General features: G+C 39.6%; 1 protein-coding gene and 2 pseudogenes across 4 annotated transcripts; 1 reads left to right on the forward strand and 2 right to left on the reverse strand.

Annotated features, from left to right (window-relative positions):
* Window positions 1-37,233: 37,233 nt before the first annotated feature.
* TMEM38B (transmembrane protein 38B) lies at window positions 37,234-118,731 on the reverse strand. Of its 4 annotated transcripts, none has more exons than XM_063787607.1 (8): window positions 118,046-118,296; window positions 107,119-107,275; window positions 105,952-106,024; window positions 89,303-89,373; window positions 88,387-88,571; window positions 87,487-87,574; window positions 61,532-61,649; window positions 37,234-39,187 (listed from the first exon to the last, which is right to left on the reverse strand). In XM_063787607.1, the coding sequence occupies exons 1-8, from the start codon at window positions 118,155-118,157 to the stop codon at window positions 38,972-38,974; spliced, it is 1,020 nt and encodes a 339-aa protein (XP_063643677.1). In that variant the 5' UTR covers window positions 118,158-118,296; the 3' UTR covers window positions 37,234-38,971. The 4 variants fall into 4 exon arrangements, with proteins under 4 accessions (XP_063643677.1, XP_063643678.1, XP_001139453.1 ...); XM_063787608.1 differs by lacking the exon at window positions 118,046-118,296 and adding an exon at window positions 111,215-111,927; XM_001139453.8 differs by lacking the exons at window positions 89,303-89,373; window positions 105,952-106,024 and having other exon boundaries at window positions 118,046-118,731.
* LOC134807641 (DEP domain-containing protein 1A-like) lies at window positions 49,294-54,792 on the reverse strand (annotated as a pseudogene).
* On the forward strand, window positions 102,035-102,737 carry LOC100609381 (serine/arginine-rich splicing factor 10-like; annotated as a pseudogene).
* Window positions 118,732-121,896: the final 3,165 nt, after the last annotated feature.

Here is a 121,896-nt window from a genome sequence, read left to right on the forward strand (position 1 = left end):
CTGTGAGTCCACTGTGGATCATAAAAGCCAGGGTGGGAGAGGGGGGTGCTATTACTCCCCATATCGCAGGGGGTGCCTCACCCCCTGCAAAGTGGATCGTAAAAGCCAGGGCAGGAGAGGGGGTGCTATTACTCCCCATATCGCGGGGGGTGCCTCACCCCCCTGCGATGTGGATCATAATAGCCAGGGGGGAGAGGGGAGTGCTATTACTCCCAGTATCGTGGGAGGTGCCTCACTCCCCTGCGAAAATAGCCAGGGGATATATTAGGAACAATATCTCATGGGGGGTGTACAGCCCATTCCATTTTGGGAGGAATATCGATTTCTTCATTGCTTGAACTAAGAAGCAATATAACAGTGGTGATGAACACACCCTGTGATATGGCCAGTAATATCATAGACTCTCCCCCGGGATATTAGGAACAATATCAAAAAGGGCGGTATACACTAGCGATACTGGGATTAATACCATGCTCTCCTCCCTGGATATTAGGAACAATATCGAAGAAGGGGTGTCCACCCCTGGCTATATTGACAGCAATATCATCCTCTCCCTCCCTGGATATTAAGGAAAATACCACAGAGTTGGTGTACACCCACTGCGATATTGGGAGTAATGTAATCCTCTCCCTCCTGGATATTAAATACAACATCACAGAGGGGGTGCACACCCCCTGCCAGTAATATCATCGTCTCACCCACTGGATATTAGGAACAATTTCACAGAGGTGTGTACACCTCCTCCACTATTGGGAGTAATATCATTCTCTCTTTCCCTGGATACTAGGAGTAATACCACAGGTGGAGTGTACAACTCCTGTGATATTGGCAGTAATATAATTCTCTCCCAACCTTGATATTAGGAAGAAAACAACAGGGGGTGTATACCCCCTGCAATATTGGGAGCAATATCATCCTCTCCCCCACTTGATATTAGAAACAATATCCCAGGAAGGGTGTACACCCTCTGAGATATTGAGAGTAATATCATCCTCTCCCCAACCTAAATATTTGGAACAATATCACAGGGGGGTGTACGCCCTCTATGATATTGGGAGTAATATCATTCTAATCCCCCCTGGATATTAGGAACAATATTATGGAGAGGCTGTACACCCCTTGCCTTATTGTGAGTCATATTTCTCTTCCCGTGGATATTAGGAACTATATCACAGGGGTGTGTCTTCTGTGATATTGGAATTAATATCATCCTCTCCCCCACTAAATATTAAAAACAATATCAAAGGGGTATTTTCCACCCCTGCAATAGGGACAGTACTATCATTGTCTCCCCCCTAAATATTAAGAACAGTATCACAAGATGGGTGTACACCCCCTGTTGGTAGTAATATCATCCTCTTTACCTTTGGATATTAGGAACAATATCACACTGGGGGTGTACATCCCTTGTGATATTGGGCAAAATGTTATCCTCTCTTCCCCTGGATATTAGTAACAATATACCACGGAGTCAGTACCACCTCTTCGATATCAGAAGTAATAACATCCTTTCCCTTCCTGCACATTAACAACAATATCACTGGGTGGGTGTACACCCCCTGCGATATTGGGTGTAATATCATGCTCTCTTCCCTAGGATATTAGGAACAATATCATAGAAGGGGTGTACAGCTCTTGTGACATTGGGAGTAATATCATCCTCTCCCCCCTCTATATTAGGAACAATATCCCAGAGTGGGTGTAGATCTCCTGTGATATTGGGCATAATATCATCATCTCCCAACGTGGATACTGGGAACAACGTCATAGAGGGTGTGTACACCTTCTTCAGTATTGGGAGTAATATCATTTTCTCCCCCATGGATTGTAGGGAAAATATCTAAGGGGTTTTACAACTCCTGCAATATTGGGAGTAATATTACCCTCTCCCCACCTAGATATTAGGAACTATATCACAGGAGGCTGTACCACTTCTTGCAATATTGGGAATAATATCATCTTCTCCCATTGTTGGGAACAGGCCCCCAAATCTGGCCATAAACTGGCCCCAAAACTGGCCATAAACAAAATCTCTGCAGTACTGTGACATGCTCGTGACGGCCTTGATGCCCACACTGGAAGGTTGTCAGTTTACCAGAATGAGGGCAAGGAACACCTGGCCCACCCAGGGTGGAAAACTGCTTAAGGTGTTCTTAAACCACAAACAATAGCATGAGCGATCTGTGCCTTAAGGACATATTCATGCTGCAGATAACTAGCCAGAGCCCATCCCTTTATTTCGACCCATCCCTTTATTTCCCGTGAGGAATATTTTGAGTAAATTTTATGAGTGGCTTGCTGTCGATAAATACGTGGGTAAATCTCTGTTCGGGGCTCTCAGCTCTGAAGGCTGTGAGACCCCTGACTTCCCACTCCACACTCTATATTTCTGTGTGTGTGTCTTTAATTACTCTAGTGCTGCTGGGTTAGGGTCTCTCTGACTGGGCTGGTCTCAGCATCCCATCGTGGATATTAAGAACAATATCACAGGGGAGGTGTACACCCCTTGCGATATTGAGAGTAATATTATGCTCTCCCCTTCGGAATATTAGGAACAATATCCCAGGAGGTGTGTACAGCCCCCACAATATTGGCAGCAATATCATCCTTTTCCCCCAAATATAAGAAACGATATAGCAGGAGGATGTACACCCCCTGTGATATTGGGAGCAATATCATATTCTCCCCCTTTGGATATTCAGAATAATATCATGGGGGGTGTACACCCCCTGCGATATTGCCACTAGTATCATCATCTCCCTCCCAGGATATAAGGAACAATATCACAAGGGGGTGTATACCCCCTGTGATACTGGGAGCAATATCTTCCTCTTTCCCACTGGCTATTAGGAACAATGTCACAGAAGGTGTACACCCCCTGCGATATTGGGAGTAATATCATTCTCTACCCTCCTGGATATTACAAACAATATCACAGAAGGGGAACACCCTTTGAGATATTGGGAGTAATATCATCCTTCCTACACTGTATATTATCAAAAATATCACAAATGGTGGTACACCATCTGCAATATTAAAAGTAATACCATCCTCTTCCCCCCAGATATAACAAACAATATCACAGTGAGGTGTTCACTTCCTGTGATATTCACAGGAATATCATCCTCTCCCCATCTGGGTATTATGAAGAATATCTCATGGGAGTAATATACCATCTGTGATATTGGAAGTAATATTATTCTTTCTCCACTGGACATTACAAACAATGTCATGGTTGGGTGTACACCCCCTATGATATTGCGAGTAATATCATTCTCTCCCTTCCTGGATATTATGAACAATATCACAGGAAAGTGTACACCCCCTGTGATATTGGGAGTAATGTTATTCTCTCCCCCCTAGATATTATGAACAATATCACAGGGGGGTGTACACCAGCTGTGATATGGGGAGTAATATCATCCCTTCCCTTCTGGATATTATGAGCAATATCACAGGGAAGTAATATCACCCTCTCTCCTTCTGTCTATTTTGAATAATGTCACAGGGGGATGTACACCACCTGCGATAAGGGAGTAATATTATCCTCTCCCCTTCTGGACATTATGAACAATATCACAGCGGGGTGAACACCCCCTTCAATATGGGGAGTTATATCCACCTCACCACACCTGGATATTATGAACAATATCACGGGGGGGGTACACCCCCTGCAATATGGGGAGTAATATTATCCTCTTTCTCCCTGGATATTACAAACAATATCAAAGGGTGCTGTGCACCCCCTGCAATATGGGGAGTAATGTTATTCTTTTCCCCCCTGGATATTATAAACAATGTCACTGGAGGGTGTACACACCCTGCGATATGGGAAGTAATATTTTACTCTCCCCCCTGGATATTACAAACAGTATCACTGGAGTGTGTAAGCCTCCTGTGATATGGAGAGTAATATAATCTTCTCCCCCCTGGATATTACGAACAGTATCACCAGGGGCTGTACACCTCCTGCAATTATGGGGAGTAATATTATCTTCTCCTTCCCCAGTTATTACGAACAATATCACAGAAGGGTGTATACCCCCTGTGATATGAGGAGTAATATTATCCTCTCCCCTCCTGGATATTAAGAACAATATCACAGGGAAGTCTACACCCTCTGCAATACTGAGGAGTAATATCATTTCCTGCCCCGTTGGATATTATGAACAATATCACAGGGGGGTGTACACCCCCTGTGATATGAAGTGTAATATCATCCTTCCCCGCCTGAATATTAGGAACAATATCACAAAGGGGTCTACACCAACATGGGAAGTAATATTATCTTCTCTACCCCTGGATATTACAAACAATATCACCGATGTTGTACACAAAGGGTATTTACATTATCAAAAATAATATCTTTTCCCCTGAATATTACGAACAATATCACAGGGCGATTCACACCCCCTGTGATATTGTTCCTAATATCCAGGGGGAGAGAGGAGGATGTTACTTCCAATATTGCAGGGGGTGTATATCCTCCTTGTAATATTGTTCCTAATATCACAGGGGAGACATACACCTCCAATATTAGGTGTAATAGAGATATTACCCCCAATAGCACAGGAGATGTACACTCCCCCTGTGATATTGTTCCTAATATCAAGGTGGGGAGAGAATATTACTCTTAATATTGCAGAGTGTGTACACCACTCCTTTTTATAGTTCTAATATCAATGGAGGAAAAGATGATATAACTCCTAAAATCCCAGGGAGTGTACCCCCCTTCTGTGATATTGTTTCCAATATCCAAGGGGGAGAGATGATGATATTACTACCAATATCGCAGGGGGTGTACACCATTTCTGTGATATTGTTTTTAATATTTAGGGGGGAGAGGATGATATTACTCTCAATATCGCAGGGAATGTACACACCCCCTATGATATTGTTGCCAATATCCAGGTGGGAAGAGGATATTACACCCAATATCTTAGGAGGTGTACACCCCCCTGTGATATTGTTAGTAATATCCAGGTGGGGAGAGCATGAGAGTACTCCCAATATCAAAGGGGGTGTATGCCTCCTGTGTGATATTTCTTCTAATATCCAAGGAGGGAGAAGATGATATTACTGTCAATTTCGCGGGGGGTATACACCCCCCTGATATTTTTCCTAATATGCGTGGGTGGAGGAAGGGGATATTACTCTTACTATTGTAGGAGGTGTAAACCCTTCATGTAATATTGTTTCTAATAATCAGAAGGGAGAGAATGCTATTACTCCCAATATCAGAGGAGGTGTAAACCCCTCATGTAATATTGTTTCTAATAATCAGAAGGGAGAGAATGCTATTACTCCCAATATCAGAGGAGGTGTAAACCCCTCATGTAATATTGTTTCTAATAATCAGAAGGGAGAGAATGCTATTACTCCCAATATCACAGGAGGTGTAAACCCCCACTGCAATATTGTTCCAACTGCCCCGGGATGGGGGGAGAAGTTGATATTACTCCCAGTATTACAGGGAATGCACATCGCCCCTGTGATATTGTTTGTAATAACCAGGTTGGAAGAGGGTTATATTATGTTCAATATCGCTGGGGGTGTACACTGCCCTGTAATATTGTTCCTAATATTTAGCGGGGGAGAGGATATTATTCCCAATATCACAGGGATTGTACACACTCCCTAAGATATTGTTCCTAATATAGAGAGGGTGAGAGGATGATATTACTCCCAATAGCACAGGAAGTGTACACCTTCCTGTGATATTGTTCCTAATATCCATGGGGGGGAAACAATGATATTATTCCCAGTATGACAGAGGGGGTACACCCCACCTGCGTTATTGTTTCTAATATCGAGTGGAGGAGAGGAGAATATTATTCTCAATATCAGAGAAGCTGCACAGATCTTCTGTGATACATTTCAAGATATACAGGAGGCAAGAGGATGACATTACTTCCAATATCGCAGGGGGTGTACACCTCCCCCCTCGTGATTTTGTTTATAATATCCAGGGGGAGAATAAATGATATTAATTCCACTATCGCAGGGTTGTATACCCATTTTGTAATATTGTTCCTAATATCCATGGCTGGAGACGACAATATTATCCCCAATAGCGCAGGAGGTGTACACCCCCTCTGTGATATTGTTCCTAATATCCAGGGGTGGAAAGGATGACATTACTCCCAGTATCACAAGGGGTTTACAGATCCCTATAATAATGTTCCTAGTATCCTATGGGTGAGAGGATAATATTCCCAATATTACGGGGCATGTACACCCTCCCTGTGATATTGTTCCTAATATCGAGGGGGGCAGAGGATAATATTACTCCCAATATCGCAGGATGTGTATAACCTCTTTGTGATATTGTTCCTAATATCCAGGGCAGAAGATGACAATATTACTGCCAAAATCGCGGGGGGTGGGGGTGTATAAGATGATATTACTCCCAATACCTCAGGAGGCGTACACGCCCCTGTGATATTTTTCCTAGTAACAAGTGAGGAAGAAGATGATATTATTCCCAATATCACAGACAGTGTACATCCCCCCTGTGTATTGTTCCTAATATTAAAAATGGAGAGGATAATATTACTCACTATATCACAGGGAGTGTAAACCTCACTTGTGATATTGGTATTTTTCAATGTGGGAAATGACGATATTACCGTAACTATCACAGGGGGTTTACATCTACCGTGATATTGCTCCCAATATTCAGTGGAAGAGAGGATAATATTAATACAAATATCGAAGGGAGTGTAAACCTCACCCCCCATGATATTGTTTTTAATATCCAGGCATGGAGAGGGTGTTGCTATTCCCAATATAGCAGGGAGTGTTCACCCCCTTTTTCAATATGGTTCCTAATGCCCAGGAGGGGAGAGTATGATATTACTCCCAATATCGCAGGGGTGTACACTCCCTTTGTGATATTCTTTTTAATATCCAGGAAGTAGAGGATGATATTATTCCCATCTCGTAGGGGGTAATATTTGTTCTAATATCCAGGTTGGAAGGGGATGATATGTGATATTGTTCCTAATATCCAGATGGGGAGAAAATAATATTTCTCTCAATAGAGCAGGGAGTGTACTCCCTTTGTGATATTGCTCCTAATATCCTGGGGAAGAGCGAATGATATTACCTCCAATATCACAAGTGGTGTACAACCCCCAGTGATATTGTTCCTAATATTCAGGGGGTAGAGAATGATATCATTCCCAATATCACAGTTGGTGTACAGCTCTCCTATAATATTGTTTCTAATATTCAGTGGGGGAGAAAAAGATATTACTCTTAACATAGCTGGAATTGTACACCCTCTCTGTGATATTGTTCCTAATATCCAGAGGGGGAAAAGATGATATTACTCCCAATGCCGAGGAAGTGTACACACCCCCCCGTTATATTGTTCCTAATATTTAGGGGGGAGAGGATGATATTACTCCCAATATCACAGGGAGCGTACACCCCCCCGTGATATTGTTTTTAATATCCAGGGGAGAGAGGATGATATTATTCCCAATATCTCAGAAGGTGTACACACCACCTGTGATATTCTACCTAATATCCAGGGGAGGAGACGATGATATTACTTTCAATATCGCAGAGGTTATACACATCCCTGTGATTTTTTTTAATACTCAAAGGGGAGAGGATGATATTACTCTCAATATCACAGGGGCTGTAGATCCTCTTTGTGATATTGTGATATTGTTCTTAATATTTAGGGGCTAGAGGATGATATTACTTCCAATATCAATGGGGGTGTACTGACCTCCTGTGATATTGTTCCTAATATCCAGATGGGGAGAGGTTGATATTACTTCCAATATTGAAGGTGGGGTACACACCCCCTGTGATATTGCTCCTAATATCCAAGGGGTAGAGGATGACATTACTCCCAATATCGCAGGGATTGTGCATTCCCTTTGGGATATTACTCCTAATATTTAGGGGTGAGAGGATGATACTACTACTACTATCACATTGGGTGTACACACTTTTGTGATATTGTTCCAAATATCCCAGGAGGTAGAGGATGATATTCCTCCTTGTATCACAGGGGGCATACACCCCCTTGTAATATTGTTCCTAATATTTAAAGGGGGAGACTATGATATTACTGTCAATATCGCAGGGGGTATATAACGCCCTGTGATACTCTTCCTAATATCCCGGGGTAGAGAAAATAATATTACTCCCTATTTTGAAGAGGGTGTACACTCCCCCGTGATATTGTTCCTAATATCCAGTTGGGGACAGGATGATATTACTCCCAATATCGCAGGAGGTGTACACACCGCCTGAGATAGGGTTCCTAATAACTACGGGAAAAGAGGATGATGTTACTTCCAATATGGCAGGTGGTGTACACCTTAAATATGATACTGTTCCTAATATCCAGGGGAGAGGATGATCCTACTCCCAAATATCACAAAACCCCCTGTGATATAGTCCCTACTGTCCGGGAGGGAGAGAATGCTATTACTCCCAATATTGCAGAGGGTGTACACCTCCCTTGTGACATTGTTCCTACTATCCAGGTTTGGAGAGGGTGATACTACGCCCAATATTGCAGAGGGTGGACACCACTTCTGCGACATTTTTTCTAATATCCAGGTAGGAGAGGATAATGTTACTCCCAATATCGCAAGGGGTGAGCATCCCTGAAGATATTATTTCTAATATCCAGGGGGGAAAGAGATGACATTACTCCCAGTATCGCAGGGAGTGGACACTTTTTTGTGCTATTGTTCCTAATATCGAGTCCGAAAGAATATGATATTACACTCAATATCTCAGGGGTGTACGCCCCTCTTGTGATATTGTTTTTAATATCCAGTAAGAGAGAGGATGATATTAATTCCAATAACACAGAAGGTGTACACACCCCCTGTGATATTGTTCCTAATATACAGGGGAAGAAAGGATATTACTCCCAATATCTCAGGGGATGTACACACCACCTTGTAATACTGTTCGTAATATCGATGGGGGAAGAGGATGATATTACTTTTAATATCTCAGGGGGTGCACACATCCCTGTGATATTGTTCCTAATATCCATGTGGGGAGAAGATGATATTACTCCCAATATCACAGGGTGTACACACACTCTTTGGGATATTGTTACTAATATTTAGGGGAGAGAATGATACTACTCCCAGTATTGCAAGGGGTGTACACCACCCCTATGATATAGTTTCTAATATTTAGGAGAAGATAATATTACTCCCAATATCGCAGGGGGTGTACACCCCTTTTGTGATATTGTTCCTAATATCGAAGTGGGGAGATGATGATATTACTATCAATATCGCAGAGGGTGTACACTCCCGCTTTGATATTGTTCCTGCTATTTAGAGGGGCAGAGGATGATATAACTCCCAATATTGCAGGGGCTATACACCCCCCTGTGATATTGTTTCTAATATTCTGAGGAAGGGAGGACGATATTACTCTCAATATCGCAAAGGGTGTACACCCCTTCTGTGATTCTGTTTCTAATATTCACGTGGGGAGAGCATGTTATCATTCCAATATTGCAGGAGGTGTACATTCCCCCTGTGATATTGTTCCTAATATCCAGAGGGGAGAAGGATGATATTACTCCCAATTTCGCAGGAGGTGTACACACCCTGTGATATTGTCCCTAATATGCCTGAGGGGAGAGGATGATATTACTCCCAATATTGCAGAGGGGTACACATTTCCTGTGCTATTGTTTTTAAAATCCAGGGAGGAGAGGATGATATTACTCCCAATATCACAGACGGTGTACACACCCCTGTGCTATTATTACTAATATCCATGGGGGGAAAGAATGATATTACTTTCAATATTGCAGGGGGTGTATTCATTAATGCGATATATTGTTCTTAATATCCAGGAGGGGAGAGGATGATATTACTCCAAATATCACAGGGGGTGTACACCCACCCTGTGATATTCTTCCTCGTATCCAGGGGGAGAGAGAGAAGACGATATTACTCCCAGTATTGCAGGGGTGTACACCCACCTGTAATATTGTTTCTAATATCCGGGGGGGGGAGAGTATTATACTATTCTCAATACTGCATGGGGTGTACACCTCCCCTGTGATATTGTTCCTAATATCCAGGGTGAAAGAGGATGATATTACTCCCAAAATTGCATAAGGGGTACCCAAACCCTGTGATACTGTTCCTAATATGCAGGGAGGGAGAAGATAATATTACTCCCAATATCTCAGAGTGTGTACACCCCCCCCGAGATATTGTTCCTAATATTCAAGGGGGGAGAGGATGATATTACTTCCAATATCGCAGGGAGTGTACAAACCCCTGGTATATTGTTCCTAATAGTCAAATGGGGAGAAGATATTACTTCCAATATCGCAGAGGATGTACACCCCCCAGGTGATATTGTTTTTAATATTTTGGAGGGTAAAAATGATATTACCGGCCGGGCGCAGTGGCTCACGCCTGTAATCCCAGCACTTTGGGAGGCCGAGGCGGGTGGATCACGAGGTCAGGAGATCGAGACCGTCCTGGCTAACACGGTGAAACCCCGTCTCTACTAAAAATACAAAAAATTAGCCGGGTGTGGTTGCAGGTGCCTGTAGTCCCAGCTACTAGGGAGGCTGAGGCAGGAGAATGGCTTGAACCCAGGAGGCGGAGCTCGCAGTGAGCCGAGATCGTGCCACTGCACTCCAGCCTGGGCGACAGAGCGAGTCTCCATATGAAAAAAAAAAAAAAAAAGATATTACCCCCATTTTCACAGGGGATGTACACGCCTTCTGTGATATTGTTCCTAATATTCAGGGGAGAAGATGATATTACTCCCAATATCACAGGGGTTGTAAACCCCCCTGTGTTATTGTTTCTTATGTTCAGGGGAAGACAGGATGACATTACTTTTAATATTGCAGGGGGTGTACAACTTTTCTCGTGATATTGTTCCTAATATGCAGGCGGAGGAGAAGATGATATTACTTCCAATATTGCAGGGGGTGTAAAACTCGGTATGATATTGTTCCCAATATCCAAGGTGGGAGAGGATAATATTACACCCAATATTGAAGGAAGTGTACACTTCCCTTGTGATATAGTATTTAATATCCAGGTGGAAATAGGATGATATTACTCCCAATATCGCAGTGTGTGTACACACTCTCTCTGATACTGGTCCTAATATCCAGAAGGGAAGAGGTTGATATTACTCCCAATATTGCAGGGGATGTTCACACCCCTTGTGGCATTTTTCATAATATCCAGAGGGGAGAGTATGAGATGACTCCCAGTATCGCAGGGGGTGTACAAACTCTTTGGGATATTGTTCCTAATATTTATAAGGAATGAATGACATTACTCCCAATATTGCAGGGGGTGTACCTTAACCCTGTTATATTGTCTTAATATCCAGGGAAGGAGAGGATGATATTCCTCCCAATATCGAAGAGGGTGTACACCCCCCTTATGATGTTGTTCCTAATCCAAGGGGGAAGAGGATGATATTATTGTCAATATTGCAGGGAATGTACACTCTTCCTGTGATATTGTTCCCGCTATTCAGGGGGGACAGAATGATATTACTCCAATATCGCAGGAGGTGTACAACCCTCCTGTGATATTATTCCTAATATCCAGAGGGGAAGAAGATGATATTACGTCCCTGTGATTTCATCCCTACTATCCAGCGGGTGAGAGGAGGATATTACTCTTAATATCGCAGGAAGGTTTCACACATCCCGTGATATTGTTTTTAATATCCACGGAGGAGAGGATATTACTCCCAATATCGCAGAAGGTGTACAGCCCCCTGTGATCTTCTTCGTAATATCCAGGGGGCGGAAAGGATGATATTACTTTCAATATCACAAAGAATGTGCACATCAATGTAATATTGTTCCTACTATTTAGAGGGTGAGAGCATTATATTACTCCTAATATCGCAGTAGGTGTACACCCACCCTGTGATATTCTTCCACATACCCAGGCGGAGAGAAAATGTTATTACTCTTAATATTGCAAGGGGTGTACACGCCCCTGTGATATTGTTCCTAATATCAGGGTGGAAGGGGATGTTATTACTACCAATATGGCAGGGGATGTACACCTCCCTTGTGATAACGTTTTTAATATCCAAGTTGGGAGAGGATGATATTACTCCAAATATCGCAGAAGGTGTACACCACCCTTGTGGTATTATTTTTAATATCCAGGGAGGAAGAAGAAAATATTACTCCCAATATCACAGTGGGTGTACACCCCCCGTGTAATATTGTTCCTAATATCCAGAATGAAAAAGAATGATCTTACTCCCAATATCACAGAGGGTGTACGCTCCCCTTGTGATATAGTTTGTAATATCCGGGGGTGAAGAAGATAATATTACCACCAATATCACAGGGTGGGTACACCCTTTTGTGATATTGGTCCAAACATCCGGGGGGGAGAAGATAATATTACTCCCAATATCGCAGGGGGTGTACACCCTCGTGAGGTATTTTTCCCAATATACAGGGAGGAGAGGATGACATTACTCCCAATATCGCAGGGGGTGTACACACCCTTTGTGATACTGTTGCTAATATTTAGGGGGGAGAGGATGATATTACTCTCAATATCAAAGTGGGTGTACACCACCCCTGTGATATTGTTTCTAATATCCAGGTGGAACGAGGTAGACATTACTTCCAATATTGCAGGTGGTGTACACACCCCCTGTGGTATTGTTCCTAATATTTAGGGGGTAGAGCATGACATTGCTTCCAATATCGCAGGGAGTGTACACCCACTTTGTAATTTTGTAACTAATATTTAAGGGTGAGAGGATGATACTACTACCAATATCACAGGGGGTATATACCACTCTGTGATATTCTATCTAGCATTCCAGGGGGAGAGGATGATACTACTCCCAATATCACAGGGGATGTACACCACCCCTGTGACATTGTGTCTAATATCCAGAGGGGCAGAGGATAACATTAGCCCCAATATTGCAGGGGGGGTACACACTTCCTGTCATATTTAATATCCAGGGAAGAGAGGATGATATTACTTCCAATATTGCAGAGGTTGTACACACCCCTGTGACATTCCTCTTAATATCCAGTGGGGGAAAGGATGATATTACTTTCAATATGGCAAGGGGTGTACACACCAATGTGATATTGTTCCTAATATCCGGGGGTGTTGATATTACTCCAAATGTGGCAGGGGGTGTTTATCAACCCTGTGATAATCTTCTTCATATCCGGGGGGAAAGAAGAGGATATTATTCCCAACATTGCAAAATGTTGGGAATAATACATCCCAACTGTAATATTGTGATATTGTGATATTGTTCCTAATATCCAGGTGGGGAGAGGATGTTATTACTCCCAATATCGCAGGGGGTGTACACCTCCCCTGTGATATTGTTTTTAATATCCAGGTTAAAAGAGGATGATATTACTCCAAATTTAGCAGAAAATGTACACCACCTCTGTGATATTGTTCCTAATATCCAGGGAAAGGGAAGATGATATTACTCCCAACATCGCAGAGGGTGTACACCACCCCAATGATATTGTTTATAATATCCCAGGGGAAGAAGGTAATATTACTCCCAATATCGCAGGGTGTGTACACCACCTTCAATATTGTTCCTAATATCAAGTAGTAGACAAGATGATGTTATTCCCAATATCGCAGGGGGTGTAAACCCCCTGATATTTTTCCTAATATCCTGGTAAGGAAAGGTTGATATTACTTCCAATATTCCAGGTGGTGTGCACACTTCCTGTGAAATTGTTCCTAATATCTAGGTGGTAGAAGTTGACATTACTCCCAATATCCCAGGGGGTGTACACCCCCTTTGTGATATTGTTTCTAATATTTAGGGTGAGAGGATACTACTGCCAATAACTCAGGGGGTGTACACCCCTCTGTGATATTTTTCCTAATATCCCAGGGGGGAGAGGATGATATTGCTTCCAATATCGTAGGGGGCATACACCCCTCCTGTGATATTGTTCCTAATATTCAAGGGGGGAGACGATAATATGACTGTCAATATCGCAAAGGATGTACACCTCCTTGTGATATTGTTTATAATATCCCCGGGGGAAAAGGATGAAATTCCTCCCAATATTGAAGAGGGTGTACACCCCCCCGTGATATTGTTTCTAATATATCCAGGTGGGGACAGGATGATATTATTCCCAATATCGCAGGAGGTGTACACACCGCCTGAGATATTGTTCCTAATAACCATGGGAAGAGAGAATGATGTTACTTCCAGTATGGCAGGGGATGTACACGCCAAATGTGATATTGTTCCTAATATTCAGGGGGGATAGGATGTTATTACCCCCAATATCAGAGGGAGTGTACGCCCCTCTGTCATATAGATTGTCCTGTCCAGGGAGAAAAAGGATGATATTACTACCAATACCGCAGGGGGTGTACACCCACCTTGTGATACTGTTCCTAATATCCAGGTTCAGAGAAAGTGATATTACCCCCAATGTCGCAGAATGTGTACACCCCATCTGTGATATTTTTTCTATTATACAGGGGGGCAGAGGATGACATTACTTCCAATATTGAAGAGGGTGTGCACCCCAAGATATTGTTTTTAATATCCAAGGGGGGAGAGGATAATATTACTCCCAATATCGCAGAGAGTCTACACCTCCTCTGTGATATAGATCCTAATATTGAGGTTGAAAGTATATAATATTATTCACAATATCACAGGGGGTGTACACCCCCTCTGCGAGATTGCTTTTAATATCCAGTAAGGGAGATGATATTAATTCCAATATCGCAGGGGGGGGGTACAGGCTTCCTGTGATATTGTTCCTAATATACAGGGAAGGAAAGAATGATATTACACCCAATATCGCAGGGGGGTTACACCCCGTCTTTGGGATATTGTTCCTAATATTGACAATGAAAGAGGATAATATTACTTCGAATATCGCAGGGGGTGTACACTCCCCCCCATTATATTGTTTCTTATATCCATGGGGGGAGAAAATGATATTACTCCCAATCGCGAAGAAGGTGTACACCTTTCCCGTGATACTGTTCTTAATATCCAGAGGCATAAAGGATAATATTACACCCAATATCACAGGATATGTCCACCCCCGATATTGTTCCTAATATCCAGGGGTTAGAGGATGATATTACTTCTAATATAGTGATATTGTTCCTAATATCCAGGGGTTAGAGGATGATATTACTTCTAATATTGTGATATTGTTCCTAATATCCAGGTGGAGAGAGAATGATATTACTCTTTATATCGCAGGGTGTGTACATTACTCCTTTGATACAGTTTCTAGTATTTAGAAGAGGAGAAGATGATATTACTCCCAGTATCACAAAAGGTGTACACCCCTTCTGTGATATTGTTTCTAATATCAAGTAGGGGAGAGGATGATATTACCACCAATATCGAAGGAGGTGTACACACCCCCTGTGATATTCTTTTTAATATCCAAAAGGGAGAGGGTGATATTATTCTCAATATCGCAAGAAAGGTGTACATCCCCCGTCTGATGTTCTTCTTAATATCCATGGGGGGGAGAGAATGATATTACTTTCAATGTCGCAATGGGTGTACACATACCTGTGATATTGTTTCTAATATCCAGGGGGAGGGGGATAATATTACACCCAATATTGAAGGGGTTGTACACCCGCACTGTGATATTTTTCCTAATATCCAAATGGGGAGAGGATGATATAACTCCCAATATCACAGGGAGTGTACAGCCCCCCTGTGATACTGTTTTTAATATCCAGGTTGGGATGCTATTCCTCCCAATATCGCAGAGTTTGTACACCCCTCTAGTGGTATTGTTCCAAATATCCAAGGATGGAGAAATCATATTACTGTCAATATCACAAGAGGGAATACACCACCCCATGATATTGTTTCTAATATCCGGGGTGTGAAAAAGAATGATATCACTCCCAGTATTGCAGGATGTGTACACCCCCATGTGATATTGCTCTTAATATCCAGAAGGTGGAGTAATATATTACTCCCAATTTTGCAGGGGGTGTACACACCCACCCTGCGGTATTGTTCCTACAGTCCGGTGCGGGGAGAAGATGATATTACTCCCAATATCACACAGGGTGTACCTCCTTCCTGATATTTTTCTAATATTCAAATTGGGAAAGAGTTACATTACGCTCAATATCGCAGGGAGTGTACACTCCCCCTGTGATACTGTTCCAAATTCCAGGGTGAAAGAGGATGACATTACTCTTAATATCGCAGGGGTTGTACACCCCCTCGGGACATTGTCCCTAACATCCAGGGAGGGAGAGGATGATATTACTCCCAACCCAATAGCGAAAAGGATGTACACCTTCCTGTGATATTGTTCCTAATATCCAGGGGGGGAGAAGATGATGTTACTCCCAATATCGCAGGGGGGCTGTACACCCCCCTGTGATATTGTTTCTAATATTGAGCGGTGGAGAGGATGATATTACTCCCAATTTCCGAGAAGATATACACTTCTTCTGTGATATAGCTTCTAATATTTAGGAAAGGAGAGGATGATATTACTTCCAATATCACAGTGGGTGTACACTTTTTCTGCGATATTGTTCCTAATATCCACGGGGGGAAAGGATGATATTACTTCCAATATCACAGGAGGTGTACACCCACCTTGTGATATTGTTCCTAATAGCCAATGGGGGAAACGATGATATTACTGTGAATACCACAGAGGGTGTACACCACCCCCCATGATATTGTTCCTAATATCCAGGTTGGGAGAGGTTAATATTACACACAATATCACAAAGTTTGTACACCTCCTTTGTGATATTGTTCTCAATATCCAATGGGTAAGAAGGTGTTATTACTCCCAATATCGCAGGGGTTGTACACACCTCCTGAAATATTGTTTTTAATATCCAGTGGGAAAGAGGATGATATTACTCCCAATAGTGCTGCGGCTGCACACTCCTCCTGTGATATTGTTTTTGATATTCACGGGGGGCAGAGGTTGATATTACTCCCAAGAGCGGAGGCTGTGCACACCACCATTGTGATATTGTTCCTAATATCCAGGGGCAAAAGAAGATTATATTACTCCCAATATCGCAGTGGTTGTACACCCCCGGCATGATATTGTTCCTGATATCCAGGGAAAGAGAGGGTGATATTACATCCAATATCGCAGGGGGTGTACACCTCCCCGTAATATTGTTCTTAACACCCAGGGAAGAAGAATATGATATTACTTTAAATATCGCAGGGAGTGTACAATCCCCTGTGAAATTGTTTTTAATATTCAGGGCGGAGAAGATGATATTACTCCCAATGTCGCAGAGGATGTACACACACCCCTGTAATATTCTTCCTAACATACAGGGGAGGAGAGGATGATATTACTTACAATATCCAAGGGGTTGTACACATCCCTGTGACTTGTAATTAATAATCACGGGAAGGCGGAGTCGATGTTATTACTTTCAATATTGCAAGGGGTGTACACCACCCCAAAGATATTGTTCCTAATATTTAGGTAAGGACAGGATGATATTAATTTCAATATTGCAGCAGTTGTAAACCACCTCTGTGATATTGTTGCTAATATCCAAGGGGGGAGAAAATGATATTACCCCCAATAACGCTGGGGGTGTACATCCCACCTGTAATATTACACTTAATATTCAAAAACAGAGAGGAGGATAATATTAGTCCCAAAGCTGCGGGGTGTGTACACCCCACCTGCCATATAGTTTGTAATATCCAGCGGTGGAGAGGGGGGTGATATTATTCCCAATATCGCAGGGGAACGTCCACCCCCCGCCATATGGGGAGTAATATCACCCCCCTCTCCCCACCCTGAGTATTACGAGCCATATGCCAGGGGGCTGTCCACTCCCTGCCATATGGGGAGTAATATCACCCCTGTCTCTCTCCATGGGTATTAAGAGCCATATGCCAGGGGGTAGTCCACCCCTCGCCATATGGGGAGTAATATCAGCCCCCTCTCACCCCCTGGGTATTAAAAGCCATATGCCAGTGGGGTGTCTACCTATCGCCATATTGGGAGTAATATCACCCCACTCTCTCCTTCTGGGTATTAAAAGCCATATGCCAGGGGGTGTCCACCCCATCCGTATGGAAAGTAATATCACCCCTCTCTCCCAGCCCTGGTTATTAAAAGCCACATGTGATATTGAGGGTAATATTATCCTTTCCATCCCTAGATATTAGGAACAATATCACAGGGGAATTGTACTCTCCCTGCGATTTTGGAAGTAATATTATCCTCTCCCCCGCCTGGATATTAGGAACAATATCACAGAAGGGGTGTACACTTTCTGCGATATTAGGAGTCATATTACTTTCTCCCCCCATAGATATTAGGAACAATATCACAGGAAGGGTGTACACTCCCTGCAATATTGGGAGTAATATCAGTCTCTTCCCCCCTCCCCCCACTGAATATTAGGAAAAATATCACAGGGGCGTGTACAACCCTTTCCATATTGGGTTTAATATACCCCTGGATATTACGAACAATATCACAGGGAAATGTACACCTCTTGTGACACTGGGAGCAATATCCTCTCCCCCCCTGGATATTAGGAACAATATCAAAGGGGGGCTGTACAACCCCTGCGATATTTGGGGCTATTACTTTCAAAATCGCAGGGGGTGTACACCTCCCCTCCGTGATATTGTTTTTAGTATCCAGGGGAGAGAGGATGATATTACTCCCAATATTGATGGGGGTGTACAGACCCCCTGTGATATTGTTTCTAATATCCACGTGGGGAGAGGTAGATATTACTTCCAATATTGAAGATGGGGTACAAACCGCCTGTGGTATTGTTCCTAAAACACAGAGGGAAGAGCATGACATTACTCCCAATATCGCAGGGGATGTACACTCCCTTTGTGATATTGCTCCTAATATTTGAGGGAGGGGATGATACTACTACCAATATTGCATTGGGTGTACACACTTTTGTGATATTGTTCCTAATATCCCTGGAGGGAGAGGATGATATTCCTCCTTATATCACAGGAGGCGTACACCCCCTTGTGATATTGTTTCTAATATTTATAAAGAGAGACTATGATATTACTGTCAATATCGCAGGAGGTGTACAACCCCCTGTGATACTGCTCCTAATATCCCACAGGGGAGAGGATGATATTAATCCCTATATTGAAGAGGGTGTACACCCCCCCGTGATATTGTTCCTAATATCCAGGTGGGGACAGAATGATATTACTCCCAATATCGCAAGAGGTGTAACCACCACCTGAGATATTGTTCTTACTGTCCAGGGGTGCAGAGGATGATATTACCCCCAACATAGCAGGGGGTGTACACCTCCCTTGTGACATTGTTCCTACTATCCAGGTTTGGAGAGCGTGATACTATACCCAATATTGCAGGGGGTGGACATCCCTTCTGTGATATTATTTCTAATATCCAGGGGGGAGAGGATGATATTACTCCCAATATCACTGGGGGAGTGCACCCCCGAAGATATTATTTCTAATATCCAGGGGGGAAGAAATGATATTACTCCCAATATCTCAGGGGGTGTACGCCCCTCCTGTGATATTGTTTTTAGTATCCAGTAAGAGGATTACATTAATTCCAATAACGCAGGGGGTGTACACAACCCCTGTGATATTGTTCCTAAAATAAAGAGGGAGAAAGAATGATATTATTTCCGATATCGCAGGGGATGTACACACCATCTTGTAATACTGTTCCTAATATCCAAGGAGAAAGAGGATGATATTACTCCCAATAGCGAAGGGGGTGTACACCTTCCTGTGATATTGTTCCTAATATCCGGGGTCGGGGCGGAGAAGATAATATTACTCCCAAAATCGCAGGGGGTGTACACCCCCACTCTGCAATATTGTTCCTAACATCGAGCAGTGGAGAGGATGATGTTACTCCCAATTTCCAAGAAGGTGTACACTTATTCTGTGATATAGTTTCTAATATTTAGGAAAGGAGAGGATTATATTACTTCCAGTATCACATGGGGTGTACACCTTTTCTGTGATATTTTTCCTAATATCAATGGGGAAAAAGGATGATATTACTCCCAATATCACAAGAGGTGTACACCCCCCTTGTGAAATTGTTCCTAATATCCAATGGGGGAGACAATGATATTACTGTGAATACCACAAGGAGTATTCCTTCTGAAACTATTCCAAAAAACTGAGAATGAGGGACTCCTCCCTTACTCATTCTATGAGGCAAGCATCATTCTGATACCAAAACCCACCAAAAACACACAAAAACAGAAAACTTTACATCAATATCCATGATGAACACAGATACAAAAATCCTCAACAAAATACTAGCAAAAGGAATCCAGCACCACATCAAAAAGCTAATCCACCATGATCTAGTCTTTATTCCACAGATGCAAGGTTGGTTCAATATAAACAAATCAATAAATGTGACTCGTCACATAAACAGAACTTAAAAAACACATGATCTTCTAAACAGACACAGAAAACACTTTCAATAAAATTCAATATACCTTCATGCCAAAAATCCTCAACAAACTAGGCATCAAAAAAACATATCTCAAAATAACAAAAGCCATCTATGACAAACCCACAGCCAACATCACACTAAACAGACAAAAGCTGGAAGCATTCCCCTTAAGAACCAAACAAGACAAGGATGCTTGCTCTCACCATTCCAATTCAACATAGTACTGGAAGTCCTAGACAGAGCAATCAGGCAAAAGAAAGAAATAAAAGACATTTGAATAGGGAAAGAAGAAGTCAAACTGTCTCTCTTTGCAGATGATATGATTTTATACCTAGAAAACCTCAGAGTCTCTGCTGAAAGCCTCCTAGATCTGATAAACAACTTCAGAAAAGTTTCAGGCACCAAAATCACACACAAAAATTAGTGGCATTTCTAGATGCCAATAATGTCCAAGTGAGAGCCAAATCAAGAATTCAGTCCCATTTGCAATAGCCACAAAATAACAATAACAAATAATAAAATACCTAGGAATACAGCTAATCAGGAAGGTGAAATATGTCTACAGTGAGAATTACAAAACACTGCTGAAAGAAATCAGAGACAACACAAATGGAAAAACATTCCATGATCATGGATAGGAAGAATCAATATTGGTAAAATAGCCATGCTGCCCAGAGCAATTTGCAGATTCAATGCTATTCCTATCAAACTACCAACAACATTTTTCACAGCATTAGAAAACAGTATTCTAAAATTCATATGGAACCAAAATAGAGCCCAAATAGCCAAAGCAATCCTAAGCAAAAACAACAAAGCTGGAGGCATCACGCTATCTAATTTCAAACTATACTACAAAGCTATAGTAACCCAAACAGCATGATACTAGTACAAAAACAGACACATAGACCAATGGAACACATTGGAGAACCCAGAAATAAAGCTGCACACCTACATCCACCTAATCTTAGACAAAGTTGACAAAAACAAACAACGGGGAAAGGACTCCCTATTTAATACATGGTGTCAGGAAAACTGGTTAGCCATATCCTAAAGATTAAAACTGGACCCCTTCCTTTTACCATATACAAAAATCAACTCAAGATGGACTAAAGAAGTAAACGTAAAACTGAAAACTAAAAACTCTGGAAGATAACCTAGGAAACACCATTCTGGACATCTGCCTTGGGAAACAAAAGAAACTATCAAGAGAGTAAACAGACAACCTACAGAATGGGAGAAAATATCTGCAAACTAGGCATCTGACAAAGGTCTAACATTCAGAATCTACAAGGAACTTAAACAAATTGACAAGCAAAAAACAATAAAAGGTTCCAAGATGGCCGAATAGGAACAGCTCCAGTCTACAGCTCCCAGCATGAGCGATGCAGCAAACGGGTGATTTCTGCATTTCCAACTGAGGTACCGGGTTAATCTCACTGGGGCTCGTTGGACAGTGGGGGCAGGACAGTAGGTGCAGCCCACCAAGTGTGAGCCGAAGCAGGGCGAGGCATCACCTCACCCAGGAAGTGCAAGGGGTCAGGGAATTCCCTTTCCTAGCCAAGGGAAGGGTGACAGACGGCACCTGGAAAATCAGGTCACTCCCACCTTCATACTGTACTTTTCCAACAGTCTTAGCAAACAGCACACCAGGAGATTATATCCCGCACATGGCTCAGAGGGTCCCACGCCCACAGAGCCTCGCTCATTGCTAGCACAGCAGTCTGAGATCAAACTGCAGGGCGACAGCAAGGCTGGGGGGAAGGTCGGCCACCATGGCTGAAGCTTCAGTAGGTAAACAAAGCAGCCTGGAAGCTCGAACTGGGTGGAGCCCACCGCAGCTCAAGGAGGCCTGCCTGCCTCTGTAGACTCCACCTCTGGGGAAAGGGCATAGCCGAACAAAAGGCAGCAGAAACCTCCACAGACTTAAATGCCCGTCTCACAGCTTGGAAGAGAGTAGTGGTACTCCTAGCACGGAGTTTGAGATCTGAGAAAGGACAGACTGCCTCTTCAAGTGGGTCCCTGACCCCAGAGTAGCCTAACTGGGAGGAACATCCCAGTAGGGGCAGAATGACACCTCACACTGCCGAGTACCCCTCTGAGATGAAGCTTCCAGAGGAATGATCAGGCAGCAACATTTGCTGCTCACCAATATTCGCTGTTCTGCAGCCTCCGCTGCTGATACCCAGGCAAACAGCGTCTGGAGTGGACCTCCAGCAAACTCCAACAGACCTGCAGCTGAGGGTTCTGATTGTCAGAAGGAAAACTAACAAAAAGAAAGGACATCTACACCAAAACCCATCTGTATGTCACCATCATCAAAGACCAAAGGTAGATTAAACCACAAAGATGGGGAAAAACTAGAGCAGAAAAGCTGAAAATTCTTAAAATCAGACCACCTCTCCCCCTCCAAAGGAACGCAGCTCCTTGCCAGCAATGGAACAAAGCTGGATGGAGAACGACTTTGACAAGTTGAGAGAAGAAGGCATCAGACAATCAAACTTCTCCAAGCTAAAGGAGGAAGTTTGAACTCATTGCAAAGAAGCTAAAAACCTTGAAAAAAGATTAGACGAATGATTAACTAGAATAACCAGTGTAGAGAAGTCCTTAAATGACCTGATGGAGCTGAAAACCATGGCACAAGAACTACGTGACGAATGTACAAGCTTTAGTAGCCGATTTGATCAACTGGAAGAAAGGGTATCAGTGATTGAATATTAAATGAATGAAATGAAGCAAGAAGAGAAGTTTAGAGAAAAAAGAGTAAAAAGAAACGAAGAAAGCCTCCAAGAAATATGGGACTATGTGAAAAGACCAAATCTACATCTGATTGGTGTACCTGAAAGTGACAGGGAGAATGGAACCAAGCTGGAAAACACTCTGCAGGATATTATCCAGGAGAACTTCCCCAATCTAGCAAGGCAGGCCAACATTCAGATTCAGGAAATAAAGAGAATGCCACAAAGATACTCCTCGAGAAGAGCAACTCCAAGACACATAATTGTCAGATTCACCAAAGTTGAAATGAAGGAAAAAATGTTAAGGGCAGCCAGAGAGAAAGGTTGGGTTACCCACAAAGGGAATCCCATCAGAGTAACAGCAGATCTCTCGGCAGAAACTCTACAAGCCAGAAGAGAGTGGGGGCCAATATTCAACATTCTTAAAGAAAAGAATTTTCAACCCAGAATTTCATATCCAGCCAAACTAAGCTTCATAAGTGAAGGAGAAATAAAATCCTTTACAGACAAGCAAATGCTGAGAGATTTTGTCACCACCAGGCCTGCCCTAAAAGAGCTCCTGAAGGAAGCACTAAACGTGGAAAGGAACAACCAGTACCAGCCACTGCAAAAACATGCCAAATTGTAAAGACCATTGATGCTAGGAAGAAACTGCATCAACTAACGAGCAAAATAACCAGCTAACATCATAATGACAGTATCATATCCACACATAACAATATTAACCTTAAATGTAAATGGACTAAATGCTCCAATTAAAAGACACAGACTGGCAAATTGGACAAAGAGTTAAGACCCATCAGTGTGCTGTATTCAGGAGACCCATCTCATGTGCAGAGATACACATAGGCTCAAAATAAAGGGATGGAGGAAGATCTACCAAGCAAATGGAAAAGAAAAAAAGGCAGGGATTGCAATCCTAGTCTCTGATAAAACAGATTTTAAACCAACAAAGATCAAAAGAGACAAAGAAGGCCATTACATAATGGTAAAGGGCAATTCAACAAGAAGAGCTAACTATCTTAAATATATATGCACCCAATACAGAAGCACCCAGATTCATAAAGCAAGTACTTAGAGATCTACAAAGAAACTTAGACTCCCACACAATAATAATGGGAGACTTTAACATCATTAGATGTTATCATTAGACAGATCAACGAGACAGAAAGTTAACAAGGATATCCAGGAATTGAACTCAGCTCTACACCAAGCGGACCTAATAAACATCTACAGAACTCTCCACCCCAAATCAACAGAATATACATTCTTCTCAGCACCACATCACACTTATTCCAAAATTGACCACACAGTTAGAAGTAAAGCACTCCTCAGCAAATGTAAAAGAACAGAAATTATAAGAAACTGTCTCTCAGACCACAGTGCAATCAAACTAGAACTCAGGATTAAGAATCTCACTCAAAACCGCTCAACTACATGGAAACTGAACAACCTGCTCCTGAATGACTACTGGATACATAACGAAATGAAGGCAGAAATAAAAATGTTCTTTGAAACCAATGAGAACAAAGACACAACATACCAGAATCTCTGGGACTCACTCAAAGCAGTGTGTAGAGGGAAATTTATAGCACTAAATGCCCACAAGAGAAAGCAGGAAAGATCCAAAATTGACACCATAACATCACAATTAAAAGAACTAGAGAAGCAAGAGCAAACACATTCAAAAGCTAGCAGAAGGCAAGAAATAACTTAAGATCAGAGCAGAACTGAAGGAGATAGAGACATAAAAAACCCTTCAAAAAATCAATGAATCCAGGAGCTGGTTTTTTGAAAAGATCAGCAAAATTGATAGACCACTAGCAAGACTAATAAAGAAGAAAAAGAGAGAAGAATCAAATAGATGCAATAAAAAATGATAAAGAGGATATCACCACCAATCCCATAGAAATACAAGCTACCATCAGAGAATACTATAAACACCTCTATGCAAATGAACTAGAAAATCTAGAAGAATTGGATAAATTCCTGGACACATACACTCTCCCAAGACTAAACCAGGAAGAAGTTGAATCCCTGAATAGACCAATAACAGGCTCTGAAATTGAGGCAATAATTAATAGCTTACCAACCAGGTAAAAGTCCAGGACGAGATGGATTCACAGCCAAATTCTACCAGAGGTACAAGGAGGAGCTGGTACCATTCCTTCTGAAACTATAGCAATCAATAGAAAAAGAGGGAATCCTCCCTAACTCATTTTTTGAGGCCAGCATCATCCTGATACACCAAAGCCTGGCAGAGACACAACAAAAAAAAGAGAATTTTAGACCAACATCTCTGATGAAAGCTGATGCAAAAATTCTCAATAAAATACTGTCAAACCGAATCCAGAAGCATATCAAAAAGCTTATCCACCATGATCAAGTGGGCTTCATCCCTGGGATGCAAGGCTGGTTCCACATATGCAAATCAATAAACGTAATCCAGCATATAAACAGAACCAAAGACAAAAAACCACATGATTATCTCAATAGATGCAGAAAAGGCCTTTGACAAAATTCAACAACCCTTCATGCTAAAAACTCTCAATAAATTAGGTATTGATGGGACGTATCTCAAAATAATAAGAGCTATTTATGACAACAAACCCACAGCCAATATCATACTGAATGGGCAAAAACTGGAAGCATTCCCTTTGAAAACTGGCACAAGACAGGGATGCCCTCTCTCACCACTCCTATTCAACATAGTGTTGGAAGTTCTGGCCAGGGCAATTAGGCAGGAGAAAGAAATAAAGGGTATTCAGTTAGGAAAAGAGGAAGTCAAATTGTTCCTGTTTACAGATGACATGACTGTATATTTAGAAAACGCCATTGTCTCAGCCCAAAATCTCCTTAAGCTGATAAGCAACTTCAGCAAAGTCTCAGGATACAAAATCAATGTGCAAAAATCACAAGCATTCTTATACACCAATAACAGACAAATAGAGAGTCAAATCATGAGTGAACTCCCATTCACAATTGCTTCAAAGAGAATAAAATACCTAGGAATCTAACTTACAAGGGATGTGAAGGACCTCTTCAAGGAGAACTACAAACCACTGCTCAAGGAAATAAAAGAGGACACAAACAAATGGAAGAACATTCCATGCTCATGGATAGGAAGAATCAATACAGTGAAAATGGCCATACTGCCCAAGGTAATGTATAGATTCAATGCCATCCCCATAAAGCTACCAATGACTTTCTTCACAGAATGGGAAAAAACTACTTTAAAGTTAATATGGAAACAAAAAAGAGCCCGCATTACCAAGATAATCCTAAGCCAAAAGAACAAAGCTGGAGGCATCATGCTACCTGACTTCAAACTATATTACAAGGCTACAGTAACCAAAACAGCATGGTACTGGTACCAAAACAGAGATATACACCAATGGAACAGAACAGAGCCCTCAGAAATAATACCACACATCTACAACTATCTGATCTTTGACAAACCTGACAAAAAAAAGAAATGGGGAAAGGATTCCCTACTTAATGGTGCTGGGAAAACTGGCTAGCCATATGTAGAAAGCTGAAATTGGATCCCTTCCTTACACCTTATACAAAAATTAATTCAAGATGGATTAAAGACTGAAATGTTAGACCTAAAACCATAAAAACCCTAGAAGAAAATCTAGGCAATACCATTCAGGACATAGGCATGGGCAAGGACTTCATGTCTAGAACACCAAAAGCAATGGCAACAAAAGACAAAATTGACAAATGGGATCTAATTAAACTAAAGAGCTTCTGCACAGCAAAAGAAACTACCATCAGAGTGAACAGGCAACCTACAGAATGGGAGAAAAATTTTGCAATCTACTCATCTGACAAAGGGCTAATATCCAGAATCTACAAAGAACTTAAACAAATTTACAAGAAAAAAACAACCCCATCAAAAAGTATGCAAAGGATATGAACAGACACTTCTCAAAAGAGACATTTATGCAGCCAACAGACACATGAAAAAATGTTCATCATCACCGGCCATCAGAGAAATGCAAATCAAAACCACAATGAGATACCATCTCACACCAGTTAGAATGGCAATCATTAAAAAGTCAGGAAACAACAGGTGCTGGAGAGGATGTGGAGAAATAGGAACACTTTTACACTGTTGGTGGGACTGTAAACTAGTTCAACCATTGTGAAGACAGTGTGGCGATTCCTCAGGGATCTAGAACTAGAAATACCATTTGACCCAGCCATCCCATTACTGGGTATATACCCAAAGGATTATAAATCATGCTGCTATAAAGACACATGCACATGTATGTTTATTGCGGCACTACTCACAATAACAAAGACTTGGAACCAACCCAAATGTCCAACAATGATAGACTGGATTAAGAAAATGTGGCACATATACAGCATGGAATACTATGCAGCCATAAAAAAGGATGAGCTCATGTCCTCTGTAGGGGCATGGATGAAGCTAGAAACCATCATTCTCAGCAAACTTTTGCAAGGACAAAAAACCAAACACCACATGTTCTCACTCATAGGTGGGAATTGAACAATGAGAACACTTGGACACAGGAAGGGGAACATCACACACTGGGGCCTGTTGTGGGGTGGGGGGACAGGAGAGGGAAAGCATTAGGAGATATACCTAATGTAAATGACGAGTTAATGGGTGTGGCACACCAACATGGCACACGTATACAAATGTAACAAACCTGCACGTTGTGCACATGTACCCTAGAACTTAAAGTGTAATTTAAAAAAAAGAAAATGTACATATACACCATGGAATACTAAAAAGCAGTAAAAAAGAATGAAATCATGTCCTTTGCAGTAACATGGATGCAGCTTGAGGTCATTATGCTAAGTGAATTAACACAGGAACAGAAAACCAAATATATATACTCACTGATAAGTGGGAGCTAAGCATTTGGTACACATGGACACAAAGATGGGAACAATAGACACTGGGGACTATTAGGGGAGAATTGGAAGTGGGCAAATGCTGAAAAACTACCTATTGGATACCGTGCTCAGTACCTGGGTGATGGGATCAATCATACCCCAAACCCCAGCATCATGCAATATACAAATGTATCAAACCTGTACATGTACCTCCTGAACCTAAAACGAAAATATCTATATATCTATATATAGTTAGATGACAGATACAGATAGAAGTTGAAACATATATATGCATGCATGTAAGTATGTTATGTATGTATATATTGATGGCATTAATGAGGAGATTCACCATTGCTTACAGAAAAACTTAAGATTTCCGTTTGGAACACAGTGGCATTAAATGAGCATTTCTCTTAAAAAAAAAAAAAAAAAGGCCAAAGGACTGGGTTGGCGGTGGCTCACACCTGTAATCCCAGCACTTTGGGAGGCCGAGGTGGGTGGATTGCTTGAGCCCAGGAGTTCAAGACCAGCCTGGGCAACATGGTGAAACGCCATCTCTACTAAAAATACAAAAATTAGCCAGGCACAGTGGTGCATGCCTGAAATCACAACTACTCAGGAGGCTGAGGCACGAGAATCACTTGAACTCGAGAGGCAGAGGTTGCAGTGAGCAAAAATTGTGTCACTGCACCACTGCACTCCAGCCTGGGCAACAGAGTGTGACTCAGTCTCAAAAAAAAAAAAAAAAGGGGGGGGTGCAGGGTGGTGGCAAAGAACAACAACACTTTTCAAAAGACGACATACACGTGGCAACAAGCATAAGAAAAAATGCCCAATATCACTAACCATTAGAGAAATAGAAATCAAACTCATAGCGAGATACCATCTCACATCAGTCAGAAAAGCAATTATTGGATGGGTGTGGTGGCTCATGCCTGTAATCACAGCACTTTGGGAGGCCAAGGTGGGTGAATCACCTGAGGTCAGAAGTTCAAGACCAGCCTGGCCAACATGGTGGAACCCCATTTCTATTAAAAATACAAAATTAGCCAGGTGTGGTGGCACACCCTGTAATCCCAGCTACTTGGGAGGCTGAGGCAGGAGAATCGCTTGAACCCGGGAGGCGGAGGTTGCAGTGAGCAGAGATTGTGCCATTGCACTCCAGCCTGGGTGACAGAGTGCGACTCAAAAAAAAAAAAAAAGGCAATTATTAAAAAGTAAAAAAAATAACAGATGCTGGTGAGGCTGCCAAGAAAAGAGAACACTTACATACTGCTGGTAGGAATGTATATTACTACAGCCATTGTGGAAAGCAGTTTGGAGATTTCTCAAAGAACTTATAACTACCATTCAATCCAGCAATCCCATTACTGGGTACGTGCCCAAAGGAATATAAATCATTCACCAAAATGTTCACCAAAGACTTACACAAAAATGTTCAGAGTAACTTATTCAGATAACTCCAAACAAGAAACAGAACTGATGTGCATCAATGGATAAAAATTGTGGTATATCCATAGAGTAAAACTACTAAGCAATTATAAAGGAATGAACTACTGATAAATGCAACAAGACGGATGATTTCAAAGGCATTATGCTGAGTTGTAAAGAAGTCTACACAAAAGAGAACATATTGCATGACTCAGTTATATTAAGTTCAGTTGTAGGGGAGTTAACTGGAAAGGATCTTCCAGAAGTGCTAGTAACATATCTAAGTAGAAGTTTAGGTTATAAAGTTGTATGCATTTTTCAAAACTCATGGTATGCACACTTACTATTTGTGCATTTTATTGTATGCAAACCTTTCCTCAACAGAAAAAAACTGTAAAAAAATAAATTGTTTAAGAAGTATGTCTGTTACAAACTACAGAGTAAAATTGGAGGAGCCAAGATGGCCGAATAGGAACAGCTCCGGTCTACAGCTCCCAGAGTGAGCTACGCAGAAGACGGGTGATTTCTGCACTTCCATCTGAGGTACCCGGTTCATCTCACTAGGGAGTGCCAGACAGTGGGTGCTGGTCAGTGGGTGCGCGCACCGTGCGCGAGCCGAAGCAGGACGAGACACTGCCTCACTTGGGAAGCGCAAGGGTCAGGGAGTTCCCTTTCCGAGTCAAAGAAAGGGGTGAGGGACGCACCTGGAAAATCGGGTCACTCCCACCAGAATATTGTGCTTTTCGGACTGGCTTAAAAAACGGCGCACCACGAGATTATATCCCGCACCTGGCTCGGAGGGTCCTACACCCACGGAATCTCGCTGATTGCTAGCACAGCAGTCTGAGATCAAACTGCAAGGCGGCAGCGAGGATGGGGGAGGGGCGCCCACCATTGCCCAGGCTTGCATAGGTAAACAAAGCAGCCCGGAAGCTCGAACTGGGTGGAGCCCACCACAGCTCAAGGAGGCCTGCCTGCCTCTGTAGGCTCCAGCTCTGGGGGCAGGGCACAGACAAACAAAAACACAGCAGTAACCTCTGCAGACTTAAATGTCCCTGTCTGACAGCTTTGAAGAGAGCAGTGGTTCTCCCAGCACGCAGCTGGAGATCTGAGAACGGGCAGACTGCCTCCTCAAGTGGGTCCCTGACCCCTGACCCCCGAGCAGCCTAACTGGGAGGCAACCCCCAGCAGGGGCACACTGACACCTCACAAGGCAGGGTATTCCAACAGACCTGCAGCTGAGGGTCCTGTCTGTTAGAAGGAAAACTAACAAACAGAAAGGACATCCACACCAAAAACCCATCTGTACATCACCATCATCAAAGACCAAAAGTAGATAAAACCACAAAGATGGGGAAAAAACAGAACAGAAAAACTGGAAACTCTAAAATGCAGAGTGCCTCTCCTCCTCCAAAGGAACGCAGTTCCTCACCAGCAACGGAACAAAGCTGGACGGAGAATGACTTTGACGAGCTGAGAGAAGAAGGCTTCAGATGATCAAATTACTCTGAGCTACGGGAGGACATTCAAACCAAAGGCAAAGAAGTTGAAAACTTTGAAAAAAATTTAGAAGAATGTATAACTAGAATAACCAATACAGAGAAGTGCTTAAAGGAGCTGATGGAGCTGAAAACCAAGGCTCGAGAACTACGTGAAGAATGCAGAAGCCTCAGGAGTCGATGCGATCAACTGGAAGAAAGGGTATCACCAATGGAAGATGAAATGAATGAAATGAAGCGAGAAGGAAAGTTTAGAGAAAAAAGAATAAAAAGAAATGAGCAAAGCCTCCAAGAAATATGGGACTATGTGAAAAGACCAAATCTACGTCTGATTGGTGTACCTGAAAGTGATGGGGAGAATGGAACCAAGTTGGAAAACACTCTGCAGGATATTATCCAGGAGAACTTCCCCAATCTAGCAAGGCAGGCCAACATTCAGATTCAGGAAATACAGAGAACGCCACAAAGATACTCCTCGAGAATAGCAACTCCAAGCCACATAATTGTCAGATTCACCAAAGTTGAAATGAAGGAAAAAATGTTAAGGGCAGCCAGAGAGAAAGGTCGGGTTACCCTCAAAGGGAAGCCCATCAGACTAACAGCGGATCTCTAGGCAGAAACCCTACAAGCCAGAAGAGAGTGGGGGCCAATATTCAACATTCTTAAAGAAAAGAATTTTCAACCCAGAATTTCATATCCAGCCAAATTAAGCTTCATAAGTGAAGGAGAAATAAAATCCTTTACAGACAAGAAAATGCTGAGAGATTTTGTCACCACCAGGCCTGCCCTAGAAGAGCTCCTGAAGGAAGCACGAAACATGGAAAGGAACAACCAGTACCAGCCGCTGCAAAATCATGCCAAAATGTAAAGACCATCGAGACTAGGAAGAAACTGCATCAACTAACAAGCAAAATCACCAGCTAACATCATAATGACAGGATCAAATTCACACATAACAATATTAACTTTAAATGTAAATGGACTAAATGCTCCAATTAAAAGACACAGACTGGCAAATTGGATAAAGAGTCAAGACCCATCAGTGTGCTGTATTCAGGAAACCCATCTCACGTGCAGAGACACACATAGGCTCAAAATAAAAGGATGGAGGAAGATCTACCAAGCAAATGGAAAACAAAAAGGCAGGGGTTGCAATCCTAGTCTCTGATAAAACAGACTTTAAACCAACAAAGATCAAAAGAGACAAAGAAGGTCATTACATAATGGTAAAGGGATCAATTCAACAAGAAGAGCTAACTAGCCTAAATATATATGCACCCAATACAGGAGCACCCACATTCGTAAAGCAAGTCCTGAGTGACCTACAAAGAGACTTAGACTCCCACACATTAATAATGGGAGACTTTAACACCCCACTGTCAACATTAGACAGATCAACGAGACAGAAAGTCAACAAGGATACCCAGGAATTCAACTCAGCTCTGCACCAAGCGGACCTAATAGACATCTACAGAACTCTCCACCCCAAATCAACAGAATATACATTTTTTTCAGCACCACACCACACCTATTCCAAAATTGACCACATACTTGGAAGTAAAGCTCTCCTCAGCCAATGTAAAAGAACAGAGATTATAACAAACTATCTCTCAGACCACAGTGCAATCAAACTAGAACTCAGGATTAAGAATCTCACTCAAAACCGCTCAACTACATGGAAACTGAACAACCTGCTCCTGAATGACTACTGGATACATAACGAAATGAAGGCAGAAATAAAAATGTTCTTTGAAACCAACGAGAACAAAGACACAACATACCAGAATCTCTGGGACGCATTCAAAGCAGTGTGTACAGGGAAATTTATAGCATTAAATGCACACAAGAGAAAGCAGGAAAGATCCAAAATTGACACCCTAATATCACAATTAAAAGAACTAGAAAAGCAAGAGCAAACACATTCAAAAGCTAGCAGAAGGCAAGAAATAACTAAAATCAGAGCAGAACTGAAAGAAATAGAGACACAAAAAACCGTTCAAAAAATTAATGAATCCAGGAGCTGGTTTTTTGAAAGGATCAACAAAATTGATAGACCGCTAGCAAGACTAATAAAGAAAAAAAGAGAGAAGAATCAAATAGACACAATAAAAAATGATGAAGGGGATATAACCACCGATCCCACAGAAATACAAACTACCATCAGAGAATACAAACACCTCTACGCAAATAAACTAGAAAATCTAGAAGAAATGGATAAATTCCTCGACACATACACTCTCCCAAGACTAAACCAGGAAGAAGTTGAATCTCTGAATAGACCAATAACGGGAGCTGAAATTGTGGTAATAATCAATAGTTTACCAACCAAAAAGAGTCCAGGACCAGATGGATTCACAGCCGAATTCTACCAGAGGTACAAGGAGGAACTGGTACCATTCCTTCTGAAACTATTCCAATCAATAGAAAAAGAGGGAATCCTCCCTTACTCATTTTATGAGGCCAGCATCATCCTGATACCAAAGCCGGGCAGAGACACAACAAAAAAAGAGAATTTTAGACCAATATCCTTGATGAACATTGATGCAAAAATCCTCAATAAAATACTGGCAAACCGAATCCAGCAGCACATCAAAAAGCTTATCCACCATGATCAAGTGGGCTTCATCCCTGGGATGCAAGGCTGGTTCAATATACGCAAATCAATAAATGTAATCCAGCATATAAACAGAACCAATGACAAAAACCACATGATTATCTCAATAGATGCAGAAAAGGCCTTTGACAAAATTCAACAACCCTTCATGCTGAAAACTCTCAATAAATTAGGTATTGATGGGACTTATCTCAAAATAATAAGAGCTATCTATGACAAACCCACACCCAATATCATACTGAATGGGCAAAAACTGGAAGCATTCCCTTTGAAAACTGGCACAAGACAGGGATGCCCTCTCTCACCACTCCTATTCAACATAGTGTTGGAAGTTCTGGCCAGGGCAATTAAGCAGGAGAAGGAAATAAAGGGTATTCAGTTAGGAAAAGAGAAAGTCAAATTGTCCCTGTTTGCAGACGACATGATTGTATATCTAGAAAACCCCATTGTCTCAGCCCAAAATCTCCTTAAGCTGATAAGCAACTTCAGCAAAGTCTCAGGATACAAAATCAACGTACAAAAATCACAAGCATTCTTATACACCAACAACAGACAAACAGAGAGCAAAATCATGAGTGAACTCCCATTCACAATTGCTTCAAAGAGAATAAAATACCTAGGAATCCAACTTACAAGGGATGTGAAGGACCTCTTCAAGGAGAACTACAAACCACTGCTCAAGGAAATAAAAGAGGATACAAACAAACAAATGGAAGAACATTCCATGCTCATGGGTAAGAAGAATCAATATCGTGAAAATGGCCATACTGCCCAAGGTAATTTACAGATTCAATGCCATCCCCATAAAGCTACCAATGACTTTCTTCACAGAATTGGAAAAAACTACTTTAAAGTTCATATGGAACCAAAAAAGAGCCCACATCGCCAAGGCAATCCTAAGCCAAAAGAACAAAGCTGGAGGCATCACGCTACCTGACTTCAAACTATACTACAAGGCTACAGTAACCAAAACAGCATGGTACTGGTACCAAAACAGAGATATAGATCAATGGAACAGAACAGACCCCTCAGAAATAACGCCGCATATCTACAACTATCTGATCTTTGACAAACCTGAGAAAAACAAGAAATGGGGAAAGGATTCCCTATTTAATAAATGGTGCTGGGAAAACTGGCTAGCCATATGTAGAAAGCTGAAACTGGATCCCTTCCTTACACCTTATACAAAAATCAATTCAAGATGGATTAAAGACTTAAACGTTAGACCTAAAACCATAAAAACCCTAGAAGAAAACCTAGGCATTACCATTCAGGACATAGGCATGGGCAAGGACTTCATGTCTAAAACACCAAAAGCAATGCCAACAAAAGACAAAATTGACAAATGGGATCTAATTAAACTAAAGAGCTTCTGCACAGCAAAAGAAACTACCATCAGAGTGAACAGGCAACCTATAAAATGGGAGAAAATTTTCGCAACCTACTCATCTGACAAAGGGCTAATATCCAGAATCTACAATGAACTCAAACAAATTTACAAGAAAAAAACAAACAACCCCATCACAAAGTGGGCGAAGGACATGAACAGACACTTCTCAAAAGAAGACATTTATGCAGCCAAAAAACACATGAAAAAATGCTCATCATCACTGGCCATCAGAGAAATGCAAATCAAAACCACAATGAGATACCATCTCACACCAGTTAGAATGGCAATCATTAAAAAGTCAGGAAACAACAGGTGCTGGAGAGGATGTGGAGAAATAGGAACACTTTTACACTGTTGGTGGGACTGTAAACTAGTTCCACCATTGTGGAAGTCAGTGTGGCAATTCCTCAGGGATCTAGAATTAGAAATACCATTTGACCCAGCCATCCCATTACTGGGTATATACCCAAAGGACTATACCCAAAGGACTATAAATCATGCTGATATAAAGACACATGCACACGTATGTTTATTGCAGCATTATTCACAATAGCAAAGACTTGGAACCAACCCAAATGTCCAACAATGATAGACTGGATTAAGAAAATGTGGCACATATACACCATGGAATACTATGCAGCCCTAAAAAATGATGATTTCATGTCCTTTGTAGGGACATGGATGAAATTGGAAATCATCATTCTCAGTAAACTATTGCAAGAACAAAAAACCAAACACCGCATATTCTCACTCATAGGTGGAAATTGAACAATGAGATCACATGGACACAGGAAGGGGAATATCACACTCTGGGGACTGTGGTGGGGTGGGGGGAGGGGGGAGGGATAGCATTGGGAGATACACCTAATGCTAGATGACGAGTTGGTGCAGCGCACCAGCATGGCACATGTATACATATGTAACTAACCTGCACAATGTGCACATGTACCCTAAAACTTAAAGTATAATTTAAAAAAAAGAACAAAAAAAAATAAAAATAAAAATAAATTCAATTATTTGGGGGGAATATATGCTTTAAATCAAGTATATGAAGGATCAGTATGAACCTTACACTTACCCACAAGTCTACATGGTTTGCTCCCTCATGTCCTTCGGGTCTCTGCTAAAATGCAATTTTAACAGAAACGCCTGGCAGTCCTATTGTAACAAACAATCCCACTCCCCTCACTTTCTATCCTTATGTCCTACTTAATATTTACTCGTAACTTTTATTGCCACCACAAGAGTATATTTGTTTATTATCTGTCTCTCCGCCACTGGAATATAAACTCCAAGGGAGAAAGCATTTTTCTTGTTTTCTGTTATCTTCAGAGCCTAGGACAATGATTGACCCATAACTGGTACTCAATATTTGTTGAATAAACAACTGAATGAATATTACCAAGGATGTGAATTACACCTGGGGCAAACACTATAAAGGGCTTTACTGGGGGAAAGAAAGAGCATTCTGAACACATTATTCCATTTACAACATGGGATGTTCCACTCAATTGTAATCAACTTGTGATTTGAAGTAGATTTTAATGGAAAGGTGTCTGGGCTTTAAGGAATAGACAAAAGAAAAATACACTAATCAGAGTCTCCCTTCTGTCATCTGTCTACCTTTTGGTCTCTACCCACAGGGAGGCTACCATTTCCACTGAAAGCCAACAACTCCACATATCTGGTCTCTCTCCAGCCCTTACTTGATACTCCCTCAGTAAGGAAGAGTGACTAATCTGATAAACCAGTTTGATATTCATTTGGCCATGTTTTACTTGAGAGTGACAGCACTGAGGGAAGCTGGCTCATGTTCTTGCCAGCTTTTTGTCTCCTTTTTTTTTTTTAAGGAGACCTATTAGGACTTGACTTTCTCAGTGCCACCTCTGATTAGCTGTGTGAGGCAGGCCTATAGGCCTTATTCACACTTCACATTGGGTAAGGAGTCTAACAATCTGCTTTGCAAATCCAAGTCAAGACTCTACAGGTGACCTGAGTAGATTCAGGATGGGTTTCAGGCCTAAGCCATGTTCTCCAGTACATTTTTTACAAAAGAGCCTTGAATTGAGGGTTATAGGATACTTGCATAGATTAATAAAGTTTCTACCAATGTCCCATTTGAACAGTAATCACTGAATATATACTATATTAGTCAAAATACTAGATGAGTTCTGAAACTCTACCTCAAGAAAAATATAAAACAAACATAAAAATAATGTAATACTCCATTGGTGCTAAATAACTTATTTTAATAAATTTATCTTTAATACAAGTGTAAAACAAGAGTCCTTCCATTTCAACTACAGTTAAACCCAAACTTCAAAACTGGTCAATAATTAACAATGTATTAATTTTGAAAAGTTTTTAACTGTAAGAGTATCAAATATAATACAGAGCTCTTAAATACTTAAAGCTTTCTGTCACAATATTAAAAATAAACTTCTTAGCATTCCAAGACTATGAAAAGTGCCCCCTCCCAATTTTTTAAGGAAGTAATAGTATCTGCCGGTGTTTATATTTGTTAAAAATTTAAAATATCAACAACAACAAAAAACTTCTAACTTGAATGTGATGTGACTTGAGTACTTCTAAACCATCGAAAATACCTGATACGGGGAGTAGGTTCATGGTTTTGGTAAAAGAAACTATGTCACAGAGTTTTAATATTATAACTGGACTTCTAAATCATAAAGTAAGAAAATTAACATCATTTAGTATCTTTTCTTGTTTGTTTTTTATTTTGCTAAGAAGGAACCAGATTTTATATCATCATTCTTCATCTAAATGGACTGCCATATGAAGTTCTGGTTTCTCTGTTTCTTCTTGGTTAGCTGGTTACTACCAAATGCCTAAGGACAATTCTCAGAGCATTTCCACATGAAGGTGATTAGTTTTCATTTAATAAAATTAATAACACATTACATGTAGATGAAAATATAACAAAACCATACGAAAGCTTGTCAGAGATATTCAACTAGAAAACTAAAACAGTAGCCACTAGAAAAAAGACATAGAGGAAAAATTTATGAACGGATATACTTTTTGTTGAATAATTACAGTAATTACTACCAATATATTCAGACCAACAAAGATTAGAAAGAACATGCAAAATGCTGAGAAAAGTAATTTCTCCTACAATTAAAACAAATGTGTTTTTATGAGAGAGAAAAAAATAAGTCAAGCTCCCAAAATGAAAATTACAAAACATAGGATTAACAATTTATTAAAAATTACACCCTTGATTTTTTTGAGGCCAAAAAAAGTAGTTTTTTTAAAACAAGGGCATGAAAAAGACTTCAGATTAAGACTCATACTCTGTTCTAAATGAAAAGTAGTAAAACTACTTCTAGTAGAAAATACCTGCTATGGAAAAAAAATTTCAGATATTTTCCATTTGATGTAGGTATTAATAAAAAATACGATGTTTATATCTAAAATATAAACTAGCAATTTATTTTCATTTATAATATAAAGTGTTTTAGGAAAAGTTTACTCTTCTCAGTGTTCAAAATAAAATAGGAATTGTTCTCCATACCAAGCAATTTTAATGATAATGTCAAGTAAAAATTTAATTCTGCTGAACTAAAGCTCAAATAGATTCAAATTTTAAAAATATGAAAAATCCACATTTTTAAAAGCTTAAAATTTTTGTTACTTTGCAATGACAGATCTGCTTTTTCTAACATTTAAAAAATTTTGTCTTCTTTTATTAATATAAAACTATTCAAATAATCACAACAGAATCTCTTATACCAGTAAAGCATAATCACATGATACACTCGTAACACTCAACAATTACAATCCAGAAAGGGGAAGTCTCCCTCAAACAAAGAATTTCTTTCTTTCTGTCACCTCCATTCCATATATATAGTCTTCATTTCACATCACATACATAGAAAAATTAGCACAATCTAACAGGTAGATAAGAAAAAAAATTTTTGGCCTTGTAGAGCTCATCACGTAAATTTATTCATTCTTCTTAGTATGTTTCTTTTTAACATTATCTGAGGCAACATCTACCGGCTTTGAGGCCAATGACCCAACGCCATTGGAAGGTGACTTTGCTTCACTTTTCTTCTCACATGATGAAAACGGCTGCTGCCAGCCAAATAGCATCCAACTCAATGTATCCTCAAAAGGAGCAAATGTCATAGTAGAAGTCTGTGTAGTCATCATGGTTATCTGGGGGAAAAAAGTTTAATTTTGAATTTAAATACAAATGATTTCTGTTTCTCAAGAGAGAGAAACAAAAGGAAAAAAATCAAAATGCATTATTAATGTAATCTGCAGGAGAAGCAATCTAAGCTAGATTCTGGTAAAATCTCTGTTCTCCATGAGATTCTACTTAATGGAAAATAACACAACTCATTAAAAATAATACAAGGTACCATATTTTGGGGTGCCAAATGAGTAGAATAACCACTTTCACAAAAATGCATTTAGTATTCAAAGGAAGTAAGATAAAATATCAACATTACTATGCATTTAACATGTGTCAGAATGAAGATAAGTGCTTTACATTGTCGTTCTCTTTAACTTTAACCCAACAACTATTCTATTATTACCCTCATCATTGAGATGTGGAACCAAGGCTCTGAGAGGTTAAATAACTTGCCCTAAGTCACAAAGCTAATAAGTGGTAAAGAAGTTTGCAATATCCAGATTCTGAGTTCGATTACTAAATACACTGACTATCATCATCTAAAGTCACAGACTTTTAGTGACTTGCAGAATGCTACCCTCAACAGATTGTAGAATGTCCCCCAATTTTTTCCACATATATTTTTATATAAAGGAACCAAGACCTCAAGGGGTAGAGAGTGCTCCTATTCCTTTATGTGGCAAAATGCACAGTGTTCACAGATGTTTAGATATACTCAAGAAATTAGGCTAATGCCAAAATAAATCTGGGAGGAGAACTTTCAAGTCTAGAACAGCTCCAAAGAATCCAGGAATTTCCCCAAGAGTCAGTTCCTCCAGAACACAGATAATGACTCAAACTAGAAATTCTGGGGATCAAATTTTCAAAGAAGACCCCTACATAACCTACCTGCTTGGGGAAAATGGTATCAAGAATAAATTCTTACTAGTTGCAATACAGTGTGGGGAGGTGGAAGAAAAGTATATATTCATCACAAAAGGAATAGATAAGTTAAATGCATGCTATGCAATATTTAGAATAGAAAAGAAAAAGTGAAAAATTATTAGAACATACTGTTAGGTGAAAATGAGACACAAAACAAGAGCCATAGTGTACTATCATTTATATAAATTAAAAACACATCCACACACAACATTGTGAGAGTACTAAACGTCACTGAAATGTGTATTTTAAAACAGCTAATTTTATGTGAATTTGAACTCAATTTTTTAAAAAAAATTTTTTTTAAATATATGCCCATGGACTTCAGGCCAGTCATGATTAAATAGCTTATATCAGGACTCAGTCTCTCACCAAAATCAACAAAAGACAGAAGTACATAAAGTAACTGCTAAAAGACACTGGGAAACAACTGAAATAGGCAGAACCTGATGGGGCTACTATTCAAGAGAAAAAAAGCTGAATAAAGTGAGTTCCACATTTACCCTTGCTTTTTCTTGTGAAGATATGTACCTAAATTCACAGCACAGGGGAATAGAAAGCAGAAGTCCAGGGGGGATAAGGAGCCATAGGTTGGAATGTGAGAAGGCCAAAGCTGTAAGGACCTGAGGTCAATACAGCCCAAAGAGGAGGATATCGCATGGAAGTGAGCCCTAAAATCCTCCTGCAATTTGCCCTGGGGGAATTTACCAATCCCTAAACTCTGCATACATAAGAAGGAAGAGAATCCAAAAGCCTAGCAGACAGCAATAGCTGAGAGGCCAAAGAGCTGAGCAGATACTTTAGCAGCCAGCTGCCTGGTACTGGGAAGATAAGTTGGAATTCAAGGTCAGACAAGGTGAAACTGCCCAGGGATGTACTTCAGGCTTAAAGTAAGACCCCAAAAGGGTTACACTGTAGGAGGGCAAACTGAAGTACAATACAGCACTAAGTCTAAAACTAACAATATGATTAAAATATTCTGCTTGTGCATTAACTATCTTCCAGAAGATGTTGAATGCAATCCCTGCCCTCAAGGAGCTTATAGACTAGCCAGAGACAGGCAAGTAAATCAGTAATTACCAAACAGTAAAGAAGAGAAAGGGCAGTAATAGAGATTTCCCAGGAACATTTAAATAATAGATATAGATCTGGAAGTCATTTATCATACAAGCGAAAGGTAAATGCATAAATGAGTGTACACACCTGGAGAGAATGTAAAACGAGGAGTCCAAATATAACATTAACCTCCAAGTTTATGCCATTATTGGATAAGATCTAAGGACTTTTTTATATCAAATTATTCCTTAGAATAAATAGTTACAATGAGATACACTAGCATAATTACCTCGGTCATAGCTTGACTTAAGGAACTGCAAATAAAAGATAATAGAATTCCAATCAAAAACAATGGTCTACTGTCAGGAAAACAGCAACGTCTTTTTTACAAAATCCAAAAGAGAAGAGTGTCAGGGTTTAAAATATTTTCTGAGAACATGAACTATAATAAGTATTTTTCAAAGTCAAGTGTTTTAATAGACTCTCCACTCCCAAAAGACTCATCACTCAGTTGAGAAGTATTGCTGGCATCAGAAATTACTGCTGAGATAGACACATGAAGTTCAAGGACAAAATTTTGTGAATTCAGCCTCTTATCAGACCTTGATTTAACCAGGTGACAAATGTACTTGTGACAAATAGAATAAATCCTTATTCTTTTACAAATAAAATATAAAACTGTCTCCTTATTTAGCAAACTATTAAAAGAAAAAGTATATTACCTAAATTAAATAGTATTTGGCTTCATAGTCTCTTACTTAAAAAGGAGAGGAAACAAAAGAAAATAGAAGCCCTAAAAATATTTTGGCATTTTCAACATATCCCAAAATATAAATTAATTCAGGTAAAGAAATTTGTTTAAAGCTCTGCCACATTCTTTATATCTCAAGTTACACCATTTCAAAATGTCCAGTAAAATGTGACACACAATATGGCACTTATACCTACTTTGATATTCTCTATAGTGCCTAGCACTGAGAATACACTGAATGAATAAATATAACATCTACTTCATAGCAATAATTCAAAGCATACTGAAATATATCTATATAAGAAAAATTTGCACAATTAATCTCTCTCTTCATCCAGAACATACTTCTTCCTGTCTCCACCTGCCCAAATTCAAATAATCCTTTTCAGTGTAACTCGTGTCTATTCCAATAGGCCCTTATCAGTATCTTCCAATGAAAGTCACTTGGCCCTAAAATGAATCCCTAACGGCACATGGCATATTCAAGTAGGTTTTCTGATCACTCTATGCTTTCTCCATAGATTATGTTATTCCCTCAGACTTCGCTAATTATTAACATGAATGATTCAAATAAATTAAAATCATAGGGTTTACATTTTTACAAATGTAAAAAAAAACCTAGGTGAATGAACTGTTCATTTCTGGTATATATCTTTAAGTGTGGAATAATATTCAATGCATCAATGAATAAAATGTACACATTATACCTTATTCAATGTATATCTTTAAGTGTGGAATAATTAAATAAACCTGTGAAAGAGCATTTTGATCATTTATTAGTCAGTCAACAAATATATATTAAAAATCAACTATATACACTAGACTCAATGCTAAGGATGCAGTGATGAATACTGCAAACTTAGTACCTCTCCTCATAAAGTTTAAAAGTCAAGTTAGCATATCTCCTGCTCCTTTTTAGACAATAATATCTTAAGAATAGGATTTGGGTCTTATTCAAGGTTTATATAATCATTCATATCCCCAAAAGCACCTAAGAACAGTGTCCCTCATTCATGTATTCAATAATACATCTTATTCAATACATCAATGAATAAAATGTATACATTACACCTTATTCAATGTATATATGATCATTTGGATCCCCAAAAGGGCCTAAGAACAGTGTCCCTTATTCATGTATTAAACAATACATTACCTGAAGACACTTCTCATCAGTATTCAGCACATCTACGCTCTTTAAAACTATCTCCTCCTCCTTAAAACTCTCATCAACCACCCCTTTTCCATTTCCCATTCTAGATTTCCCTTCTCTAAATATTAGAGAACTTTATGGCTCTGTCCTCACTCCTGTCTCATTCCATGCTTTTCTTCCTATAACTGCCTCCCTAAATTAGCTTATAAATTGCAATAAACAATAAACACAATTGCAATAAAAATATCAACATGGTTTTTTACAGAGCTAGACAAACTGCTATTAAAGTTCATATCAATATACAAGAATAGCTAAAAATATATTGAAAAAACACAAACACAGAAGAAATCCAGAAAACACTGAAAAAGAACATTTGGAGGAGTGCCTGATTCTCCACAGCCTCATCAACAGAATGTGTAGCCAGACTTTTAAATTTTTCGTTTGCGGGAAGGTTGTTTGAGTCCAAGTTTGAGACCAGCCTGGGCAACATAGTGAAACCAAAATTGTACAAAAAATACAAAAATTAGCCAGGCATGGTGGCACACACCTGTAGTCCCAACTACTCAGGAGGCTGAGGTGGGAAGATCACTTGAGCCTGGGAAGTCAAGGCTGCAGTGAGCCGTGATCATGCCACTGCACTCCAGCCTGAGAGAGAGAGCGAGGCCCTGTCTCAAAACTAAAATAAAATACAAATTTAAAATTTTGTGCCAGTTTTGATGAATGAGAAATGGTATCTCAGTGTTATTTTAATTAATGTTTCTCAAGTATGAGTTCCACATTTTTTAATATGTTTGAGGAACATTTCCTGATCTTTTCTGTGTGAATTGTCTGTTGATAACTTTCCTTTAACTTTTCCATCAGGTTTTGGTCCTTTCTCCCTTAATTTTTAAGAGGTTGTTATATATCAGGCATACCAGCCCTCTGATATATGTTGTAAGTATTTTATCACAGCTATTTGATAGCTATATTTTGACTTTGTCCACAGTGGCTTTTGCCATGCAACTTTAAAAAACAATTTATGGAGTCAAATTTATCAATATTTTCTTTATGGTAAAGGAAGAACCAAGTAAACCCCAAAGTAAACAGAAGGAAGGATATAAAAAAGACCTGAAATTAATGAAATCTAAAACAGAAAAACCAATGAAACCAAAAGCTGGGTCTTTGAAACAAATCCATGAAACTGACAAACCTCTAGGTAGAGTGATTTTAAAAGACAGAAAAAGAAAACACAGATTACCAATATCAGGAATGAAAGTGGAGACATTACCACAAATTCTACAGACATTAAAGGGATAACAAAAAACTATTATCAACAATTTCATGCCAACAATAAAAAACTTAAGTGAAATCGCAAATTCCGTAATAAATACAACTTAGTAAAACAGACACAAGTAAAATAGAAAATCTGCATAGCCCTATATCTATGTAAGAAATTATTATCAAAAACCTTCCTTTAAAGAAAATTCTAGGCCTAAATGACTTCATTAGTGAATCTATCAAACATTAACCAATAAATAGTATCAAACTTACATAAACTCAGAGAATAGAGAAATTATTTTCCATTTATTTAATGAGCCCAATTTTATGTTAATACAAAAAGGAGAAAAAAATTACAGAGAAAACTACAAACCAATATCCATTAGCACACAAGAAAAAAATCCTTGAAAATATTTTAAAAAATGGATTCAGTAATATGCAAAAAGGATACCGCATCATGACTAAATGGGGTTTATCACAGGAATGAAAGATTTATGTAACATTTTAATAATCAATCAATGTAATCCACTATATTAACAGAATATAAGAGAAAACCCCTATGATTATTTTAAATGATACAGAACAAAGCATTTGACAAAATCCCACACCCATTCATGATAAACACTTTCAGCAAACTAGAAATAAAAGAGAACTTCCTTAACCTCATAAAGGATATCTATAAGATGCTTAATAGCTAATATCTTATTTAAGGTAAAAGGCTGAATGTTTTCCCACTAAGGTCACAAACAAAACAAAGATGTCTACTCTCACCATTTCTCTTCAACATTGTACAGGACATTCTAGCCAATATAATAAGGCAAGGAAAAAAACAGCATCCGGGTTGAAAAGGAAAAAGTAAAACTATCTTTATCATAGACAAAACCATGTATATAGACAATGCTAAAGAATCTACACAAAAGCTACCAGAACCAACAGGCAATTTAGCAAGGTCACAGGATACAAGAACAATGTGTAAGATTATTCTTACAAGCAATGTACATACATGCAATGTAAAATTCCAAATTGAAATTTGAAAAACTACTATTTCTAAAGGCATCCAAAAATATGAACTACTTCAGGATAAATTTAAATTTAACAAGATACATATAAAACAACGAAAACCACAAAATAGCACTCCAAAAATTTAAAGGCCTAAATAAATGGAGAAACATACCATGTACAGAGATCAACAGACTAAATCTTTTTAAGATCTGATTTCTTCCCAAATTAATCTATAGATGCAATCTCAAAAACAATTCCAGAAGGCATTTTTTCCATAGGAAGTGACAACTTTATCATAAAACTTATTTAGAAATATAAAAGATGTAGACTATCCTAAGAAATACTGAGAAAATAAAGTTGGAGAAACTGTACTACTTGATTTTAAGACTTACTATAAAGTTATGGTAATTAAGACAGTTTAGTATTGGCTAGAAATAGACATACAAATCAATAGAACAGAATATAGTCTAGAAATAGACCCACATAGGTCAAGCCAACTGATTTTCAACAAAGGTGGCAAGATCATTCAATGAGGGAAAGAACTGTCTTTTCAACAAACAGTGTTGTAACAACTTCATATTCATATGGAGGAAAAAAAAAAACCTGACCCTTACCTTGTAGGACTCATAAAACTTAATTTGAAATGGTTCACAGACTCTAAAAGTAAAAAGGATGAGTTCATGTCCTTTGTAGGGACATAGATGAAGCTGGAAACCATCATTCTGAGCAAACTATCGCAAGGACAGAAAACTAAACACCGCATGTTCTCACTCGTAGGTGGGAATTGAACAATGAGAACAATTGGACACAGGGTGGGGAACACCACACACCGGGGCCTGTCGTGGGGTGGGGGGAGGGGGGAGGGATAGCACTAAGAGATATACCTAATGTAAATGACTAGTTAATGGGTGCAGCACACCAACATGGCACATGTATACATATGTAACAAACCTGTATATTGTGCACATGTATCCCAGAACTTAAAGTATAATAATAAAAAAAAAGAAAACAGAAAAAAAAGCAAAAATTATACAACTTTTAGAAGAAACAGGTGAAAACTCTTCAAAACCTTGAGGAATAAAATAGTTTCTTAATAGGACACAAAAAGAAGGGCCATGAAAGGAAAATCTAGTAAAGTAAACTTCATCAAAATTTAAAACTTCAGCTCTTCTAAAGACAACACTAAACAAAGAAAAAGGAACAGCATAAACTGGGAGAAAATTATTTGCAATACATATATCTCACCAAGGATTGACATCCTGAATATACAGAGAACTGTTACAACTCAATAATAATACAATTTTTAATGGACAAAATATTTAAACAGACACTATTCAAAAGATCATATATGAGTGGCCAGTAAACACATGAAAAGACACTCAAATCTCTAGCCATCACAGAAACGCAAAAGAAAACTATAATGCGATATCACTTCATACCTATAAAACGCTAAAATTAAAATGACTGATAACACCAAATAATTAACAAGGATCTAGGACAATCAGAACTCTCATACATTGCTAGTGGGAATGTAAAATGATACAACCATTTTGAAAAATAGTGTGGCAGTTTCTTAAAAAGTTAAACATATGCTTTTCAGATGACCTAGCAATTCTCCTCCTAGTTATTAAGTGAAACGAAAATACATGTCTGGCTGGGCACAGTGGCTCACGCTTGTAATTCCAGCACTGGGAGGCCGAGGCAGGCGGATCATGAGGTCAGGAGATCGAGACAGTTCTGGCTAATATGGTAAAACCCCATCTCTACTAAAAATATGAAAAATTAGCCAGGCGTGGTGGCACACACCTATATTCCCAGCTACTCGAGAAGCTGAGGCAGGAGAATCACTTGAACCCATGTGGCAAAGGTTGCAGTGAGCCAAGATCACGCCACTGCACTCCAGCCTGGGTGACAGAGCAAGACTCCGTCTCAAAAAAAAAAGAAAAAAGAAAAAAAAGAAAATATGTGTCTATGTACAGACATATATATACACATATTCATAGCAGTTTTATTTATAACAACCTTATTCAAATAATCAAAAGCTGGAAATACACCAAAACCCATCAACAGATAACTGGAAAAACAAATTGTGGTACCTAATACTACTTAGGAATATGTAATTACATGGGTAAATCTCAAAAACAAAATGAGTACATACTATATGACTCTATATGAAACTACAGAAAAGACTAATCTGTAGTGATATAAAGTGGATAAATGGTATACTGGGGCTATGGGTAGTGGCTGGGATTTACTAGAGTAAGGTACAAGGAAATGCTCCAAAGTGATAGAAATATTTCATACATTGACTGTGGTAGTAGTTACACAGGTATACGAATTTGTCAAAACTCATCAAAAGGTACTCCTAGACTGAATGTACTTTATTATCCATGAATATAGTTCAATATGCAAAAATTGTACTTCTAAAAAGTTGACTTTTAAAAATTTTTAAAGGAGCTCATTTCTAATGATTTCATCAATAAATATTAAATGCTACTTTGCTAAAGCATTTTTTAAATTGTTACTAAACCCCAAATAATTTTAATCTCAATTTGCAAAATAATCCACATTTTACATATCTATAAACAAAAAAAGTTTTAGCATACAAATGCCTTAGAAAGAATTCAATTTGGTCCAATAATTTTATAGCCAGTTTCTTTAATCCATCTTGAATTGATTTTTGTATAAGGTGTAAGGAAGGGATCCAGTTTCAGCTTTCTACATATAGCTAGCCAGTTTTACCAGCACCATTTATTAAATAGGGAATCCTTTCCCCATTGCTTGTTTTCTCAGGTTTGTCAAAGATCAGATACTTGTAGATATGCGGCGTTATTTCTGAGGGGTCTGTTCTGTTCCATTGATCTATATCTCTGTTTTGGTACCAGTATCATGCTGTTTTGGTTACTGTAGCCTTGTAGTATAGTTTAAAGTAAGCTAGTGTGATGCCTCCAGCTTTGCTCTTTTGGCTTAGGATTGACTTGGCGATGCAGGCTCCTTTTTGGTTCCATATGAACTTTAAAGTAGTTTTTTCCAATTCTGTGAAGAAAGTCATTGGTAGCTTTATGGGGATGGCATTGAATCTGTAAATTACCTTGGGCAGTATGGCCATTTTCACGATATTGATTCTTCTTACCCATGAGCATGGAATGTTCTTCCATTTGTTTGTATCCTCTTTTATTTCCTTGAGCAGTGGTTTGTAGTTCTCCTTGAAGAGGTCCTTCACATCCCTTGTAAGTTGGATTCCTAGGTATTTTATTCTCTTTGAAGCAATTGTGAATGGGAGTTCACTCATGAGTTTGCTCTCTGTTTGTCTGTTGTTGGTGTATAAGAATGCTTGTGATTTTTGTACATTGATTTTGTATCCTGAGACTTTGCTGAAGTTGCTTATCAACTTAAGGAGATTTTGGGCTGAGACAATGGGGTTTTCTAGATATACAATCATGTCGTCTGCAAACAGGGACAATTTGACTTCCTCTTTTCCTAATTGAATACCCTTTATTTCCTTCTCCTGCTTAATTGCCCTGGCCAGAACTTCCAACACTATGTTGAATAGGAGTGGTGAGAGAGGGCATCCCTGTCTTGTGCCAGTTTTCAAAGGGAATGCTTCCAGTTTTTGCCCATTCAGTATGATATTGGGTGTGGGTTTGTCATAGATAGCTCTTATTATTTTGAGATACGTCCCATCAATACCTAATTTATTGAGAGTTTTCAGCATGAAGGGTTGTTGAATTTTGTCAAAGGCCTTTTCTGCATCTATTGAGATAATCATGTGGTTTTTGTCATTGGTTCTGTTTATATGCTGGATTACATTTATTGATTTGCGTATATTGAACCAGCCTTGCATCCCAGGGATGAAGCCCACTTGATCATGGTGGATAAGCTTTTTGATGTGCTGCTGGATTCGGTTTGCCAGTATTTTATTGAGGATTTTTGCATCAATGTTCATCAAGGATATTGGTCTAAAATTCTCTTTTTTTGTTGTGTCTCTGCCCGGCTTTGGTATCAGGATGATGCTGGCCTCATAAAATGAGTAAGGGAGGATTCCCTCTTTTTCTATTGATTGGAACAGTTTCAGAAGGAATGGTACCAGTTCCTCCTTGTACCTCTGGTAGAATTCGGCTGTGAATCTGTCTGGTCCTGGACTTTTTTTGGTTGGTAAGCTATTAATTATTGCCTCAATTTCAGAGCCTGTTATTGGTCTATTCAGAGATTCAACTTCTTCCTGGTTTAGTCTTGGGAGAGTGTTTGTGTCGAGAAATTCATCCATTTCTTCTAGATTTTCTAGTTTATTTGCGTAGAGGTGTTTGTAGTATTCTCTGATGGTAGTTTGTATTTCTGTGGGATCGGTGTTAAACGTTAGACCTAAAACCATAAAAACCCTAGAAGAAAACCTAGGCATTACCATTCAGGACATAGGCATGGGCAAGGACTTCATGTCTAAAACACCAAAAGCAATGGCAACCAAAGCCAAAACTGACAAATGAGAGCTAATTAAACTAAAGAGCTTCTGCACAGCAAAAGAAACTACCATCACAGTGAACAGGCAACCTACAAAATGGGAGAAAATTTTCCCAACCTACTCATCTGACAAAGGGCTAATATCCAGAATCTACAAAGAACTCAAACAAATTTACAAGAAAAAAACAAACAACCCCATCAAAAAGTAGGCAAAGGACATGAACAGACACTTCTCAAAAGATGACATTTATGCAGCCAAAAAACACATGAAAAAATGCTCACCATCACTGGCCATCAGAGAAATGCAAATCAAAACCACAATGAGATACCATCTCACACCAGTTAGAATGGCAATCATTAAAAAGTCAGGAAACAACAGGTGCTGGAGAGGATGTGGAGAAACAGGAACACTTTTACACTGTTGGTGGGACTGTAAACTAGTTCAACCATTGTGGAAGTCAGTGTGGTGATTCCTCAGGGATCTAGAACTGGAAATACCATTTGACCCAGCCATCCCATTACTGGGTATATACCCAAAGGACTATAAATCATGCTGCTATAAAGACACATGCACACGTATGTTTATTGCGGCATTATTCACAATAGCAAAGACTTGGAACCAACCCAAATGTCAACAATGACAGACTGGATTAAGAAAATGTGGCACATATACACCATGGAATACTATGCAGCCATAAAAAATGATGAGTTCATGTCCTTTGTAGGGACATGGATGAAATTGGAAATCATCATTCTCAGTAAACTATCGCAAGGACAAAAAAACCAAACACCGCATATTCTCACTCATAGGTGGGAATTTAACAATGAGAACACATGGACACAGGAAGGGGAACATCACACTCTGGGGACTGTTGTGGGGTGGGGGGAGGGGGGAGGGATAGCATTGGGAGATATACCTAATGCTAGATGACGAGTTAGTGGGTGCAGCGCACCAGCATGGCACATGTATACATATGTAACTAACCTGCACATTGTGCACATGTACCCTAAAACTTAAAGTATAATAATAATAAATTAAAAAAAAAATTTATAGCCAGTTTCTAGGATAAAGTCATATTTATAATTTTCTGTCCAGATTTTTAATAAAAATCAGTAATGTTAAATGGAACACTATCATTTTATAGAGAAATATTATGAAATTATATTGAGAAATGAGAACAGTCATTAAACATTAAGATTTTATTGCAACCCAGGCATTATATATTTCTTTACACTTAAGGAATAGATATTAAACAACCTTGGAGTAAAAAATAGAAGGCGACTTGCTTCAAGTTTGTACCAAGTCAATCAAGCAGAAACCTGAAGAACCTTGTTTTAAGATGAGAGGCATTTATACTCGGCAAGCATTTTCTTCTAATGAAAAAATAAAGTCAATGTGCCACTATCTTGACACTTATAAAAATGTTTATAAAAAGCATTTAGGACATTGATTCTCACAGTTGGCTGAATACTGGAATCACCTAGATTAAAAGAAATACTAATCCCTATACAACATCCCTAAAATTCAGATTTAATTAGTATAAGTTAGGCCCTGGGCATATAGGCTGTTTTAAAACTCCTCGGGTGAGTCTAATGTGCACCAATTTGAAAACCACTAGCTTAGAGACCTGTTCCATCATCATAGAAGTCAGTCTTAGGCTGAATGATTCTATATGCCCTGATTGCAGTAGGTAATGTTGTTATTTTAAGCATCTGATAGCTGTATCTCCCTTGATTAAAAATAAATACCTTACAGAAGAGATTATATGTTTTATTTATCACTGTCTCCGCATATCTGGAACAATGAAAGGCACACAGCAGTTGCTAAATAAGTATCTTTTAAATGAATATATGATTGCCTTATACTTCTTTTACGTCCCCATCTTCTAATAGATTATGCAAATTAGAATTCAAAACATACATATATTAAACAAATGAATGACTGAAGCAGTTGGGGATAATATTTAAGGCAAAACCAAATCTGATAAAATATACACGTATTTTAAAAACACATACATATATATAAATAGATCAAAAGTGGAAAAAGAATATACAAAAGAGTGCAACATTTGGCAGCTGAGAATTATATCACTGAGTTTTCAAATATTCTTCACATTCTTATACTTAGAAACAAAGAAGTAACCCCAAACAACTAATTCATTAGCTAATATCTCAGAACTTGCACATATGCAGATAAATTTTCTTTTAAAAACAGAATTATAGTTTAATCTTGATGAACATAGCTCAATTTTCAAAATTCAAGCAAATAAAATTTTAGCACATATCATGATAGCCTTACTGGATAGCTGTGTTAAAAACAAAAAGTATTTGGTATCACCTATTGTTATGTGCTCTCAGTTTAGATCTAGTTAGTCTCCTAGGAGTCTCACATTGATAAACAACTATTTTGGTACTTCCTTACATAATGTGCTTATTTAGAAATACCTTATTAATAACAGACTTCCTTTTGATTAGCTACATTCTCAGATATGGCTTCATTTATCAAAGTTCCACAAGTATTACATAATTTTTAATTCAGTTAGTATCTTAGACTACAAAACTTTGGTTTTCTTAAAATCAGCATTGGTTGCTTGATTGTAGGTTTGTCACCAAAAAGTGCTGCTTCACTCTCCGTGGTTGGAAATCTTTTCTGATATATCAAGGGGTATTCCTTCTGAAACTGTTTTAGTTTTTTTCTTTTCTCCTTTAGAGGTAAACTCTTGTTTTTAATAACATTTTCTATAAGTTCTGTAATTGCAGCTTGAGAGGTAGAAACTTTTTGCTTTTCAAAGTCCTGAGCACTAATCTGCTTACAGTATGAATAAGTTGGCAAAGGAACAAATAGTCCATCTCCAGGATTTTCAATATGTCCCTTTTATAAGTATTCAAGATGTTTTTCCACTGCAGTCTGTAAATAAGTTGGTACTTGAAGAATTTCCTGATGATGATCCAGTAAGAAAGAAACTAATCTTCCAGCCAGAAGCTTATCAAGATCCACTTTTTCAGCACAGCATAGCACACATCGAGAAAAGGTATGTATCATCGGTGATTTCATGCCCATTGCATCATGAAGTTTGGGCATATCAACATTTTGACTCATTTGGGAAATCATACGCATTAAAAGTTGAAGCTTTCTACAATTTGGTGGCAGAAGTAACAAACGACACAATTGTAGCGCATCGATGGCAACCCTCTCTAAATGAGGTTGCAGCAAACTTCGTGTACCAGTCAACACAGAAGAAGCTGGAAGTAAAGAATTTTCTGAAAATTCTATTGAACTTTTGCAGAGTCTTTTATTGATTGCAGCACTAGACTCTCCGAGTTCACTTTGCATAGCTGTTTGCACACTTGTGCTGCTTTGTCCAACATTTGGTTTCATGATCATTTCAGCCACTGGTGTATTGATACAACTATTCCTTCTTGTACTACTTCTTAAAAGCAAACTCTGAGACCTACAAAGCTGTTTTGACTTGCATTTCCCATTACACAACTCCTCTTGGTCTTGAGCAGTCAAAGTAGTGGTTCTCTTAAAACCAGCACGGAATGGCTTTTGAATATTTTCCTCTGAACGAAGATTCAACAGGAATTCCTGTTAGGGCTTAGACTCTAGAAACAGTTTAGTATTTTGTCCTTCTATGTTTGGAAAAGATTGATGCCTCTTTACACTGGATGCCTCTTTACTTGAATTCCCTGACACATCTACAATTCCTTCCAAAGAACAGCAACTTGGTTTGCTATTAGAGGACAGATCATGCATACCACTTAACCCTATTAAATTATGACAGCTTCCTCCCATTATGTCATTAGCACTCACTCCTCTGTTTCTTAAATTAACTAGCTGCATTTTCTTAGCACTTCTTTCTTGAAATCCTGGATTGCTTATCCGTAGTCTCTCAGTAGAATCTGATTCTTCTTTTTCCTCTATGAAGCAGACTGAGAAGAAGGCACTCCATTGATTTGAAGGAATTCAAACTCTGAAGGAATTTTTAAGACTGTGGATCATCTTGGATTCTATGTATCCCACTGGATCTATCTGAAACTATGACATAGCCACAAACAACCAAAATGTTCACAAATAATTCGTAATTTCAAAAGTAAGGAGAGGTTCAAGGAGATCTAGAAAATAATCTGTGATTGTGCTGAATATATCTTGTTCAAATCCAACATAAGTTGGATTATTCGTATCATCACTTCTTGGCCAATTTGCTAGGCACTTCATGGCAGATAATACCCAGTGAGGGAGGTCATCTGATTTGTTTTGTAGTGTAACTACTCCATGTTTACTTGTATTGGCCATGTTGTACATTATATATTGGGGAATTACTTGTTTTGGATTTATGACTTCTTCTAGGGATGGCACACCTAAAATGGCTTGCAGGTAGATCAGAATAACATATCTCCAAATTTCTTCAACATCTTCCTGGCTTAGTTTTCTATTATCAACTGCATTTTCTTGATCTTCATTGATTATTTCATGCTTTATTTTCTCGGAATTTTCCTGAGATAAATGTTTTTTAGGAGTTTTTTAGGAGTTCTACGAGATAAGTTTCGTCATTTAAAAATACTATCTTTATCTTTGGAAAAGTTCTCTATGTTGTTTTTTCTCAATTCTGGATGTCTTCGTGGCAGAGTTTTAAATGGCTAAGTTGCAGGAAATCTGAAGAGCTGGTTAGTACCATCAACATTTTCTGATCCCCACCTGCCTTTGATATCTTCAATTACATGATTCTTAAGAAATTTCCTCAACAGTTGGATAGTCTGTTGTCTTGTAACTTTAGGACCAAAACTGTTATTATTTCTTAATAGGTCATAAAGCCAATCCACTGCTTCTCCTGCTGTGAAACAACTGCCATATTTTTTAAAGTGTTGTCTGTGTTTTCTTAGAGGCATTCCTGCTCGAAAAGATGTGGTAATTTCATTCCATAAGAATTCCATAATTTGCATAGAGGTGTTTCTAGTATTCTCTGCTTATAGTATATAGTACAGTATTCTCTATATAGATGGTTGTTTGTATTTCTGTGGGGTCAGTGTTATCATTTCTGATTGTGTTTATTTGATTCTTCTCTGTTTTTCTTTATTAGTCTAGCTAGCAGTCTATTTATAAACGTTTTCCAAAAACCAGCTCATGGATTTGTTGATTTTTTTGAAGGGCTTTTTATGTCTCCATCTCCTTCAGTCCAACTCTGATCTTGATTATTTCTTGTCCTCTGCTAGCTTTGGGGTTTCCTCTTGGTTCTCTAGTTCTTTCAGTTGAGGTGATAGGTTGTTAACTTGAGATCTTTCTAGGTTTTTATGTGGGCATTTAGTGCTATAAATTTCCCTCTTAACACTGCCTTAGCTGCATCCCAGAGATTCTGGTATGCTGTCTCTTTGTTCTCATTAGTTTCAAACAACTTCTTGATTTCTGCCTTAATTTCATTAATTACCCAAGAGTCGTTCAGGAGCAGGTTGTTCAATTTCCATGAAGTTGTCTGGTTTTGAGTGTATTTATTAGTCTTGAGTTCTAATTTGATCTGTGGTCTGAGAGACTGTTATTATTTCAGTTCTTTTACATTTGCTGAGGAGTGTTTTACTTCCAATTATGTGGTCAGTTTTATATTAAGTGCTGTGTGGCAATGAGAAGAATGTACATTCTGTTGCTTTTGAGTGGAGAGTTCCGTAGATATCTATCAGCTCTGCTTGATCCAGAGCTGAGGCCAGGTCCTGAATATCTCTGTTAATTTTCTGTCTCAATGATCTAATATTGTCAGTAGGGTGTTAAAGTCTCCCACTATTATTGTGTGGAAGTCTAGGTCCCTTTGTAGATCTCTAAGAACTTGCTTTATGAATCTGGGTGCTCCTGTATTGGGTTCATATATATTTAGAATCCTTTACCATTATGCAATGCACTTCTTTGTCTTTTTTTATCTTCATTAGTTTTAAAGTCTGTTTTGTCTGAAACTAGGATTGCAACCCTGCTTTTCTCTGTTTTCCATTTGCTTGGTAAATTTTCCTCCATCCCTTTATTTTGAGCCTATGTGTGTCTTTGCATGGAATATGGGTCTCTTGAAGACAGAATACTGATGGGTCTTGGCTCTTTATCCAGCCTGCCATTCTGTGTCTTTAAATTGGGGCCTCTAGCCCATTTATATTTAAGGTTAGTATTGTTGTTATGTAAATTTGATCCTATCATCATGATGCTAGCTGGTTATTTTGCAGACTTGTTTATATGGTTGCTTCATAGTGTCACTGGTCTGTGCTTCAGTGTGTTTTTGTAGTGGCTGGTAATGGTTTTTCCTTTCCATATTTAGTGCTTCCTTCAGGAGCTCTTGCAAAGCAGGCCTGGTGGTGATGAATTCCCTCAGCATTTGCTTGTCTGAAAAGGATCTTATTTCTCCTTCAATTATGAAGCTTAGTTTGGCTGGATATGAAATTCTGGGTTGGAAATTCTTTTCTTTAAGAATATTGAATATTGGCCCCCAATCTCTTCTGGCTTGTAGGGTTTCCACTGAGAGGTCCACTGTTAGTCTGCTGGGTTTCCCTTTGATGGTGACCTGGTTTTTCTCTCTGGCTGCCCTTAACATTTTTTCTTTCATTTCGACCTTGTAGAATCTGATGATTATGTGTCTTGGGGTTGAACTTCTCATGGAGTATCTAACTGGGTTCCCTGGATTTCCTGAACTTGAATGTTGGCTTGTCTTGTTAGGTGGGGGAAGTTCTCCTGGATGATATCCTGAAGTATGTTTTCCAACTTGGTTCCATTCTCCTCGTCTCTTTCAAGTACTCCAATCATAGGTTCTGTCTCTTTACATAATCCCCTATTTCTCCGAGATTTTGTTCATTCTTTTTCATTATTTTTTCTCTATTTCTGTCTGCCTGTCTTATTTCAGAAAGATAGTCTTCAAGCTCTGAGCTGCTTTCCTCTGCTTCATGTATTCTGCTGTTGATACTTGTGATTGCATTGTGAAGTTCTCATGTTGTGTTTTCCAGTTCCATCAGGTCAATTATGTTCCTCTCTAAACTGGCTATTCTAGCTATCAGCTCCTTTATCGTTTTATCATGATTCTTAGCTTCTTTCCATTGGGTTAGAACATGCCCCTTTAGCTCAGTGAAGCTCATTATTACTCACCTTCTGAAGCCTACTTTTGTCAAGTCAGGCATCTCAGCCTCAGCCTAGTTCCATGCCCTTGCTGCAGAGATGTTGCAATCATTCTGGGGAGAAGAGGCACTCTGGCTTTTTGAGTTTTCACCATTTTTGCATTCTTTCTCATCTTTGTGGGCTTATCTACCTTTGATCTTTGAAGTTGCTGACTTCTGAATGGGGTTTTTGTGGGGCCTTTTTTGTTTATGTTGTTGTTGTTTTCTGTTTGTTTTTAACAGTCAGGCCAGTCTACCATAGGGTTGCTGCGGTTTGCTGAGGGTCCACTCCAGACCCTTGTTACCTTGGTTTTTCCCAAACCTGGAGGTATCATCAGTGACGGCTATGAAACAGCAAAGATGGCAGCCAGCTCCTTCCTCTGGAAGCTCTGCCCCAGGTGGGTTCTGACCTGCTGCCAGACCAAACACACCTGTAGGAGGTGGTTACAGATCCCTGTTGGGAGGTCTCACCCAGTCAGGAGGAACAGGATCAGGGACCCGCTTAAAAAAGCAGTCTGGCTGCTTTTTGGTAGAGGTGTGCTGCACTGGGGGAGACCTTCCTTGTCTGAACCATTTGGGCATTCCAAAGCCGGCAGCCTAGAATGGATGAGTCAACTGAGTCACAGAGATGGTGACTGCCCCTCCCTCTGGGAGCTCCATCCCAGGGAGAGATGGAGAACCCTGGCTGGAATGGATGAAGTCCCCGTAGGGAGGTCCTCTCCAGTGAAGAGGAATGGATCATGGTCCGGCTTTAAAAAGCAGTCTGGTAATGATCTAGCAAAGCAGCTGTACTGCATTGTGGGGAACTCTTTCTCATCTGTAACATTTGTATTCTCCAAAGCCAGCAGACTACAGCAGCTGAGTCTACCAAACCACAAAAATGGCGGCCACTCCTCCCCCTGAGAGCTACGTCCCAATAGAACCCTTTTGAAGTGGCTAAAGGCCCCACAGGAAGGTCCTGCCCAGTGAGGAGGAATGAATCAGGGTCCTGCTTAAAGAAGCAGTCTGGCCATGATCTGCCAAGGCAGCTGTGCTGCATTGTGGGGGACCCTTCCTCATCTGGACTGTTTGTATTCTCCAAAGCTGGCAGGCTGGAACGGCTGAGTCTACCAAACTGCATAGATGCCAGCTGCCCCTCCCCCCAGGAACTCAAGACCTGTCTCAGGCAGATTCCAGCCTATTGCTGTTGGCAGGCTGGAACCCAAGCCAGTGGGTCTTAAATTATGAGATGCCATGGAAGTGGGGCCTGCAGTACAATGCTGCTTGGTTCCCTGGATTCAGCCCTCTTCCTAGGAATATGTACGGATGGATTTCCTCACTTGCTAAGGACTCCAGGGCCAGAGTATATAAACTCCTGGGTCTCTGTGTATGCCTGAGCAGCTGCTCTGCCAAAACTCCACACAGCTGTGTGTATTGGACCCAAGACCCTGGTGGCATGGGCTCACGAGGGGATCTCCTGATCTACGGGTTGCAAAGGTCCATGAGAAAAGCATGGTTCCCTGGGCAAGGTTGCATAATCACTCACTGCTTCCCTTGGCTGGCAATGGGGGTTCCTTTGGCCCCATGCTGCTCCCAGGTGGGCCATGGTCCCCCACCCCACCGCTTTTCTTCCTTCTCCATGGGTTAAGCTGTCTGCCTAGACAGTCCCAATGCAAGAACCTGGATATTTCAGTTGAAGGTGCTGAATTCACTTGCCCCTTTTCACTTCTCTCCATGAGTGCCATGGACCACAGCTGCTTCTAATCAGCCATCTTGGATCCTACCAGAGTCACACGTCTTCATTTCAAAACTAACTACAATGCTACAACAATTAAGACATAATGGTAATAGCATAAGGACAGGCACACATATGGATGGAATAAAATTGAGAATCTAGAAATAAACCCTCAAATTTACAGTCAACTGATTTTTGACAAGATTGTAAAGGCAATTCACAAAGGAAAAGAACTGTTTTTACAATAAATAGTGCTCAGACAACTATATATCCACATGAGAAAACTTGGACTGTTCATCATACCATACACAAAACTTAACTCAAAACAGATCATAAAAACTAAATACAAGAGCTAAAACTATAAAACTCTTGAAGAAAATATAGAGGTAAATCTTCATGACCTTAGATTTGGCAACAGTTTCTTAGCTATGACACACAAAGAATACATAATCAAAGAGAAAATAGGTAAATTGGACTCATAAAAAAAGTGTGTGTTTTTTTTTTTTGTTTTTTGAGACAGAGTCTTTCTCTGTTGCCCAGGCTTGAGTGCAGTGGCACAATCTCGTCTCACTGCAGCCTCTGCCTCCCTGGTTCAAGTGATTCTACTGCCTCAGCCTCCTGAGTAGCTGGGATTACAGGCGCACACAACTAATTTTTATATTTTTAGTAGAGATGGGGTTTCACCATGTTGGCTAGTCTGGTCTCAAACTTCTGACCTCAGGTGATCTGCCCACCTCAGCTTCCCAAAGTGCTAGGATTACAGGTGTGAGCCACTGTGCCCGGCCTTCAACAAAATTTTACCAGTTTGTGCTTCTAAGGGCACTATCAGTGAAAAAAAAAACTTACAGAATGGAAGAAAATACCTGCAAATCATTAAGTCTGGTAAGATTCTAGTATCCAAAATATGAAAAGAATTTTACAACTCAACACTAAAACAAAATATAAATTGAAAATGGGCAAATGATCTGACTAGATATTTTTCCAAAGAAGATATACAAATACCTAACAAGCACAAAAAAGATACTCAGATGTACATCAAAACCACAATGAGATGCCACTTCACACCCACTAGGGTGGCTATAATAAAAAAGACAATAATATGCGCTAGTAATGGTGTGGTGAAATTGGAAATCTCATACATTGCTGGTGGGAATATAAAAAGATAAAGCCACTTTGGAAAACAATGCATCAGTTCCTCAAAAGGATAAACAGAATTAACATATGGCCTAAAAATTCCATTCACAGATGATATACTCAAGAGAAATGAATCACATGTCCACGCAAAAATTTTTACATGAATGTTCACAGCTCATTATCCATATTAGCCAAAAAGTGACACAATCAAAATGTCCATCAACTGATGAGTGGATAAATAAAATGGCCTATAGCTGGAAGTATTGGGGAAAATGTGAAATGATTTCTAAAGAATACGATGTTTCTTTTTGGAGTGATAAAAATGTTCTAATACTGATTTGTAGTGATAATTGCACAACTCCATGAATATACTAAAAAACTATTCAATTATACAGTTTAAGTGCATTGTATGATATGTGATATGGTTTGGCTCAAACCATACATCACTCATATCTCCACTCTCAAATCTCACCTTGAATTGTACAAGGGCAGGGCCAGATGAAGGTAACTGAATCATGAGGGTCTTTCCTGTGCTGTTCTTGGGATAGTAAGTCTCACGAAATCTGATGGTTTTATAAATGGGAGTTCCCCTGCACAAGCTCTCTTGCCTGCCACCATGTAAGATGTGCCTTTGCTCCTCCTCCGCCTTCCACCATGATTGTGAAGCCTCCCCAGCCATGTGGAAATGTGAGTCCCTTAAACTTCTTTTTCTTTATAAATTACCCAGTATCAGGTATGTCTTTATTAGCAGCATGAGAACAGACTAACACAGTATGGAAAATATATCTCAATAAAGCTGTTAGAAAAAAATATACACGGCTCAAAATTTGAGGACTGGAAGAGACTACATGTGAAGAGATTTTGCCTCCAATATTTGTTACCTGAATTACAGCCACAGATCATCTCCAATTCAGAGACTACTGAAACAAAAATAAATGATTCATACAGTGACTTCATTCTAAGACACATATTTATATAATCTATCCTGTTTTCCTTTTAAAAATCCTGTAGATAAGTTTTTAGCCAAAAATATCTAGTCTAAAACAGAGGTGGCCATAAAATTTTCTAGACTTAAATAATAATCTTATTACAAAATCAATTGTCTACTTGTGAATAGGGAACAATACTTAATCATGGTATGAATAGTCAGAATTAGCCTCATGATACAGCTGCAAACAAAATTCGTAAGACACATGAGATACAGTGACAGAAAGACATGCATCCTCTCCAATCCTCTCAACAATCGTACAATGAAGATGAGAAAATCAGGATTTAGAGACATTAAGTGGCTTGCCTATTCAGGGACTAGGCAGCAAAACTGGGATTTGAACCCAAGACTGCCTGTCTCTAACCTATCTTCAGGAAGGAATAAAGCTTCCACCCAGGCAATAGTAATAGAAAAGAATGACTACAAATATGTCCTAATATAAAATATTTGAAATTTTAGAGCTTAAAGGAAATTCAGAGAATATCTATCTCAAGTGTCTCATTTTACAAATGAGACAGTATCATCTTCGCAGTCTCTGATCAGCCTTGGCTATTTCCACTACTCTGTCTTCTCCAATATACTACTAGGCTATCTGCCACTGTTTCCTGATAGCCCTAGCATACAGCAAATGAGAAATCACAGAAAAGCTAAGTTTCAGAAAGTCATGGATGTGCTGAGTAAAGCTCCCCAAATTATTCCTCTTAGATAATAATAATAAATAAATGTTCCTCTTACTTGCCCAGCATGCAAAATTGTATCAAAGGGGAATAGTTATACAGGATTTGTAATAATTATAGGTACTTTGAATTCTTACCTTTGTGGCCACAATAAAGATGGTATAAAGGAACATAAGATTATGCTCTGATATTGCCAGATGCTGGGTGTGCTGCAATGTGAAGATAACTGACCCCAGCAGGGTTACCTTGGCAGGGCTGAAAATAAAACACATTTTAAATCAGCAAGTAATAAATATGACATATCTCTAACTTTCTCAAAGAGTGCACTGCAAAACATTAACTTAATGGGTTATTAATAGATGTAATGCAAAAATGAGTTTTGTTAAAACACTTTAAAAAGTGTTGGAAATGCTGAGTTACAGGATTAAGAAACTCACTCAAAACTGCTCAAATACATGGAAACTGAACAACCTGCTCCTGAATGACTACTGGGTACATAACAAAATGAAGGCAGAAATAAAGATGTTCTTTGAAACCAACGAGAACAAAGACACAACATACCAGAATCTCTGGGACACATTGAAAGCAGTGTGTAGAGCGAAATTTATGGCACTAGGTGCCCACAAGAGAAAGCAGGAAAGATCTAAAATTGACACCCTAACATCACAATTAAAAGAACTAGAGAAGCAAGAGCAAACACATTCAAAAGCTAGCAGAAGGCAAGAAATAACTAAGATCGAAGCAGAACTGAAGGAGATAGAGACACAAAAAACCCTTCAAAAAATCCATGAATCCAGGAGCTGCTTTTTTGAAAAGATCAGCAAAACTGATAGACCGCTAGCAAGACTAACAAAGAAGAAAAGAGAGAAGACTCAAATAGACGCAATAAAAAATGATAAAGGGGATATCACCACCGATCCCACAGAAATACAAACTACCATCAGAGAATACTATAAACACCTCTATGCAAATAAACTAGAAAATCTAGAAGAAATGGATAAATTCCTCGACACAAACACTCTCCCAAGACTAAACCAGGAAGAAATTGAATCTCTGAATAGACCAATAACAGGCTCTGAAATTGAGGCAATAATTAATAGCTTACCAACCAAAAAAAGTCCAGGACCAGACAGATTCACAGCAAAATTCTACCAGAGGTACAAGGAGGAGCTGGTACCATTCCTTCTGAAACTATAGCAATCAATAGAAAAAGAGGGAATCCTCTCTAACTCATTTTATGAGGCCAGCATCATCCTGATACCAAAGCCTGGCATAGATACAACAAAAAAAGAGAATTTTAGACCAATATCCCTGATGAACATCGATGCAAAAATTCTCAATAAAATACTGGCAAACCGAATCCAGCAGCACATCAAAAAGCTTATCCACCATGATCAAGTGTGCTTCATCCCTGGGATGCAAGGCTGGTTCCACATATGCAAATCAATAAACATAATCCAGCATATAAACAGAACCAATGACAAAAACCACACGACTATCTCAATAGATGCAGAAAAAGCCTTTGGTAAAATTCAACAGCCCTTCATGCTAATAACTTTCAATAAATTAGGTACTGATGGGACGCATCTCAAAATAATAAGAGCTATTTATGACAAACCCACAGCCAATATCATACTGAATGGGCAAAAACTGGAAGCATTCCCTTTGAAAACTGGCACAAGACAGGGATGCCCTCTCTCACCACTCCTATTCAACATAGTGTTGGAAGTTCTGGCCAGGGCAATCAGGCAGGAGAAAGAAATAAAGAGTATTCAGTTAGGAAAAGAGGAAGTCAAATTGTCCTTGTTTGCAGATGACATGATTGTATATTTAGAAAACGCCATCGTCTCAGCCCAAAATCTCCTTAAGCTGATAAGCAACTTCAGCAAAGTCTCAGGACACAAAATCAATGTGCAAAAATCACAAGCATTCTTATACACCAATAACAGACAAATAGAGAGCCAAATCATGAGTGAACTCCCATTCACAATTGCTTCAAAGAGAATAAAATACCTACGAATCCCACTTATAAGGGATGTGAAGGACCTCTTCAAGGAGAACTACAAACCATTGCTCAATGAAATAAAAGAGGATACAAACAAATGGAAGAACATTCCATGCTCATGAGTAGGAAGAATCAATATCGTGAAAATGGCCATACTGCCCAAGTTAATTTATAGATTCAATGCCATCCCCATCAAGCTACCAATGACTTTCACCACAGAATTGGAAAAAACTACTTTAAAGTTCATATGTAAACAAAAAAGAGCCCGCATTGCCAAGTCAATCCTAAGCCAAAAGAACAAAGCTGGAGGCATCATGCTGCCTGACTTCAAACTATACTACAAGGCTACAGTAACCAAAACAGCATGGTACTGGTACCAAAACAGAGATATAGACCAATGGAACAGAACAGAGCCCTCAGAAATAATACCACACATCTACAACTATTTCATCTTTGACAAACCTGACAAAAACAAGAAATGGGGAAAGGATTCCCTACTTAATAAATGGTGCTGGGAAAACTGGCTAGCCATATGTAGAAAACTGAAATTAATTTTTGTAATTATACAAAAATTAATTCAAGATGGATTAAAGACTGAAATGTTAGACCTAAAACCATAAAAACCCTAGAAGAAAATCTAGGCAATACCATTCAGGACATAGGCATGGGCAAGGACTTCACGTCTAAAACACCAAAAGCAATGGCAACAAAAGCCAAAATTGACAAATGGGATCTAATTAAACTCAAGAGCTTCTGCACAGCAAAAGAAACTACCATCAGATGAACAGGCAACCTACAGAATGGGAGAAAATTTTTGCAATCTACTTATCTGTCAAAGGGCTAATATCCAGAATCTACAAAGAACTCAAACAAATTTACAAGAAAAAAACAAACAACCCCATCAACAAGTGGGCGAAGGATATGAACTGACACTTCTCAAAAGAAGACATTAATGCAGCCAACAGACATATGAAAAAATGCTCATCATCACTGGCCATCAGAGAAATGCAAATCATAACCACAATGAGATACCATCTCACACCAGTTAGAATGGTGATCATTAAAAAGCCAGGAAACAACAGGTGCTGGAGAGGATGTGGAGAAATAGGAACACTTTTACACTGTTGGTGGGACTGTAAACTAGTTCAACCATTGTGAAGACAGTGTGGCGATTCCTCAGGGATCTAGAACTAGAAATACCATTTGACCCAGCAATCCCATTACTGGGTATATACCCAAAGGATTATAAATCATGCTGCTATAAAGACACATGCACACATATGTTTACTGCAGCATTATTCACAATAGCAAAGACTTGGAACCAACCCAAATATCCAACAATGATAGACTGGATTAAGAAAATGTGGCACATATACACCATGGAATACTATGTAGCCATAAAAAAGGATGAGTTCATGTCCTTTGTAGGGACATGGATGAAGCTGGAAACCATCATTCTCAGCAAACTATCGCAAGGACCAAAAAACCAAACACCACATGTTCTCACTCATAGGTGGGAATTGAACAATGAGAACACATGGACACAGGAAGGGGAACATCACACACCAGGGCCTGTCGTGGGGTGGGGGAAGTGGGGAGGGACAGCATTAGGAGATATACCTAATGTTAAATGACGAGTAAATGGGTGTAGCACACCAACATGGCACATGTATACATATGTAACAAACCTGCACGTTCTGCACATGTACCCTAAAACTTAAAGTAAAATAAAAAATAAAAATAAAAAATAAAAAAAAAGAAAAAGAAATTACATTGCTAAAACAGCCAATAAATATCTTTTCTTAGGACTAGATGGAAAGTAAAAGCAGCTTGAGTATATATTCATCCCAAGTATGCCTTCATACTTGGATACGTAGACAGTGCTACGATCCTATTCTTTGCAAAAATATTCAGATTATTGATGCAAAATAACACGTTCTAAGTTAAAAATGGCAGGTTGACAATACTCATTTATTGTCTTCCTATATACTCCTCATATTCAGCTGAAAGAATAGAAAATCTATGAAAACATGTCTCATTTTTTACTCCTATAAATTTCAAGTTATTCAGGATTATCTTTTGTAAATTGTTCACAGCCTTCATCCATTCTTCTATTGTTTATATTTTTCTTGTTAATTTATGATTTTATATATAAATTATATTTTACATACGAATTCTTTGCTGGTTTTAGCCATTATAAATATTTTATCCCAACCCATGGTTTTGGTATTTATTTATGATGTCTTTTGTCAAATAAAGGAATTAAACTTAGCAAAAATAAAAAAAAAGAAAATGCTGAGTTATACAAAGTTAAATACCTTTCTTCACATCATAAACTATAGATTTTAGAATAACCATACATATTCTGACTCTCCAACAAAAAGAGTACATTTCTATACACAATATTTCTGAAACATATTTGGCTATATAACAATTTTTTCATAAAGGATTTCAAAGTTTCACATTGTACAGCATGATTTGGAATTAGTCATTAAAAACCTTACAGTGCTAAAAAGCTCACAAGGTGGAATGCAGGAAAAAAAAGCCCGGATTTTTAGCATTTGCCCATTTCCATGATGTAAATACTCACATCATGGCCAATGTCAGGCTGCTGTATGGAAGGGGAGAGATGTACACAACTGGTTCTCATAAAACAATAAAAGCCATCTGCAGCCCATCATTTAGCTAACTCCAGGACAGCATATTAGTTTTAGCTAATATATTAATGCTTAAATTGTAAAGTCTAAAATAAGATGCTAATTTACCAAATAAGAAGCATTACTTCATGTTATATATTTGCCACATATTTAAAGTATATCTCAGTAACAAATCATTGTCTAACTCTCTATCTTACAAGTAAAAAAGATAAATGATAAACTCTAAGAATGCCACACTGCAAAACAGGACAAATCTAAAGGTTCCTATAAGCCATTTTATTATTTTATTTATTTAATTATTGCAAGCTAAGGACTGAGTTCAAAACAGGATGAGGTTTGGACAACAGACCAAACTTGTATTACTTTCCTGTGGCTATGGCAATAAATTACAACAAACTCAGTGGCTTAAAACAGAAAAATTTAAAATCAGTATCACTCAGTTAAAATCAAAGTGTCAGTAGGGCCACACTACTTCCAGAGACTCTAAGAAAGAATCCATTCCTTGTCTTTTTCAGGTTCTGGATCTCGCTTAACAATATGATTGGGTAACAGTCATGTTTTATTTTATTGTTTTCTTCTTCTTTGTTTTTTTCTTTAGTCCCCAGATCTGTTCCATCCAAACACTGTTGAAGCAAGGAACAGATCCGCGGGACCACCAAATGCACGGCCAACAGTCATGTTTTAGAACGGTGGTCTCTAAACCTTTTTGATTGTACATTCCTATTGGTTAAAAAAAAAAGTTTTACAACATTCCCAAATTATGGTTATCAATTAATTTGGAAATTATATGTGTAACTGTATTATAAAATGTACACAAAATTAAAAATTTTAAAGGATAAGATAAAAACATGGAATTATATCTGTTTTAAGGTTATTCTGCTACTCTTTCTTTCTCACTGTTTGTTTTCTGCACCACAGTGGCTCATTATGCGCATCACCTTGGCATACACATCTACCATTTTGGATTGTATTCTCTTAAGGGTTGAGTCTAAGGAACAAGGATTTCATAGAAAATGCACTGGGGCAAGGCATTGGAGAAGGGCTTAAATTTAGGAAAAAGTCCATTTTAAATTGGAGTATGGATTTGTTTAAAAGATTAGAATGCATTTAGAAAATTCTTATGCTTACTATATTAGTTTCCTCTGAAACTAGCAAACAAGTTATCTGCTTCCAAAATGCAATGGTGAAATAAGCATTGAATAACAGTTAAAGATATTGCCATTCCAAAAGGGAGAAAAGAGGAGGAAAAAGGTTCAACAGTCCCAAGCCATTTTGAAATCCAGAAGGGCAAATTCCATTAGGATTCAAAGCCTGGGAATAATCTGTGGCTTGAGGTAAGTCCACAGCTTCAACCTCTACATTGGTGGTTCTGACCTCTGCACCTGAATCCAGCCTATGGGCCTGGCCACAGGCCTCTAGGCCTGTAGCTCCTACCATGAAGTCATTCTTCCTTTTCCTTTCTTTTTCAAGCATATGTTTGCAGCTGAGCAGTTTTATCAGCCTGATTCTGGCATGCAGAATTTTAAAATTCTGACAGCCTTCTTTCATTTAATCCTGTCTTTCTCCTTTCAGTCCAAGCTGGCAGTGTTTCTTCTGATTTAATATTTCCAAATCCCCAGTGGGTCTCCTGTGTATGCACAGCAATCCATGTCACTAGGCAAAGAGAGTCCTCCACAGATCTTTCTTGTATAACCTCCTCTCTATCCCTGGCTTCTGCTATAACAATTGAATGGATCCAGGAGTCAAACATCCAATCCCTTCAACACTAGGAAAAGTTGACCAGCCACACCCTCACTTCTCTCCAGAGTGAATCTCAGTTTTATCAACTTTGCAATCTCAATAGGCTGAGAATTTCCCAAATGATTGAGTCCTGGTTTTGAGGGGTTTTATTTGTTTGGTTAGTAGCATTTATTCCCTCAATTTAACTCTTTCCTCTTGCACTTTACTATAAGCATCAGGAAGAAACCAGGCTGTACCTGGAACACTTTGCTTGGAAATTTCCTCAGCAAAAATATCCACATTCACTGATCACAAGTTATGCTTTCCACACAACTGTGGCAAACAATTGTGCAGCTAAGTTTCCACCACAATATAACAAGGATAACCTTTCTCCAGTTCCCAATATCATGTTCCTTATTTCCTTCGAAGTCTTCACCAGCACCTTTAACAATATTCCTACATGTACATTTTGCTTATAACAATATATGTATTATCAAAGACTATATATTTATAGGCTCTAATATGCTCCTCACTTCCTTCGGACCCCTCACCAGAAATGCCTTTAACATCCATAATTCTACTGTGCACTTCAAAATTCCTCTAGCCTCCACCAATTATCTAATCCCAGGTATCTGTTACAGCAGCACACCACATCCTGTACCAAAATCTCTATTACTTTCCTGTGGCTACTGTAATAAATTATAACAAGCTCAGTGGTTTAAAAACAGAGAAATTTAAAATCAGTATCAGTCAAAATCAGCGTCAGTAGGGCCACACTACCTCTGGAGACACTAGGAGAGAATCCATTCCTTGTCTTTTTCAGCTTCTGGTGGCTACCTTGGCTTGTGGCTATAGCATTCTAATCTCTCAGATGTGTGGTCAAATCTCCCTGTTTTCCTCTTATAAGGATACATGTGACTGCATTCCGTCCCACCAGAAATCCAGGAGGACCACTTCATCTCAAGATTTTTAATTTGCAGATATGCAAAGAACATGTTCCCATATCGGTAACATTTCAGGTTCCAGAGGTTAAACACCATTAGAACTTTAGAAACCATTGTTCAGTCTTACTGCATTTATTTACTGTAAAAATATATTTATGCAGAAAAATATAGAAATATACTGACACATTAACAGAAATTGTCACTAAACAATAGATTAGAAGTTTCTTTTATGTTAACATTTCCCCAAATTTTCCACAATACGTATATTTTACTTCTTAAAACTTGGAGGTGGAGAAGGAAAAGAAGGAAAACACTCTAAAAGAGTTACTTGTGGGGACAGAGGACAACTTGACTTTGTTTTTGGCAGGACTAGATTTTTTCATTAAATGAACTGGCAGCAATAAGCAATATGAAAGGCAATTAATAAACAATTCCACGTACTAGCATTTAAAGAATACCTAGGGGCCGGGCGTGGTGGCTCATGCTTGTAATTCCAGCACTTTGGGAGGCTAAGAGGGTGGATCGCTTGACCTCACGAGTTCAAGACCAGCCTGGGCAACCTGGTGAAACCTGGTCTCTACAAAAAACACAAAAATTAGCTGGGCACAGTGGCATATGCCTGTGGTGCCAGCTACCTGGGAGGCTGAGATGGGAGGATCACTAGAGCCTGGGAGGACGACAGGGAGATTGAAGAGAGCCAAGATCACTTCACTGCACTCTGGCCTGGGCAACAGAGCAAGACCCTGTTTCAAAAAAAACAAAAAACACCTAGGAATAAATTTAATGAAGGAAGTGGAAGACTTGCACACTAAAAACTATAAAATATTACTGAAAAAAGTTTAAGGCCAGGAGTGGTGGCTCACACCTGTAAGCCCAACACTTTGGGAGGCCAAGGCGGGTGGATTACCTGAGGTCAGGAGTTCGAGACCAGCCTGGCCAACATGGTGAAACCCCATCTCTACTAAAAATACAGAAACTAGCTGGGCGTGGTGGTGTGCACCTGTAATCCCAGCTACTCGGGAGGCTGAGGCAGGAGAATCACTTGAACCCGGGAGGCAGAGGGTGCAGTAAGCCAAGATCGCACCACTGCACTCCAGCCTAGGTGACAGAGCAAGACTCTGTCTCAAAAAAAAAAAAAAAGTTTAAAAAGACGTAATTAAATAGAAAGCTATCCCATGTTCATACATTGGAAGACTTAAAACCGGCCAGGCATGGTGGCTCATGCCCATAATCCCAACATTTTAGGAGGCCAAGGTGGGCAGATCACTTGAGGTCAGGAGTTCGAGACCAGCCTGGCCAACATGGTGAAACCCTTTCTCTACTAAAAATACAAAAATTAGACTGGCATGGTGGCACCTGCCTGTAATCCCAGCTACTTGGGAGGCTGAGGCAGGAGAATCACTTGAACCCAGGAGGTAGAGGTTGCAGTGAGCTGAAATCACGCCACTGCACTCCAGCCTGGGGACAGAGTGACACTGTCTAAAAAAAGAAAAAGGAACACTTAATATTGTTATAAGACAGCAATAATTCCCAAAGCCATCTACGGGGTCAATGTTATGTCTATCAAAATTCCATCACTGTTTTTGTTTTTCACTTGATTACTTTTTTTTGTTTTGCAGAAATGGAAAAAATTACCTAGGATTTTTACAGAAGCCTCAAATTCACGTGAAATTACTAGGGACCCTGAATGGCCAAAACAATCTTGGAAAAAAAAAAAAAAAGAACCAAGTTAAAGGACACACACTGCCTAATTTGGGGACTTAACTAAAAAGCTACAGTAATCAAAATGGTATGGCACTAGCACAATGATAAACATACAGACAATGGAATAGAACAGACAGTCTAGAAATAAACCCATACATCTATGCTCAGTTGATTTTCTAGTAGGGTACCAAGTCTATTCAGTGGGAAAAGAATTCAATAAATGGTGCTAGGACAACTATACATCCACATACAAAAGAATGAAAGTGAGCCCCTATTCATATGATATATAAAAATTAACACAGGCCAGGCACAGTGATTCACACCTATAATCCCAGCACTTTGGGAGACCTAGGCAGGAGTATCACTTGCATCCAGCAGTTTGAGACTAGCCTGGGTGACACAGTAAGACTCCATCTCTACAAAAAATAAAAAATAAAAATTACCTGGGTGTGGCAATATATGCCTGTAGTCCCAGCTACTCAGGAGGCTGAGACAGGGGGATTGCTTGAGGCTGGGAGGTCAAGGCTGCAGTGAGCTGTGACAGCGCCACTGCACTCAGCCTGGGTGACGGAGTGAGACCTTGTCTCAAAAAAAAAAAAAAAAAAAAAAGAAAGGAAAAAATTAACTCATATGGATCTGTGAGCTTCTTTTAAGATAACTCTTAAAAGAAAACACGGGAAAATCTTCATGACCTTAGATTTGTCAACGGATTCTTCTTGACATCAAAAATTGACATCAAAAGCATAAGAAACAAGAAAATAGAGTGATGTTAGCAAGGTGGCCAACTACAAGTTCCTAGCACTGTCCCCTACCCCAAAACAAACAAACAAAACAATAAATAACAACTACATCTTGATGAAAACAACTAAAGGAAAGTACCAGAATGCAGCAAAGGAGTAGAAGCAACTCTATATAGAGAGCACAAAAACACAGTATGGCCACGTAGAGAAGGGAAGAAAAGACCTTGTCTCCACCACTACTTCCCCTGACAGGGTCAGCTTGAAACCAGGAGGGACTTCTCTCTTCCAAGAAAAGGTAAACAACAGAACCCCAACAACCCTCACCACCACCGTGAACACCCACAGTCTTCACCACTGTGGACTTCTGCAGACCTCATAGGTACTGAGCCCAGCTAAGGGAATTGTTCAGAGTCCATACGGCTGTGTTCACCCCAAGGAAGAATCCTACACCTCCCTCATCTTCGGTAGCCCAGCCTGCTACTGTGCTACACCATCTTGAAAGCAGAGCCTCTCTGGGAGTGCATCCTGCTCTGTAGGCAAATAGCTACTGTACCCTTCCATCCCTGAGGTTTTGTTGTCACTGTACCATGCCTGTCTGGTGACCTGCCATCCTCAAGCCTACCTGCTACAATGCCCTACCCTTGGGGTCAAGCTGCTATGGAGCCACTCCATCCCCTGCATCCCAGTTGTTTCTGTGTCCTACTCCTCAGGGTCTAAGCTAATGCAGCACTTCACCTTCTGAGAAATAAGGACTTTGGCCAAGCAGAGCAGTCACACCTCTGACACCTGAGCCAAAGCAGCACCGGAGCTGACGTGGCACCCCAATTCCCAGGGAACCTGTGCACTGGTCTAGCCAAGCAGTTGATCCCCCTTGGCACCTGAAACATGCAGGGTCCCGCATCCCGGGGAAATAGAGCATTGGTTGAGCTGAACCACCCTGTCTTCCAAGTGGAACGGATGCAACACCCTACTTCCACAGAACTGGACTAGTCCCCAGCGTCTACACTGCTGAGGCATCCCACTTCCTCAGAGAGTAGAGTCGTCATTGTGCTACTGCTTGCCCTCCAGGGCCCAAGACACAGCTGTGCTCCACCATTACTGGGTAACTGTTGTTGCTGCACATGGCCTGACAAAACTTGGGCCTCTGCCATGTACTACCAGCCCAGGGTCCAGAGTCCCCACTGCATAGTGCCTCATGCCCCAGGGCTGAGTTTCTGGTGTGTACTCTTGACTCTGGGACTCTTACTACCTGCGACTCAGGCCTCTGGAGCACCCCTTCTTCTCCAGAGCTATGCCAGTTCTGTGCCCTGCCCCCAGGATTAGAGTCACAGCTACATTCCTGCCCCGTGGGAACAAACTGCTGTGGTGAACCTCAGCATCACAGACCCTAATTTTGTGGCCGATCTGCATCTACTCTGACCTCATAGAGTAAATGTGTAGCCCAAGGTGCTACAGAAGTTTCAAGCTCAGCACATTGGCCCCACGGCCAATCCAAGCACGCACCCTGCAGCCCCGCACTGCTGTGACTGCCTGTGGGCCATGTCAGATCAGACACCAAGAAGGATCCCCTCAGCTAGGATCCATCCCGTTGCTGGGAAAACAAGAACTAGAGGATCCCAAAAGTCCTTGCAACTGAGGATCCTAACAACTCATGCTGCCAGTACTGCTGCCACAAGCTCTTAAAAGCTTAAGCCACTTAGGCACCCAAGGTCATCAATGACATTGATTATAGTTAAAGAAGCTGCACAGAAACTACACCAGTGTGCCCACTCAGAACAAGAGTCACCATAACCTGCCCAACTGGTACATACAGGTGAAAGCCTTTCCCTATGAAAACCACTATGTAAAGTTTGGAAGAGGTGATTGTTCCATGAGATGTACAGATATAAATGCTGGACAGGACACACAAAATAGGAAAAAGCAAGGAAATGTGACGCCACAAAAGAAACACAGTAATTCTCCAGTAACTGACCCCAAAGAAATGAAAAGTTATAAACTGCCTAAAAAGGAATTCAAATAATGATCTTAAGGAAACTCAGTGAGACACAAGAGAATACAGATAGATAATTCAACAAAACCAGGACAACGATTAGTTATCTGAATGAGAAGCTCAACAATCATTTAAAAAGAACCAATCAAAAATCTTGGAGCTGAAGAATCCAATGAATGAATTAAAAAAAAAAAATAGAGCTGCAATAGCAGATTAGAAAAGTAGAAAAAAGAATTGTGACTTAAAAACAAGTGTTTGAAATTAACCAGTCAGGAGGAAAAAGGAAAAAGAATGAAAAAGAGTAAAGAAAGCCTATAGGACTTATAGGACACTATCTGGCAAACAAATTTTCACATTATGAAAGCTACAGAAGGAGAAGGGACAGTAAAAGGGACAGAAAGCTTATTTAATAAAAATAATCCACGTGTAATCCCAGCACTCTGGAAAGCCAAAATGAGAGGGCTGCTTGAGGCCAGGAGTTCAGGACAAGCCTGGGCAACATAGTGAGATCCTATCTCTACCAAAAAAACAAACAAAAAAATGTGTTTTAGTCAGGCATAGTGCAGCAATCTCTAAATACCAGCTATTTTTGAGAGGCTGAGGAGGGGAAGATCACTTGACCCCAAGAGTTCAAGATTACAGTGAGCTATGTCCATGCCACTGCACTCCAGCTTGGGCAACAGAGCAAGACACTGTCTCTAAAAAAATTTTTTTTAATAAATGAAAATTGCTGAAAATTTCCCAAGTCTTGGTTGAGATACTGATATCCACATCCAGGAAGCTCAAAACTCCCCAAACAGGTTCAACCCAAAGACATCTTTACCAAGATGCATAATCACCAAACTGTCAAAAGTAAAAGGCAAGGAGAGAATTCTAAAAACATCCAGAGAAAACTGACATGTCACATACAAGGGAATCTCCATTAGATCATTAATTGACTTCTCAACAGAAATCTTACAGGCCAAGAGAAAATGGGATGATACATTTAGACAGCTGAAAGAAAACAACTGCAGCCAAAAATACTATACCCAGCAAAGCTATTCTTCAGAAATTAAGGTTACATAAAGACCTTCCCAGATAAGCAAAAGCTGAGGGAATTCATCACCACTAGACCAGTCTTACAAGAAATGCTTAAGAGGGCCACAACTGAAAGCAAAGGGACAATAATTACTATCATGAAAGTATGTGAAAGTATATAATTCACCACTAGAAGTAACTTCAAAATCAAACTCAAAATACCCCAGTGCTGTAATGGTGCTATATAAATCTTTCAATCTTCTAGTATAAACATAAAAAGCCAAAATGGTCAAAAACAACAGCTATAATTCAAAGTTAAGGAACACACGAAAGGTAAAAAAGTAAATTAAGGCAAGAAAAATATAAATTAAGGATAGGGAAAATGTCTAGAGTACTTTTATGTGAGTAAAGTTGTTATCAGCTTGAAATAGTCTAATAGTCTGTTTTAACTGAAAGATTCTTAATGTTAGCCCAATGGTAACCACACAAAAAATACAGTAAATATGCAAATTAGAGAGAGAAAAATGAAATAAAGCTAGGTAAACAAGAGGAAGAAAGGAACAAAGGATCTACAAAATAAACAGAAAACAATTAACAAAATGGCAGAAGAAAATCCCTTTTCTAGGATGAATGTAAATGGATTAAATGCCCTAAAAAAGATATATAATGGTTGAACTGACAAAAAAAAAAAAAGATCCAACTACATGCTGCCTACAAGGAACTCACTTTAGCTTTAAGGATGCACACAGGCTGAAAGTAAATGAATGAAAAACATATTCCATGAAAATGGTAACCAAAAAAGAGCAGAGGTGGGTATACGTATATCAGATAAAACAGATGTCAAGTCAAAAACTTTCAGAAAAGACAAATTCTGAAAGTGTGTTAGGCATATTCCCTCTAGCTGTGTTTCCTTGGAAGAGTTTAAGAAATATTGGTATTAATTCTGTTTTGAAAGTTGGTAGAATTCAGCTGTGAAGCCATCTAGTTCTGGGCTTTTTATTCCCTTGGGATACTTTAAGTTTATATTCCAGTCTCTTTGTTTGTTATTGACCTGTGCAGGCTTTGTACTTCTTCCTGATTTAATCTTGGTTGGTTATTTTTTTAAGGAATTTATTCACTTACTCTAGGTTATCCAGTTTGTTGGCATATAATTGTTCATAGTAGTTGCTTATTATTCTTTTTATTTCTGTGGTGTCTGTTGTAATGTCTCTACTTTTATTGGTTAGCCTGTCAGTATTTAATGATAAAAAAGTCAATTCATCAAGAGGACATAATAATTATAAATATATATGTTCCCAACATTGGAGCAACTAAATATATAAAACAAATATTAATAGACAGGAAGGGATGAAACAGCAATACAATAATAGTAGGGTACGTCAATACCTCACTTTCAACACATATCAACCAGAGAAAGCATTAATAAAGAAATACTGAATGTGAACTATACTTTAGACCAAATGGACTTAATAAACATCTACAGAATATTCCATCCAACAACAGCAAAATACACATTCTTCTCTAGTGCACATAAAACATTCTCCAGGATGGACCACATGTTAGGCTGCAAAACAAGTCCTAACAAATTTAATAATATTAAAGTCACATCAAGTGTCATTTTGACCACAATAGTATAAAACTAGAAATCAACAACAGGAGGAATTTTGGAAAATTCAAAAATATGTGAAAATTAAACAGGATGCTCCTGGGCAACCAACGGGTCAAAGAAGAAATCAAAAAGGAAATTTAAAAATATTCTGAAACAAATGACAATGGAAATAAGATATACCAATACTTACATGATGCAGCAAAAGTGGGTCTAAGAGGGAAGTTTATAGCAATAAATAACTACATTAAAAAAAGAAATATTTCAAATAAATAACTAACATTATGCATCAAGGAAATAAAAAAAGAACAAAGTAAACCCAAAATTAGCACAAAGAAGGAAAGAATACAGAAATAAATCAAATAGAAAAAACATAGGGGAAAAAAAATCAATCAAACTGAGTTGGTTTTTTGAAAATCTAAATGAAATTGACAAATGCTTAGCTACGCTCAGCAAAAAAGATAGAATACTTAAATAAAATCAGAAATAAAAGTAGAGACATTACAACAGACACCACAGAAATAAAAAGAATAATAAGCAACTACTATGAACAATTATATGCCAACAAACTGGATAACCTAGAGTAAGTGAATAAATTCCTTAAAAAAATAACCAACCAAGATTAAATCAGGAAGAAGTACAAAGCCTGCACAGGTCAATAACAAACAAAGAGACTGGAATATAAACTTAAAGTATCCCAAGGGAATAAAAAGCCCAGAACTAGATGGCTTCACAGCTGAATTCTACCAACTTTCAAAACAGAATTAATACCAATATTTCTTAAACTCTTCCAAGGAAACACAGCTAGAGGGAATATGCCTAACACACTTTCAGAAGTCAGCATCAGCTCATGCCTAATCCAGACAAAGACACCGCAAAAAAAAAAAAAAGAAAGAAAGAAAAAAGAAAACTGCAAGCCAATATCTCTCGTGAAAATTGATGTAAAAAACCTCAATACCATATTAGTAAACCAAATTCAAATAGCCAAGATAGGAGAACCACCTATGTGTCCATCAAGAGATGGCTGTTTGTGTTGCTATAAAGGAATACATGAGGCCTAGAGCTGAGCAGACCTAATAGATAGCTACAGAACTCTCCACCCCAAATCAACAGAATATACATTCTTCTCAGCACCACATCGCACTTATTCTAAAATTGACCACATAATTGGAAGCAAAACACTTCTCAGCAAATACAAAAGGATAGAAATCACAACAAACTGTCTCTCAGACCACAGTACAATCAAATTAGAACTCAGGATTAAGAAACTCACTCAAAACCGCACAACTACATGGAAACTGAACAATCTGCTCCTGAATGACTACTGGGTAAATAACGAAATGAAGGCAGAAATGAAGATGTTCTTTGAACATTCCATGCTCATGGACAGGAAGAATCAATATTGTGAAAATGGCCATACTGTCCAAGGTAATTTATAGATTCAGTGTCATCCCCATCAACCTACCAATGACTTTTCCACAGAATTCAAAAAAACTGTTTTAAAGTTCATACAAAACCAAAAAAGAGCCCACGCTGCCAAGACAATCCTAAGCAAAAAGAACAAAGCTGGAGGCATCACACTACCTGACTTCAAACTATACTACAAGGCTACAGTAACCAAAACAGCATGGTACTGGTACCAAAACAGAGATACAGACCAATGGAACAGAACAGAGGCCTCAGAAATAACACCACACATCTACAACCATCTGATCTTTGACAAACCTGAGAAAAACAAGAAATGGGGAAAGGATTCCCTATTTAATAAATGGTGCTGGGAAAACTGGCTAGCCACATGTAGAAAACGGAAACTGCATCCCTTCCTTACACCTTATACAAAAATTAATTCAAGATGGATTAAAGACTGAAATGTTAGACCTAAAACCATAAAATCCCTGGAAGAAAACCTAGGCAATACCATTCAGGACATAGGCATGGGCAAAGACTTCATGACTAAAACATCAAAAGCAATGGCAACAAAAGCCAAAACTGACAAATGGGATCTAATTAAACTAAAGAGTTTCTGCACAGCAAAAGAAACTACCATCAGAGTGAACAGGCAACCTACAGAATGGGAGAAAATTTTTGCAATCTACCCATCTGACAAAGTGCTAATATCCAGAATCTACAAAGAACTTAAACAAATTTACAAGAAAAAAATCAAACAACCCCATCGAAAAGTGGGTGAAGGATATGAACAGACACTTCTCAAAAGAAGACTTTTTTGCAGCCAACAGACATATGAAAAAATGCTCATCATTACTGGTCATGAGAGAAATGCAAATCAAAAACACAATGAGATACCATCTCATGCCAGTTAGAATGGTGATCATTAAAAAGTCAGGAAACAACAGGTGCTGGAGAGGATGTGGAGAAATAGGAACACTTTTACACTGTTGGTGGGACTGTAAACTAGTTCAACCATTGTGGAAGACAGTGTGGCGATTCCTCAGGGATCTAGAACTAGAAATACCATTTAACCCTGCGATCCCATTACTGGGTATATACCTATTATAAATCATGCTGCTATAAAGACACATACACACGTATGTTTATTGTGGCACTAATCACAATAGCAAAGACTTGGAACCAACCCAAATATCCAACAATGATAGACTGGATTAAGAAAATGTGGCACATATACACAATGGAATACTATGCAGCCATAAAAAAGGATGAGTTCATGTCCTTTGTAGGGCCATGGATGAAGCTAGAAACCATCATCCTGAGCAAACTATCACAAGGACAGAAAACCAAACACTACATGTTCTCACTCATAAGTGGAAGCTGAACAATGAGAACACTTGGACACAGGGTGGGGAACCTCACAGACCAGGGCCTGTCGTGGGGTGAGAGGGAGGGGGAAGGGACAGCATTAAGAGAAATACCTAATGTAAATGACGAGTTAATGGGTGAAGCACACCAACATGACACATGTATACATATGTAACAAACCTGCATTTTGTGCGCATGTACCCTAGAACTTAAAGTATAATAATAATAATAATAAAGATGTTCTTTGAAACCAATGAGAACAAAGCTACAACGTACCAGAATCTCTGGGGCACATTTAAAGTGGTGTGTAGAGGGAAATTTATAGCACTAAATGCCCACAAGAGAAAGCAGGAAAGACCTAAAATCAACACCCTAAGATCACAATTAAAAGAATTAGAGAAGCAAGAGCAAACACATTCAAAAGCTAGCAGAAGGCAAGAAATAATTAAGATCAATGCAGAACTGAAGGAGATAGAGACACAAAAAACCGTTCAAAAAATCAATGAATCCAGGAGCTGCTTTTTTGAAAAGATAACAAAATAGATAGATGGCTAGCAAGACTAATAAAGAAGAAAAGAGAGAAGAATCAAATAGACGCAATAAAAAATGATAAAGGGGATACCAACACCGATCCCACAGAAATACAAATTACCATCAGAGAATACTATAAACACCTCTACTCAAATAAACTAGAAAATCTAGAAGAAATGGATAAATTCCTGGACACACACACCCTCCCAAGACTAAACCACGAAGAAGTTGAATCTCTGAATAGACCAATAACAGGCTCTGAAATTGAGGCAATAATTAATAGCTTACCAACCAAAAAAAGTCCAGGACCAGATGGATTCACAGCCAAATTCTACAGGAGGTACAAAGAGGAGCTATTACCATTCCTTCTGAAACTATTCTAATCAACAGAAAAAGAGGGAATCCTCCCTAACTCATTTTATGAGGCCAGCATCATCCTGATACCAAAGCCTGGCAACAACAAATAAAGAGAATTTTAGGCCAATATCCCTGAGGAACATGGATGGAAAAATCCTCAATAAAATACTGGCAAACCAAATCCAGCAGCACATCAAAAAGTTTATCCACCACGATCAAGTTGGCTTCATCCTTGGGATGCAAGGCTGGTTCAACATACGCAAATCAATAAACGTAATCCAAACAGAACCAACGAAAAAACCCCATGATTATCTCAATAGATGCAGAAAAGGCCTTCAAAAAAATTCAACAGCCTTTCATGCTAAAAACTCTCAATAAACTAGGTATTGCTGAAACGTATCTCAAAATAATAAGAGCTATTTATGACAAACCGACAGCCAGTATCATACTGAATGGGCAAAAACTGGACGCATTCCCTTTGAAAACCGGCACAAGACAAGGATGCCCTCTCTCACCACTCCTATTCAACATAGTATTGGAAGCTCTGGCCAGGGCAAAAAGGAAAGAGAAAGAAATAAAGCGTATTCAAATAGGAAGAGAGGAATTCAAATTGTCTCTGTTTTCAGATGACATGATTGTATATTTAGAAAACCCCATCATCTCAGCCTAAAATCTCCTTAAACTGATAAGCAACTTCAGCAAATTTTCAGGATACAAAATCAATGTGCAAAAATCACAAGCATTCCTGTACACCAAGAACAGACAGACAGCCAAATCATGAGTGAACTCCCATTCACAATTGCTTCAAAGAGAATAAAATACCTAGGAATCCAACTTACAAGGGATGTGAAGGACCTCTCCAAGGAGAACTACAAACCACTGCTCAACAAAATAAAAGAGGACACAAACAAATGAAAGAACATTCTTTGCTCATGGGTAGGAAGAATCAATATCGTGAAAATGGCCATACTGCCCAAGGTAATTTATAGAGTCAATGACATCCCCATCAAGCTACCAATGACTTTCTTCACAGAATTGGAAAAAACTACTTTAAAGTTTATATGGAAACAAAAAAGAGCCTGCAGAGCCAAGAAAACCCTAAGCAAAAAGAACAAAGCTGGAGGCATCACGCTACCTGACTTCAAACTATACTACAAGGCTACAGTAACCAAAATAGCATGGTACTGGTACCAAAACAGAGATGTAGACCAATGGAACAGAACAGAGACCTTAGAGATAACACTACACAGCTACAACCATCTGATCTTTGACAAACCTGAGAAAAACAAGCAATGGAGAAAGGATTCCCTATTTAATAAATGGTGCTGGGAAAACTGACTAGCCATATATAGAAAGCTGAAACTGGATCCCTTCCTTACACCTTATACAAAAATTAATTCAAGATGGATTAAAGACTGAAATGTTAGACCTAAAACCATAAAATCCCTGGAAGAAAACCTAGGCAATACCATTCAGGACACAGGCATGGGCAAAGACTTCATGACTAAAACACCAAAAGCAATGGCAACAAAAGCCAAAATTGACAAATGGGATCTAATTAAACTCAAGAGCTTCTGCACAGCAAAAGAAACTACCATCAGAGTGAACAGGCAACCTACAGAATGGGAGAAAATTTTTGCAATCTACCCATCTGACAAAGTGCTAATATCCAGAATCTACAAAGAACTTAAACAAATTTACAAGAAAAAATCAAACAACTCCATCAAAAAGTGGGCAAAGGATATGAACAGACACTTCTCAAAAGAAGACATTAATGCAGCCAACAGACATATGAAAAAATGTTCATTATCACTGGTCATGAGAGAAATGCAAATCAAAACCACAATGAGATACCATCTCACGCCAGTCAGAAGGGCGATCATTAAAAAGTCAAGAAACAACAGATGCTGGAGAGGATGTGGAGAAATAGGAACACTGTTGGTGGGAGTGTAAATTAGTTCAACCATTGTGGAAGACAGTGGTGATTCCTCAAGGATCTAGAACTAGAAATACCATTTGACCCAGTGATCCCATTACTGGGTATATACCCAAAGGATTATAAATCATGCTGCTGTGAAGACACATGCACACGTATGTTTACTGCGGCACTATTCATAATAGCAAAGACTTGGAACCAACCAAAATGTCCATCAATAATAGACTGGATAAAATGTGGCACATATACACAATGGAATATTATGCAGCCATAAAAAAGGATGAGTTCATGTCCTTTACAGGGACACGGATGAAGCTGTAAATCATCATTCTCAGCAAACCATCACAACAACAGAAAACCAAACACCGCATGTTCTCACTCATAAGTGGAAGTTGAATAATGAGAACACATGGACACAGAGAGGGGAACATCAAACACGGGGGCTTGTTAGGGGCTGGGGGGCTGGGAGAGAGATAGTGTTAGGAGAAATACCTAATGTAAATGACGAGTTGATAGGTAGAGCAAACCAACACAGCACATGTATTGTTACCTATGTAACAAACCTGCATGTTGTACACATGTACCCTAGAACTTAAAGTATAATAATAATGATTTTTAAAAAAGAAATACATGAGGCTTGGTAATTTATAAAGAAAAGTGGCTTAATTGGCTCACAGTTCTGCAGGAGGTACAAGAGTGGCACCAAAATCTGCCCAGCTTCTAGTGAGAGCCTCAGGAAACTTACAATAATGGCAGAAGGCAAAAAGGGAGGACATCACATGGTGAGACTGGGAACAAGAGAACGAGGAGGGAAAGGAACCAGACTTTCAAACAACCAGATCTTGTGTGAACTCAGTGAACAAGAACTCACTTATCACAAGAGGATGGTAATAAATAATTCATGAGGGATCCGCCCCCATGATCCAATCACCTCCCACCAGTCCCTACCTCCAACATTGGGAATCACATTTCAACATGAGCTGGAGGGGACAAACACCCAAACCATATCAACAGATGAATGGATAAAGAAACTGTGATATATACAGGTTGAGCATCCCTAATCCAAAAATCTGAAATTCTAAATCTTCTAAAATACTAAACTTTTGGAGTACCAACATGATCAAAAGAAATGCTCATTGGAACATTTTGGTCTTCAGGTTTTTGAATTTGGGATGCTCAACCAAGTAAGTATATAATACAAATATTCCAAAATCCAAAAATATCTGAAATCCACAACACTTCTGGTCCCAACCACTTCAAATAAGAGATAGTCACCTTGTATATACAATGGAATACTATTTAGCCTTATAAAGGGAGATGTTGCCATTTGCTACAACATGGATGAATCTAGAGGACATTATGCTGAATGAAATAAATCAGACACAGAAAGAAAATTACTGCATGATCTCACTTATACATGGGATCTCGGGGAAAAAAAAGTCAAATATACAAGGACAGAGAATACAACAGCAATTACCAGTGGGCAGGGTCGGGGGAGGAAATGTGAAATATAGGTCAGTGGATACAAAGAAGCACACATGTAGGATGAACAAGTCTAAAGATCTAATGTATAACACAAGGACTATAGCTAATTATAGTGTAATGTATTCAGGATTTTTGTTAAATGGGTAGACTGTGGCTGCTCCTGCTGCACATACACAAAATAAGAAACTATGTGAGATGATGAATATGAAGCAGTATAATGTTCTCAGTAGTCTATGAAAAATTGAAGATATAATTGCTAGTACAACCAGTAAAAATAATAATTCAAGGAGATATAGCTAATAAGCCAACAAGTAAATTAAAATGGAATTCCTACAAATACTCTCTTGGATTCAACAGAAGGCAAAAAAAAAGGACTACAGGAAACAATAAATAATAAAATCATAGACCTAAATGCAACCATATCAATAATTATGTTATTTTAATACAACTTATATATACTCATATATTTTATCACCCCAAGTTACAAATTAATTGGACCAAGCCCTCCAATTAAAAGATAAGAGATTGCAACAGCCTCCCATAGTACTAGGATTACAGACATGAGCCACTGCACCTGGCCTCTTTCTATTATTTATTTATTTTTTAAGTGAACTGTAAAACAGCCTCAGTCAGATCCTTCAGGAAATATTCCAGAAGAAGGCACTGTTATTATAGGAGATGAAAGCTCCATGTGCATTATTGCCCCTAAGACCTTCAAGTGGGACAAGATGTGGAGGTGGAAGATGATGATATTGATGATCCTGACCCTGTGTAGGCCGAGGCTAATGTGTGTGTTTATGTCTTCATTTTTAACAAAAAAAGTTTAAAAAGTAAAAAACAAATCTCAAAAACAGAAAAACACTTATAGAATAAGAATACAAAGAAAATATTTTTGTACAACTGTATAATGTGTTTGTGTTTAAGCTAAGTGTTACTACGAAAGCTTCAAAAAGTTTTTAAAAATTTAAAGTTTATCAAGTAAAAATATTACAGTTAGAAGGAATAAGATCTAGTATTTGGTAGCATAGTAGTACAATATAGTTAACAATAATTTATTGTACATTTCAAAATAACTAAAAGAGTAGAATTAGAATGTTCCTAATACAAAGAAATGATAAATGCTTGAAGTGATGGATATTCCAATTACCTTGATGTCGTTACACACTGCATGCCTGGTTCAAAATATCACATGTACCCCATAAATATGTACTATTATGTACCCATAATACTTAAAAAATTTTAAAAATAAGTAAAGGGAAATTTTTTAAAATAGAAAAAAGTTACAGTAAGCTAAGGTTAATTTATTATTAAAGAACAATTTTTTCTATACATTTAGTGTTGCCTCAGTGTACAGTGTTTATAAAGTCTACAGTAGTGCACAGTAATGTCCTAGGTCTTCACTTACCATTTGCTCAGTGGCTCACAGAGAGCAACTTCCAGTCCTGCCACCTTCATTCTTGCTAAGTACCCTATACAAGTGTATCATTTTTTATCTTTCAGACCATATTTTTTACCACATCTTTTCTGTTTAGGTATGTTTAGATACACAAATACCTACTACTATGTTAAAATTGCCTATAGTAGTCACTACAGTAACATGTTGTAAAGGTTTGTAGCCTAACAGAAATGGGCTATACCATATAGCCTAGGTGTGTAGTAGACTATACCATCTAGGTTTGTGTAAATATACTTGATAACATTCACACAATGATGAAATGACACATTTCTGAGAACATATCCCCATCGTTAAGCAACACATGACTATATACATAAACACAAACCATCATAATGAACCAGTGATCTATCTCACTTGACCCAGTTGTTGATAATTCATACAGTCATCTAGTATGTATTATCTACTATGTGCTAGGTGCTTGGGACACAAGAGCATTCAAAAGAGACAAAAATCTCTGTCCCTAGCATTTTATATTCGTTGAAGGGTGGGAGGAGGAGCCAATGGGAGGGGAGAACAAACATAATGATTAAGTAAATTACATAACATGTTAGAAGGTGATAAATGTTGTAAAAAAAGTAAAATAGAATGAGGTGTTGCAATTTTAAGCAGGGTAGTCCTCACTGAGAAGGAAGCATTGAGAAAATACTTTGAGCAAAGTAAATAAGGGAGTTAGCCATCTAAGAAAAATCGTTCTAGGTAGTGACAAAAGCTATTGCTAAACTAGACCATACTTGACTTGCTCAAGCATGGAGTAGAGTGAGCAAGGGAGATAATAACAAGAGATGAAATCAAAGCAAACTGGAAAGGAGAAAAGGCACATTTGGAGGGCCTTATAGGCCGTTTGGAGGAATCAATGCAAGGTTTCTGAACAAAGTAGAAACATAATTTGATTTTGGTTATAAAAGCCCAAAAAAATGTTTTATGGAAGGTGTTTCAAGGCATATACTCAAAATGAGAAAAATCTCCCCTGAATATCAAGAATTTTATTTATAACTTATCATTAATCAAAGCTTCCTTTGTTCTATTTCTAAACTACTTCATTCAAACTTAAAGGGGTATTTTTCAAGTTAAATATCCCGAAATTTGTTAGTTCACACAAATGTACTTCATCACTTGTACTGCCTTTCCACCTTCTTCTTTTTTTTTTTTTTTGAGTCAGAGTCTCGCCTCTGTTACCCAGGCTGGAGTGCAGTGGTGCGATCTCAGCTCATTGCAACTTCTGCCTCCCAGGTTCAAGTGATTCTCCTGCCTCAGCCTCCTGAGTAGCTGGGATTATAGGTATATGCCATCACGCCCAGTTAGTTTTTGTATTTTTAGTAGAGACGGGGTTTCACCATGTTGCCCAGGCTCGTGTCGAACTCCTGAGCTCAGGCGATCTACCTGCCTCGGCCTCCCAAAGTGCTAGGATTACAGGCATACGCCACCGTGCCCAGCCTCAACCTTCATTTTCAATCCATTATAATCTATTTTTAATCCAATTTAAATTAGAAAATGAGCTTATTTTTACATGAAGTCTTTCCTCACCTTGCTTATTATAGCCACCATTCTCTAAGTCTTTTCCTTCTTGAATTATGGGAACAGTAACTATACTTCTCTACTTCATTTTTAGGTACATGAGAAACGTATCTGTGACTTATTTAAGACTGAGTCTGGGCCAGGCACAGTGGCTCAAGCCTGTAATCCCAGCACTTTGGGAGGCCAAGGTGGGTGGATCACCTGAGGTCAGGAGTTTGAGGCCAGCCTGGCCAACATGGTGAAACCACATCTCAACTAAAAATACAAAAATTAGCTGGGCGTGGTGGCACACGCCCGAAATCCCAGATACTTAGAAGGCTGAGGCAGGAGAACTGCTTGAACCTGGGAGGCGGAGGTTGCAGTGAGCCCGAGACCACGCCATTGCACTCTGGCCTGGGTGACAAGAGCGAAACTCTGACTCAAAACAAAATAAAGACTGAGTTCGGCCAGGCACAGTGGCTCATGCCTGTAATCCCTGCCCCTTGGGAGGCTAAGGAAGGAAGATCACTTGAGGCAAAAGTTAAGACCAGCCTGGGCAACACAGCAAGACCCCATCTCTACAAAAATAAAAATACTGGCTGGGTGTGGTGCTTCACATCTGTAATCCCAGCACTTCTGGAGGCCAAAGTACAAGGATCGCTTGAGCCCAGGAATTCAAGACCAGCCGAGGCAACATACTGAGATGAGACCCTGTCTCTACAAAAATTTTAAAAAGTAGCAGGGCATGATGGCAGATGCCTGTAGTCACAACTACTCAGGAGGCTGAGGTGGAAGGATCACTTAAGCCCAAGAGATCAAGACTGCAGTGACTGCACTCTAGCCTGGGTGACAGAATAAAACCCTGTCTCAAACAAAAAAAAAATACAAATACAAAAATTAGCCAGGCATGATAGCACACACCTGTAGTCCCAACTATTAATACTTGGGAGGCTGAAGTGGGAGGATTACTTGAGCCTAAGAGGTCTAGGCTGCAGTGAGCTATGACTACACCATCGCACTAAAGCTTGAACAACAGAAAGAGAATCTGTCTCTTTAAAAAAGTAATAAATAAGACTAAGTCAGTGTCTTCAGAGAACAGATTATCTTAAATAGATGCAAAAGGCAGTTTGTATCACACAATGGGTTATTTCTCTAATCTTTCTCTTATTTTAATCTGTAATTAAGCTCAACTGATATTTTTTAAGGCAACTCAAAGCACTTTATGATAATGTATTGATTTGATCCCATAAACTTGACATTTTACTATCAGAACTACATATATAGCCTGAAATCTGGATGATGTCATAGTCATTAATGAAAATGCCAAGAGCCTATCACCGATTCATTTTCATCCAGAGAAGTCTATTCCTACGTAGCTTTCACTTTATAAATATATACTTTTCCCACAATTCTACTATAATCTAGAGGTTTTTGTTTGGTTTTGTTTTCTAAGGAGAGAAACCCACAGAGAAGGCAAATATATATTTTAAACTACATTTGAGAAAGCAGACTTTTTAAAAGAACAAAATTTGCTAGTTCTCTTCCCATTATCATTACTATTTATTTTTTCAGCTATATTCCACCCACATTTAAAGTCCCTAAAATGTTCTTAAAAAGGAATTTGGTAAGATCTAAGGATAAACATCTAGGTCTCAGTATAATTTATACCAACTTACTATGACATCTTCAGCCATTCATCACCTTCTGGTTTCCAATCTCCTTTTACCAACCTCTCAAAATTCGTTATAATGGTACCACCTGCACCTAAAAATATGAAAATAAAACAAGAATATTTGGCCAAATTTTCCTGTAAAACATATTTAAAGGGAGCCATAATTCTGTCACCTGATAATACATTCCAAGAGGATTCCCAAAATGTAATTCTTGGAAAGAAGAAAAAAGTTGCCTTGTACATTTAGGGTACTAAAACAACTGCAATTCTTCCCTTTCACCAGCATGTCAACTGTTAAAACTGGGGCCTCGGGCACAAAGATATGGTTAGAGGTTTCTTTCAGAACTGAAAAATAAAATCCTCTGCTTTATCATTTCCTTTCCTGATATGACCGGTTTCAGGTGCAGTATACTGTAAAATGAGGTTACAGAGATTTGTTCAATTCCTACATGCAAAACAAAAAGGCAAGTGATGTAAAGTTCAATGATCATGAACCCATAGTCAATCATATTTACTATTTCTAGTAATTCTGAATGAAAAAAACACAGAAAAGACAGAGCAATATTTTTTATTCACATGTACCACATAATTTCTTATGTAAACTTATTTTATTTACAGAGGCACTATACCTTAATTAACTATAAATCTTTCTGGTTCTGGGGATCTTAATCAAACCAATCATAAAAATTTTCTATCATAAGACACTCAGGCTCAAAATAATGGCTTATGACTAGTACTAGTTTTGAATTAACTTTACCAGCCAACAGAAACAAGGTTTTTACCTTCCAAAAAGTCTCTGTTATTAAAGTATGTGATCCATTAATGTAACTAGAGAATTGTTCAGTAATGGTATTAATAATACACCAACAACAGAATATTTATGAACACATATTGTCAATATTACCTCGGGCCCATCCAATAGCTATCATGACTATCCAGCCATTTTTGTAATAGCTATTAGCATGTGTGACTCCACCTACTATTTTCCAAGTTCTGGTCACTTCCTTCATTCCCGAAGCCAGTAGTTGAACAGGTAGATATGAATAGCCCTGGGAAACTAGGTCATGCGGGCAAAAAAATGTAATATACCTGAAAATGAAATGTCAACATTTTAATATATTAATGGAATCAGAAGAACAGAAATTAAAATCTAACCTAACAGCAATAACAATTTGGCAAAACACAACAAATGGAATTTTCCATATAAACATTTAACTTGATTTCAATAAAAGCATAACTTGGGTAGGGAGGCAATTTTTTAAATCACATGAAACATATGTCATCTGCCAAAAAGTCATGATCAGAGAAGAATGTAAATTGTGGACTTCTGAATACTTTATAGATATATGAAATATTTAGTGAGCTCTTAATTTGTGCCTATATTGTTCTAGAAGCTAAGTGCTGAATCCAGTAACAAAACAAATGTATAATCATTTCCAGGGGTAGGAACTCCTACACAGTGTCTTTGTCCTCTGGGAAAATGAATTAGAGAAAGGGTCCTTTGGTAACAGCAAGGGCTACATTTCAATCTCAACTAACGTATTCACCTGTGCCCCACTGTGCAGGACATAAACTACAATCTATACAAAGGTACATGACGGCTCACAAGGAGGCAGATTTGTATTAAGGAAAAACACATTTCTATACAGCTGAAAGAATATGAAGCTGTTCTTTAATTTAGTTCACTAAGCTTAAGTTTTAACCAAATTAAACTGTGATTAAAAATAATTCATCCCATCTATGGTAAATTATTTTTTTAAACTTCATTTGTTCTAAGCATCTATTCAAATACTAGCAGTAAGATCTATTGGAAAACATACTGCTTTTTTCTCTCCATTCTCCAAATACTCTGGCTGACAATTTTGTGCTTAAAGTAGAACATATCTTCTTTCTAACGGGGTAAATAAAAGACATGGCATGAAAGAATATCATATATCTTTTAAAAGAAGCTATTAATCTTATTGCAATTCACGATTTATAAAGTCAGAATTCTTCAATGTTCATGAAATATGAAATGTTTGCCAAAATACTGCTTCAGCAACTAAATAGATACAATAGTCTGTTTAGCCTAAAGCACCCTTTCTTCTTCATCTCCACTTACCAATTCCTTCCTATTCTTCAAGGTGCCACTCAAATATTACCATAGTCATTGACTTTGGGATTCTTATTTTATTTTAACATCTCAGCTCAGACTACATTCTGATGGCTCTGTAAAACTAAACCAATTGGTTCCTATGCCTAAAAATAGCTCTTTATACATTATTCTTTATAATATAAAATAAAGGCTATAATGCTCATAATGAACTATAATAGTTCTTAGATGACAGAAATCATTCATCTTGTTACCCTCTAACCTAAAACTCAGCATGATGAAAAGTAGCCCTGAATTAAATCATTTATTAGCAGTCAATCTGGATTCAAAATCCAAAATACAGCAAATCAAAGCATTAGTTGATAATTAAAGAGTTTGAGAAAAAAGAATAAACTATCTGAGAGTAGTAAAAAGATTTCTGAAGACCATTTGTATGGCTTTAAAATTGTACATGTTCTATAAGATTTTTAAAAACAACTAGTATGATTTAAAATTTTTACACATTCATAGAAAATTTGAAAGTCTGTATAGTTCTCTCTTTGAATATAGAACTAATTTCTAAAAAGTTGGTTAGGTAATGGGGGAAAAGTATACACACTTAATTTTTAAATGTATTTTTATATCTATTATAGATTACATTAAGAAAGGGGGATTTGTTTTCACCTTAGCAGTAATGAGCACCCAAAAGTAAAATATTCAAAAAAACAACCAAAAGAATGTTATAAATGACCCATTTTCATTCCTTACACTAAGCCTAACTTTAACGTGAGTTAAAAACCTATACTATTACAATAGCAATCTTGGACTTCGGTATTCAACTATGTGACATTATAGTATAAGACATTAAAAAATTTGCAATTATTGCAACTCTTCTATTTAATCAGATCTTTCTAAAGCACACCTACAATAAGCTAACATTTTAAACAAAAAAACTGTTTTCATTTGAGAGTTAAGTAGCCACAGGGCAAAAGAACAATTGTTTATTGTGCTCAGTAGACTTACAAGTAAACATATCAGACCAATGGCACACTCAACAACCATTCCTGCTCTATAACAAATTAGCCTTTAAAATTCTTTTAATAAATCCCTCAACCAACACTTATTAGGTAATAACCTTGTAACCCTTCTATAAACATAATTTCACCTTTAACTAAAATTATCATATCCAAGGTAACTTTAACTTGTAAAGTGCCTAAAGAAAACATATCACAAAATGAGAGAGGAAGTGGAATGAGAAAACAACTGACTTCTCATACATTTAACTATAGGTTAAGTTAATGGAGAGAAAAAATAACGAAAGAATAAACGTCTCAAACGGGATACAAACAAGACCCTAGGCCACAAACAAATGAAATCTCAACCAGTTTAAGAAAAAGTGAGAGTAGAATTTAGGTATATATAAAAAGTTAGGCAGAGAGACGCTTCCCAGGCTTAGTCACTGAGAACTCTGTTTTCACTCTACTATCAATTCCACTCCTCTATCGAAAACAGTATCACTTAACTAAGACAAAACACAATGATAAACTAAATGCAGTTCATGTTAGTCCAGTATGACAGCTTTGTTCTTGCTCTTACCACTCCAACAAATTGAAAATTTTTTGTACATGCTTTGAAAAATACAGACAGAATGACAACTATAAAATGATACATTTTGTTGTATTTTTCCTCATCTAAATGTAGTCTCGGTTACACAAATGTGCCATATATAAGTAATTGATACTTGAAATTTTAAGAAAAATATATAGGAAACAAAAATAAACATACTAAAAAATTATAAAATATTTATTTCCCCCGGGAACAGCTTTTCAAAACAAACAAAACCTATGAAAGTGTACACAATACTATGACATACCAAGTTATTGTTTCTCTTTGCCAGTAGATGGTGCTAATTTCCAGATGTATACACTATGAGCTACTGTACTAAAGATTACCTTGCTTGCTTGTTTAAAAACATTTCTAACATCATTTTATCTCTCAAATTAAAATCAAATGGGCAGGGCACGGTGGCTCACGCCTGTAATCCCAGCACTTTGGGAGGCCAAGGCGGGAGGATCACGAGGTCAAGACTTCAAGATTAGCCTGACAAAACATGGAGAAATCCCATCTCTACTAAAAAACACAAATTAGCCAGCATGGCGGCGGGCGCCTATAATCCCAGCTACTTGGGAGGCTGAGGCAGGAGAATCACTTGAACCTAGGAGGCGGAGGTTGCAGTGAGCTGAGATCGTGCCATTGCACTCCAGCCTGGGCAACAAGAGCAAGACCCCATCTAAAAAAAAAAAAAAACCTCAAATGAAGCAAAGATTACAAATTTGTTCTAAATATGAAAACTTTGAAAAAGAAAATAGTAAAATACACTATGTCTTTAAGCCATAATTTTTTTATATTTAAGGATCTCTGAAGACAAAGATAACATTCCTGTTTCCAGAGTACAAACCAATATACTGTGTAAGTACAGATTAAAGGACTAGCTGCGCCAGGTTGGAATCCCAGCTTCAACTACTCAGTAACTGTGACACCTTAGGCAAGTTATTAACCTCTCCATGCCTCAATTACATGCTTTTTAACACGTAATTGAATAAAATAATACCTACGTCGCAGGGTTCTTGTCAGGTTTAAGTGAGATAATATAAGCAAAACACTTAGAAAACTGGGACACAGTAAATGCTATGTAATTGCTATTATTGTTGTTTTGTAATGCCTAACTAAACACCTAGAACCAAGAAAACTGCCATCAACAAAAGAATAAAATATAGATATTAATATAATGGACTATACAGCAGGGGGAAGTTATGTTCTACAGCTACATACAAACACACAGATGAATCTTAGTAACATAATGTTGAATACAAATCCTAGCTTTTTTATGTAGTTTTAGCATATGTTTATATCCATAAACAATATAGTTGTTAAAGGTTTTATAAATAGAATCATATGTATTTTTCTGTTTAAGCTCTATTCCTGAGATTTATTCTTATTGTGTGTGGTTATAATTACTAATTTTCACCAGTATTTACCATAACAGAATTAATATGCCATAATTTATCCATCATTTCTCTGCTGACAGAGTTGTTCCCAGTTTTCCCTATTATAAATAGTGTTTCTAAAAACATTCTTGCACATATCTGTACATAAGCAACATTTTCTCTTGTTATATGCTTAAAGATTTATTTTAGGAAAGTGATTCTTAAACTCTATTAGATAATGCCATTATATTAATATCCATATTTTTTCTTCTGTGGATGAGCATTTTTATTGCTTCTAGTTATTTCTCTGGGCATCATGAAGTTGAAGATAATGGTTACTTCTGAAGGCGGAAGAAAAGAGATGGAATGGGAGGAGACCATAGAAGTGACATAAAAACTAATGGTAAGGGTTCTGAGAAGATGGTAGTGGCTGCATACATTCTGATACTCTTCAAATTCCCATAAAAACATACAGAGAAACAAGACAGGAAAACCAAAATCCCATGCACAATAGTTGACTCTTCAACAACATGGGGGTTAGGGATGCCAACCCCTATGCAATCAAAACACCACATATAACTTCTGACTCTCCAAAATCTGACTATTAATACCTTACTGTTGACCACAAGCCTTACCAATAATATGAACAGGTGATTAACAGATTTTTTTATGTTACTTGTATTACATAATTTTTTCACTGTCACCTATCTGTCCCCGATGTATTCTTATAATTAAGCCACAGAAAATGTTATTAAGAAAATGTTAAGGAAGAGACAATGTATTTATTATTCATTAAGTGGAAGTGGATCATCATGAAAGTCTCCATTCTTCTTCATCTTCACAAAGAGTAGGCTGACGAGGAGGAGGGGTTGGTCTTGCTATCTCAGGGGTGGCAGAGGCAGAAGAAAATCTGCACATAAGTGGATTCACACAGTTCAAATTCATGTTGTTCAAGGGTCAACTGTACTTACAACAAAACTATGTGACAAGGTATCCCCTCAAACCCCAAAATGCAAGTGGGTAGAGAAAAATCACTAACACCCACAACACTGTACTACTTGGCAGAAAGAAGAAAGCAACAAGGTGGCAACTGATGAACTTAAGACCAAAATCATACCAAAATAGCTAACGGGTATTCACTGGAAAGCAGAGCAGACTCATTTGGAAATACACACACACACACACACACACACACACACACACACACACAAATGCTACAACTGACAGAGGTTCTGGCATCTCTAATACCAGATAAGACAAAGAGCCCATGATAAGAAGTTCTGAAAGGGTTGGAACAATTTAGTCCCTCTGAGCTTTAAGCTTTTGAAACTGACCCACCAGGGCTCTCTTCTATAATAAGCCCCACACTGAGAAGAAACTGAGAAGAATCAAGCCTGAGCTCCCCACACTGAGAAGAAACTGGGAAGAATCAAACCTGAGCAGAATAGAACAGAAGAAAGAAAAGGTCCACACCAAGCCAAGGAAGGTAAGAGATCCAAGAAATATCAAAAAGCAGGTCCTCATCTTTTGAACACTACATAAAAACAAAAGCAGGAGCTCTGTGAAGTCAAGAAAATATTTCCACCACATTCTGCAAGTTTATGAAAGCCAATTTCATATAAAAATGACCAAAAGTATCAAGATCAAATCCTATACAAAGTTATTACAAGAAAAAAATAAGCAGAATAAATCCCTATAGACAATGTAAGCACTCAGGAAAATGTGCAAACAAAACAGATCAAAACTGTAAACTACGATTTCAAAACAAGCTAAAGACATTAAGAAAGTCATGTAAGACATAAAAGAACACACATAAGAATAAGCAAAACTGAGAACCAAAGATTCAACACTCAGGAGAGAGTAAGAGATAAAAGAAAAAAAATCATTTCCAAAATAAAAAACAAACCAGAAAACACAAAGAGAAACATAACAGATAGTGTCTTCAAAGAAACAGCAGGAGAAAAGAGAAAAACAAGTGAAAAGCAGGTTAATTTTTTTAGAAATATAGATTTTTTAAAAATCCTTGAAGAAAGGCAAAGAAGAGCCAATATACCAATAATAAGAGTTCTTAACCAATGCAAAGGAAGAATACAAATACTAGTATTACTTTCTCAATTAAAAAAAAGTGTAGGTACCAAAAAGAACACACCATGTAGAAGAGAATACTGTTGCACAACAACGAACACCAAGATATTTTTTTTAAATGACTGGACCTTAATGAAAAAATAAATCTTTAGGGATCTAGAAAAAAAAGATCTTAAAAGAGAAAGAAAATTAAAAGATCACCAGACTTTCACAGCAGTGCTTTAAGCCAGAAGAAAATGGAGTAATATATTTAAAATGACAGTGTAAAATAGTACATTTATTGTTAAAATGGGAGAATTAATAGAACATATGCAATAATAATTTTCTGTAATCATTTCTTTGGTAGTCTTTAACATTACTCTAAGACTACTGTGTGCATAATACAGAAAAAAATCAGTAATGTTAGAATATATTAATTTAATCACATCCTATGTCCTTAAGAATCCAAATTCTTAGGGTGGAAGAAAGGAGATATATATGTAACAGGGAAAAAACTTTAAAAAGCTATATGGTCCTGAATTTGAATTAGAAATATGAATATGAAGTCATGAGTTATTTTATCTTCATTTTTCCTAGCTCTGTTCACTAAAAAGGCCTAGACATAATGATTAACCCAATAACAGTGAGCGTCTCTAGCACTCAAATTGTGGTCTTGAAATGCCATTGCTCACCAAAAGAAACCAGAACGTCTTAGAGAAACAAGTGATTCCAGAAGAAAAGCACATGATGAATCTTACAACACCAGGTAGAAAGTAAACTAATTCAAAATCTGTCTCAGGAGTCTATCTGAAGAGGCTTCCACTGGCTGAAGATGGGATAATTTGAGCTTCGATATGAAAATAACTGAAATTTTATTGAAACCAATGAAATATGGTTAGTCCACGAGCTCATAATTATTTTATTTAAGCTGGTATCTTTAGACGATGACAGAGATCCAGTTCATTATACTGAAAACTGGTAAATGAAGGGAAAGAACCAAGCATTACCTTTCCAGTATGAACTGTATAGCTGGTTTCCAAATAGATGATAAACAGGAAGTATCTATTTGTATTTTGGGATCTTTGGGATGTCACTTTTCTGGGCAGAAACCTTTCTGGCTGGTGGCACCCTTGACCAAGCTCTTGTCCTGCGTCCAGGAAGAATGAAGTATTCAGACAAGTGGAGGGTGAGCAAGACAAAGAGAAGCTTTGTTTAGTGTTAGAGCAGCTCAGAGAAGACCCACAGTGGGTAGCTCCTCTTTGTAGGCAAGTCATCCTGTTGAGTGTGCAGCTGTCAGCTGAGAGGAAGATGGGTGGCTCCTCTCTGCAAGCAGGTCCTCCCATTGTCTCTGCAGCTCTCAGCAGGGAGGAGGCTCCTCTCTGCGGTTTGTAGGCAGGTCATCCCAACAAGTACTCGGCTCTCAACAGAGAGGGTAGCTCCTCTCTGCAGCTGGTCATCCCCACATCTGCAGCTCTCAGCAGAGAGGAGGCCCTGCAGAGAGGGTAACTCCTCCATGCTCAGCTCTCAGCAGAGAGGGTAGCTCCTCCCTGCAGCTGGTCATCCCCATGTCTACAGCTCTCAGCAGAGGTGGCCCCAAAGAGGGTAGGTCCTCTCTGCAACTGGCCAGTCAACTCTTCCTACTCTGCCCTGCCCTGGCTGAGCCCAGAGCTTTTATGGGCCTCAGAGGAGAGAAATGCATGCTGATTTGTCCATGAGCAGCCATGGGAAGCCATGGGTGGGCCCAGGAAAAGGCATTATGAGTTCCGCCTCTGGTGGCAGGACTGGCAGCCCAGCTCCAGGCTTCAGACCTGCCCAAGCCTGAAGGTGGGGCTTCACTGGGAACCCGCCCCCTTCCACCAAGAAGCCTGTCTGCCTCCCGCGTCATCCATCATGTCCAGGCTGTTGGCACCAAGGGGCACCTGCAGGCCAGCGCCTGGCCACCCTCAGCCACCCCTCAGTTTCCCCTCCCGCACTCTTCAGCACCCAAAGTCCAGAGGGGGCCAAGGTGGCAGGGGGCTGGCACGTCAGCACTGCCCCAAGCAACGGCACACCCAGCCAGGCTGTGACAGCGCCTAGGCTCAGCCCCAACCCAGCCCCAACCTTGCTCCAAGATTGGGGAGAGGCCAGGCAGCGGGAGCAGGCACCTCCAAGCCTGCAACAGCAAGGGGGCCCTTCCCAGACCCCACAAGAGTGCAGGTATGCCTGGGTCTGCAGCCCCGGTTTGGGGGGCTGCAGCTGTCGGGGAGGGGTTTGGAATGGGGATCCTGCCTGCTCCATGGAGCGGCAGGTCAGGGATTGCAGCCACTACTTGAAGGCTGCAGCCCCGCCCTCTACTGACTACTCCTGGCTCCCAAGAGCAGAGGGGTGCCTGGGTTGCAGCCATGACTTGGGCAGCTGCAGTTGCACCTGGGGAGCTCCAGCCCCACCAACTTGGAAGGGGCAGGGCTCCCGCATGTCCCCAGCTCCCTTTGCTCCGTGGTGCATGGCACTGGGCCAAGTCCCCTCACAGCCTAGGGTGGGGGCTCCAGGTCCTCACTGGGCCTGGGCTGGCATCCGGGACAGGGGCAACATTGCCATGCAAGCTCCCTTTGTGGCCCCAAAGCTCAGGGGCGACCTGAAGCTCCCCCTTGGCCAGTGCAGGAACCAGCCTGGCCCAGCCCCATCGTGGAGACCCCAAGGGTGGCTGGTGGGCTGTGGGGGGTGTGGGGCTGTCCGCCTTCTCCCTGTGCCCTCCCTGAAGCAGCTGACATGATGGCAGCAGCCACACCAGATGGCCTGCGGCTGTCATCATTTATAGTAATATTCCAACTAATAAATAAGAAGAAAAGATAAAACTAGACTATCTTCAGTTTGCACTTCCTAATTAATAGGCACTAAATGTAAAAGGGTGCTAATGTCACAAAATGGGACCTCTTAGAAGTCTTGGTAAAGGGATCTAGCCTAAATCTGATTTGGATTCTGCATCAATCTTCCAACTGTGAGGAAACACAAAGAACAGAAGAATATAATGATCTATACCATGATTATGCAATCAGCAAACTCTGGACTATGTAAAACTGCAAATCGACTGGCTCTGGTTCTTCAACAGATAAAGTTTAAGGAAAAGAAAGAAATGAAGGGGTAACCATTTTTTTAAAAAGCTTAAGAAACAAATGAAATTTTTGAATAGGCATGACTAAACTATAGTATCTAAGGATAAGCACTGAGTGATAAAATTATTAAAATATTCAAAAAAGTGATTACCATAAAAGTCAGGATACTGGTATGTTATCATAATGGTTATTTAAAGTGGGAAGTCGGTCGGGCACAGTGGCTCAAGCCTGTAATCCCAGCACCTTGGGAGGCCAATGCAGGCAGGTCACTTGAGCTCAGGAATTCGAGACCAGCCTGGCCAACGTGGTGAAACCCCGGCTGCACTAAAAATAGAAAAATTAACTGGGCATAGTGTCATGCACCTTTAGTCCCAGCTACTCAGGAGGCTGAGGCAGAAGAACTGCTTGAACCTGGGAGGCGCCCTCTCCCTCTCCCTCTCCCTCTCCCCTCTTTCCACGGTCTCCCTCTGATGCCGAGCCGAGGCTGGACAGTGCTGCTGCCATCTCAGCTCACTGCAGCCTCCCTGCCCGGTTCTCCTGCCTCAGCCTGCCGGGTGCCTGCGATTGCGGGCGCGCGCCGCCACGCCTGACTGGTTTTCGTGTTTTTTTGGTGGAGACGGGGTTTCGATGTGTCGGCCGGGCTGGTCTCCAGCTCCTAGCCGCGAGTGATCTGCCGGCCTCGGCCTCCCGGGGTGCCGGGATTGCAGACGGAGTCTCGTTAACTCGGTGCTCAATGGCGCCCCGGCTGGAGTGCAGTGGCGTGATCTCGGCTCGCTACAACCACCTCCCAGCCGCCTGCCTTGGCCTCCCTGAGTGCCGAGATTGCAGCCTTTGCCTGGCAGCCGCCCCGTCTGAGAGGTGAGGAGCGTCTCCGCCTGACCGCCCATCGTCTGGGATGTGGGGAGCCCCTCTGCCTGGCTGCCCAGTCTGGAGGGTGGGGGGCGTCTCTGCCCGGCCGCCATCCCATCTGGGAGGTGGGGAGCGCCTCTTCCCGGCCGCCATCACATCTGGGAAGTGAGGAGCGTCTCTGCCCAGCCGCCCATCGTCTGAGATGTGGGGAGCGCCTCTGCCCTGCCGCCCCGTCCGGGATGTGAGGGGCGTCTCTGCCCGGCCGCCCCGTCTGAGAAGTGAGGAGACCCTCTGCCTGGCAACCGCCCCGTCTGAGAAGTGAGGAGCCCCTCCGCCCGGCAGCCACCCCGTCTGAGAAGTGAGGAGCGTCCTCCCTCCTCGTCCGGGAGGGAGGTGGGGGGGTCAGCCCCCCGCCCGGCCAGCTGCCCTGTCCGGGAGGCGAGGGGCGCCTCTGCCCGGCCGCCCCTACTGGGAAGTGAGGAGCCCCTCTGCCTGGCCAGCCGCTCCGTCCGGGAGGGAGGTGGGGGGGGTCAGCCCCCCGCCTGGCCAGCCGCCCCGTCCGGGAGGTGAGGGGCGCCTCTGCCCGGCCGCCCCTACCGGGAAGTGAGGAGCCCCTCTGCCCGGCCAGCCGCCCCGTCCGGGAGGGAGGTGGGGGGGTCAGCCCCCTGCCTGGCCAGCCGCCCCGTCCGGGAGGTGAGGGATGACTCTGCCCGGCCGCCCCTACTGGGAAGTGAGGAGCTCCTCTGCCTGGCCAGCCGCCCCGGTGGGGGGGTCAGCCCCCCGCCCGGCCAGCCGCCCCATCCGGGAGGGAGGTGGGGGGGTCAGCCCCCCGCCCGGCCAGCCGCCCCGTCCGGGAGGGAGGTAGGGGGATCAGCCCCCCACCCGGCCAGCCGCCCTGTCCGGGAGGTGGGGGGCGCCTCTGCCCGGCCGCCCCTACTGGGAAGTGAGGAGCCCCTCTGCTCGGCCAGCCGCTCTGTCTGGGAGGGCGGTGGGGGGGTCAGCCCCCCGCCCGGCCAGCCGCCCCGTCCGGGAGGGAGGTGGGGGGGCTAGCCCCCCGCCTGGCCAGCCGCCCCGTCTGGGAGGTGAGGGGCGCCTCTGCCCGGCCGCCCCTACTGGGAAGTGAGGAGCCCCTCTGCCCGGCCAGCCGCTCTGTCTGGGAGGGAGGTGGGGGGGTCAGCCCCCCGCCTGGCCAGCTGCCCCGTCCGGGAGGGAGGTGGGGGGGTCAGCCCACCGCCCGGCCAGCCGCCCCGTCCGGGAGGGAGGTGGGGGGGTCAGCCCCCCGCCCGGCCAGCCGCCATGTCTGGGAGGGAGGTGGGGGGGGTCAGCCCCCCGCCTCGCCAGCCGCCCCGTCCGGGAGGGAGGTGGGGGGATCAGCCCCCCGCCCGGCCAGCCGCCCTGTCCGGGAGGTGAGGGGCGCCTCTGCCCGGCCGCCCCTACTGGGAAGTGAGGAGCCCCTCTGCCCGGCCAGCTGCCCCATCCAGTAGGGAGGTGGGGGGGTCAGCCCCCCGCCGGGCCAGCCGCCCCGTCGGGGAAGTGAGGGGCGCCTCTGCCCGGCCGCCCCTACTGGGAAGTGAGGAGCCCCTCTGCCCGGCCAGCCGCCCTGTCCGGGAGGGAGGTGGGGGTCAGCCCCCCGCCTGGCCAGCCGCCCCGTCCGGGAGGGAGGTGGGGGGGTCAGCCCCCCGCCCGGCCAGCCGCCCCGTCCGGGAGGTGAGGGGCGCTTCTGCCCGGCCGCCCCTACTGGGAAGTGAGGAGCTCCTCTGCCCGGCCACCACCCCATCTGGGAGGTGTACTCAACAGCTCATTGAGAACGGGCCATGAAGACAATGGAGGTTTTGTGGAATGGAAAGGGGGGAAAGGTGGGGAAAAGATTGAGAAATCGGATGGTTGCCGTGTCTGTGTAGAAAGAGGTAGACATGGGAGACTTTTCATTTTGTTCTGTACTAAGAAAAATTCTTCTGCCTTGGGATCCTGTTGATCTGTGACCTTACCCCCAACCCTGTGCTCTCTGAAACATGTGCTGTATCCACTCAGGGTTGAATGGATTAAGGGCGGTGCAAGATGTGCTTTGTTGGACAGATGCTTGAAGGCAGCATGTTCGTTAAGAGTCATCACCACTCCCTAGTCTCAAGTACCCAGGGACACAAACACTGCGGAAGGCGGCAGGGTCCTCTGCCTAGGAAAACCAGAGAACTTTGTTCACTTGTTTATCTGCTGACCTTCCCTCCACTATTGTCCTGTGACCCTGCCAAATCCCCCTCTGTGAGAAACACCCAAGAATGATCAATAAAAAATAAAAATAAAAAATAAAAAAAAATAAAAAAAAAATTAAAAAAAAAAAAAAGAACCTGGGAGGCAGAAAATGCAGTGAGCCGAGAGCCACTCCACTCCAACCTGGGCAACAGAGCAAGACTCCGTCTCCAGAAAAAAAAGAGAGAGAAGGGGGTTATGATTGGAATGGGACACACAAAAAGGACTTCTAAGATAAGGAGGTAAGTGACAAAGTTGTATTTCTTTTCTTTTCTTTTTTTTTTTTTTTTTTGGAGACAGGGTCTCACTCCTACGTGCAGGCTGGAGTGCAGTGGTGCAATCACAGCTCACTGCAGCCTCGACTTCCAGGGTTCAGGTGATTCTCCCACTTCAGCCTTCCAAATAGCTGGGACTACAGGCATGCGTCACTACACTCAGCTACTTTTTGGTAGAGACCAGGTTTTACCATGTTGTTCGAACTCCTGGGCTCAAGCGATGCCTCAGCCTCCCAAAGTGCTGGGATTACAGGCATGAGCAACTGTCCCAGGCGCAAAGTTGTATTTCTTGATTTGGGTAGTGGTTACAAGGATGTACCCTATAATAATTCATTAGGTCTTATGTTTGGCTTTGTGGTTTTCTGTATTTTCCTTTTTCTTTTCTTTTCTTTTTTTTTTTGAGACAGAGTCTAGGTCTGTTACTGAGGCTGGAGTGCAGTGGCACGATCTCGGTTCACTGCAACCCCCACCTCCCAGGTTCAAGCTGTTCTCCTGCCTCAGCCTCCCAAGTAGCTGGGACTACAGGCACAGGCCACCACGCTCAGCTAATTTTTGTAATTTTAGTAGAGACAGGGTTTCACCATGTTGGCCAGGCTGGTTTCGAACTCCTAACCTCAGGTGATCCGCCCACCTCGGCCTCCCAAAGTGCTGGGATTACACGCCTGAGCTACCGTGCCCAGCTATTTTCACTTTTTAATACAAAGATTTATTTAAGTGACAATTTTTTTCCTAATCTAAATGATGGATATATAACTTCATTATATCACAATTCTATTTTGCATAACTTTATAAATACTTTTTGTACCTAATTCAGTATTACTTGAAATTTTGCATTTAAAAAAATCACCAGCTGCCTGGTGATCTTGCGGGAAAGAACCACTGTGGTCCCAGCTTTGCGCAGAGGTAGGAGGTGGGCAGTGGAGGTGGGAGTGAAGTCTCAGGAAAAGAGGCGGTTGCCATAGCTGTGTGTGTCTGAGGCTTGGCAGCCAGAGCCATGGACTGTTTGCTGGGCCCGTTAGTGCACCTAGTGGAGACACGCAGCCTTCATGTCCCGCTACCTGCCGTCCCCCCAACACGTCTCTGTTTGTCAGGAACATAGCCAACGACGCCAGGTCTGAAGATTTACGGTGTGAATTTGGTCGTTATGATCCTATAGTTGATGTGTATGTTCCACTTGATTTCCACACTCAACGTCCAAGAGAGGATTTGCTTCTGTTCAATTTGAGGGTGTTCGTGATGCTGAAGACACTTTATATAATTTGGACAGAAAGTGGATTTGTGGAGGGCAGATTGAAATACAGTTTGCCCAGGGGGATCGGAAGACACCAAATCAGATGAAAGCCAAGGAAGGGAGGAATATGTACAGTTATTCACGCTATGATGATTATGACAGATACAGACGTCCTAGAAGCCGAAGTTATGAAAGAAGGAGATCAAGAAGTCAGTCTTTTCATAACAACTATAGAAGATCATATAATCCTAGAAATAGACTGGCTGGAAGACCACAGAGTAGCAGAAGCCATTCCGACAATGACAGACCAAACTGTAGCTGGAATATCCAGTACAGTTGTGCTTACTAGACTTCAAGAAAGATCTGAAAGTGGAAAAAGAACCAAAGAAGGGCAGTTCAAGTGACAAAGGGGTGTGTGGAAGGTGCTGCAGTATGAATACTGTACAAATATTTTGACTCTGGTCTGAAAAGATAAAAGAATGTTATCAAAAACTACATGGAATAATTGAAGTCCCCTCAAGTTTGAAAGTAAGCATTTTAGGACAAATAAAAGGACATTCAACTTTGTACTTGCGGAAACTAATCCCTAAATATGAATAAGTGTGTACTGATTCATGGGTAATAGGTCCATAATAAATTATTGGAAACTAGGATGTCTGAATATCAAGGAAGACAGCTGTAGTCTCTTACAGTGCCTCTGTTGGTCTGCCTCAAACTGATTTAGGTGGGAAAAGGTATGGTCCAATATAAAAGTTCCATTTTCGCCATTATTGGCAAATCTTGCCTTTGTTTATTTTGGTGTCAGTGTTTTCTGCTTAATCATTTGCTTTGTTGGCATCTGCGTTTATTTACTTGTACACCACATGCAGTTTACATCTTCCTTAACTACTCTCCTTCCCAGGTAAATTCCAATTATATTCGACATCCAGCTAAGAGGGCCCATCTCTTCTCACCTCTATCCTAGTCAGTATGTTCAGCAAATATTTATTGAGCGCTGACACTGTGGGCAAAACATTGTACTGGTTAATTGAGGAGAAAAATAGATAATTCCCTTATTCAGTAAATGTCTACTGAGTACAATCTAGTGAATGATTACAGTATGGCCTAAGTGTCTTGTTTGAGATGTATTATTCGTTACAATATTTTACACCATTCATATCTTAATATAATTATAGAACCCAATATACTATCAAAGATAAGTAATTGTGTGGTTATATGCCATTTAAAATTACCCAGTGTTTGTCTGATCCCATTATTACAAATAATTTAAAAATGATTTGTTTTAATCTGTAATAAACTGATTTATTGTGCAGTGACTGTAATATACTGGAGTTATATTAAATTGTTTACTCAGCCTCACCAAACACATACTAGGAAATAACCCCCAAAATAAGTATTTAACTTTGCATTAGATATAAAGGAGACTGGGTGCTATAATTAGATTATTTTAAGGTAGACAGCTATTATCCCAACTGATGTAGTATGTTCTGTAATTGAGAAAATGTTCACCAAATTTTACTTTTTAGTGATTTACATGTACATTTTATAGGGGACATGTTCTATGTATAGTGAATAAATAACTTTGACAGTAAAAAAAAAAAAAATAGCCAACGTGGGAAACATAGTGAGACCTCATCTCAACAAATATAAAAATTTTAAACATTAGCCAGGGGCCAGGCATGATGGCTCACTCTCTGATGGGCTATTATTCCAGTATAGTTAGAGCAACATAAAAAAAAAATCAACAGATAACATGTTGGATAGCAATAATTCTAAGAAGAAAAATAAAGAAGGATGATGTGATAGTCATGGGAGAGGAGGTGCTACTTTAGTCAGGGAAGGCCTCTCTGATAAAACAAAATATGAGACTTCTGAGGAAAAAAAGATTACAAAGAGAAGAAAGCAAGTACAAAGGCATTGAGGTAGAAGAATACCTTACGTTGGAACATTCAAGAAATAGCAAAGCTCATGTGACTAGAGCAAACTGAGCAAGAATAGAGTTGTAAGACGTTACATAAAAGAAAGTGAAAGCGAATATTTTGCAGGGTTTTACAGGCCATGGTAAAAGTTTGGGATATTGTTCTTAATAAGATAAGAAATTACTGAGCACATGAGTGACATGTTCTAACTTAAGTTGTCCCTCAGTATCTGTAGGGGACTGGTTTCAGGATTCTCCTTCAAAATCTGTGAATGTGAGAGCCCCTATATAAAATAGCAGAGGATTTGTACATAACCTACACACATCCTCCACTACACTTTAAATCATCTCTAGATTATTTATAATACCTAATACAGTGTAAATACTATACAAATAGTTGTTACACATTATTATTTGCATTATTTTTATTGTTGCATTGTTATTTTTTATTGGATTTTTTTCCAAATATTTTTGATCTGCAGCTGGTTGAATTCAAGCATGCAAAACCCATGGGTATAGAAGGCCAACTGTAATAATTTTGTCTGCTCCATGAAGAATAAAGAATAGACTCAAAGGGATAATCAAAGAAGCAGCAAGACCACTTAGGAAGCTCCTGCAATCATCCAGGAGGTTAGTATTATAGGAACAGAAGTAGAAATAACAGAAAGTATCAAATTCTGGATATCTTCCTTTTATACACATCAAAAAATTCTTCCAAAATGCTAATAACTTTTAAAAATATTGTTATAGAAATAAAAGTCTTTGGGAAAGTTTTTTAAAACACATAGCAACTGGAAGACTACACTTTAAGAGATGGTTAAACAAATCTGTGAGAGATAGTGGCTACAAAGTGTGAAGACTCTAAAGTTAAAAACTTCTTGTTTTGATTCTAGCTCAACCACTTACTAGACAAGAAAGTTATAGCAGCATTTCCCTATGCCTCAATTTTATCATTTGTCAAATGGAAATAATAATAGCTACCTTATAGTACTCCTCTGATTAAATATGACAATGAATATAAAGAACTTAACTGACATATCGTAACAACTCAACACTGCCATAGGTTCCCAGGATTACTTTTTCCCATTGCTACTATTATTTGTAATATCCCTTTTAGAACTGGACATATTCATTTTAAAATTATCACAATAAAAATGAACTGTAAGTGTTCCTGTTATATATTTAATGATATGGTTCTTAACAGAAAACAGTTTCTGCTTTATACATAAAAAAAACTACAATTTTTATTATAGATTTTTTTAAACTTGATGGATCAATCCTCTTAAGGATAACGAATTTGGATTTGCAAGAATTCAAAGCAATTCCGGGTAACATTTTTTTCTTCACTTCAAAATTATAAAATTTAAAGATCTCATAAAATCAACAGAGTATGAGAAGAATAATTAAATATGAGCCATAATTATTTGGACTTTTTGGTTAGTTTCAGTTGGTCACATACATGATTTTATCATGTTGTATATCTGCGTGTATCAGTTAGGTTCACAAGATAAACTCTAGGGCCAAATACTTAATGCCCTTTCATATTGGAAATGCTTCTATTAAAGATACATAAGACAGGCTGGGCATGGTGGCTCATGCCTGTAATCTCAGCACTTTGGGAGGCTGACAGGGGCAGATCACTTGACATCAGAAGTTTGAGAACAGCCTGGCCAACATTGTGAAACCCCGTCTCTACTAAATATACAGAAAATTAGCCAGACGTGGTGGCACATGCCTGTAATCTCAGCCACTTGGGAGGCTGAGACAGGAGAATCGCTTGAACCCAGGAGGTGGAGGTTGCAGTGAGCCTGTAATAAGGGTTAAAAAGAAAAAAAAAAAAAGTTTTCCTCTGCTTAGCAGCTCAATTCAAGAACAGTTATAACACTGTCCAAAAAGCCAAGGACAGAGGAATGGGCTCCAGACACCCCCGCCCCCTCCAGAGCAAGGTTAAGGAAAAAAAAAAGAGAGAGAAAGACAAATTCCTTTATTGTTACTCCTTTCCCTTACCTCTTAAGCATAATGGTGTTTTACAAATGCCTGTATTTAGCCAGTTCTTGTTTTTCTTTTGACACAGCTAAAAGGCCACCAGCTATGCAAGGCCACAAGTTATGCACTATATGATTAACTACCTTTGTTTTGCTCTTATAAGCCCGCTTATAAAAACCTCGCTCTGTCTTTATTCAAGGCCCAGTTTTTTGGAGGTAAATCCACTGAGCCGGTGTGTACCTCACAATAAATATCCTCCTGTATTCACCCATACTGGTCTCTCTAATCCTCTGCGTCCCGCAACAAGCTGAGAGCGCGCCACTGCACTTGCAGTCTTGCACATAGCAAGACTATGTCTCAACAACAACAAAAAAGGTACATAAGACAATGGCAGACAATAATTGCTTCTGGGAGAAGATAAGGGAAAATAAAAAAGAAAGAGATATACTTTACACTTAAAGCCTTTGGCATGGCTGGGTGCGGTGGCTCACACCTGTAATCCCAGCACTTTGGGAGGCCGAGGCGGGCAGATCACCTCAGGTCAGGAGTTCAAGACCAGCCTGGCCAACATGGTGAAACCCCGTCTCTACAAAAATACAAAAATTAGCCATGCGTGAGGGCGGGTGCTGTAATTCCAGCTACTCCAGAGGTTGAGGCAGAAGAATCACTTGAACCCAGGAGGTGGAGGTTGCAGTGAGCCAAGATTATGCCATTGCACTTCAGCCTGGGCAACAGAGCGAGACTCCGTCTCAAAAAAAAAAAAAAAAACCCTTTAGCATTATTTGGGTTCCTTCCTTGCAGATGCATTAACTTTTCAAGCACATAAAATATTGTTCAAAGAAAAAAAATTCATTTTACTAACAATTTACAACACAATTGTTTAAATGTCACATAGGTCACCATACTGGCAGCTTACCAGATTGAAGATGCCAGTAATATGTTAGTGTGGTTTGCAAGAAACTTCAATGGAGGCTCTGCAAGCAGTAGACAGGATAAAATTCCTCCACCAAAACAGTGGAGCATAGCAGTAAACCAGCTTGAAATAGGATTCTTCCATGCCAATGCAGCTGCTCCTGAAATGGTAAAGTAAAATATGGTCTGTGATCATTATACATTTATTAAACAAGCCCCAAAGTACAAGTTGCACTAAACAAATAAACTTCTTAAATTCATAATTTTCAACAACTATTATTCATAGGTGTGCCAGTCAAAATCATTAAAAATCATATCTTTTATTCTTTAAAGCAAGACTGGAAACATTTTGTTAATGGGTGATTTTTGGCACTTTGGCACCTTTAAAATACTCTGTTCTGTTTAGGCTGTCCTTGCCAGTTTCCTAGTAATGGATTATTATAAACGATATTCTCACTTATTGTCTCCTTCCATCCCAAACCCTACAGTAAGTACTTCCAGACAATATGTCAAAGTGATTTATTAAGAAAAATTTACAATCTTAAGTATATTGGAAAATAAAGAAGCTGAAATAAATAAACTAAGCTTTCAACAAGACAGGTGAGAAACAGAGTAACAAAATAAACCTAAAGGTGAAAGGTTTCTTAGGAATAGATATTTATACTACCTCAACACGAGTCTTAACTAATTACTTATTAATTGTAGAGGAAAATAATAACTTGAGAGTGGGGGAAACCTTGCAGACATCACTGTAAATAACATCAAGTGACTCCTGATATGATACACTGAGAACACATCATCACTTCTGTGGTATCTCTTTTTTTTTTTTTACTTTGAGACAGAGTCTCGCTCTGTTCCCCAGGCTGGAGTGCAGTGATGCGATCTTGGCTCACCACAACCTCCATCTCCTGGGTTCAAGCAATTCCCCTGCCTCAGCCTCCCAAGTAGCTGGGACTACAGGCGCCTGCCACCATACCCAGCTAATTTTTGTATTTTTAGTAGAGACGGGGTTTCACTATGTTGGCCAGGCTGGTCTCAAACTCCTGATCTGGTGATCCACCCACCTCGGCCTCCCAAAGTGCTGGAATTACAGGCGTGAGCCACCGAGCCCTGCCACTTCTGTGGTATTTCTAACAAAAATATACAACCTGAACTAATCGAATCAGACGAACCCAAACTGAGGGCTACTCTGAGAAAACAAAAACAAACAACAAACAACAACTGGCTTATATTTTTTAAATGTCAAAGTCAAAAAACACCCAAAAAAAGGCCAATAAAACATTCTAGATATGAACAATGTCTCTAACTCAAACTATATTTATTTATTTACTTAATTACTTATTTATTTATTTTGAGACAGGGTCTCGCTCTGTTGCCAAGGCTGGAGTGCAGTGGAATGATCTCGGCTCACTGCAACCTCAGCATCCTGAGTTCAAGCAAGTCTCAAGCCTCAGCCTCCCAAGTAGCTGGGATTATAGGCATGCGCCACCACACCAGGCTAATTTTTGTATTTTTTTTTTATACTTTAAGTTTTAGGGTACATGTGCACATTGTGCAGGTTAGTTACATATGTATACATGTGCCATGCTGGTGCACTGAACCCACTAACTCGTCATCTAGCATTAGGTATATCGCCTGATGCTATCCCTCCCCCCTCCCCCTACCCCACAACAGTCCCCAAAGTGTGATATTCCCCTTCCTGTGTCCATGTGATCTCATTGTTCAATTCCCACCTATGAGTGAGAATATGCGGTGTTTGTTTTTTTGTTCTTGTGATAGTTTACTGAGAATGATGATTTCCAATTTCATCAGAATCTACAATGAACTCAAACAAATTTACAAGAAAAAAACAAACAACCCCATCAAAAAGTGGGCGAAGGACATGAACAGACACTTCTCAAAAGATGACATCTATGCAGCCAAAAAACACATGAAAAAATGCTCATCATCACTGGCCATCAGAGAACTGCAAATCAAAACCACAATGAGATACCATCTCACACCAGTTAGAATGGCAATCATTAAAAAGTCAGGAAACAACAGGTGCTGGAGAGGATGTGGAGAAATAGGAACACTTTTACACTGTTGGTGGGACTGTAAACTAGTTCAACCATTGTGGAAGTCAGTGTGGCGATTCCTCAGGGATCTAGAACTGGAAATACCATTTGACCCAGCCATCCCATTACTGGGTATATACCCAAAGGACTATAAATCATGCTGCTATAAAGACACATGCACACGTATGTTTATTGCAGCACTATTCACAATAGCAAAGACTTGGAACCAACCCAAATGTCCAACAATGATAGACTGGATTAAGAAAATGTGGCACATATACACCATGGAATACTATGCAGCCATAAAAAATGATGAGTTCATGTCCTTTGTAGGGACATGGATGAAACTGGAAATAATTTTTGTATTTTTAGTAGAGACAGAGTTCCGCCATGTTGGCCAGGCTGATCTGGAACTCCTGGCCTCAAGTGATTCACCCGCCTCAGCCTCCCAAAGTGCTGGGATTACAGGCATGAGCCACCACACCTGGCTTCCAACTCAAATCATTTTATTTTAATGTACTGGCATTTAGAAGAGAAAAAAGAAATTTCTCTGTCCTACCTTAAGATGTTTGAAATACGCTATCAATAGAATTATTTTCCCCAAAATTCTTAGCAACATTTGTCACATTGAGACCTAAATCTAATTCCAAATATAAGATGTTTAAAATGCAAATAATTACATATGAACTTTAATATCAAAATACTTTCAGCCAGGCATGGTGGCTCACACCTGCAATCACAACACTTTGGTTTGGGAGGCCGAGCTGGGAGGATTGCTTGAGTCCAGGAGGTCGACACCAGCTTGAGCAACATAGCAAGACTCCCGTCTCCACAAAATATAAAAAATTAGCCAGGCTTGATAGTACACACCTGTAGTCTCAGCTACTCAGGAGGCTAAAGTGGAAGAATCACTGAGCCCAGGAGTTCCAGGCTGCAGTGAGCTGATAGTGCCAATGCACTCAGCCTAGACAACAGAGTGAGACCCTGTATCAAAAATAAATAAATAAATAAATAACTTCATCATGAAATGAAAGCTACAAAGAAAAATAAAGTCACACTGTACTTCCATAAATACACTTAAAATCACATCTACAAAATAATCCCAAATTCTGGCAAAATGAATCATTAGACTACGCTTAATAGTTTTATGAACTTACAGTTATAACAAAAGTTAGAAAGATATTTTGTTAATGCACTGCATACATGACTTCTTTATTTTCTTGTACTCAGTCTATTTTAGTTCCAGAGTGTGTCCCTGTTTTTAAGAACTACGTGCACTGTAGCTATTTTCAAAACAGTTGACATTCAACTTGCTAGTGGCTGACATAACTTCTAGAAAGAAGCATGGGAATGTTCTAGCCTTCTTAAAACTTCAACTCTACATATTACATATTTTTAAATTGCATATTAGTTTACTTTTGCTTTAGTCTTTCCCCTTTATAGATTTATCTTCTTTTTAAAAAGAGAGAAAAATGAACAACATATCCTATATGCCTCAAGTATGCTTTTTCATCAAAATTATTTAAAAATAATCGCATAGGCAACAGAGGCTTACAGATTACCTATGACACAATTCAAGGAGTTTTAGATCAAGTTTGGGGGATTTTTTTGGTTTTTAAATTTTTTTAAATTTTTTCAGAGATGCGGTCTCACTATGTTGGCCAGGCTGGTCTCAAACTTCTGGCCTCAAGTGATCCTCCTGCCTCAGCCTCCCAAAGTGCTGGGATTACAGGCGTGAGCCACTGCACCCAGCCTTAGATCAAGTTTGAATCATAGTGGGCCAGGTAGATCCACATACTCACCTTGTAGTTATTCCCCAGTTCCTTAATGAGTAATTAGAACAGACATACTTGGCAACTGACTCAATGCCCATATAGATTCTCTGATTTATGGCATAAGGAGCAATATGGTATAATGGAACACATAGAAGCCCCTAGATATTCCTCTCCTCACCAACAAAGTAACCAAAAACAATACCACAGAAATTGGTGCCACAACCAAAGACAAAAAGGTGGTGATAGCTATCACATTCCACTAACTTACCTGTTTGATCTAAATATAAGACAGATGGATCTTGGAGAATAGCTATGAATTATAAACACAGAAAGGTCGTGACTCTAATTGCAGCTAGTATTCAAGATGTAGTATTTTTACGGGGTCAAATCAACACAATTCTTATAACTTGGAAGCAAATGCTTCTTTCTTCCTATTAATTTGCAAAAAATCTCAGAAGCACTTTGTGCTTTGTTCAACCATTACAGTCTTGCTTCAGGTCTATGTTAACACTCTTGCTCTCTAAAATAGTCCAGAGATTTTGATCACATTGAGAGATCACACATCACACTGATCTGCTGCACTGATGACATTACACTGACCGGGTCTGAAGAGTGGCAAGTAGCAAGTACTTTAGTTATCTTAATAAGATATATGCAAACCAGAAAGTAGGAAGTTCAAACCCTACTCCTGGGTTTCTGTCCAGTCAGGAGATAGAAAATACCATTATTTAAATAGAACTCAGTAGGTATAAAATTGTTAACTAGGTTATTGAAAAGGCAAAAAGTAAATACTACGTTATCACAGAGTTCAGTTCCAGAAAGCAGTTACTACTCTGGGGGAACAATAGGCTGAAATTATTAAAATTTAGAAACTTGGTGGAGGAGCTCTTTAGAGCCCAGACTGAGACCCCTGTGGAGAAAACACTGCTCAGGTGTTTCCTCCACAGGCCATGTGAACCCGTGCACATGGCCTCTGGCTCTTTAAATCATGTAACAAAGGGGCTTTGGGGAGTGTCATAAATGTTCTATTTTTATCTGCATATGGGTGTGTTTGAAAATCCACTGAGCTGTACATTTATGACTTTTGCACTTTTCCCTGTTTTTACATGGGGACTCATAAAGACATAGCAAAACTCAGCTGCCACCACTGCTGCCACCTTTCCAGGATGCCCAGAACTGATAAATTCTAGACTTACAAACTTTCATCTCCCACAGATTACAGGAAAGGAACAATGACAAACTTTATTCCAGGATTTAATTCATAGAAACGACAGAAATCACTGGAGAAAATAACCATGTCAAGTGACACCTTATTGAGAAATTGCTAATTATTGAAACCAGGAACAGTAAATGGTCATGCAAAGATAAGGCACAGAATAGTAAGAAATTTTGGAATTAACCAGATCTGGAGTCAAGAACTAGCTCCATAATTTACTAAACCATGTGACTTAAGGGAGGTTATTTTATCCCTTAAAACTATTCCTCATCTATAAAATGAGTTAAATAATACCTACCTTACAGGAATGTGTGAGGAATAGAATTAACATACTGAAATGTTCTCCCAGTATCTAAAATCAATGATGGCTACTATTATTGTGTAGAAAAGGTAGTGCAACCTTATGTGACACTATCAAAAATAAAGAAAAAGCACCAATAAGTCTCTTTAGGGCTATAACAGCATCTTTCATGGCGGTATCCTAAACATCTAATATAATGCCCAATACAGAGTTTCAATGAATATTTGCTAAAATTAATTATGTATGACTTCAGAGAGGTTAGTAGAATAGTCATGGCAGAATTTAGAGTAAAACAATACATTTTGTGTGTAATAGAAATTACTGTAGTCAGGAAGTCTTATACAAAATGGTGGTTTGATGTGAATGTAGGATTGAAGAAATGTGTTTATTTTAATGAAGACTTAAGAGACATTTAAAATGTAAGATAAGATAGATTAAAAGTAATGATGTAAGCTTCCTGTTAAAATGGCTTCTCACTAGCAACCACCAAAACAGCATATTCCAACTTCCTAATAAAATGCCCAGGAGACAGAGAAAAGAAAAACAAACAAACAAAAAAAAACTTACACTATCAGCCCAAACTGAAAACTATAGCCAATCACACGCAAGGGTTCAGGAGGATTCACATGTTTGTTCACGAGACAAATGGAGGTAAACAAAGAAAAAAATTAATCCCACTTGTTGTATTACCTGATGTCTTTTATGTCTTTGCTTATGAAGCAAAAGTTACATAGAAGGCTGGAGGAGTATTATCTTTCCTGGGATTTGAAAGCCGAAAACCTGAACCAAACAAAAATGGGATGCAGTCCTTCACACCTTAGGCAGAAAAGAGTTAATCCCCTTTACCATTTTGCCTCTGGTGGCATTTTTTAAGATCTAGGCAGACAGTACAAAAGATCCAATATAAATGGTGGGAAAGTACGAAGTGAGGTATTGTTAGTGGTAGAGTGCATACCAAAATAAAGTCTCAAGGAGTAACACGTCTGAGAGGGTAAATATATGAAGAACTCTGGCGGTAGTATATATGAGAATTACAGTTTACTGTAGGTGTGAGTTCTAGAGAATCAATCACTGGGGGGATAGGAAAAAGTTGCCAATTAAGTAATGCATACATATTCTAAGTAAAAATCTAAAAGAAGTGGTGTTGGAGTAGGAGGAGTACACACATATTAGCTTCAGTTCTGACTATGAAAAAGGAATGCTGACCACATAGAGAGTAATACAAGCTACTCACTCCATCTACTGACAGAGCCTGAACAAATGTATCTTATTCAAAATGAGTTAGAAGAAAAAAAGACATATATGGGGTGTAAAAAAATTACCATAGGACATAAAGTGATTAAGATCCAGAAGATTCAAGTGAAATAGATAACATTTAAGAATTAACTACCAAAGAATCCAGAGAAATTTTCTACAATATAATGTAAACATTTACTCCAATAGACTTGGAAGTCTAAAAGAAATAGATGATTCCTGAGAGAGACATAAATTACCAAAATGACTTAAGTCTGGATTGGAAAAAAAATAAGATTTACCCATTAAAATATACCAAGAAACATAAAACTGCATAGTTGAAGTCTACCAAATATCAAAGAACAAGCAATGCCTATTAAATAAACCATTCCAAGCTTAAAAAATGGAAAGCTTCCCAATCTATTTTACAAAAACAGCATAACCTTGGGCCCAAACTGACGGTCACACAACAAAATAACCTAACAGGCTCATTTCTATTATAAACATAAATACAAAAATTTTACACGAAGTACTGCCAAATCAAAATCCCTAATGAATTAAAATAATGTATCAAGTAGTTTAGTCCAAGAATATAAGGATGATTCATCATTTTTTTAAAAACGTAATAATGTAATTCACTACGTTACATTTTTAAATGGGAAACACAATATGATCTCAATAGATTTTGAAAAAAAAATAGCACTTGATAAAATATGTCACCTTCTCCACCAGGATGGTGTAAAGATATAGGGATATCCTAGAAAGTTGGGAATAAAGTAAAACTTCCTTAAAGTGTCCCTCATAAAAACCTATAGCAAACATCACTCTTGAGAAAACTTTAAAAGCATTCTCATTAAATTCAGGAATATCAGGAGTAAGACAAAGTCACTCACTATCATTAGTATTCAACAAAACACTCTTTAATATATAAGAGGCTAGAAAAAGAAATGGAACCCGGGTTCTTGGCTACAAGCAGCAAAAACCAACAAACTTAAGCCATAAAGAATTCATTGGAAGGATTTCAGTAGCTCACAGAAAGAAAAAAAAAATGGGACGCTAAAGAAAACAAACAAGAACTAAGGACATTCCAGAGGTCTATGCACGTGGGATGATCTTAGTAAAGGTCTAGAGCAGAACCAGTTCAATGAGCATAGAGCATACTCTGCTGAGATCATTGAGTTCCAACTGTTCTACCCAGCCATGACCAGACTTGCAAAGGAACATCTATACAACAAAAAATACTGCAGATAGATTACGAACCTATACTTTTATAGAACTATAGAATTTTAAAAAAAAAGGTCAAGGACGAGTATTTTTATAACCTTAGGCCTGAGAAACCCCTTCTTAAAATACACAAATCCCAATAGTGACATAGGAGAAAAAAATTAATAGATTTTTTTATGAAAAAGTAAAAATATTATGAAATTTTTTAAACTTCTGCCATAAAAGACAATATAAACAAAGTTAAAAGATAGCAAGAGTTATGGGAAAAAAGGACTACAGACATAAATAGAATGAATATCCATGATCCACAAAGACAGTAAATAGAAGACAATAACCTACAGCCCAATAAGAAAATGGACAAAAAAATTAAGCAATTTACATGAAATACAAATGACCAATAAGAGGCACAAACTCATCAGTACCATGACAAACATAAATGAAAAATTGTTTTCTGATCATCAGAATGGCAAGATATTGAAGACCAATAATAGAACTGTCAAAGGAAATGGGCAGTCTAACACACTTCGGGTAAAAGGCTAAACAGGTACACTGTTCACTCTTGTGTCTGAATTCCATCATTTTTACCTCTTTACAAGTACTGGTACTGTATGATACTATATAAGTATTCAATAATCACGTGGTTCTCAAATTATGGAATCTCAGGAGCCCTCTACATCCCTAAAAATTAGTAAACAGATTAATGCTTGCCAAGGATAGGGGACAGCTTACACAAAAGTGCAGGAAGGAATTTGGGGTGGGTGAGGAAACCGTTCAGTATCTTGATTGTGATGGTAGTTGAATGACTGTATGTGTCTGTCCAAAAACACAGAACTTTTTATTAAAAATGGTGAACAGATTCTATGTGAATTACATCTTTTAAAAAATCGGACTTAAATTTCTTGACAACCCCAAAAGGTTTTGTTTATGTTGGCTACAAGTATCAATACTTACCATCTTAGAAATTATAACTGAGAAAATTTTAAATAGTTGTGGCGGCTAAAGCAACTCCAACATCCGCCATATTGACTTACGATTAACCCCAGTTCTGGGATTGCCTCTAAGATTTATATTTTATCTACTGTTCCTTGTGTAAAAGTATACACTTACCGATCTTGCCCTTAGGTCAAACAACCTTGACGCTATTTCACTTACCATAAATCCTGCTCTTAAGCAACTGTCCTACACATCTCTGGTTGGGGGTTGGGGGTCGAGTAATGGGGTGATCCACCATCTCCTTGGGGCCACCCAAGACATGGCTTCTGTTCTTAAGTCCCTTTTAAAGGTTTCTTTCTAAGAAACTGGATTCCTCAGCCTCTCAGCTTCCTCAGCCTTTGGGGATAGGACTGCATAGACCTGTCCACTATGCAACAATTGTTCTTCATGTTTTCATTTTTTAAAAAGTAAATGTATTAAATGTTAACATAAATAATGTATTCTTCAAGCCTGGCCAACATGGCGAAACCCCATCTCCACTACTAAAAATACAAAAATTAGCCGAACGTGGTGGCAGGCGCCTGTAATCCCAGCTACTCGGGACGCTGAGGCAGGAGAATCGCTTAAACCCAGGAGGCACAGGTTGCAGCCTTGAGCCGAGATCGCACCACTGCACTTCAGCCTGGGCGACAGAGAGACTCCGTCTCAAAAATAATAATAATAATAATGATAATGTATTCTTTATGAAAAATAACTTTTCCAAAACAAAAAACATTTAGTGAGAAGAATCATACTGTGTACATTTTAACAAATGTCTGGCTTCAAATAGAAAACTGTTAGATTCTCGTATCTACTTCCTTCTGTTACAGTATCACAACTCAGGTAGCCTCTGGAAAACTCCACTGTACACTTCTGAAAAAATGAGAGTGAAAAAGATAACATCTGCATATTATTATGAAAGTAATTTTAAACTGGCAGTGTCAGAGAATCCCATGGGTCCCTGGACCACAATGTGAACATCTGATTCAGCCTATACAAAAAAAATTTTTTTAATCAAATTCTGAACAGGTAGTAGCAACAAAACTTACTTTTTTCAAATCAAGGAAATAATACCTTATGCAGATAACGTGTTCTACTTTAATGCAGTAATACCATCCTCATCCAGGTCAAAATTTGTACCAACGATGTAAACTGAGCTACAAACTTCAACATAAATGAAAAATATTTCTGAGGTCTAAGGATTTTTTAAAACCAGTAAGTAGTCCATAAGAAAGATACAGCATCATCCTCCAGACCTCACTCATCAACTATCTGTAGGGCAAGGCAGATGAAAGACAGCAAGAACACAAAGAAAGTAGGCAAAGAAATGTCTGACCTCAAAGAAAGAAGAGGTCCATACAACTAAAAGCACAGTAGAATAACTACAAAAGTAAAGCAGTATTAGAGCAAACGCACCCTGGTGTAAAATCCAATAAAATACAACTACTGTCCCCTGATCGCATTGCTAAAAGAACTCAAAATGCTGTTTCAAGACTATATCCCCATTCTGCAGATAGTGAAACTACGCCAGGTAACTCTTGCTTGTACAGTGTCCGTCGTGACTGTGAAAAGGGGAACGCACTCGCTTCTCACATGCTAGGCAGGGTGTTAGGACACTGCGTGAACGGGAATCCTGGTCTGGCTACAGGAGGCTTTTTGTTTCAGTGCTTGTACAACTTTCATAACTGCAGAGTAGTCCGCAACCATCTATTACTCCAAGAGACTGAGTCAGAAACCTGCTGTCTCCTCACGTGACTTTCAAACACTGCGAGCGAGTGGCGGTACCGCGAGGAGGCCGCCCAAGCCCTGGGCTGGCGCGGATATCTGTGGTTCCGAAACGCTGCGGCAGCTTCTGTCAGTCCTGGGACTTCTGCGGGCGGTTGGCAAGGTCGGCCCTGCTCGCCCAGGCTACGGCGTCGCGGACCCCAGGTCACGCCTCCTTTGAGGAGTACCAGAGCCTCCGTCCTCCCCCGCTCTGTTTCCCCATCTGCACTCAGTAAGTCAGACCAACCGGCCCTTGGCGCCCCTCCAACTCTACCATCGAACTGTCTGGGCTAGCGGCCACTCAGCCGCCCACCCGACCCACCCCACTTAGACGGTCCTCGCCGTCAGGAGCACTCTGAGGGGTCCGGCCCGCGGCGCCCCGCACTCACCCGGCTGACGTTTCACCGCCATCACTGACACTAGATAGTGCGCGATGTCAAAAAAGGGAAACATGGACGTGCGGGAGAAGGCCAGAGCCAACTCGTCCCATGGAGAATCCATAACGACCACCGACCGCGGCAACCGAAGCAGCCGCGGCTACTGGTTCCCCGCGCGCGCGCGGTGAGGAGTAGGAGAGGGCACAGCCGCGGCCGCCCGCTCCTCCGCGCCGGCTCCAGCTCTGCGCGTGCGCCCTGGCGCCGAGGGGCGGGGCCGCGCTTCACGGGAGCCGCAGGCTCACCGGCGCTAGGCGGGTGGGCGGGGCGAGCGGGTTCCCGGCGGCTCCAGCCGGCTCTTGCCTCGGTTCTCCTAGTAAGGGTCCAGCGTCTTCTTGGTCCTGGGCGCAGTGCAGGACCTGGAGAGCGTGCAGATGAACAAAACACGGTCCTCAAGGGGAGAGGCTCAGAGTTGGATTTATTTCTGTAAATTGATGTCATTCACCTAACATTTATCGAGCAACCACAGTGCAAGTCACACTGTGACTTACTGGAGATATAAAAATAAAACAGTAATATCCTGTCCTCAAGAACTATGCGTTCCCTGAAAGAGATTTTTTTATAAAAAGAGGAAAAACGCACATAATGGTACAAAAGCAGGTACTGAGAAGTATAGCTGCCGTGCGAGAGCAGTTCCGAAACGAAGATTACAATTCTGGGAAGTGAGTAAAGTGACATGTGAGCTGGACTTTAAAAGTTAAGTGAGAAACACAAGCTAGGTGGGAGATGGACAGAGGTGTTTTGGGTTGACTACAAAGTGAGAAATGAGGTTGGGAAAAGTCCTCGAATGGCAGACAAAGCCGGGCAGTTTGGCTCCAGAGGTTAAATTCCTAATCAATCACTATGTTAAGCTCAGAGCCAGAATCTCTTCTCCTAATCACTACGCTAACTGGGTTGTTTGGTGGAAGGTGAGGGAGTAGAGGTGCAACCAAGCAACAAGATTAAGAATAGATTGATGAGAAGCGACTGACAACGGAAAATCAGAGGGTATTCACTGGTCCAAGCAAAAGGTAGTGGAGGCTGTGGCAGCAGAAATTGAGACCAATTGTGGGAAACATGGGTAGAAGCAAAATATCGTCAGTGAGTGTCAGTCTGTACAGGCGGGAAAGGAAGCATTTGTCAAATAAAATGAGGAACGGGTGAGTAGGAGGATTATGGTTGCATTCTGATAAATAGGAAACAAGAAGGAATAGGTTTGAGTAAGAAAAAAACTAGCTTGGCACACTTATTTGATGTGTAAACAGATTATGCTGGCACCAGGAAATTGGAGAAACGTGATTAGCTGCTAGGTAGGTGACAGCTTCACGGGTGTATGCACTGCAAAAGGAGAATTTTTTTTAATCTGAATATGTATTCATTAATTTTAATTCATTTAACAAAATGTTTTTTGCGTGCCTACTATGTAACCAGCATTTTGCTGGATGTCAGAAGTACTGCCCTAAACACTAAGTGTTTAAAACGTAGGAAAATTGTAGTAAATCTCTACACTTCATTACTTATCAAGAAAGAATAGACTTGTTCAAATACGTTTCACGTGTGGTTTTCTAAGCAAGCACTTCCCGTAGAGAAAAGTCTTTAGACCTGTAGCACACTTTCTAGCAAAACTAAGGGGGAAAAAACCACCTGTGAATATTTATACTTTCCTGTTTAAGTCTGTTCTTTCCATACTTTTTACACATTCGCTTATTTTTGGAATTTTAGTTTTGCGAATTTAGGCTCAGAGTTTGGATATTACTTCTTTTTTTTTTATTTCTTTTTTTTTTTTTTTTTTTGATATGTAATCTTGCTGTGTTGCCAGCCGAGTGCAGTGGCGCGATCTCGGCTCACTGCAACCCCCAACTCGCTGATTCAAGCGATTCTCCTGCCTCAGCCTCCCGAGTAGCTGGGATTAAAGGCACGTGCCACCACGTTTTTTTTGTATTTTTAGTAAGAGACGGGGTTTCACCATGTTGGCCAGGATGGTTTGGAACTCCTGACCTCGTGATCCGCCCGCCTTGGCCTCCCAAAGTGCTGGGATTACAGGCGTGAGCCACTCACACCCAGCCTGGATATTATTTCTTTAAATATTTTACATTTTAACAGTCTTAAATTTTGCAAAATATATGGTTAGTCTTTGGACTTAAAAAAATACTTAATATGATGTAATCTTTAAGACACTACTGAATTGTGTGTCTATACCAGTATTATTCTGGGGTACCATTAAATCCATTATTAACACCAATAAGGCAAAATGAATAACATCAGGGGTTTTTTTAAGAAAGTAAATCAAGCACTTTACTTCCTTAAACAGAATAATTCCAATAGAAAGGAATTAATTATCTCAGACTCTAAAGATAATTTGAAAATTGTTGCATTTCAAAACAGTAAGAATAAGCTTGGTCCTATCTGCCTAGAGCCTAAAGAAATTTCCTTATAAAGGTCTAGGGGAAATTAAATCCTAATCTCACAGAAAGACAAGTTCCATCTACATTTTAAAGGCGCTCACCGTATTTGCTTCTGGTCAGTGGTTGAGTTATTTAGTCTATTAAAATGAGCATTGTAGGAGGAAATGGAGGATGGAAAGACCCCTTTCCTTCTTACCTTTAAATTACCATGCTATTGAACTTTTTAAAGTACCTTAGAGTCCACAATTAGGAAGTTTTATATTAAATGGACCAGTTGCATTTTAATTACCAATTACCTTTAAATTGGTAAGAAGGAAAGGTGAGATTTGGGAGAATTACATGTGAAGATTCAAAGTTTTCCAGACTTTTGGAAGCAGTATACAAAATTACATAATTATTGGTGATAAAATGAATCCAATTTACAAAGTATAGCTTATTCATTAGGAAGCCAAACTGGTCTAATTGTATTAATATCCAAAAATGAGTTTTGTGGGGTGTTTTTTTGTTTTGCTTTGTTTGTTTTGTTTGTTTGTTTGTTTGAGACTGAGTTTCGCTCTTGTTGCCCAGGCTGGAGTGCAGTGACACAATCATGGCTCACTGCAACCTCTACCTCCCAGGTTCAAGCAATTCTCCTGCCTCAGCCTCCCGAGTAGCTGGGATTACAGGTGCCTGCCACCACACCCAGCTAATTTTTTGTATTTTTAGTAGAGACGGGTTTTTACCATGTTGGCCAGGCTAGCCAGGCTGGTCGAACTCCTGAACTCAGGTGATCCACCTGCTCAGCCTCCCAAAGTGCTGGGATTACTGCGTAAGCCACCGCGCCCGGCCTGAAGAAGAGTTTTGACTAAACCTGTTGGAGGCACTTTTTAGTTCAAAAATATGTGAATCTAATTTTTATAAACCAGGTTTTGCAGCACCAGCATGATTAACATTTGGGGCTAAACAATTCTTTGTCATGGTGGACTGTGCTTGCATTGTATGATGTTTAGCAGCATCGCTGGTACTAGATGCCAGGACCATGCACACACACACACACACACACACACTCCACTTGCAACAACCAAAAATGTCTTGGCTTTGCCAAATGTCTTCTGGGGCAGGGGCAGGGGTTGGGGGACACAAGATCACCCCTGGTTCAGAACTACTGCTATAAATGAATAAATGCTTTCTTCAACAATATATGCCTCTATTAATACAAACAATATGGTCATGTCACTAATGTTCCTTATCTCTTTAATTCTAGAATAATTGTATAACCCTTCTTAGTTTCAGTTTACACATCCATCTTCCTGGGTCAAACTGACAATATCCTGAAACCCAGTATCACACATGCAATCCTAGCTGTTTCTTCCCTGCAATACTGCTTTCTACCCACTAAGTGGCATGCCTTTCACTTTGGGAAATCTATAATAATAACTTTTT

This window comes from Pan troglodytes, chromosome 11 (genome assembly GCF_028858775.2).
Source record: "Pan troglodytes isolate AG18354 chromosome 11, NHGRI_mPanTro3-v2.0_pri, whole genome shotgun sequence".
Taxonomy (NCBI): Eukaryota; Metazoa; Chordata; class Mammalia; order Primates; family Hominidae; genus Pan; species Pan troglodytes.

Excerpts from the sequence above, each read along its gene's own strand:
- TMEM38B (XM_063787607.1), bottom strand. The coding sequence starts at position 118,157 with ATGGATTCTCCATGGGACGAGTTGGCTCTGGCCTTCTCCCGCACGTCC. Across the intron at positions 87,575-88,386 it reads AGCTATTGGATGGGCCCGAG|GTGCAGGTGGTACCATTATA; the intron begins GTAATATTGACA and ends TCATATTTTTAG. Across the intron at positions 39,188-61,531 it reads TCTTTATTGTGGCCACAAAG|ATAACCATGATGACTACACA; the intron begins GTAAGAATTCAA and ends TTTTTCCCCCAG.